General features: G+C 54.2%; 1 protein-coding gene across 5 annotated transcripts; it reads left to right on the forward strand.

The window, feature by feature from the left end:
* The first annotated feature begins 544 nt into the window (after positions 1-544).
* On the forward strand, positions 545-93,384 carry PDE9A (phosphodiesterase 9A). Of its 5 annotated transcripts, none has more exons than XM_026498442.4 (19): positions 545-763; positions 29,704-29,774; positions 30,414-30,491; positions 35,796-35,839; positions 61,447-61,501; positions 62,379-62,449; positions 69,472-69,556; positions 75,071-75,146; positions 77,042-77,116; positions 80,680-80,766; positions 81,514-81,618; positions 81,808-81,890; positions 82,962-83,118; positions 85,930-86,043; positions 88,598-88,702; positions 89,408-89,536; positions 90,676-90,771; positions 92,251-92,359; positions 93,145-93,384. In XM_026498442.4, the coding sequence occupies exons 1-18, from the start codon at positions 695-697 to the stop codon at positions 92,341-92,343; spliced, it is 1,593 nt and encodes a 530-aa protein (XP_026354227.1). In that variant the 5' UTR covers positions 545-694; the 3' UTR covers positions 92,344-92,359; positions 93,145-93,384. The 5 variants fall into 5 exon arrangements, with proteins under 5 accessions (XP_026354227.1, XP_048070849.1, XP_057162514.1 ...); XM_048214892.2 differs by having other exon boundaries at positions 622-763; positions 93,142-93,384; XM_057306531.1 differs by having other exon boundaries at positions 646-763; positions 93,046-93,384.
* The last annotated feature ends 36,094 nt before the right edge of the window (positions 93,385-129,478 follow it).

Consider the following 129,478-nt stretch of genomic DNA (forward strand, 5'->3'; position numbering starts at 1 on the left):
GGGGGGGGGGGGGCAAGCCCCTGGTGTGCTGGGTTAGCCCCCTGGGGCAAAGGAGTTACACTGGGCAACTGTCCATGTGGGGAGGTGACCAGCCCGCAACCAGAGGGGGTCGCTCTGTGAATTTCTGGCACAGGGGAAGGTGACTAGCCCTGCAACCAGAGGGGGTCGCTCTGGGAATTTCTGGCACTTGGGAGGTGACCAACTCTGTAGCCAGAGGGGTCACTCGCTATGGGCACCTGTCCAGAGGTCACTTGGAGATAAGCTTCTCACTTGGCCTTATCCCCAAGGCGGCTGGAGTCAAAAGGAAGAAGAGGGGGTGTGCCTTAACGTGGGAAGGGAGGGAAGGGGGAGGAGGGAAGGGGAGGGGGGAGGAGGGAGGGGAGAGGAGGGATAGGGAGGAAAAGGGAGGCGGAGGAGGGAAAGAGGGGGTGGGAGGAAAATGGGGGAAGGAGGAGGGGGAGGAGGGAGGCAGAGGGAGGAGGAGGGAGGCCGAGGCCGGAGGCGGAGCGCGAGCCTAGACGCGCGCGCCAGAGGCGGCGGCCCGAACCCGCACCGGTGCGGCGGCGCTCTGGTTGGCTGGTCTCCTCCATCCTCCCGCCACCGCCCCCTCCTCCCTCCCACTCCCCGCCCTTCCCGCGGCGGCTGGCGACGAGAAAGTACAGTAAAAAGTCCAAGTGCAGCCGCTCGGCGCAAGATGGGATCCGGCTCCTCCAGCTACCGGCCCAAGGCCATCTACTTGGACATCGATGGGCGCATTCAGAAGGTAACCTCCTCCCCAAGCTCCGCACCGCGGCCGCCACTGCACCCCCCCCCCCCGCCGTGTCCCCCGCCCCCCGGTGCTCACGCCCTCCCCCGCTGTGCCCCCCGCCCGCAGCGTGGTGCTTGGCCCCCACCGTGCGATCCCGCGCAGTGGCCCCTCCCTGGGCGCCGGGGGTCGCAGCGGCGGGTGGGGGAACCTGGCGCAGCGACGGCGGGCGGCCGGGGTGGGGGTCCGTCGTCTGTGCGTCCGCGCGTCCTGGATCCGGGCTGCAGCCTCCGACAACTTCGGCTGGGGGCGGCAGGGCTCTGCGGAGCTGCTGTCCCCACGCGCCGCCCCCCCCCCCCCCGTGGAAAGGGACGACCCACAAGGGGGTATTTTTTTCCACTTCATGGGCAGAGCTTTCTTTGTAACAAATCTCACCAGGCTGAGTTTGTATGTTCAGAGGCCGGTGCATGAAGCCTTTCATTTCCCTCGGAACGACCCCAGAGCAGACCCGCCGCGGAGCCCATGGGCTGCCCTGCGGGACGTGGACCCCCGTGCAGGGATGGTGACTGAGGCACGGAGGGTGACCGAGTACGGCCGCGCTGCCCTCCCCCCTAGGCAGTGGCAGTGCTTCCAGGCCAGGGGGGAGCAGGTGCGGGGGGGGGGGGGCGGGGCTTGGGGAGAAGGGGCTGCGCCCCGCAGTCCTCCCACCGCGCACCCTCCGTGTACCATCCAGGCAGATAGATGGTCAGCTCTGACAGCAGAGGGGGGTCCTTGAGGCTGCTGTACGTCCTGGGCCCACAGAGAGACTGAGGGACAGGCTGGACCAACCCTGTGTTCCCTCTGCCCTCCTCTGAAGGTATGAAGCCCTCCAGACGTCCAGTGTCCTTAACCAACTTGACTCTCATAGGAGAGGCTTCCAGAGCAGACCCCCTTTGTTCCTGGCCCCTCCCTTTCTAAGCCCCTGGCCTGAGTCCAGACCGTCCTGGACCCATGCTTCTGATTGGCAGAGAGGAACAATAAGAGAGCTGGCTTGGAGGGGGGATTTTTAGCTCCTGCTGAAGCCCCCCTGGGGAAAAGCCACAGTGAGGAATCACTCCCAAACTTCAGCTGGACATTTCAGGGAAGCTGCCACCTCTCCCCTTGCTCTTCTCAAGGACCCCCCCACCCCCTGCCGGGAAGCCAGGGAGGGATGCCCCAGCCAGTCACAGAGCAGGCATGGGGCAAGGGGGGTGTCTCCAGAGATCTCTGAGTGCTTCTGCCAGCTGATAGACTTGCCAGCAGCCACCCTCACTCTCCGCATCCCCATCTCCATCCCAGAAAGTGAGAACTCCCCTTCCCCCACCATTGGGTGGTGCTTTCATAGAATCAGAGAGCAGGGAGCAGGAAGCATCTGCACGGCCAGGTTGTCAAGCTCGCTTCATCAGTGCTGGGCAGTTGGTCAGCGGCAGATGGAGGACTGGACTCCGGTCCCCTGACTTCCAGGACTCGGCACCTGTGACCGAACAAGGATTTAACAGCCCCCTCAAAGGAAGAATGACCCTCGGCTGAATACTTCCCTGCCGCACTGTACAGACGCGTGCACAGACATGCCTGCGTGTGCCCACACGGGTGCACATGTGTGTTCACGCACAACGTGCGCATGAAACCATGTGTGCACGCAGGTATGCACACGTGCACGAACCACACACACACAAGCACAAAGCCACATGCCAGCACACACGCACGTGCACACAAGCAAACGTGCACACGTACGCACAAGCACACACACTCCTACCCCACCAGATGAGAATTCTCAAAGACTGGCTTTTTTTCATCCTTTGAAAGAGGTGAGATGAGATGCCACCACCAGGTCAAAAGTGACAGCTTCTTCCCGAGAACTTCCCAAAGGTCCCCCAGGAAGCTGGATTGGAAGTGGGTAGGAGGTGGAAGAGAGGTGCCAGAGGGTGAGAGGTGAGCGCTGGGTCTGGCAAGCTGTGCCGGCGTGGCAGGCAGGCAGGTGTTTAGAAGGTGACAGACCTGAGGTTGGGGTGACGTCCAGAGAAACAGCCCTGTAGGCACACCTGCATTCAGGAGGGAGGCCGTGGCCCCAGGAGGGGCCGGATCTGCTGCTGAGTGCTGGCTCCCCCCCCTTCTGTGGTCTGGAGCAAGTCCCTGGGCAGCTCAGAGCTGGCCTCCCTCTCTGTAAAGGGGGACGACGGTATCTGCTTTATAGACTGTCCTGAGAAGGACACAAGACCGTACGATCAGAGTGCGTGCGGCACTGCGGGAACAGGGCAGGCATCACGCACGAGTCCCTCTCTCTGTCCACAGATGGCCTCTCGCTGATACAGACAGGGGAGGGGGTGGCCCAGATAGGCTGTGGTCTTTAAACGTCGCCCAAGTCCGTCGCCCAAGTCCTCAACGCCCGTTAGTGGTTCTTGACCTTGCTCTGCGCCCTCTGCCTTGGGGCTTTTGGCCCTGGTTGAGAGCCGAAGCATCTGGGGTTTCCAAGCCTGTGCTGGAAAAGGACAACGGGCCACTCGCCTCACACCCAGCAGCATGGTGGGGACGTCAGGTGTCTCTGCTGAGAGCATTTTCAGCAGTGCTTTCTGTGGCCACGCTTTCTTTCCTTAAGGTCCCAGGCACTGGGTTCGGTCGTGTTCTGTCTCCCTTTTACCCTTCTGAGTGCTTCTCCCAGGAAGGTCACAGACCCCATTGCTTTGGGGCAGGCATGCTGGGGGGCGGGGGAGGGGCTAAGGCCCTGCTTTGTCTCCCCTGCCCTCTGCCCCTCCAGTGACCCTCTCTTGGGCCCCCACACTCCCCCCAGAGAGGGCACAAATGTGGGGGGAGAGCCTTCACAGCAGTGAGTCCTGCGGGTGTAACCTGCTCCAGCCAAGCTTGGGGGGAACAGTCCCAGGTCATCTGAAGGGAGGCCACCTGCCCTGTCTGAGGACGTACTCGGGGTGACGACCCTGGAGGTGTCCCAGGTGCTTGAAGAAACCACTGCCACCACTGGATAGCTAGTTCCGTGTTTTCAGACATGAAGAAGACTCCAGACACACAACTCACCGACCAGCCCAGGGTGACACAGTGCGAGACCAGCAGTGGGAATTTGGGGGATCCTCAGGCCGCTGTGGGGGATCGATCTTCCATCTGCGGGCTCTCCTTCAGTGGCTATGCAGAGGGGTTTGGAGGGAGAGGTGGCTTACCCTCTGAGCCTGTGCCCCCTCGGACCCCCACAAAGGCAGCAGAGAGCTGTGTGGCTGCTCCCAGGGCCTCCCCTGCACCCCCGGGGCCCGGGCAAGGTCCCTAACCTCTGTGTAAGGTGGGGATACCCATAGTGCTGCTTGTCGTACAATCGGCCAGACGAAACCCATCACTTAGCCCGCTCTCCAGACGGTCTATCAAACAGCCACCGTGTGCCGAGGGCTGGGACCCATGCAAACGTGACACCCACGACTCTGTTCCACCGAGCGATGGGCTCCCAGATAGTAAACCACAGCTGTTGCAGGGCGCCCGGTGACGGACAGAAGGACACAGCAAGCCCCGCTGGTGGGGCAGGGCTGTGGTGCTAGAAGTGGACTCCCTTCCTTGGTGAAGACTGGCATTTGGGGGGGGGGAGGGGGCTTTTGCAGTCTGGAAAGCCTGAGGGTGACCCCGGTTAGGAACTGCTGGATGGCCACGGGGGCAGCCTCACTCACCTCCACACACCTGTCCCCTTCCTGCCTCCTCCCCCGCTCCTGTTGAAGGAGGAGGGAACGGGAGCCAGGGTCCCCAAAGCTGGAGAGCGGGGATCCCTGCTCCAGAGGACTCTTCCCTAGAACCCGCTGCTTCTCCTCTTTGCGCAAGGGTTTGCTTTTTTCTTTCCTCTGCTGAACCTGGCCTCAGGACCTGTTCCTTTCTCCCCCTCGCCCATGGTACATCCGGAGAGAGGGTGCACTCAGCTGGGATGTCCCGGGGCTGCCATGGTGATGCCCTTGGCACTGGGGAGGTGGAGGGGCCCTGCTTGGTAGCACGTCCAGCCATGAGTTTGATAACCTTACCAGTGAAGAAGAGTGGGGTTCATGTGAGCTCGGGGCCTGGCTCTGGGCTGGGGCTGCTGAGAAGCCTCGTTTGGGCAGGAAGGGCCATTCTGGAGCTCCTACAGCTCTGGGACGGAGCACCTCCGTGGGTGCATGGCCCTGGCCTGGTGGCTCCCTCAGGGACAGTGCCCTGGTCATGGCAGTCGGCCCAGACCACGCTCAGCCACTCTGGACTCTGCGTCCTTGTCCCAGCCTCACTGCAGCCGGAACCCCAGCCTTACTCCACCGCTGGAACTCAGGTTCAGGAAAGCAAACAGCCACTTGACTCTGTTAAGTGGTTTCTACTCTGAAATAAGGAAATGAATGAGGAAAACCCAAAGGGAAGAGCAGACTTGGAAAGTTAAATATCTGCAGAAGAGTGTGCCCAGTTCACTGCTGACTGCTGTCCCCTCCCCGGCCCCGAGGGCTCAGCAGTCCCGTCTTCTCCCAGAGAGCCAGCGTCCACACTGACGGGATTCCGCCTGGTACGCCCCCGCCCCCGGTTCCTCCCCCGGAGCCTACTAGGCCCTGACCCTCAGTTTTTCTCTGTGGCCGGGGCCTCCCCTGCCCTTGGAGCTCAGGCCTCTGCAGCCCTGTCAGCCACCTTCCGCCTGCCTCTCTCTGTCCCCTGACCTGCTCCAGCCCTGCGCGCTCCAAGGGACTTCAGGCTCCCCGACAGTCGTTGCTTGCCTTTGGCACAAACATAGCGACCGCACTGCTTCAGGCCCATCCTGTCTTCTATTTTTTGAAGGGTGCAGCTGCCCCCTGTCTTGTCCCGTGTGGTCAGCACAGCAGGACCTTGAGTCCCCCCGGCTCATGGGCACCTCTCCCCTTCCTGGAAAATACGTCTGTCCTGCCACCTGGCAAAGCCCAGTGACAATTTCCTTTCACTTTAAGAGGCGTGCACCTGCTTTGCCCACGCTCCGAGCCAGCGGAGCCCCGTCCGCGGAGGGATCTTCGCTCGGTTTGCGCGGGGCCCACCCACTGGCCAGGCCGACCCACGGCGAGTTCTCTGGGCTTGGGTGCGCCCGTTAGCCCTGCATCGCGGCCAGGTGACGGGGACGCCCCTTGGCCATCCCGGCCATCCGCGGCAGTTCCAGCACCGTCTGTGTATCTTCCTCTAAGTGTTTATAGCCTAAGATATTTATGCGGTACTGACATGGTAACAGAAGCCGATTGCAAGGCAGGGGAGTTTGGAGACTCCAAGTTTGGAGAAGGAGTCATCCCACACCATCTTGATTTCCAGCGGAAAACCGGAGATGGCCTGCTGGCAATGGGGGAGCTGGCGATGACCTGGCTGTCCTCGGCTGGGTCAGAGCTGGGAGGCGAGATTTAACAAGAACCGGGTGTGTTCAGTCCCTTGCTGAACAAGGAGATCAGCCCCACGGCCTGCAGCGCCCAGCAGGTGCTGTGCAAACAGAAGCTCTTGGAAACGCAGGATTCTACCCAGCCCCAGGCTCTGAGAAGTCAGGGAATGCTGGCCTCCCTCCTCCTTCCCACTTTCCGTGGCCTGAAGGCTCATCCCCAACATCCGGAGCCCCAGGAGGGGTGTGGCTGAACCCACTAATGTCCTCAGGATTGACAGATAATGACGCGGAGGTCTCTCAGACCACGTGCAGCTCCCCCTGTCTGGGAGGGGTGGTCACTCAGAGTGCGGAGGGACAGACAGCCCCGCAGATGCAGCTCTGTCCCTTGACAGCTGGGAAGCCCAAGGGAAGTCACCTTCTCCTTGGCAGGTGGGTGTGGCCGTGGCGCCCCCACTGAGGGACCACAGTCGGTGCTGAGTCATGTGCAAAGTGCCCAGGGTGAGCCAGCCACGTGGGGAGGCTCGGTCAGCACGTCCTGCGTGCCGCCCCTGGCTCCCTCCCTCCCCGGGGACACTGTGCAAGGAGCTGAGGCAGCCCCTCCTGTCGCTGGTTCATGAGGGCCCACCGCGAGCCTGAGCTAAGGCCCCAGGCCCCCGGGTCCTGCTGTCCGGGGCACCTTCCTCTCCCACTTGGCAGAAGCTGCTGGAAACAGGACCATGTGAGCCCTGGGCAGGAGGCCCCGTGCCCTCCCCAGAGCCGAGCCGCTGTGGACTAGGGGCTGCCGGCCTCCGAGATGTGTGGACTACAGCTCTGGTCATCAGGGAAGAGAGGCAAGAGCAGACGAAGGGCACGGTGACCCCATCAGACAGCTGATGTGAGCCGGCAGGCGGATGAAGGATGAAACGGACTCAGTCGAGCCGCTGACGGCAGAGCCGGCCGCGGGGAGCCCAGGACACTGCCCCGCGAGCAGACAGCAGGACTGGGTACATGCTAGTCTTGGCTCCCTGGAGGCTGGGCCCCCACTCCCCTGTCCCGGGTTTGCTGCCCCCGAGGCCCTTCCCATAGCAGGAGGCACAGGCTGAGCCCTCCGCACCCAGTCGCCTGCTTCCTGGGCCCCCGATGACCCAGCAGGCCACGCTCCTGGGAACTGGCGGACGCCTTTGGCTGGAAGGGATAAGCGAGGACGGAAGACACAAAGGGACCCCGAAGTATCCACCGGACAGCAGCAGCCCACCAGCTGGTCCAGGCCCAGGGAAGTCTGCCCCCCTGCGTCGTCCTTCCCCTCAGCCACAAGGATGATGAGATGAGAGGTGGCCACCGAGCAGTCACGTCCCGGCCCAGTATGACCCTCCGCCACAGAAGCGTGCACCCCAGCCCAGGGAGACGTGGCCCAAAGCCAGTGCAGTTTGTAAGCCCATGGCCCGGCCTCAAGCGGATTGAGATGGAGCCACTTGCTCAGCTCACAGGGTTGTTTCCTCCCCCTTCGGTGGTTGAGGGTCGGCATTTCCAGGGTTCTGAATCTTTCTTAGGAAGAAGAATGTTCTAAGAGAGTGCACGTAAAGACCCACCTGCAGGAGTGCACGGAGCGCCTGCACCTCTCCCTAGGCGTGGTGGGTATACAGTCACATGGCGGGCCACTGTCCACGCAGCACCCAGCTCCTCAGCCCGCTGCAGCTGCCCCAGATGTCTGCAGCCTCACAAAAAGTACCATCTCTACAGTTGACAGTGTGGTTTCTTTGCCTGGACCTCACCCATCCCTCTCCACCAGCCCCCTCACCTCCACCACGGCACCACATCTGCTCCCCGGGTCCCCAAGCCAATCACCGATGGGAGCATTTGCCTAAACAGACACTCACAGCACTGCTGAAAACCCGGTTAGAACATTCCGTTAGAGCCAGAACATCTCAGCAACTTGGCTTTAGATGATGCCCCGCATGACTTTTTTTTTAATTATAGCAAAATACAGATAAAAGGACCATCTTAACCATTTCGGGGTTCTGTGGCGCCGAGCACACTCACATTCTCGTGAGCCTTCCCCCCCCCCCCCCCATCCCGAACTCTTCCATCTTCCCAGACTGAGCCTCTGTCCTCGGTACAAGCGAACTCCCCAGCCACCCCCCCCCCCCGGCCGCTGGCGCCCCCGTCTGCTCTCTGTCCCTGTGGATCTGACTGCTCTGGGTCCTGCCTGGGAGTGGGTCCCGCAGTGTTCGTTCCTCCGTGGCTGGCTTATTCCACTGAGCGTGGTGTCCTCAAGCATCCTCGTGGCACGGGGTGGTTTGCTTCCTTTTCAAGACCAAATAATATTCCGTCGCATGTATTGTCCACGTTCTGTTTATTGGCTCAGCCCTCGGTGAACCTGCCTGACCGTCTTTAACTCCCAATCATCCATGTTCTTATTTCCTCACTTTGCAAAGCACAGTTCTGTGGCAGTGGGCTCATTACTGGAATTTTCTGGAAAACACTCTTGCCTAAAGCCTCCTTCATTTCCTGGTGACAGCGATGTGCGTCTGAGTGGTGTGGTGTGGGAGGTGGGCTATGCTGCCGGCGGGGAGAGTGAACTGCTCAGGGACGGTGGCCTTCCGGGCGTTCGTGCCACGGTGATGTCACGGTCAAGGGCACGTGTGTCTGCCTTCGAAGCAGGTTGTGTCCGGGCAAGTTACTTACATGCCTCAGTGACTCCATCTGCAAAGTGGGGTGAAGGGAGCATCTTCCTCCCATGGTCGTTCCGATTAAATGCGTAAATGTGTGTCTGGTGCTGAAACGGGGCCGGTCCCTGGCGAGTGCTATGGAAAGTCCTTGTTATTTTTGTTTATTTGTTTATAATTTATGTATTCCCACTGTGGATGTAAGGCAGTCAAACCTCTGTGTCTTGCTGGGAGTGCCTTACAGAGACCCCTGGCTTCGTGCTCCCTGGGGGGACAGGTGGCCCCTGGGCAGCTGGCTGTCAGTCCCAGCACGGGCCCCCGTGTCCAGGTGTGCTCTGTGACCTGCAAGGCCCTTCCAGCTCGGTGATACCAGGCTTCCTGGGGGTGGCCCCCGGTCCACCCTCCTTCCCCTGTCTTTTCACCAAAGCAGGGACCACGGATGCCTTTCATTTCTGCTCCGTTTCAGAGGTGGAGCTGTGGAGACCGCAGTGCGGAGGGCGGGTGGTGGGGTGGCCACTCAGGCGGGCAGGCGTGGAGGAACTAGGACAGCCAGCCCCGCATGCACGCCAGCTCTCTGGTTGCATGAGGGTTCCAGGCTTCAGCCTTTCTGTATTTTGCTGGAGGGGGCAGTTGTGATCCCCACAGCACTTAATGGTAATTTGCTATTGAAGGGGACTGTGCTGGCGGAGTGTGGGGCTAGTCGCTGTCTGTGGCAGCCCCAGGGGGGCTCGCTGCCACGTTTGCCACTGGGCTGCTGGCCGCACCTCCCCCACATGCCCTTGGCCCCCCGGGTGCAGCCTGGAGGAGCTGCTCAGCCCTGGGGGAGACGGAGGGTGGGTGGGTGCTTTAGGGAAACAAAGTCAGAGCCCACCTGTGGAATGGCGGGAGTTGGTGGGACTTGGCAAAGACTCTCTAGGTTTAGCGCGGGACACCACCATGAGGAAAAGCCGCCACCCTGCCCCACAGTCAGCACACCAAAGGGAGGTGTAGGGTGGCTGGGACGGCGTCCACATGGAGTTCGGTCATCCTGGGGGCCAGTTGCACAAGGAGCTAATTATTTTGTAAGCAGTTAATGGAGCCCGGTGATTCAGGCTCTTTACCCTCCCAGCTTCTGACTTAGGGAATTTTTAAAAGAAACTTTGATAGCCTTACAAGTAACAGAGAAAGAGGCAGTGCAGTTTGAAGTTATCATCTAGAGATCTTCAATCATGTTGAATTTGCATTTGCAAGAGCAGCGAACCCAGGGCTTGCGTGCAGAAAAGCTGGTGGTGGACAGTGGCCGCGGGCGTGGCTGGCGAGCCAGGCTGGAGTTCCAGCCATTTCCAGAGTGCTTGGGGAGAAGCCCCCAAAATGATTTCGCTCAGAGCTGTGTCCTATAAACGTCACGCAGGGAAAACCGAAGATGTGAGCAGTGGTTAAAGGCTCATACCCACTCTGAGGTCTCTCGCTGGAGCTTCCAAAGGCTAACACGCCATCGGCGCTGTGGATCCCAGAACATCCAGAGCTCAGAACAGACCCCAGAGGAGCTGGGAAATGTGACCCTAGCAATGGCCCATGGTGCCTGACCATTTGGAGCCCCTAAACTAAGACTGCCCCCCGCCCCGTGCCACCCGGATGCATGGCCATGGTCCCAGCATGTATTTGATCCCGTTTTGTGTGTGTGGATTTGAAGGCTGTGCCCCAACCAGCAGAGGTGGGAGATGTCATCTGTGCCCCGCCGGCAAAGCCAGCCTGGAGTGTGCCAAGGATTCAGGGCCCAGAGAGGAGCTTCCCGTAGCAAAGGAGTGCGTGGGGAAGTGTAGGAGCGAAGAATTTCCCCCCACAGATATTTCTGGAAGCTGTGCTGGGGAACCGGGCTGGAACAGGTGAAAGAAATGGGTCCCAGCCTCAGGGAGCTGCGTGGACACAGGGGCAGGTAGCGTCTGGACGTCGGCAGAGCGGGCAGCCCTTGCTGGGGGAGGCGCTGAGGAGTGACCGGTCTCTCCAGGGATGGGGGACCCTGGAGTTCCTGGGTGTTGGTGCAGGAAAAGCTGAGGCCACAGGCTGGACGCCAGGCCTCCTGGAACACTCCACCCTCCCACCCCCATCTGCCCCCCCTGACCGCCCCCCCCAGGGCTGGATTTCTGATTCGGCCTCAGCCCCTGCAGTGAGCCCTCTGCACGTGCTCCGGGGGGACAGAGCAGGCAGCCGGAAAGGCCGCCCTAGAGCCGAGGTGGGTCCAGGCGCCAAAGGGGCCCCTCCTGCCCCCACTTGCCCCCCCAAGGGCCAGGCTTGGCTTCTGGAAGAAAGAGCCAGGGGGTTGGCCGCTTTCAGCCAGCCGCTGTGAATCCCAGGCATCGAACTAAGGAGGGAGCCCCACGCAGGTCCGAGGCTCAGCATGCAGGGAGACACGGCCCCTGGCGGAGGTTACATCTTGGCGACACGCCACCCCCAGGAGTCCAGCAGCACTGAGCAGTCCCTGACCTTTGGAGGGATATGTGGCAGCCCCACAGGAGGCCTACGAGCCTTCAGCCTGGTGGGTGGAGGCCAGCCTCTGAAGGACGAGAAGCAGGGTGGGGAGGCCGCTCCAGCCACCGCGGGGGCGACTTGAACTCGAGGCCCCTCACCCACGCTCAGAGATGCTTCTTTTCTGGCAGGAAACTATGTTCAGTTTTTCTAATGTAATTTCTAGGCAATAAAGACAAAAGGAAAAAGAGGAGGCCCTAGGAGGCAGGAAGGAAGGACTTCTCCTCCACTCCCCGCGGCCCCCGAACTGCCCACCTTCTCCCGCGTCTTGGATTTCCATGTCCTTGGCCTTGGCTCGCCAGGTGGCTGTGTGAGGACCTCAGGCCCCGCTGCCCGTGCTGTCCCCGCGCTCTGCCACCGCCTGTGTCCGTCCCCGGCTCATGACTGTTGCAGGATGAGGTATCCTTGTCCCAACCCCGAAACCTCTCAGGGTATTACAATTATTTCGAAGGGGATTTAAAGTTATATTTTATTTGAGGGGAGTCATGAAAAAGAACTTTGAATAAAAACGTGCCCCTCCCTCTGCTTGCCTGCCTCGTGCGCTGGGAACTTGTGGCCTTGTCAAGTGAGCGGTGTGGGGAGAAGGGTCCCCATGGCCGCCATTGATGGGACGGAGTGGGCTTTGCTTCCCATGACAGCCGAGGGGAAATGGACGGAAGGCCGTGAAAACTTGACCTGCTTCTCCGGCTCGTCCTGGGCTATCTCATAGCTCACGGTGTGGATTCCCGGCTTCATGCAGGTGCAGACCCCAGCATGGGTCTCAAGAAAGTCAGGGGTGGTGACTGATTTCTAGGGTTACTTAAAAATACTCAGATGAGGAGATAGTGCTGACATGTGGAATCCTCTGGAGAGAAGTCACAGTCCCCCTTCTAATTCCTGGAAAGGAGGCTCGAGCAGGAAAATGCATCACCTTCCTCCCAAAGCCTTGACGGGTTCTCCGGAAAGGGCCGCAAGGCCTAAGTCGCCTGGAGCCCTCAGGGTTTGCTCCCCACCCCTAACCTCAGGGCCAACACCTGCCATTTGGCCAAGGCCTCTGCGGCCACCTGTGGGCCCGCCCCAAGATGCCCAGGAAGCACCAGCGCCCGCACCAGCAGCCCCTCTGCTGCACACTTCCGGGGTCCCCTATGCCCCTCCTGCTGGGAAAGAGGATGGGAGCGGCAGTGCTCACTTTCCGAGGTGCCAGAGCTCGGGGTCTCAGCTGGGGAGGGTTTTCCTGCCTCCCAGGCTAGGTGTCACCCATGTTTTTTCACCTGCCGCCACCTCCTTGGCTCTGCCCGGCGCAGCTGAGGGTTGCATGCTGGGGTCTCCTGTGGGTGGTCCTCCCCAGCACCCCCTCCTCCCCACGGCCCTTCCCCTACCCCCCAGGCATGAAGAAGCCCAGACCCCAGGACGAGTCTCACTGGCCCACACTCGGCCTCCTGAGACAGCAGAGCTGGACAAAGGCCCTGCGGGGAGGGGCACAGGCTAGACGGGAGAGCCACGTGGGGGCCCGGCCGGGGAACTGCAAGGGCCCTACGTCAAGAGCCGCCTCTTATTTGAACGGGAACTCAAGAAGTAAAGCAGATTGAAGCCAGAGAGACACCTTCGGAAACGCCCTCCCTTGAAGCCGTCCTGGGAAGGAGCTCCGCCTCCACACATTTCCTACCCTTTCGGCTGTCTGCCTTTGCATTTTCAATCCCCTGTGATCCGTTATTTATAACCGTGGAGCGTGACCTCAGACACCAGAAGTAAAAACAAAACAGAGCGACCCAGAAGAGTGACAGGGAGCAGTGGAGGGATCGGCCATGACACAAGGGTTCCATGCAGAGGAGGCCTCGGACCCTCGAAGACACAGCGCGGGGACACAGGCTCTGAGATGCCGCCGAGCCCAGGCAGCCCGGAGCCTGAGCTGGGGGGTGTTTACACAGTCTGTGTAGCTGCGTCCTGCTAATGAACGTCGTCAGCCAGGACAGGAACTCCCCCGCGTTGCCAGACTGTGCCCAGCACCCCCACCCCTGCTCCAGCCCAAGCCCACATCAGCTCTTACGGGGGACAAGGGGATGGGCTTCTGTCTGTAATCTGTCTTCCCGTGGCCCCTCCCGGAGTGCGCTCCATGCCCACATGGCGTCGAGGATTCCCGCTCCCTGCGAAGAGTCCGGCCTGAGAGGCCAGGGCTGCGTCAGCTCCCAAGGCTGCTGTGGCACGTGCCCACTGTCGGCACGCCTGCAAACAGCACAGACTTATTCCCTCGAAGTTCCAGACGCCGGAGTCCAGGATTCACATCACTGGACCAAAATCAAGGCGTTGGCAGAGCCTCGCTGCCCTGGGGGCTCGAGAGGAAGCCGTTCCTTGCTCTCCCGCTCTTGGGGGCTGTCAGCACACTTTGGCTCGTGGCCACACCGCTCAAGAGCCTCCAGAACTCTTTATTCCATCTTCACACCTCTCTACCGCCTTGTGATTTTGGGACTTCACTTAAGTACCCCCCCCCAGGATGATCCAGCCTCATCTCATCCCAGGATCCTTCATCTAATCATGTCTGCAGAGACGTGGCCACGTAGGGCAGAGAAGGGTGCTACAGGCTCTTGGCCATGCCGTTCTGAGAGCTTCTGGCCTCAGACTGTGCCACACGTCCTGTCCCCAAGCCTCCTCCCATACTGGCTGTCCCCCAAAGCCAGCGGGGATCATGGGTCTGGAGTGGGGGCGGGGTGCAGGGAGGGGATGGCCCCTCCCCTTCACCGGCAGCCAGGTGCTCCTTGCTCCTGTGGCCTCCCGTCCCTTCAGGCCGGCCCGCTTCCACGGACGGGTCACTTCTGCCCTCGTTCACGTGCGCGGCCGCACACCATAAGCGGGGTCCTCCCTGTCTACGCCCGCACCGAATGTTGCTATTAGTTTTGATGGGGTGAACTCACGTCGTGCTGAGCAACTGTGCCTCCCAAGCCCTTTCACCTCATGGACGTTTGCTGAGGGCCTCCTGTGCGCTGGAGCCGAGGGGGACGATGCTTGCCAAAGAGGCGTGTCTTGGGAGGCCATGGGGTGGGCCAGATCGCTGGCCGCACCCCCGCCCCCGCCCCCTCCCCTGCCATTGCCTTGCTGCTTGCGCGGCAGCCCTGGGATGGGCGGACGGGTTTGCGTCTGGCCCTGCTCTATGCCAGGTGTACAACCCCCAGATTCCACACCTGTGAAACGGGGATAGCAGCTGCCTGGCAGCCCTTGTACGGTGCCCGCAACTACCAGATACCGTTGCAAGGATTCTGTAGAGGCCACCCGCACCTGCCGCGTGCCTCAGAAGCGGATAGTGTGCCACAAAGAATTTGCCCATGGCCCGAGGGTGTGCGAGGGGCAGAGCTGGGGGTGGACCCAGGAGGGCTGGCTCCGGCTTCGGGGTCTGTGACCCACAGCGCAGACTTCAGGAAAAGTTCTTCCCATGGGACGGATGGTCTCCCCAGCCTCTCGGGCTCAGACGGCCCCGTGGGGGCTCACAGGGCCTCGAAGCAGGTGCAGCTGGCATTACCCCACTTTGAGGAGAGAAGGGATCTGCAAGGGCAGAGAAGTCGGTATGTGGGCCCCCCCGTGTTTGCCCAAACTAGGTCTCCCACAATTCCAGAGGCTTTGTACGCGTGCTGTATCTGAGCTCCGTCGGGGCGCCGGGTGGCCTCCGTCGTCCCACGGTGGTTTGTCACCCTGAGCCGTCAGCTCCTCACTGCTCCCTTGTCGACCATCACCCCGCTGCTGGACACACACACCCTTCCTGGCCATCGCCGCTCACTCGCTGTGTGACTCTGGAAACGTTCCTGAAACTCCCTGAGCCTTGGTATCGGCAAGATGGGAAGAATGACACCCGCCTCCAAGGCGTGCTTTCAGGATCAAAGATTCTATGTATTCTTCACCAAATAATGGCAAAGAAAGGAAAGGGGGCCATCTCTCTCTCTCTCTCTCTCTCTCTCTCTCTCTCTCTCTCACACACACACACACACACACACACACACACACACACACTTGTTTTCAAGTCAGGATCCAAACCGGGCCAGACACTGGGTTTGTTTGCTGTCTCCTTAAGTCTCTTTCTGTCCACGTGTTCCGTCCCCTTTCCATTCCTGCCATTTATTTGGTGAAGAATACATAGCCCTGATCCTTACGCATGCCTTAAAGACACAGACACCGACATCTAGAGGCATAGCGATAGAGAGATACGGATGAAGCCGCAGGTGGGCCACCCTGAGGAGCGATAAAGGAGATGGCTGTTAATGTCCTCTCCATGTGAAGATCACACTGCAGCTACCTTGAACCATAAGGAAGGATCTTGGAGGTTAGGGGTCCACACTGAAATGCAGACAGATGATGCAGAATGATGTCTACAGTGAGCTTACAACCACCCCAGCAGGGGGGGATGCCGGGGTGCAGACTTGCTGGCTGGGTCCGTGCTGACAGCCAGGCTGGCAGGTGGGGCGAAGGGCTCTGCTGCTGTTCGTGCTCAGACATTTCCAGCACACAGAACTTCTCTTCTTAAAGATTTCGTTTATTTGAGAGAGAGAGCAGGCATGTGAGGGGGTGGGGCGGGGGGAGACAGAATCCTCAAGCAGGCTCCATGCCCAGTGTGGAACCTGACATGGGGCTCGATCTCACGACCCTGAGATCATGACCTGAGCCGAAATCATGAGTCAAGGTGCTTAACGGACTGAGCCCGCCAGGTGCCTGGAATTTCTCTTCTTTAGAAGAATGTATGCAATGAGTCCGCCACATAGTAATAAATGGTCGTTTCTGCTCTTATTTTATATTCTTTTAACACACTGACCCGAAAAATACCTCCTAATTTGGAAAGGGAAATGAGGCCTAATACAGAGTTTATTTTAGCGATTGCCTGCCTGGCGGTTAACTGTAATCCATTCTGACTGTGACGTTATCCTTCAGAGTTCTAAACACAAGGAGCAACACAGGGTGAATAATATGCTCGAATTTCTATGTCTGTGAAATTTATAATCAGAGGAGAATTGCAGACAGACTGCGGATGCACATAGATGGAGAGAGACGTGGATAGCCTACAATCTCTGCCTCAGTGTCACACATTTATTTCCCGAGTATTTAAAAACTAAAAGGTGGGGTTTTGCTCTTGGTCTCTGTTTAACCTGTCTTCCATATTAAACACTTGTAATTCTTGGGCAAGGATAAGCCAACAGGAATTTGCCTTTAAACTCCTCCAAAGATAGAAGAGTTACAAATCCATGGCTGGGTCATAATTTGGCTGCTCTCTGGGCTGGTCGGGTTGAGTTCTGACTCCTGGAGTCTGGCATGAGGGCCAGGAGCCAGACTGAAATACTCTGCTTTGCTTCAAGGGCAGACAAAGCCTTATAAAAGCTTATAGAAATGTATGTAAAACCTTAGTAGATTATAGAAGCCACAGAAAATGAATCACGGCTTGGTAGACAAAAGATAAGGAATTTAAATTGGTTTATTTTCCTCTGGGAGGGGAGCCTAAGTCAATATTTGTTCCAAGTATGTCGTCGGAAATACCAGCAATTGGAAAACAGGGCAAACAGAGAATGCATACATCATTATGGGCAAGTGACAGCAGCAAGGAGGCCAAGACACCACCCCTACCTCCCATGCAAACCTCCACTAGAGCTCTCCTGTCAGCACAGCACCCATCTCTGGGCTTTGAGCCAGGGAGGTCCAAGTTTGCATGTGGGACCACACTGGCCAGGCCAGCTTCTCTCTCTGTGGCTTAGAGTCCTCATCCATGACAGGGGTGACGGTGACACCAAGCTTATGAGGTCCTTATGAGGACCCAGGGTCACAGGGCTTGTAAGGCATTTGGCTCGGGTTCTGGCCCAAGCAGAGGCTCAATCCTGTTAGGTGGCGGTGATGGTGGAAGTGGTGGTGCTGTGGTGATGCTGGTGATGGTGGAGGTGATGCTGGTGGTGGAAGAGGTCATGGTGGAGGTGATGATGGAGGTGATGGTGGTGGTGGAGGAGGTCATGGTAGAGGTGATGGTAGAGATGGTGCTAGTGGTGGAGGAGGTCATGGTGGAGATGATGGTGGTGTGGTGATCCTGGTGGTAGAGGAGGTGATGGTGGAGCTGATGGCAGAGATGATGCTGCTGATGGAGGAGGTCCTGGTGGAGGTGATGATGGAGGTGATGGTGGTGTGGTGATCCTAGTGGTACAGGAGGTGATGGTGGAGGTGATGGCAGAGATGCTGCTGCTGATGGAGGAGGTCATGGTGGAGGTGACGATAGAGGTGATGCTGGTTGTGGAGGAGGTCATGGTAGAGGTGATGATAGAGATGGTGCTAGTGGTGGAGGAGGTCATGGTGGAGGTGATGATAGAGATGGTGATAGTGGTGGAGGAGGTCACGGTGGAGGTGATGGTGGTGTGGTGATCCTGGTGGTAGAGGAGGTCATGGTGGAGGTGATGATGGAGGTGATGCTGGAGGTGATGCTGGTTGTGGAGGAGGTCATGGTAGAGGTGATGGTAGAGATGGTGCCAGTGGTGGAGGAGGTCATGGTGGAGGTGACAATAGAGATGGTGATAGTGGTGGAGGAGGTCATGGTGGAGGTGATGGTGGTGTGGTGATCCTGGTGGTAGAGGAGGTCATGGTGGAGGTGATGGCAGAGATGATGCTAGTGGTGGAGAAGGTCATGGTGGAGGTGGTGGTGGAGGTGATGGTGGCGACACTGGCATCATTAGTAGTGTGACATAAACCAGCAGATGCAGAGTTTAGCCTCAGCTCATTTGCACGGGAGGATGTTTGGGCACCAGTGGTCCCTGATGGACAGATCCTGTGCTCCGTGGGATGCAAAGGAACTGCCCACAGTTCTGTCCACGGGGACCTCATCTTCCAAAGCCTTCCTTCTGTGTTTAACGGAAGAGAAAACTAACAAGAGTGAAGTCACAGGGATCACTGAGCCTATCTAAGTTTTAACTCCTACCTACTATTAATTAGTAACTAATTAATACATTAATACATATCTGAATTGATATGACCCCAGTTTTTGTTGCAGTTTGGATATGGTTCAATGTGGTTGATAATCAATACAGGGATATGGGTTAGAGCAACAGAGCCTGCGTGTGACAGCATTCCCAAGATAATATGTCCTTTTGCCCCCTACTCTACGGAAACAGGAATGCCAACATGTTGAAGCCAGAGCTGGGTGCCCTCGATACCTCTTGCTGGTGAAGATGGCCTTAGAGGGGTCAAGGAGGAGCCTCCCCATACCCATCCCCAGAGAAGGGTTTCAGAGGGCCCCTCCCATAATCACAGGGGCACACAACTTAGCACTTAGTGTTTACCAGGCCCTCTGTATGTCATATTGAACCCTCTTTACATTCCATAGGCAAGGGATCATTTTCCTCCTTTTGCCGGAAAGTCAGAGCCTCGGAGCAGTTCAGAAATCTGCCCTGGGTTGAGCTGGTAAGAGGAGAGGCTGGAAGTGAACTCACATCTCTGACTCCTCCCTGCTCACCCCTCTGCCCTGCATGTGCCTGGAGCAGTGCACACCACCAGCGGCCAGCCAGGGGTGATCCAGGGGATATGAGACAGCCGGAATGGCACAGGCTCCAGACAAAGCAGGACCCGCCGGCTCAGACGGAGCCAGCTGAGAGCAGCCAGTTCCCTGGCTGACCGTCCTCACTGACAGCCCTCCTCTGTCCTGATGGCCAGAGTTAGTGCTCTGATTTGCACCGTGTTAGCAGCTGACCTGTTTCCCCCCACAAAATCTCATGTGCAATCCTACTACGAGAAGATAATATGAAGAGTTAAGTGACATGTATTAGTGCCCATTTGTTCTAGAAGTTTGAATCGATATTGCCCAGTGAAGAATTCATGGAAACAAGGGGGTCCTTGCATGAGCACCACAGCTGGAACTGGGAGCTCGGGGTGGCAGCGGGGGTCTCCGGCCTCAGCCCCAGTTAGCTTCACTTTGTTTCGTTGGCCCCCAAACCCCGCCGGAGGAGCGCTGTGACCCACACCGTCCGGCGGATGAGGACAGGCCTGCATGCCTGGGGGCCAGGACTCTGTCTTAGGACGGCGGTCGTGGGCAGCCTCGTGGATACCAACCGAGTGGGCCTGACCCCAAAGATAACATGTCCCCCCTCAAATCATTGCTATTTAGGTCATTAGAGCGGAGGGTGTGCTTTGTAATTATGTCAAGGGTTTCAGTTGGTCTACTTAAAGAAAAGGAGATGCGGATCCCGGGCTGCCGCCAGCGCAGCGCTGCTCAACCAGAATGTGCCCTTCAGTGTCCGCCCTGGCTTCCCACCTGAGCTGCTCTCAGCCCACCTGCTGTCCCGCACCCCTCGGGGCCCCTGCCCACGCTCACTGCAGCCTCCTGAGAGACAGGCCAGGCCTCCACACCCTTCTTGGTCACCAAAACCCTCACTCCAGCAGGGTCTTGAAGATGGGTGGATCGGAGGGGCATTCAGATAAGGTCTGGAGCTTGGAAATCCTTTACCTGGAAATCCTGGCCTGTGGGGAGCGAGGCCTGTCTGCATCTCAGGCACTCAGAGCACCTGCGGGGGGTGGGACCCCCACCCTGGCCTCCCCCTGTCATTTGCTGCCTCCAGTCTCCCCCGGGGTTGTGGGGCCACATGGGGTCCCTCCAGCCCCCTAGTTTCTTGCAGTTTCTAGGCCTACGTACCCGTGGCCAGCCCGGAGGCACTGACCCCCTCCTTGCTCTGTCCCAGGAGGCACCTGGCCTCATTTTTGCTCTGGATTCCCGTTCTACCTCCCCCATGCTGTCCCTGCGATCCCCCACTTCTCTGATGTTCTCCTGGTGCCTCCCCCTCACCCCCCGTTCCCCAACCCCTTGCTGAGTGCTATTTAAATTCTGGGTTTTGTCCTCTGGTTAATTTCCTCATCTGCTTGGCTTAATGCCAAAGAATATTCTTTCCAAATAAAAAATGGTAAAGGCTGTTTTCTCTCTCATAAGAATTTTATGTAAATGCTGTCGAGTGTGCTATCAGGAGGGACTGTTCATAAGCTAGTTCTGTTATCAGTGACTAACCTCGGCTTCCAGATCTAGATAACTCTTTTCTTGCTTATAAAAGTCCTGCATACTCACTGTTGAATATTTGAAAAATGCAGAGCACATAAAAAGAAAAGAATCCATGCGCCAGCAGACATTTCGGGACCTCTCCTGGTTTCTCGTGTGTGTGTGTGTTTTACATAATTTTTTACCCTGATCATTTCACCAGCCTTACATCAGTACTTTCCAACATAGCATTAGGGAGTCTTCAAAAACACGATTTTAATGCCAAAATAATGTTCCATCATGGAGACGTCCTAAAATGTAATCATTCCCTCGCTGGTGGGATATTTTGCTTAATTCTGTTTCTGCGCCATCGGTCCTACAGAGGACCCTCCCTGGCCATGCATCTTTGCTTACGGAGTGGTGGTGCGGGTCAGGGGTTTGGCTGGCTGCAAACACGAGCTCACTGGTGGAAAGTGCCCGAATGCAGCCTGGCACTTCATAAATGCTCTTATTATTATGTTTGCTATTATTATTTCCTCAAGAGCAATTCCTGGAAATGGCATTCTGGGTCAGAGGGCACACATTTGCCAAACCATTTTCCACCAGGGCTGTGCGGACACGCATTCTGGGCAGGGCACACCCTTGCCACCCCCCGGCCAGAGCTGTTTCACATAAACACTTGAGGGTAACCGTAGATTCACGTGCGGTTGTAAGAGATAACACAGAGAGGTCTGTGTACCCTTTACTCCGTGTCCCCCGCGGTAACTTCTTGCAAGATTACAGTGCAGTCACACAACCAGGGTACTGCCAGTGAGACAAGCCACCACCTTACGCAGATTCTCCCCGTTTTATTGTGCTTGTTCACGTGTGTGCATTGAGTCTATACAGTTTTATCACTCAGGCAGGGTCGCACAGCCACCACCATAGGTTCCAGATGGACAGCTCCGACCCACGCACCTGCTTCCTCTAGCCCCCTGCCCCCCCACCCGTCCCTAACTCCTGGCTCGCGCTAATCGCGTCTCCATTTCTACAGCTGTGTCAGTTCGGGAATGTCAGATAAATGGAATCATACGGTATGGAACCTTTTGGGATTGGCTTTTATCCACTCGGTGTAACTCCCTTGAGATCCATACAGTTGTTCTGTGGATCGATAATTTACTTCTTTTTATTGCTGAGCGGTGTTCTGCGATGTGGACAGACCCCAGTGCGTTTGACATATTCCCCCATTGAAGGGCACCCGGTTGCTTCCAGATTGTGGCTGTCCGTCACTTTTCCACTAGCCTCACTTTGCTTATTTCCTCCCGTTTTCTGAGAGGTCAGTATGACTATTTTGAGAAGTCAGCACCCTTGTTTGGGTTGGCTGGAGATGTCTGAGGTCAGTGTGACATTTACAACTAACGGGCATCATCAATTACATGAGCGAATACGAGTATGATGAAGTGTGTTCACGCCGAGATTTAAGAATGTCCAGGGGGCTGAGATGAGTAGCCGGTGTGGATATAGCGAGGAGGGGGCCAGACGTGATGTCCCGGAAACATCCAGGGCTGATTAAGCAGAGGAAGGAGCCCGGGGCCGGGTCCCCGCGTGGAGGAGCAGAGCTCGCTCGCTGCTCCGCGGGAAGGGAAGGTGACAGAAGAAGAAAGCACCTTCCTCCCTCCTCTCTTCCTCCCTGAGGTCCCCAGCAGTGTGCTGTCCACGGATCCGGCTCCGAATCTTCAGCCAGAGCCACATAAAATCACTCGGGGGGCGACACTATAGAAGAATTATAATGAGGGAAATTTTGCTTGAGATCCGTTACTCCAAGTTCCAAGCCGCTCTGTGAAAATTGTTGCTAAGGCAATCGAGTAAAACTTCACAGGCAGCACACACAGTGACAACAAGACAACGGACGTGAGTGCGCGTCTCAGAACAGCCGGCCCCCAAAGCACGACCTGTCCCACACAGATCGTTTTTAATGATTCTGAGAGGTCCCACAGACGTCTTCTGTGATTTCGGAAGGTGACGAGGGCCATCCTGGGTTGCCGGCTTTGTGAGATTGTCCCCCTGGTGATAAAGATGGTAGCCGGCCTCGCAGAGGAGATGCCGGGACGCTCGGCTCTCTCGGGAGGGCGCCTCCACCGACCCCACCCCGCCCGGTCCCTAGTCCCCTCCTGGGCATATCCACACACAGACCTCTTCTTCTGTGATAGTGGTGGGGTTTGTCTTTCCCAGCCTGCAAAACTCAACCCAAACCTAAAATGCCAATCGGTTATCTCCTTTGTCCAGGATGGGGAGCATTTCATGACGTAGCCCCACCAGTATCTGAGCAAGAAACCCAGCTTCTAGCGGTCGTTGACTTCATGCCCATCCATGCGAGAATGTGATAAACCCATCAGTGCCGTTTGGGCAGCTGCAAGGAGGGGCCCGGGCAGCGATGGGAGGCGGGGCTGGGGTCTGCCCTCCCGTGTACGTGCACGGGGCACAGCGCCCGGTGGGCGCTCACGGGCCTGGCACACACAGCCCGCTCTCCACTCTGTTGCTCCTGCCCCTCCTGCCCGAGCGCCTGACGGCTCCGAAGAGGGAGTCACTTCCTCGGCTGACGGGTCCTGCCGTAGCTGGGCTGAAGAGATGCCGAAATGAGTAAACGGGGAGGGAGCCACGAGTCATCTGTGTTTGCAACGCCGAGATAACAGACCGCTGTCACCGTGCTTCTGTGCGCCCGGCCCGGCTGTCGCCCGATCGCCCCCACAGCTGCTTGTCATCCTCCTTAAAAAGGGGAAGGCAAGAAACAAAAGGAGGGCAGAGGGTGGACATTAAGACCAGCTTTCCTTAAACGTTGCTTTGTCTGTGAATTCACACATGGATTTTGGTCCAGAAACATAAATCTATAAACGCACTTTCCAGAAATCAGAGCTGGTGTCAGGCAAACGCAGAGTACAGCACCCCCGGGGCAGCCAGTGTCCCCTGAGCAGCCGCTGCCTGCTGGGCTCGCCCAGGCTCCTCGGAGCAAGACACGGCCTCCGCCTCTGAAATAGACCCTCTGGCAGCCACGGCCGCCCGTGGTCAGAGCCAGGTGGACGTGGAAGCCGGTCCTGGGCCTGCCTTGACGGCGTCCGATGCAGAGCAGGGGCAGGAGCAGGGGTGGGGGGCGCACACCAGCCCCACTCACCCGGCTGGAGCAGCCCCTGCATAAGGCCTGTGTGTGTCTCAGCCAGGCCGCAGCCACGCAGTGCTCCCTGCTGCCGAGTTAAAGGACTAGTCACCGGAGATATGCGGCTGGGCCAGTCCCAGCATACCGTCGGGCTTAACCCCACACCTTTCAGATTCACAAAGCGGGGTGTGGTGAGGCAGGAGTGGTCCAGGGTAGGAGGTCACAGCCTGAAGTGGGAGGGGGACACAAGGGAGCTCTGGCGGCTTGCCACTGGCCGAGGGTGAGGAAGCCCGGATGCCATGGCCCTCTCAGTGGGTGGAAGAACCTTCTGGAAAAGGTCCAGCACAGGTGGGGCTGCCGCAGTCTGTGGGTGAACGCCGCATCATGCTGCTGGTCTGGGGCCCCCACCTCACGCCGGCGTCCCTGCTGGCCCGGCACACATCGGAGTCCTGTCTCCGCTCCAGAATGTGCCGGACAGCTCTTCATTCACTTGGGCCTCCTGTCCCTTGGCAATGATGCCCTTCCACACCCTCACGGAACCCTTGGTGCTGGACACGCAGCTTCGTTTCTCCGTGGAAAGTCCTGCTCGAAAGCTCCTCCAAGAAACTTGGGAGCCCTTGAGTCCTGTGCTTGGGTTTGCAGGGAGGCCGCAGAGTGCCCTCTGGGAGCTCCAGACTAGCGATGATCCAGTCTTCGCTCGCCTGACATCGCAGCAGGAAACTCGGCATTGCCCGGAGCTGGCGCTGCGGCCTGGAGACCCCAACCATCCTCCTGCCCTCGGCAGGCACACAGCACGACCTCGAGGGGCCCCCTTCTGCATGCTCCCTCCACGAGCCTCTGAATGGGGCGTCCAGGGAGACAAAGGAAAACACAGACCACCAAGCCCTTTGTGACTAGAATCCCATTCTGGGAAGAGGCCTCTGGACTCAGAATCAAAGAGAAGTCAGACCCTGTCCTTTAGAAACTGCCCATCCTGTCCTTTTAACTCTCAGGCCACGTGGGCACGGGCTTGGCAGCCTCTGTTGTCCGCTCTGCAGTCACTGGCCCTGTTTCTCTAAGCATGTTGTTCGACGTGCTTTTGACACCCAGGAACAAAAATGTTGTTATGCCAGTTCAAGGAGATCTGGGTTTGCGTGGGGTCCATGCATGTGGGGAGGTGTGTAAGGATGCTGTGAGTCCCCAGGAAAGGCCCGGCTCTGGGGTGCCAGGAAGCCCGGGCGGGCCTGGCTCTCCTGCCCTGTGTGACCAGTGCCTTCCCTTTGCCTCTCTTCCAAGGACTGCTCTTCCTTAGTCATCCTGTGGGTGACCTCGCATGGTCAGCCCAGGACGGAGTCCCCATGACCCTGCGCTCACCCAACTGCCACCAACTCCTGCTTGCTCCCTACAAGGTCTTATGAGGAAGGGTGATGGGGTACCGGACAGACGGTCATGGGTCAGGCCGTGGGGACCGGGAGGGGCCACCAGGAGCCAGGGCTGCCCATCTAGGGCTGCAGGGAGTGTGCTGGGCAGCCAGTTGGTTGGTATAGATTGGCTCTACCGTCGCTGGGTCTTGTGCCTAAGTCCCCACCTGGAAGGACAGGCCCAGAGGACACCTGTCAGAAAGGTGCCCTGACCAGCCGGCATGGGCAGAGCCCCGGGTCCCACATCCTGGGCTGCCCGACAGGAATGGGTCAAGGCTGGTCCCAGCTGTGAGCCGAGCCAGAAAGTCCTGCCCACTAGTGTGTGTTCCAGTACGCCTGTCTCTCTTCCTTGTCTGCATGGACTGTGGATCGGTGCCACGAAGCAGCGGGACCGTCCTGCTGTGAGCTTGGGAGTCCCCTCCCCCACCTCCATGTTTGCCTTTCTGGAGTCAAGGTAGCTCCCTCCCCAAGACACAGTTAAGCAGAGGACCTGGGTTAGATGCTCCTTCAAGCTCTGGAAATCCCACAGGTGGTAAATTGGAAGTCCTGCAGAAACAAAATCAGGTGCCCAACAAAATGGGGCAAAGTCATCTGGGGCGCTTGGCAATTCGGAGCCACTGGAGACTTACACCCCAAAGCGTAGGCTTCCAGAGCCGGCAGGAACCATAAGTGTCGTGGGCATGGAGGTGGCTGGCGTCGAGGTTTGCGTTAAAGCGTCGTGTCCCACATGAGGCCGTCAGACACCTGCCCTCCCGTGTCGCGCCTCACGGCCCTGACAGCAGGTGTGGCCGAAGCGATCAATGGCATTTACAGAGTGGCAGACTGGGGCTCCAAGTGGTTACGGTCTTCCCCGGGGGGGTGGGCTGCTGTGAAAGGGGAGCTGGTGGACAGAAGGAGTAGCTCGTGGGGACGAGCACTGGCTTCCCGCTCCCACTGCTCCTGACCCAGCTGTCGCTGGAAGGAGGCTGGTCTGAAGGTAGACACTGAATGACCAGGGGGTCCAGGTGCTGTGGCCAGGTGTATGCACTGGGCGGGGTGCCCATGATGTGACCCTGACCGCCACCGGCTGGTGGGGCCTGTGGGGGCCTCTCTGGCTCCGACCCCAGCGTGGGGCTGGGCTTGTGGCCCGCACCCGTCCTCAGTTATCAGTTATGAAGCGACAGGAAGGTTCCAGACGCTGAAGTTCCCACGGACATTCCGGGGCCACAGCTGAACAAGAAGCAAGATCAGCATCCAGCAGATGAGAGGCCCCCTGACTCCTCGTGTTTCTCTGTCTCGCTCTCCTGTCCTGGCGCCGGCAGTCAAACCACACAAGAGCCCGGGAGCCCGGCCGTGCTGACCTGGGAGCGTAGCCCTCACTGCCTCCAGCTGGGTGGAAACACACGATTTTTGCTTCTCCGCCAACTTGCTGCCTGCATGTCCCCCTTCCACGTTTCATGTTACCAACACTTGGTTTTGGCACCTCTTTGCTGGATAAAGGATTTGCACAATGATTCGGCATGTGAACAAAAAGCCATGTGGCCCCCTGGCAAGGCTGCCTGGGGGTCTGCCGGGCCGAGCAAGCCTTTCCCAGAGCCAGGAACACCTGAGATAAATTGGGGAGCATCTCGGGCCGCCGGTGGGGAACATCAGGGTCCCAGCGCGGCCGCCGCCTTCGGGGGACACCCGCCACTGTGCCCCCGCCTCTCACCTGCTTGGCCCTGCTGAGGGCGTGTTCACTAAGGCACAAGCGCAGCTCTCACGCAGATGGAAAGTGACCCCATGCCAGAGTCGTCGTTTGCTGAGTGAGGGAACTAGTAAGATGTTACAACAAGCTCAGAAGAGAAATCAGAGAACCGCGCGCAGGAAAGGAATCCCGAGACGGATCTAGCGGTGGACGCCACATGACCTCCCGGCGGACACACAGCGCCAGCCCTTCTGTGTTCCAGATTTCCTCACAGCCTGCGGGCCGGCTGTCAGAAATAATCTCAGAGGAGGGTTCTTCTGGCTCACGAACAAGGCTGGCCCGGCTGGATTTGGCCGGATCGTTGGCAGGGGGCAGCGAGAGCGCCGATGTGCCGCTGGGCCTGCCCGAGCTCGCCTTGCTGGGCAGTACTCACAGACAGGGGTGAAACCGCTGCGGACGACCCACAGTAAATGCCCCGTGTCCCCTGTAATGTCCCCTGCAATGCATTCCCATCCTCCGAGCGCGGGCTTGGCGATCCCACGGAGTCGTCTGTGTTTCAGCCACAAGGAATTATGGTCTGAATACCGTCTGAGCGAGGCCATCAGAACCCTGTCCCCAGGAGCCTGCCCCTCGGCGCGGAGCTTGCGTGCGTCCTCCTCTCCAGGGCTCCAAGGTGGCCCCTCCTGGCGGAGCCACAGACTGGCCCGTAGCTGATGGCAGAGGCTTGGGGCAGGTGTCGGGGGGAACAGAGCCTTCTGCTGCCCGTTTCTGCCCGTTCCATGGAAGATAAACTTGCACAAAGACGCCGGTGCAGGGTCACAGAGGTGAGAGGCAGGGCGTCAGGGGTCCCCCAGGCGCCCCGGTTCCCACACTGCCACCCCAACTGCTCCAGTCGGAAAGCCCCCACCCGCGAGCCGGCTGCTCTGGGCAAAGTCCGAGGAGTGCTCCCTGTCTTGAGAGGATGGCGCCTCCTTCAGTCAAGCCTCCCAGAGCCCGCGGCGAAGCTGCTGTCCCGGAGGAAGCCGGAGCGGAGTCAGCTCGGGGATGAGCCCCCACCGTGAACGCCGCGGGCTGGCACGGACCCCACTGGCCGTGGAGAGCCTTTGTGCACGTGTGCCCCTCAGGGGCGGCCACGCTGTAAAGGTGTCGCATCGGCCCTGACCAGCTGGTCTGAGGCAGCCAGAGGGACCCAGCTGCGGCCGGGCAGGGAGGAGCCACCCCTCTGCCGGGAGGGACCCCACACGTTTGGTGCTGATCCGGGAGCCTGGTGAACATAAGATGCGGGTTCCCAGGGCCCAGCCCAGACCCTCGGCTTCGGAATCCTCTTGTCGGGGCCCGGAAGTCGGCACTGTCTCGCCTGGACACAACTTCGCGGAGCTTCTCCTCGGCAGGGCCCAGGGAGAGAGGTGACTCCCTTCCCTCTGCGAGCCTCGTCCTCTGCCCACCCCTGCCCTTCACGCACACAAACTGCACCACGTGGAAGTGAGCTTCTCGAAGGTTCAAGATGAGAAAGTCAGAAGTAGAGCCGTGCCAGTGGGTGGATGGCCAGGACCCCAGCCCCAGCCCTCCCACCTCTCACCTCCCATGGCACAGCCGGGAAAGCTGAGGCAGGAATATGGCACTCAGGCCTGAGCTGGGGATGCTGGGGACACACCATCGTGAGAAATCAGGCCCGGCACACACTCAGATAAAGGCAAGACTCCTCCGCAGGGGTGGGGAGGCTCTGTCCTGCAGCCAGGAGTGGGGAGAGGGGCATCCAGAAAGGGGAGCGGCGGCACCGAGCCAGGGCCCAGGGAGGGGCTCCATGGCCCAGAGTGAAGGCGGGACAGGCGCCTGGCGAGGCCCCAGGCGGGAAGGGACAAATCCTCGGACCTCACGCACCCGGCGAAGGAAGTGGACCAGCTCGTGGGGCGCTTGCACAGCAGAAATCTCTGCACAGGAAAGAGGCATGACTGGGTCTGAGCACCAGAGCTGGGAGCTGGGGGGGACCAGGAGCGGAGACCAGCACAGGGGCCGCTGCAGGATCCCAGGCTGAGCCTGGTCGGCAGCGGGCACCAGGTGCACAGGGTGGACCACCGATGCCATCACTGCAGGTGCAGATATGGTGGAGAGAAGGCGAGCCGGCTCGGTCTCAGCGCGGCCGGGCCAGCAGCATGCAGGAAGTTGGTCATGGGAAGGCTGGGTGTATGGGGGAAAATAGTCACTGTCCCCATAGAGGGATATCCTGAGGGTCTTAGATGAGAAAGCAGGGCTCTGGGCACTGGAAGATGCCCACCCTTCCCAGGCCTGCTTCTCGCCCACGCAGGGATGAGGGAAGAGGGCAGTCAGCCAGGGAAAATGTGGAAGGACACCGTCTGCTGGGGTGGAAACGGGGACTGTGGTGTGGGCTCTCCATCAGCCATGGAGATCAGACCCGTTGCTGTACTTGAAGCCCCCTCCCAGGGAGGGATTCGGAGCAGAGACTCACCGTCGGGAGCCCCAGCACCGAAGACGCCGATGCAAACATGTTTCTCTCCCGTCCCCGGAACTGGACCCCCAGGCGAAGTGCACCTGCCTGCACTCTTTTGTTTTTACCGTGGAGCCGCCAGTTCACTTTGGATTTTTCCCATTGTGACGCCCCCTAGGATCGAGTCCGACAGCCTCAGCCCCCGAAGTCCATAAAGGCTATTTTTTGAAGCCAATGACCTTTTTAACAAGATATTTTGGGGGGTCCTGGGTGGCTCGGTCGGTGGAGCATTTGACTCTCGATTTTGGCTCAGGTCATGATCTCGGGGTTGTGAGATCGAGCCCCACGACGAGCTCCGCGCTCAGCAGGGAGGCTGCTTGAGATTCTCTCTCCCTCTGCCCCTCCCCCACTTGCACATGTGCATGCTCTCTCTCTCTCTCTAAAATAAATAAAAATAAATCTTTTAAAATAACAAAAAATAAATTAAAAAAACAGAGAGATTTTTTTTTGTTTTTTACGTAATGGTCCCAAGACCCATTGGCGACTCCCCGCGGTGGGGTGTCATGAAGCCGAGGGTGTCGGTCTGTGCGGCAGACGCCACCAATGGTGGCCATGTGGCAGCTCCGTCCCGGGCGGGTGTGTCTCATGGGTGAAAGCGTTCCCTTCACGACCGCTTTCGGGAAACAAAAGAAGGAAGGTTTCACAGTCCGTACAGATGGACTCAATGGAAAGACCTACGAGTGGCATTCCCGTGCCCATGGTCACGTCGTCTCTTTGTGCGATGAGCCTGCAGGTTGGGCCGCACGGCGAGCCCGGGGCCCTGACGTCGCCATGGACAGCAGTTGCCCTCACAGCCTGTGGCTTGTCTCCTGCAGGTGGTCTTCAGCAAGTACTGCAACTCCAGCGACATCATGGACCTGTTCTGCATCGCCACCGGCCTGCCCCGGTGAGTGGCCTGGACCGCCCCCCCCGCCGCAGGGCACCCCCGCTGGCAGGGGCCGATTCCCCTGGGGAGGGAGGGAGAGCTGCCGGGTCTGAGGGGTGACAGGTGTGCCAGGGCCCATGGGCTCACCTCGCACTGGGGGCCCTTTCTGACCCATGAGTGACACCCCCCAGGTGTCCCCTGCCTGCCGACGGGCACCGCGCGGTGCACGTGGGAGACCGCTGGGTGGAATTAGGCAGAAAGCACCCTCTCAAAAGGTTTTTTCTTGCCTTTTATGAATTTATTTGCTTTTGAAGAAAGGACAAGGAAGGGTGGTTGTGTTTTGGCTTTGGTCCCCCAGCCCCAGATGGTCCAGTAGGTGCAGGGGTGGGGGTGCCTCAGAGCAGTGTTTGGGAAGACAGATCTTCAGAAAGTAGTTGAAAAGACCAACTCGCCATTGGCCGACCTCAGCACCCCTCTGTCTCATCCCCACCGTCTCCAATTCCCACTTCACATTCTTTAAAAACGGACAGAGCACTTGGAATTACGCACGGCCACCCGTGTGTGTGGAAATGCAGTGCCGTGTCTCGGGGCCGCGCGGACCCCGGTACCCATGCGGTTGTCCCCTCGGGCGCGGGGACACTGATGCGGCCTGTCTTCCAGGAACACGACCATCTCCCTGCTGACCGCGGACGACGCCATGGTGTCCATCGACCCCACCATGCCCGCTAATTCAGAACGGTAAGCGGCGGCCTCAGCCGCTCGGGGCTTTCATGGCCTCTTTGACACTTCTCTACACACACGGGACAGCTCCACGGTTGTCCTCTTAATTTACTGCTGTAGGAAAATCCGAACTTAAACCAAAGATGGGGTGAGGCTGGGAGGGTCCTTTGCAGACCAGTCACTTCCCAAGATAATCACAGGTGCAGGCACACTCAGGGGCCCTTCTGAGGGCTCACTCTCAACAAGAGTCCTCTAAGGAGACACAGAGGGGGAAACTGAGGCCCAGAAGGCCAGCGAGGAGCAGTGGAGCCAGGCCCCAGGGCCGTGCACTGACTGCCCCCTGTCCTGCTCCGGAGGGTTCCCTGACCACGGCCCTGGGGGTGCTGTGTTTACCACTGGGCTGGATCCTGGTGCTGACCTGGGGCTGCCTGACGGACTCCTCTGCACAGGAGACCAGGGAGCCTGGGGGCCCCAGGAGCCAGACCTGGAGAGGCCTGGCAAGGGAAAAGGGCGTTTGCAAACATACGTAAAATCAGCAACACCCAAGTCTTGTGACTGGAGGAAGGACAAGGTCTCCGAGCAGGAGCCCCTCCCCTCCCTGGGAAGCCCTTGCGCCCAGCAGCCTGCCGAGGCCCTCGTGGCCCCCACTTCACATCTGTGGCTGGGCCAGGCCAGGGAGCGGGGCCCGTGGGGGGTACCCCTCAAGACCCCCCGTCTGTTGCTCCTGCTTCTCACTGAATATCTGCTCTGAGGGGCATTTGTGAATCTGGCCATTGGGGCGTCCCAGCTGACGGAGCCCCATGGGCCTTTCCAAACGTGGGCAGACCCCTCTCATGCCCCAGCGGCTGGAGGACCCATGGAAGTATTTGGGATCCCTGCGATGGGGTGGTCTGAGACCCTCGCTGTAGGTCCCCAGCTGGTTCCCCCGACCCAAGGTGTGTGCACACCTGCTCTCCCTCCGGCCCCAAGGCCGCCAGCCTGTCAGCCATGCCCCCCCCCGGGCTGGGTACAGGACTCCCCAGACCCTGGCAGGGGTGCAGACGCTCCTGAGCACAGCCCAGGCTTCAGTGCAAGAAGCCAGACAAGCCCCGTGGGAGGCACAAAGTCGTCACGAGTCTCCCCAGCCACACCGTCCCTTGGGCTCTGTGGTCTGTGGCGGGCACTGTCCTCCGCGCACCCAGAGCCTCCACCAGGCCTCGCCGCCAGCTGTGCCCATCGGTGTTCCCAGATCTTGTCCATCAGAGCTTCTGCCCCATGCCCTCTGGCTCTGATTATCAGCTCGGGCCTCCCCAGAAGGAGCAGGGCTGACCGGCTCCCCAGTGAGTCCAGTGAGATCCTTATAAATCACGGCACTCACTCCAGCCAGACCAGATGGCGCTTCAGAAGTGAGGTCTTGAGCGACCGGTCACCCCTGACGTCCACAAGGTCAGGCTGGACATTTCACTCCAAGCAGGGCCTCGTCCACGCACAGTGTGACCTGTTCTCTGAGCAAAACTGTGTCTGCTTTGCACTTTACGCCAGGGGCTGTCAGCAGGGGCGGTTTTGTCCCCCTGGGCACCCGGGCTGTATCTGGAGACAGGCTGGCAGCCACGGACAGGGGAGCGCTGCTGACATGCGGTGTCCGGAGACCAGGGCTGCTGCTTCCCACCCTATTGCGTGCGGAACGGCCCCAACACACAGACTCACTGCCCCAAATGCCAGGGGTGCCAAGGTTGAGAAGCCCCCTCGGCGTTTTCTCTTCACAGAGCCACTGGTTATCCGCTCAAAGGTCACCAGCTCCGTAGAGGCTGCCCCTTCTCCCTCCCTGTCTCTGCCCCCAGGTTCTGACTCTCTGTCTGGGCTGGGACCCAGAATTGGCTTTCCTCTGGGTTCACAGGCGGTAGTGGTGATGCTGGGCGGGACCCCTCCTCCCCCTTTAGTCCCTCTGCCCCCTCCGTTGATGGGACCTCCTCGCTCTCCACTGGCTTCCCTGCCACCACTGTCTGCTTCCCACGCTCTGCCCCGGGGAGGCAGGTGCGTCCTGCTTGGCCCTGCACCCGTCCCCCTTCCCAGGTCACGTCCCAGCGGCCCCCAGCAAGGCCCTGTCTGCTCTGGGTCTCTCCGTTCCCACTGCCTGGGGTCCCGTCCATTCTAGCATAACCAGTCCCGCTAACCCAGTGACTTGCAGCCCAGCCGAGGAGTAAAACCAGCAGGGATCTTCACAAAGGCGCTGATGCCCAGACCCCGGCTGGGACCCGTTCATTGTGGCATTTTGAGGGAGTGTTTAAAGCTCACCGGGCAAGGGCCACTAGTGGAAAGTGTGGAAAACTTAGGAAAGTGCTCTGGACCCCGGGGTGGTGCTCACCCGAGGGTCGTGCCCACGGGACACAGGGTCTTCCCTCCTCGGGAAGTGCTGGATAAATCTTGTTTCTGCCTCGCGAGCAGCAGTCGGGCCACCGTGCCTGTGGTCGGGCTTTCTCTCTAGCCTCTGCCACTTCTGAAGACGTTCACTGCCCCCAGCCTGGCCTTGTCCCCCACTTGTCCCCCCGGCCACAGATGGGGGAGCCATCTCGTGGGAAGAGGCTGGCATCGTCCGCCACGCATGGCTCTCCCTGTTCACGCTCACAGGAGAGGCATTCCGGAGTCTCCGTTCCAAATTCCAAGGGCTCAACCCTGACCACCTGGGTCCTAATCGGAAGTGGGGTCCCAGTGGCCCATGCCTTAGGCCTACCCTTCTGGGCTCACTTCAAACCAAATATCATGACCTTCTGATTCTTCCTTCAAAATACTTCCCCCCCCCCCCCAATGCCTGCTTCAGACGGTCTCGGCCAGCCTCTGGTTTAGACCATCACATCTCCTGGGCTTCACGGTGCGCTCCGGGTCCACGCCTCCGGTGCCCCTCAGCCGAGCCCTGGGCACCGTCCAGGAGACCTGGCCCCACTCACAGCTTCATCCCAGCACTCCCCAGCACGGCGGTCTCCGGGGGCCCACTGGCCACGGGACTTTGTCCAGATTCCTTCATCTGGAACACGCAGCCCAGATCCACCTTAAAACACGTCTCCAAGTCCGCTGAGCTGCCAGAGTCCCGACACCAGCCTGAGCGCTCCCCACCTCAGGGCACCGTCCGAATTCCAGGCCTTCTCTGCCGACCCCACGGCCAGGAGACCACTGGAGATTCCCTGACCCTTCCTAGGCTGCCCGGCCATTCTGTCACCTCAGCGAATGTTCACACCAGCCTTTTAAATAACCTGAAACGTATTTACGTAAGTCAGAGGGGCTGCCATCCAACAACAGGCCAGGGGGCTTCCGCTCTTTGGGAGCTGGTAGGAAGGATCACGGACGACGGCTCAGCCCTGAGTCCCCACGACCGACCAGCATACACAGACGCAGCCCACCTTCATTCAGGGGATGCCGTCTGGTCCCAGTGCTCCTTTCTGGACGGGGGAACATTTCGGATCCCAGGCGTCCAGCTGACAAGGTGTTGCTTCTGGACAGTTCTACCCCTTCCATGTCCAACACCACTGCTACAAGACCCTCATCCAAGGAGAGAAACAGATGCTGTGGCGCGTGAGGAAAAGTCCGAGGAGCTCAGCGAGACGCCGAGGCCGACGGTGCCGGGAGGATGCAGGGGGATGTCCGACCCCCGGCTCCACACTGAGCGCTGCTCTTGAGGCCGTGAGCATTGCCACTCGCCGAGGGCCCTCCTCACCAGGCCCTGCTCCAGCCCGTGCAGGGTGATGCCACCATGTGCCACCTGCACTCCGCGTGGGCTGCCCCCCAAACCCACACGGATTTGAAACAAGGTGTTACCCGATCGGCCAAACCCAGATACCATCATGACACAGTCTCTAGGGAGATGAACCCCTCGTTCCAGAAGACCTTCCGAAGCAGGGCCTACCCTGCGCGAGAGCAGATCCTCCCAGCGGCGGGGTGAAGGTGAGGACCCTCTTCTCGACGCCCTGCCCCGGAAGGAGCCCTCGTGGAGCCGCCCGTCCATCATCCAGGACAACTGCGCCATCCGGTTTTTAGTGCAGACTTCAGTCGTGGTTTTGGTTGTCAGAGTTTTCCGCGGGGCCTGTTAACTGTTAAGCCCAGGTAACCCCATCAACCGCGGTTCCCAGTCGGGTGTGTAGACGCCCCTCCAGATTTTCTGTGCTCCTCCTCTGTTAGTCTGTGACGTGCTCGGTCCGCCCACCGTTCCCTCAGGTCAGCACTTGCACACTTACCCCCCTCTTTGGCCACTGACTGACACCCCACGGCACAGTGAATAGACCCCCGTCCCTGCTGACTGCGGCCCTTCGCCTTTCAAACAGTGCGGTGATGCCCGTCCTTTCAGGGCGTAGTTGCACACGGACTGTCGGATCCCTGAGGACAGGAGCATTTTGTCCTGTTCACGGCTCTGTCACCCGTACCTGATCCCAGAGAGCACTTGTGACAAACTGATTGAACGAACAAATGGACAAACAGATGACATGGACAAATGGCCTGTGAAGGTGTCCCCACGGGCCACCGTTTCATCTGATACCCTTGTTCCCAAATTCACGGGCTGAGTCAGAGGACTGCAGACCCTCCCATTAACCAGTCCCGCCAGGACCGCGGAGGTGCGCGCTCCCGCCGGCGACCTATGCCGTCTGTCTCCCTGGGCCCCGGCAGCCCGCTTGCTAGCAGGTGTTGAAATTCTGCTCAACTACTGGCTAAAAAACGGCATCTCTCTGAAGGAGCCTTTCTTAAAAACTGTTAGCCGCTGTTGCATTTTCCTGCTTCTTGACCTCTCTTCCGTGGCCCGGTTGTCTCTCCCTCCCCCTCTGCCGTAGGTCCCCGTGTGTCGGGGCAAACACTGTCCCATCCCTCTGGGCCTCGGGATGACTGGGATGGCATTACCAAGGGGCTAGTGCATGTCCAGCCGAGGAACCGGCCCCATCTTCTCTCGTGCACCTGCGAGACGCGGTCGCCATGAGCTCGAGCCGGGCAAGGGACAGAGAGGGACAGACAGCCTCCCGCCTCAGCCGGGCGTCGGGGGGACTCGGGCGGCTCTGGTGGCCTTTGCCGCTCCCAGTGGCCTCCCGCACCCGAGCAGCAGTGGTACTGATCACAAAATGTGTTCAGTTCACCAAATGTGAACATCACAGAGGAAGTTCCTCATTTCAATGATGTATTTAAAGTATTTGGAATTCTTCCGAATGAGGGAGCTCAGAACAGCCAAAAAAAAACTAATTTCGGGGGGGGGGAGAAAAACCCTAATCCACTGAATTCTAATTTATCCCGAGCGGCTTATCTCTCATAGCAGACGCGCCGAGAACACCTTGACGGCATCTCACGGCAGAACTGTCTTCTCTCTTGCAGCACTCCCTACAAAGTGAGACCCGTGGCCGTCAAGCAACTGTCTGGTAAGGCCCTGCTATCATTTTTAAAATTAAAAGAAAAAAAGAAGGCTCCAGGCTGCCCCTGTGATTGAATATATATTAGGTAAGCATTTGAGTCTAAAACCCTGCACTGTTACAGAATCCAAAGCCCTATCTTACACTCCACCCTCGGCAGTCCCCCGGGGGCCTCCCTCCCCTGCGGTCCCTACCGGCTCAGCAGACACTGGGTGACGTTCCACGCGCGTCACCCTGGACGCTGGGCCTGTCCTGCTCGCTCAGACCGTGAGCCGCAAGGGTGAGCCATCTGCAGCCCCCAGGATGCTTCCCGTACTCAGTGGTGTTGTTTCGGTAAAACCCATTTCCTTTTGGATCTTGTATCTCTCTTATTTATGTATGATTCATGCATCATAAAATGGTCCCATTTCAGTGTAGATTTTGATGAGCTTTGAAACATGTATCCCCCTCGTGACTGTTGACCATTCTCAAGACACAGGACGTGTATCTTCTGTGCCCCTTCCCGGGGGACGCCCTCCCTCGACCCCTGCTCTCTGTCAGCAGCTGACCCGCCTTCTGACACTGCAGATTTCTGTGTCCCAGAGGGCTGTGTGAGTCACGCAGCGCGCGTACTCCTTTCTGACCCAGCCGGACGTCGGACACTTGTCTGTGTGCTGGGCGTCCCAGTACCTCATTCCTTTTTATTGCCAGGAAGCGTTCCGCGGTGAGGCCGGACCACAGTGTGACTACCCACCCACCTGTGAAAGGACTCCCGGGTGATTTCCATTCTGCGGCCTCTATGAATAAGGCTGCTATAAGCGTTCCAGGACATGCCTCTGTGGGGGCACATATTCTCAGTTCTCTTGGATTGAACGGGATTGTATTTGTTTCCCTTAAAAAAAAAAGCAAAAACCGCCAATCTGTTTTTTCCAAAGCGGCAGCACCGTTCTGCAGTCCCGCCCACGGTGTGTGCTCCCCATCTGCACTTGGAACTGTCCACCCTGTAATGCGAACCGTTCTAAGGGGTGTGTGGTGAGACTGCACTGGGTCTGAACTGGTGTTTCCCTAGTGACTAACGATGAGGAAAGCCTTTACTAACCGGTCATAAATCTTCTTCCGTGATCTGTCGCAGTCGTCGAGACTTGCTTCCCTTACTGTGGAGTAGTGAGTGCTCCTGATCCATCGGCCACACCCCGTTAGTCACACGGGTCTTGTGAATATTTTCTCCCCACCTGACTCACTGTTTCATCTTCCTACTAGAGCTTTTCAGTGAGAAGAAGTATTAAATTCTGATTTAGGCCCGGATGATCCATTTTGTTCTTTCACAGTTTTGCACTGGGTGCCCTAGCTAAGCAATCCTAGCTCATCCCCTACCTGTGGGGTCCGCTGCCATGCTTTCTTCTAAAAGTTTTAGTTTTTTAGCTTGTACGTTTAGGTCTGTGATCTGTTTCAAGCTGACTTTTGTGTATGGCCTAAACCAGATGTTGAGGTTTATTTTCCTTTTTAAATTAATTTAAAAGTTAGTTATTTATATTATATTATAAATTACAAATATTTATAATATTTATAATTTATAAATTTATATATATTATATATAATAACATAAAATTATATATAAATTATTATATTTATAAATTATACTGTATTTATATTATAAAGTTATTTATATTATAAAGAAGTTAATTTAATTTTGATTTTTTTATAAGAATGAAGGCTATGGAACAGAATTCCGAAGCCACCTGTCAGGTGCTGGGAGGTGGGGATGAGGCACCGAGGCGTCTGGGCCTTTTCTCATCTTGAAAGTGACGGTGTTTCCATGTGGGCACTGGTTGCTTTAAATATTCTTTGATGCTTGAGTAGCTCTTTGAAAACTCTTCATTCAATCCCCTTCATGGTAGATGTTAGAATAAAGTAGGAGTTCTAACTTTTTCTAGGAAGAAAATTCCTTTTAACGTAAAAGGTACTTGAGCGCATGACTTGGTAATAAATGTGATTTTTTTTTTAACATCGTTATTAACTAAACCCCATACTTTATTCGGATTTCACCAGTTTTTGTCCTGGTGTCTTTTTCCGCTCCAGCATCTGAGCCATGGTCCAGCCGTCATGCACTCATCGATGCGTTTTCCCGGTTAGCCCTGGTCTCGCAGGCACCCAGACTCCCCATGTTTGGCCTCAGAGCATCTGTAGAATGTCTCCCAGCCTGGGTTTGTCTGATGTTTCCTCATGCTCAGCCCAGGGGTATGGATTTGGGGAAAGAATGAGGGGGTCCAGGATATCCTCTTGACTCACTGGCCTCTCCACTGTGAAGTTACTGTTTTTCCCCTTCCTTACTCTATTCTTTGGAAGGCACTGCTCAGTCCAGCTCACCTTCAAGTGCGGGAGAAAAGGACTGACGTTCATTCTCTCTGTATGGATATCCACTTGCTCCAGAACGTTTGTTGAAAAGATAGTTCTTTCCCCCAGTGAATTATCATGACATCCTCGTCAAAACTCAGTCGACCACGTATGGATTAGTCTTTCTCTGGACTCGCCGTCCTATTTCATCAACTGACTACACGTCTGTGCTCCAACCCCTGCCACGCTATCTTGGTTACTGTACATTCACCGTAAGTCATGAAACCAGCAAACGCAAGTCCTCTGATTTCTTTCTTCTCTTTCAAAAATGTTTTACTTATTGCAGCTTCCTTTTATTTTCAAATAAATTTTAGAATCCATCCATCAATTGCTACCAAAAAAAAAAAAAAGTCTGCTGGGACTTTGAAATTGTACTGAGTATGTAGAAACGCTTCAAAAAGAATTACTATCTATAGTGTTGAGTCTTCTGATTAATGAGTGTGGTATCTCTCGATTTATTTAGGTTTCTCTTAATATCTCTCAATATATTATAGTTGTTAAGGTAAAGTTCTTGAACAGATGTTGATAAATTCATCATTAAGTGTTTAATATTTGTAATGCTATTGTCAATGGATTTTTAGGTCAATTCCCAGCAGTCTTTAGTTTATAAAAATGTAATTGGCTTTGTGTATTGACTTAACTAAATTCACTTTAGCAGCAGATCTAGTGCCTTTTTGTAGATTTCCTATGATTTTCTACATCTGCAAATAGAGAATTGCTTCTTCCTTCTGGATCTGGATGTCTTTTGGTTCTTCTGTTTCTTTTTGTCAGGTTGTGCTTTGTGCATTTTCTATTCCTGTTATTGGGTTCATACTTATTTAGGATTGTTGTATCTCCTTAATGGGTCAGTCCCTTTATCCTTAGGAAAAATGTGGCCTTTATCCTTGGTTATTCTTTGTTTGAATATCTTCCTTATCTCCTGTTAATACAGCTACCCAGGCTTTCTTAGGCTTGGTGCTCACATGTTATACTCTTTCCATCCTTTTACTTTGAATATAACTGTGTCTCTGTTATTTGAAGCATGTTTCTTATTGGCAGCATTTATCAATTTTGGCAATTTCAGCCTTTCAATTGGAGCTGGTAAACCATGTATAAGAAACATAATCATAGATACAGTTGGGTTAAATATACTACTCATTTTGTTTATTTCATTCTTTTTTTTAACTTTTTCTCTCTTTTCCTGTATCTTTTGGATATTGAGCATTTTTTTCTCCATTCTCAGTCTCTGAGCTGTCCTTCATTTTATTTTTTCTTGGCTGCTCTGGGTTTCACAAACTGTATCACTGACATATCACAAATTATATTACGCCACCCCTCGATGATGTGGGGTCTTAGAGCAGAGTGCTGGCGTTTCTCCCCACCCAGTGCTCTATGTCATAGATTTTACTTCTGTGCTACATATGTTTTAAGCCCCATCATCTACTGTGAATCATTTGTTGCTTTCAACAGTCAATCATATTTCTTCTACATTTCTTTGATAGATCCATGTGTGCATTTTTTGCATACTGTTCATCATCTGGATTTTGTTTTCTCCCATTAAAGAGTGTGGGTTCTGTCCTGGCAGGCAGTTAAGTTATTTACAAATCAGTTTCATGTCTTTGAGACCCGTTTTTAGGCTTTGCGAGGACAGTTACCGAGGACCCTTACTCCAGGGATAGCTCAGTCCTATTGCTAAAGGTGTGATGCTTCTGGGGTCTCCCTCGAACTCCTGGAGATGAGCTTGGGGGATGTCAGGGGCTCATCATGTGGGACCTTGAAGGCCCATCGGGAGGCTACTACTCTAATTCCATTGGCAGAGGAGAGCATGGGGGCCAGGGGGGTGATGAGGAGTGGTCAGACTCTGGCATGTTCTGGGGAAGACCCCAGCTTATTTTCTGACTGAGCAGACATGGGATATGAAAGAAAGGGGAGTTGGAGAAGCCTCCAGGGTCACTGAGAAGGAAAAGCACCTCCCACAAGGAAACAAGCTGAGGGTGTGGTGGCTTCTGGGAGAAGGGAGCTCACTTTGGGACATATTGGTGCAGTGTGGCTGTGGGCACCAGTGCTGAGAAGATGTGTCTGGACGAGCCTGCAGCTCCCTCTCCACTGCGATGTGCCATGGGACTGATGATGGTGATGATGGTGGCCGTGTTTGCAGCCAGGGCTCGTGAGCTCCCTGGACAGGGAGGGGCTCGCAGGAGGGACCCAGGACAGAGACCTGAGACCCAGAGCTCCGGCACAGGATTCCATCTGAAGAAGGACACTGGCCTCCTGTCACCATCCAGGACACAGGGGCCAGAATCATGAAGCCTTTGAGGAACAAAGAAGCAAAAGCAGACTGAGTGTGGGGCCGACCGGACAGGAATGAGCTTCAGGAAGGAGGACTGGGGGATGGGGCAGCTGTGCACAGATATTTACAAGGTGGTCACTGGAGGAGGGGATTTCTGTGTAACTTTGGGGCCCAACTTGGACTAGTGGAGGTGGGTTTGCGTTCCTTAAGGGAGAGAACCAGTGTGAGTGCACCTGGCTGTCTGGGGAACTCGGCCTCCGCAGGAGCTGGGATGAAGACATACGTTCTCTGCAGCCATAAGAAGTGGATTTCCTCCAAAGGTGTGCATCCCCTGGCATCGTGACCACCGCTGCACGGGGCAGGTCACCCTCACTCTGTGCACACTGACGGTCGGGCTAACCCCGCCTTGCCCTGGGTCTGGTGTATGAGGACCCTTTCTCTTCAGAAGCACTGGCATTCCAGGTTTTTCTTTTAGGGACAGACCCCCATGGCCCAAGGCTTCCTGAGACAAGTAAGGAAAGAGAGTTCTCTCTTTCCCTCTGGAACTTTTTCTACAAATGTTAGCTTTTGGCTCTCTGCAGGGAAATGCCCCTCCGTCACCCACGCATCAGCGCCCAGCCCAGCCTTGCTTCCCAAGCCCTGAGCGTGGCTGAAAGTAGCCCCCATGGTCCATGAATCAAGAGGCCACACTCACAATGGCAGGAAAAAGCAGCTCAAGAAAGGAAGTTGGAGCCTGGGGTCCAGACTTCCATGCAGCTACTGAGGTCCCTGGCCCTGGCCTGTCCTAGGGTCCCCGTCCTTCCCACTGACCCCACGTTTCAATAACTGCTCCTAACTTGTCCTAGCAGAGCCGTTCAATCAATGCAGAAATGCCCCAGGGTCCTGCTGTTCTGTGACTTCAGTATTCAGAAACAAGAAAGTAAGGAGTATTGTGGAAAACATGACTTTTCATAGAAAAGAAGGGTCGAGGTCCTGGCCCAGGCCTCACACCCATGGCAGGTGCAGGGATGTGCTCGAGATCGAGGAACACCCACAGCAGAGAAGGATCGAGGAACAGGAATCGTAACGTCCCCATAAACAGGGAGCTTCTCTGTTTACCAAACACCTTGTTAGAGAAATACTCTCTTCGCCTCAGCATGGGAGACAACCACATAGATAGACCGGTTTCCTCTTTTATGGATGAAATAAAGTTAACAGCAACCGCGAAGACCACAGGATGGATCTTACGCTTCTCAGGACAAGGGTGCTGAGTCTTTTGAACAGCCTTGAACCACCCTGCAGTTTCACTGGATCTGAGCGGCTCAAACGCAAACGGCATTTTTCCAAATTATCAGATACATTGTTTTGGTGTCCAGCCAGTTACCATGTGCCCGCCCACGTGTCCCCTGCCCACAGGAGCCGGTGGAGGAGAACATGGAGAACGGCTTCACCCTCAGTTAACCAGCATGATCTGAGCTGGAGGGGAAGGAGGGTCCTTGGAGCCGAAGCCGGGCCTCACCTGGGCTAAGCCTCCCTGAGCGCGGCACGGGGTATGAAGCTCTGCTGGGGGCTCTTCTGTGTCACAGATCATTTCTCTTTTGACCCAAGGCTGCCTCACCTCGTGGTCCTTTCACCGGGAGGCCCCGTGGAGGCTCTCGTTTCTGTCTCCCTGGGCAGAGATCATGGGTGACTCTAGGCCTTCCTGCTTCCAACAGCTTCATTGTCCTTGAAGGACAGAAAATGAAAGTGAGCCAGAAAGACACATCAGGAGCCATCCCGGAGCAGAGGTGACAGGTGGCTGAACAGGAGTGATGGGGTGCTTGGCTGCACCTTGAACGCTGCCCAGAATTCCAGCGGGCCACAGCAGCCCCATCCACGGCGCACCTGCCTGTCCTGTTCCCACAGCTTTAGTGCTGGTCCTTATATCTCAAGACTCGGGGAGGCCAGGCCAGAAGTGGATCTGGCCACGTGTGCTTGTCTGCTCGGGTCTCTTAGAGAAACCGAGCCCCCCAGACTGGCTCCCCACAGTTTATGAAACAGGAGTCACAGTTCATGCCCAGGACTCGCCCTGGCTGACCTGTGGTTTGGTACAGTCTCAACACCACGGAACGCTGCAGGTGAAGGGGCTTCCGTGCAGTGAGCTGTGCCACCGGGGGGGACCGGGGGTAGAGAAGGCCATTACAGTCCACACACAGGCGTTCTCACCGTGAAATACACGCCGGATGGTGAAGACTCGGCATACGTGAAAGAATATGAAATACTACGCTTATCAGTTTCAGATTGATGTCATGTCTTCTTGGTGACATGTAATTCACAAACATAAAATGCGCCATTTTAAGGCGACGGTTCCGTGGTTTTTAGTAACAGTCACCGTATTGTGCAAAAACCACCACCCTCTAACTCCAGAGCATTTCCGTCACCCCCAGAAATCCCGTACCTGTTGTTGGCATGCACTCCCCTTGCCTTCACGCCCTGGTCCCTGGCAACCACTGTTGCTATGGAGATGCCCGTCTGGATGTCTCCTGTGATGGACGACATGGCCTTGCACGTCTGGCCTCTTCCCCCGAGAGCACAGCGTTTACGGGGCTGCTCGGGTAGCGGCCTGTGTCAGCGCCCCGTTCCTGCCCATGGCCGAGCCGTGCTCTCTGTGAGCACGCACCCGCTGACGGCATTTGGGTTGCTTCCCCTCTGGGCTGCTGTGAGCGATGCCGCAGTGACCGTGGATGCACACGTTTTCGTGTGATACATGTTGAAATGAAGTATTTTGAGATCTACTGGGTCAAATAAAATATTAAAAATTTTTCAAAGTCCGGCCCATGCTCAGCAGCGCAGATCAGAGGCTGCTGGTGCCACCAAGCTCCTCCTCCCCCACTGCCTGCCGACCTCCCCGGCGCCAGGCCACCAGAGGTGTCGAGGGCTCACCTCCCAGGAATAGTCCCCCCAAGAGAGAGGGAGCCAAGAGACAAATGCATGGTGTCCTTGTGGGTGCTGGGCAGGTCTCTGAGGTCACCGACATGACAGGGTTGCTCAGGGGCCCCCCGCGATGAGCTGCAGCTGCCCCCCCCCCCCGCCCCACTGCGACAGCCCCGTAATGACCCACCCTCTGCAGGCTCTCTTCCCTTCTCCCCTCAGTCCGGCACACGCTCCAGGGTTTCCCAGGGTCACTGCTGCACGCAACTCCCTGTCTGTGGGAGAGCTGCCCCCGGTCACTTGTCAGTTGGGTGACATGGCCTTGGGACAGCTTCCCACCACACCGCACTTCAGTTTCCCTGCAGAACCGGGAAGTGGAAAACATAGCCCGCGGATTCTTACAAAGACAAATGACGCAATTTGCGCAAAATGCTTAGCCCAGCGCCTGTCCCTTGGTAAACCGTAGCTGTCACTGGTAATGACCCAGAGCGCGGCTTTGAGTGGCTGGCGTCGCACTTCCCTGGCACGGCTGACAGCTAACAGGACAGGAACGCCCCGAAGGTCTAAAACCACACGGGGTGCTGGCTGTTGTCACTTGCCAGGCAAGTGCGCGCTTGGAACGCGAGCACAAAGGCGTTGCTCCTGAGAGATAACAACGCTCCGTGGTAATCGTTTCTAGTCTCAGCGCGGCTTCACTGCGAAGACTTCACAGCCGCCTCAGTCACCCTGACTTGCATGATGTTTGAAACAGAAGGGATGCAGTGTGGCCATGAGAACGAACCCTTCTCCTGGGCTGCCCCCGAGGGGCTTACCCCATTTCCGCCCTCTTGTCTTTACGGGATCGCGCGTCCCGCTCCCTTCGGGGTGGTCCCGCCAACGGGGGCCACAGCACCCAGCAGACGCGTGGCGGGCACACAGCTGTCTGAGGCCTTGGGACTCTGTGTCCTGACCACAGAATTTGATGACACGGAAATGATGGCACCTGAACATCACAGCGAGGACCTCGGGGGGCAGCCGCTTGGGCTGCCGTCTGCCTCTGGGCACCTGGGAGGGCCTGACGGAGCCACACACACCCACGACCCACGTGGCCGCGGGGACCTGCGCAGACCCGAAGCCCACAGTTTGATGAAAGCTCCCACGCATGTAACCACCGCCCCATGGAGTTGAAGAGTGTCTTGTCACCCTGAAAAATCCCCCGGCCCTCCTTCCAAGTCCGTCCACACAGGCCCTAAGAAGCCACTGCTCTGACTTGCACAAGCAGGGACCCCCTCGCCCTGTCCTGGGTCTTCCCGCGAGCACAGTCGTCCCGTGTCCGGATTCCGTCAGCAGCATGCATTTAAGACACAGGCAGGTCGCTTGTTCACGTCTGTGTCGCTGAGAATTCCCTCTTACGAGCGCTCCGTTGCTGGCTCACTGCCCGCCCTGTTGAGCGACCTTGGGTCGTCTCCAGCGTAAGCCGCTGTAAACATCGTACGGATCTTCCCATGGCCGGATCTGTCGGTTATCTTGGGTCATAACCCAGGAGTGATGTCACTGGTCCGTATGATAAATGCATGCTTGACTGTAAGAATGTGCCCGGCTGTTTTCCCGAGTGGCTGCGCCGCTTTCCCCTCCTCCCGGCCGTGTGGGAGTGACCGGGTGCTGCACACACGGCCCCACCTGACGCTCCCAGGTTTTTAAATTTGGGACATCAAGTAGGTAGGTCTTGCCTTAGGGTCTTATTTTATCTATATTTCCTTATGGTCTTAATTTCTATTTCTCAGATGATGTAATGATTGTTGATGTTTTTATGTGCTTATTGGAATCTGAATATCTTAATGTGTGAAGTGTCTGTTGTATGTGTTTTGCTTATTTTGTAAATGGGCTTGTGTGTGTGTGTGTGTGTTTTATCACCGGTTGTAGGAAATTCCATACATTCTGGATATAATTCATCTGCCAGACAGATGTATGGCAAATACTTTTTCCCATTTCGTGGCTTAACTTGTTCATTTTCTTAATGAGGGCATTTGATGAGCAGAAGTTCTTAACTTAATAAAGTCTAAATTAACAAGTTATTCTTTTATGTATTGTATTTTCTTGTGTCTTCTCTTTACCTACGCCAGGTAGAATGATAAGATACATTTTCAGAAGATTTAGAGTTATAGCTATTATATTTTAGTCTACAGTCCAATTTAAATTAATTTGTGTGTGGTGTGAGATAGGGGTTGACCATCATTTTTTCTATACATGTATCTGGTTGTTATAACAGCACTTGTTAAAAAGACTTCCCTTGTTCTATCGAACCATGTAGATGCCTTTCTTGAAAACTATTTGTCTACGTGTGGGCCTCCTTGTGGTGTTTCTGTTCTGTTTCATCGATCTGTGTGCCTGTCTAGACACCGGTAATACACTGGCTTAATTGCCAGGGCTTAGAATCAGGAAGTTTTTCATATTTGTGCCTCCTCTCCAGTTGTTTTCACTCTACGGGTCTTTTTCTTTTCCCTATAAATACCAGAACTCAGAATCAACATGTCCATTTCTCTTTAAAAAGCCCAATGAGGGGCTCGATCCCAGGACCCCAGGATCACGCCCTGAGCCAAAGGCAGACACTTAACGACTGAGCCACGCAGGCGCCCCTGGGAACACTAACATCTTAACTACATTGAGCCTCCCAGCGCATGAAGGTGATACAGCCCTTCCCTTACTCAGGTCTTCCTTAACTTCTCTCAGTAAGGTTTTACAGCTTTCAAGATAAAGGTCCTGCATATCTTTTGTTAAATTTATTCCTTGGCATTTTCTGTTTTCTGGTGTTATCGTCAAGGGGATCTGAATTTAATTCTCCATTTGTCTGCTGCTAGTTTGTAAAAATACAGCAGATTTTTGTTTACTGATAGTCTTTTCTGACATTGCTTAATTCGTTTGTTAGTTCGGGCAGTTATTTTCTAGATTCCTAGAATTTCCCGGAGAGACAATAGTATCTTCTGATAATAAAGACACTTCTACTTCTAGCATTCCAGTCTCTTTGGTTTTTCTCTCTTTCGCTTGTCTTGTAGCCCTGGTTGAAACCCCAATACCGTTAAGTAAAGTGAGAGCAGGCACCTGACCTCATCCCAGGCTCAGGAAGATGTGTTCTCTCTTGCTGCCCATGTGACGTGAGCCACAGATGGGTTGTACGTGCCCCTTATCAGGTTGAGGGAGTCTTCTTCCCCTAGCTTGCCCAACATCTTTTTTGCAAATGTTCTTTGACAAAATTCTTTGTTGAATTGCACCAGGTGTTTTTCTGCATCTGTTGAGATGGGTTGACCCAATCTCTTTTATTCCTGGGTTTCTAGTGGTTTTATCATAAACGGCTGTTGGATTTGGTCACATGCTCTTTCTTCAGCTACGGTGATGATCATATGATTTTTCTCCTTTATTCTGTTCCAACGGTGAGTTATGTTGACTGATATTTAAATGTTACAACAGCTTTGATTTTCCAAGATAACCCCACTTGTATTCCTAGAAAAATACTTAGGAATGAGTTTTCAAAAGGGTACACAGGACCTCTACCCTGATGTAAGATGTATTCTCTTTCATATATTGCTAAATTTGGTTTCCTAATCATATTGGGAATTTTTAAGAATTTTTCTGTCAATGTTCAAGTGGGATATTGGTTTGTAACCTTTCTCTTGTAATGTCTTTGTTATGCTTGTGTGCTGAGGTGATGGGGGCCTTATAAGACATGTTGAGAGGTTTGCTTTCTTCTCTCCATTTTCTGAAGGATTGTATGTGATTTTGGTATTATTTCTTCCTCTGTCCATCTATATGTAACGTACTGGTTGACATGGCCAAGGTTAGGTTTATCATGTTGTCATTCGTCTTATACTGATCTTGGGCGTCGTTTCCTGTCCCTGCTCTTCTGCCTGCTCTTGGGTTAGCTGGACTGGTCGTTGCATCCCATTTCATTCCTTCTATTGGCTCTGTAGCCAATACTATCCTTTTTAACATTATATTAAGTTGATGGTTCTAAGTATTACACTATACACCCTTAGCTTTTTCCATTATACTTTATTTACTTATTTTTTATTTTTTAAAGATTTTATTGATTGATTTGAGAGAGAGAGAGAGCACGAGCAGAGGAGCAGGCAGAAGGAGAAGGAGAAGCTGGCTCTCCCACTGAGCAGGGATCCTGACACGGGACTTGATCCCAGGACCCTGAGATCATGACTTGAGCCAAAGGCAGACGCTTCACCGACTGAGCCTTCCAGGCACCCCTAGACTTTATTTTTTAGAGCAATTTTAGATTCACAGCAAAACTGAGTGAAAGGTACAGAGAGTTCCCACGTATTCCCTCCCTACCCACTCACTTAGCCTCTCCCAGCACCGACACCCTGCCTTAGAATTATACATCTGTTACAGCCAAGGAGCCAACAGTGACATGTCATTAGCAGCCAAAGTCCAAAGTTTCCATCGGGGTTCACTCTTGGTGCTGTACATGGCATGGTTTTGATGGCGCATGACATGTGCCGCCATTACCGTACCATGTCATTCTTCTGCCTTAAAAATCCCCTGTGCTCGGGGCGCCTGGGTAGCGCGGTCGTTAAGCGTCCGCCTTCGGCTCAGGGCGTGATCCCGGCGTTCCGGGATCGAGTCCCACATCGGGCTCCTCCGCTGGGAGCCTGCTTCTTCCTCTCCCACTCCCCTGCTTGTGTTCCCTCTCTCACTGGCTGTCTCTCTGTCACATAAATAAATAAAATCTTAAAAAAAAAAAATCCCCTGTGCTCCCCTTGTTCCTTCATCCCTCCCCTCGAACTCTTGGCAACCGCTGATCTTACTATCTCCATAGTTCTGCCTTTTCTAGAATGTCCATAGCACGCAGCCTTTTCAGATTGGCTTCTTTCACTCGGTGAGATGCATATAAGGTACTTCTATGTCTTTTCATGGCTCGAGAGCTCGCTTCTTGTTGGTGCTGAATACTGTTTCATCGTACAGATGCTCTATAATTTATCCATTTATGGTCATGTTGCCTCAAAGTTCTGACAGTTATGAACAGAGGGGCTATAAATATTTGTGTGAAGGTTTTCTGTGGAAATAAGTGTGCAAGTCCTTTGGGTAAACTCCCAGGAGCGTACCTGCTGGATCGTCTGGTAAGAGTACATTTGCCTTCGTGACCACCAAACTGTCTTCCAGAGTGCCTGCACCCTCTTAATGCCCACCAGCAGGGAACCGGACCTCCTGTGGCTGCACACCCCTGTCTAGCACTCGGTGTTGTCAGTGTCCCCGGTTTTCACCATTCCAACAGGGGTCTGGTGGCCTCTCATTGTTACTTGAGTTAGCAGTTCCCTAACATAGGATGTTGAGTATCTTTTCATATGTTTATTGGCCATCTGTGTATTTTCTTTTCTTGAAGTGTCTTTTCAGATCTTTTGCCTATTTTTAAATCATCCTTAACTTCTTAGTCTATTTAGAATTAATGTCGTACTATTTCACATAAAGAGTAAGAACTCTGCAGCCGTATACTTCCTCCCCCACAACATGTGCCATATATTGTACATCTATGCTATAGACATCCCTCCAAAATTCCTATGTTGAAACCCCCAATGTGATGGTATTAGGAGGTGGGGCCTCTGGGTGGTGATTAGGTCATGAGTGCAGAACCCTCATAAGCGGGATTAGCATCCTTAGAAAAGGGAACCCAGAGAGCGCCCTCGCCCCTTCTGCCACCTGAGGACACAGTGAGGAGACAGCTGTCCATGAACCAGGAAGCTGGCCCTCCCCAAACACCCAATCTGCTAGCGCCTTGATCTGGGACTTGCAGCTTCCAGAGCTGTGAGAAATAAATTAACACCAGTCTGTGGCATTCCAGAGCAGACCGCACAGACCCAGCCAATCTACACGGAAACTCCATAATACAATATTACCATTTTTGCTTTAAACAGCCAGTTGTCTTTTCAAGAAATTATGAAAAGAAATTTAAAGATAATTTTTTAAAAGCGTTTATTTAAGTGATCTCTGTGCTCCACGTAGGTCTCAAACTCACAACCCCAAGATCAAGAGTCACATATGCCTCCAGCTGAGCCAGCCGGTCTCCCCTAAAGAGAAATGGTTACAGTCACCTGCGTATGTGTCATTCCCGGTGCTTTTGTGGACTCCTGTAGATTCCAACTTGTAACTGCTGTTACATCCCTTCAGCCGGAATACTTTCTTTCTTCTTTTACCATTTCTTGCAGTGCAGAACTGCTCATGACTAATTCAGCTTTTGCTTATCCAAACATGTTTTTATTTTGCCTTCGTGTTGAAAGATGGTTTCTCAGGGTATAGAATTCTGCATTTGTGGTTTGGTTTTGTTTTTGTATTTTGAAAGAAGTTTAAAGATGTTGAATCATTTTTTTTTTCTGCCTTCATCATGTCTGATGAGAAAGCAGCCTTTACTTTATCATTATTCCCCTGCAAAGATCGTGCCTTCTTTTTTCTTTCTGGCTGCTTTCAAGGTGCTTTTCCTTTGTCTTTGGGTTGCAGCAGTGTGATTACGATGTACGTGGCTCTAGTATTCTTTTGAATGTTTGTCCTACTGTGTATTTATTGAGTTTCTGTGGTCTAGAAACTCCTGTTTTGACCAAATTTGGGAAATTTTCAGCTTTATTGCTTTAGATGTATTTTATGCATTTATCTCACTTTATGCATTCTATCTCACTTTTCTTTCTGAGATTTCTTTTTTTCCATATTATTTTAAGCTTAGTATAAGCTTTTATATTTTTAATTTAAATTCAATTAACTAACATAAAGTGAATTATTAGTTTCAGAGGTAGAGTTCAGTGATTCATCAGTCTTTTTTTTTTTTTGAAGATTTTATTTATTTATCTATCTATCTATTTATTTATTTATCAGAGAGAGAGCACAAGTAAGGAGAGTGGCAGGCAGAGGGAGAAGCAGGCTCTCCACTGAGCAGGGAGCATGATGCTGGACTCGATCCCAGCACCCTGGGATCACGACCTGAGCTGAAGGCAGATGTTTAACAGACTGAGCCACCCTGGCGTCCCTCCTCAGTCTTATAAAAACCCAGTGCTCATTACATCACGTGCCCTCCTTAATGTCTATCACCCAGCTACCGCATCTTCCCACCGCTCCTTCTGAGATTCTAACACATGTATGTTAGAAGTTTGCTATTGTCCCTCGAGTGCTTGGCTCTGTTATTTTTTCAATCTCTTTTCTTTCTGTTCCACAGATTGCATGGCTTCTGTTGATCTATCCTCAATTTTCCTGACTCTTCTGCTTACTCAAAACTGCTATAAGCCCATCCATGAATGTTTTAAGATATACTTTTCCATTCTTCAATTTTTGATTCTTATTCATAGATTTCTGTCTTTGATCCTCCACCTGTTTACTCCTTACTAACATGCTTTTCTTTAGGTCCTTGGACATAGTTACGATTGCTTCACAAAAGGTGTGGTCTGCTAATCTCGGCATCTGAGTCATCTAGGATTTCTGTTGGGTGATATTTTTTCTTGACCGCGTGTCACATTTTCCTGTTTCTCTGCATCGCTTTTTCAGTGTAGACTTAGGTATGAATACTACATCGCACAGATTCTGGATCGTGTTCCCTTCCTCTGAGGAGCACTGATTTTTTTTGTTCTAGCTGGCAGTTAAATTACTGAATGATCACTCTGAACTTGTGGAGGCCTGGTTTTATGCTTTGTTAGGGTCCATCTCTAAGTGTGGCCCCTTTGGGGCCTCAACAGGAAGCCTGAGGTGTTTGTCAAAGCCCTCTAAGTTACCTGGACTCAGACTCCAAGCTTTGTCCCATGTGTCTGCTAAGCTCTATCGTCCTCCTAGGCCCGCATGCGTCACTGAGAGACGGATTAGGGGAGGAATAGGAGAGTTTTTACAGAACTTCCTCCTCTGGGAATCCCCCCTTCCATTTCCACCCTCTCTGACAACCCCAGACCCTGCCCTCTGAACCCTCAACCCAGTGAGCCTGCAGCTTTCTGCCCGAGTTCTTGCCACCTCGCATTGTAAGCTCACTCCGCAACAGCACATAGAACTCGTCTTCCTTTCTTCTCCAGCAGCAGAGCCTCATGGATGAACCACAGTTTTCCAACTAGGCCCCCATCGGTGCATATTAATGTTGCTCCCCATCTCTAGTTATTACAAATGATCAGCCAGCCATTTTTTGTGCCTCTTGCTACCGTCTCTGCAGCCGTGTGCAACATGCTAATGTCCAGAGATGGAGTAAAACCTTTAGTTTGCAAAAAGCCCCCATCTTTAATAGATTTTGCACAAGTCCTGTCCTTTATGCCATAATTGATTTGTTTGTTGGATCAGAGTTTATCCTGGCAGAATTCTTCCAGAAACTAGTTTTATTGCATCACCGGGACACACGCACATAGTGGACAGAGTCCCACCCACGTGTACAATCCACTGCTGGGTGCCCCATTCAAATCCGTCGGGGGCACCCTCTCCCTCACAAGTACACCGCACCTCATCGACCGAGGGAGGAGGGATGTGTGCAGAAGACCCTTCCCCCACGGGAAAGTGCCACACTGTCTGGTCTTTGCAGCCCTGAGTGGGAACATGACTGGGAGAGAGGGCAGGATGAGTCTGGCCGTGTCGTGACTCAGCCTTCTCTCGATATCACACAGCCACATCAGGTCACTAGGAGGGTTAAATGGCCCGTATGTACAAACTGCTTAGAACGGTGCCTGGAACACAGTAAGAGCTCGGTAAAGATTGTTATGGTTGTTGCAATCTATAAAACAATAAAGGAAAATTGCACTGCTAGCCATCCCGGAGGCAACTCCCCTTACAGGCATTTGTCTTACAAAACAAGCCTCAGGGGAAAGGCAGGGGGAGAAATTGTATCCAGACACCTGGGATCAAATTAAACTATGCAGAATAGGAAATCCCCTTCTCCAGAACCGAAAGGGGGAAAACTGCACCCTAGTCCTGCCTCTGAGGTGCCGTGAGTCCGTGATGATCCCGCACGGCGCCCAGCTAGACAGCTGAAAGATGCGCTCCAGAATTTCAGATGTGGTCATTAGGGTGCTTTGGTCCACCTTGTTTTCTCTGTTACACCCGAAGGCTAAGAGGAGGCAAGAGCATTAGTCAAGGTCACTGACAGTCAGAGGGAAGTGTCCCTTTGGCTGCTGATAAACATGAGTGATTTTTCGGTAAGACAGGTCCTGGAAAGGGCATCTGTGCCTTTAAGAAGCAAGGTGAGGCCACTGTTAATCATATAACTTTATTGTGCTCCTGGCTTATAAGGGAAACATCCTCGTTCTGCACGTCTGTTTTATGACATCCATAAACACTGAATTGCCAGGGACCGTGCCCTGAGCCAGAATGTCCTCTACCGCCTAGAGGGCCTGAGAGAGCAAAAGTGGGACAGAGGTGAGTCCACCCCTCCTGCTTCCCTGGAGAAGGGTGGTGACACCCCGAGAAGGAGGGAAGGGGCAGGGAGCAGACAGGGAGTCCCCGTCCCCATCCCCCTAGGCAGAGCCCTGGACAAGAGCCGTAATATGTAAATGTGGCCGGGGGGGGGGGGTGTCTCTGGCGCCTGGTAATGTGGATTATTTTCCCTAATGCAAAGTAAGACACCCCTCTCTGACGTGAGAGCTGTGTTTGTTTTGTAAATGCTTGGGGAGAATGTCTGTCGAGCACATGTTTCTGGAAGGATGCTCAGTATCTCACTCCACTGCTTCCGGACGAGGCAGGGGAAACCCCGCTCGCTCAGGGCCGCCCGTCCACAGCTGGAGCTCAGCCGTGGTGTTGCGCAACACGGGCCCACGCATCAGAGGGGTGGGCCTGCCGTGAACCCCCGGGCGATGCACGCGTGCCCAGGAGGGTCAGGTGCCTGGGCTAAAGTCCCCATGCCACCTGCCCTGCACGTGCAGGCTTGGGGCCAGCGAAGGACTAGGGCCTGTCTGTATTCATTTTGCTCAGGGGGAGAAGGGTACGTGCCCCGACCAGCTCAGGTGTGCGGGGGACAAAAGCACAGCTGTCCCTGTTACCGCGCTGCTCAGCACCCGAAGAGGAGAGATGCCCGTCAGCGGGCCCGCCAATCAAGTTAGTGCATCATGTAAACTACGCTTTAGAGGAGAATTTATAGGTCAGGCTGTCCTATCAATCAGTTAAACCAGATTTCCATGTGGGGAAGACTTGGGATTTGTCTGAAGCAAGTAAACAATTCCTGGAAGGGCTGGGAGAGGCGGAGGCAGGTTCCTTGGACCGTCTGCGGAGGCCCGAGGTGTAGCCGGCAGCAGCCTCTAGGAAGCGGCAGATGCGGGGCTCCCCCGATCCCTTGGGCAAGCAGCTAGGTAAATGCTTCGGGGGAGGGTGCCCGTCCTGCCGCCCCCCTCCTCCATCCTGCCCCTGAGCCCCAGGAGTCCCCTTGGCTCCATCCCCTCGAGGATGCATCCATGGCCCGATGCCGGACTGATTTGGCGGTGTCCTAACAGCTGGACCCAGCCTCCGCCAAACTCTGCGATTGCCCTGGAACTAAAGGAACCTCGGCTGTGTGAGAGACTCCGCCAGCAGCAGCATCCATCCGCCGGTGCCCGCCCCCCGAGAAGCCAGGGACAAGCGCCCCCAGTGCCCCAGCGTCGGCCAGTCCAGGGGTAAGAGGCGGATGGCGAGCTCGCTGAGGCCTCCGTCCTTAGGCTGGTCATTTGGACGGCCCGATCTGTTGCCCGCACTGGAGCCATGGGTGCTGAGGACTGAGTCCCAGTGAGCTTGGAGCATCGCCCTTGAGTCCCCCACCGTGCCGGGATGTGGGGACACTTCCAGACAGTCTGGCCACCGCTCGGCTGGGACAGGTTTCTCTGGAGAGCATGCGGGGTGCCCGTGGACATCAGCTGGCTCCCCTCCACCTCCAGCTTGTGGGGCAGCAGTGTTCATGCTGACTTCCCGTGCCCTCGGAGCCTGCGTTCCACCCTCCCCATCCCCCAACCCCAAAGAGCTGAGTATCCAGTGCTGAGCCGCCAGTGGGCTCATCTCAGCTGCTTGTTCTTAAAGCGACGAAGAAATTCTCAAAGCAAGACATCTGAATACGCGGTAGTTTGTAAAATGCAGTCATGCTGTGCAGTGTTCAGGAGACAGCGATGGGTCTCCTACGTTAGGTCGGATTTTTCTGGTAGGGTGTGCCAGGAAGACTAACATATGTGATTGGAAACTGCTCGTGGCGCCACATCCAGGGCTTTAGGGCCGGAAGGTTCCAGAGACGCGGAGTACAGACCACATTCAGCTCGGTGCAGGCAGGACGTGCCCGGGAGCCCAGCCTGTGCACTGGGGGCCGGCACTCCCCAGGACAGGCACGGGAGGAGAAAAGGGTGTCCCAGAGGACCTGTGGCTGTCCGGGCCAGCAGCAGCCGTGGCTAACACAGGCCGCGCTCACACACATGAAATCACAATTCATTTTCAGTTCTGAAATCCGCTGGGAGGAAATGGTCACGGGCGGCAGGAATTCCAGTGAGCCGGGCTGGGGAGGGGGAGGCAACCATTTCCTGATCAGGGCTCTGTTTGTGGATGTGTGGGTGTGGTTGGCCTTTGTGCACACAGGCGTTTTTGCTTCTGTCCCCATGCTAAAGAATGCAGGTTGTGTCGTGTCTGAAGCACTCAGGAGCCACGGTGCTGTCCCGGGTGCTGTTCCTGGTAGGGCGTCGGTGCGGGCGCCGTGACCCAGGTGACAGGCTGACGGTGCCCAGGGGCTGTTCTCACGGGGAGCTCAGCCTCTCACCTGGGCCCTTTCTGGGAACCGTGGGCGTGTTGGCTGGAGTTGGGCTGAGGCGTAGCCGTCACATGGACCAGAACACGAATGTCCACTCTGTGGACTGAGCCGGGGGCAGAGAAGGTACAGGACAAAGGGAGAAAAGCATTACTACTGCGTGGGCTGGAAATTAAACGTAGGCGTTAAAATGCTGAGGCGCTCAAAGGCTCCCACCTCAAGAGTCCAAAGGAAAACGGAAAATTGCTCCTTAACTTTTTGAATCCATCCTATCTATAAAATTTTTTATTAAGCTTTTTCTTTTAAAATCATTACAGAATAGTACACAGTTGCAAGAAAAAATACAGCGAGAGCCCACGTGCCCCTTACCCCTTTCCCCCGTGGCTACATCTTTCCCAAGGTGGTAAGAAGCCACAGCCGGGCTGTGGACATCGAGCGTTTGGTCCCCACGGGGAGTCTTCCCTCCGTAACCCTGACCATCACTGGGTTCTCCATTTCTGTCATTTTGCCACTTCAGGAGCGTTCTACCAATGTGACCATGCAGCAGGTACCTTGAGACTGGCTTCTTCCACGCGGCGTGAGTCTCACTCACTAGCTCAGGGCTTTCTGCAAGCGAGTAGTGTCTCCCGCTGTGGACGGAACACAGTTTGTGCAGCCAGGCTCCCATCGAGGGGCTTCTGAGTTGTTCCCAGTTTGGGGCTTTCCCAAATCAAGCTGCTCCGAGCACCCTGTGCGGGTCTTCCTCTCCCTGCCTGGGGTCAGCTGCTAAGCCTACATTCCCACCAGCGAGGTGTAGGTAGACCAGTGTCTCCACATCGTTACCAGTTTTTGGGGTTGTCACCGTTTTTGGTTTTTTTTATGTTAGCCTTGCCGACAAGTGCGCCGTGATTGTTCACTGCGGTGTTAGTTTGCATTTCCTAATGGCCCGGGGTGCTCAGCAACTCTCCATGCACTTAATCGCTCTCTGCACGTTTTCTTCCAAAAAAAGTGTCTGCTGGCGTCTCTTGCCTGTTTGCAAATGAGGTTGTTTCGTTTTTTACTGCTGAGGGTTTTGGGGGGCCTTGTTATCTGCGGAGTTCATTTTACAGAGATTACTGTTGTTGAGTTTGGACGGCTCTTTCCATGTCCTGTGTTCAAGTCTCCGTCGGATGCGGTTTGCAAGCATCTCCTCCCAGACTGTAGCTTGTCCTCTCGTCCTCCCACCAGTCTTTCTCAGAGACAGAGCTTTACGTCCAATGAAATTCAATTCATCCATTTTCCCTTTTATGGACTGTGTTTGTGATGTCGAAGCTAAGAGCTCCGCCTAGTCCAGGAACCTGGAGATTTCCTCCTGGTTTTCTTCCTAAAAGCTTTATACTTTTGTATTTTAGATCCATGGTCCATTTTGCATTAATTTTTATATAAACTGTGAGGTTAAGGTCAAGCTTCATTTTCCTGCCTGTGAATGCTCACCTGCTTCAGCACCATTTGCCGAAAAGACTATCTTTCCTGCGTGGAATTGCCTTTACACACTGGTCCGAATCACTTGGGCATATTTGTATGGGTTTAATTCTGGTTCTCTGCTCTGTTCTGTGGATATCTGTGTCCACCCTCCACTAACATCACACAGGCCTGATTATTGTAGCTGTACACAGGCTTACCTTGTTCTATTGTGCTTTGCAAATATTGCATTTTTTACAAATTGAAGGTTTGTGGTACACCTGCATCAACCAAGTCTATCGGCATTATTTTTCCAGCAGCTTTTGCTCACTGTCTCTGTGTCACATTTTGGTAATTCTTGGAATGGTTCATACTTTTTCATTATTATTCTATTTGAATTGCTGCAGTTTCATGATAAAATTTTAACAGATGAGGAGGAGTTGGTTCTTATGCATGAGCAAAGAAAGTGGTTCTTCTTTTTTAAGGTTTTATTTATTTATTTATTTATTTGAGAGAGTGAGCAAGCATGAGCCGGGGGAAGGGTAGAGGGAAAGGGAGAAGCAGACTCGCCCCGCTGAGCAGGGAGCCCAACGATGCGGGGCTCCATCCCAGGACCCTGGGATCATGACCTGAGCTGAAGGCAGACGCTTCACGGACTGAGCCACCCAGGCGCCCCAAGAAAGTGGCTTCTTGAGATGACATCCATTCTTGGTAAAGAGGCTGTGAGGACTGTTGCAATGACAATGAAGGATTTAGAATACACATAAACTTAGTTGATAAAGCAGAGGCAGGGTTTGAGAGGATTGACTCCAGGTTTGAAAGAAGTTCTACCGTGGGCATGATGGTGCCAAACTGCATTGTATGTTACAGAGAAATCCTTCATGAAAGGAAGAGCCCACGGACACAGCAAACTTCACCGTGGCCTTATTTTCAGAAATTGCCACAACCGCCCCAGCCTTCAGCAACCACAGTCTGATCAGTCAGCAGCCATCCATACGGAGGCAGGACCCTCCACCAGCAAAAGGATTGGAACTCACTGCAAGCTCAGATGACAGTTAACATTTTTTAGCAATAAAGTATTTTTTTAAATTAGAGTATGTACATGTTTTAGATATCATGCTATTGCACACTTCATACACCGCAGTGTAGTATAAACACAACTTTGAACACACTGGGAAACCAAACAATTCATTTTGACCATTTTTTTTGTGATATTTGAATTCACTGAGGTGGTCTGAACCCGCACTCACGGTATCTCCAAGGTCTGCCTGTAATAGGTCTTAAAATCGGATAGACTGATTCAACCCACTTTATCTTCTTTTTAAAAATTTTTTTAGCTATTCTAGTTCCTTTGCATTTCTATATAAAAGTTAGAATAATTGCATCTATTTCTACAAAAGTCTTGCTGGAGTTTTGATAGGAATTACGTTAAACCCGTAGAGCACTTTGGGAAGAATTGACATCTTTACTATGTGAAGTCTTCCAAACCATGAACATGGTATGTCTCTTAGTTTATTTAGATCTTTTCTTATTTCTTTCATCAGTGTTTTGTAGTTTTCAGCATACAACTTATGTGTGTGTGCTGTTATATTTATACCTAAGTTTTTAGCGCTTTTTTTTAGTGTTTGTACGGTGGTATTGTGATTTTAACTTCAGTGTCTACATGGTCATTGCTAATATATGTAAATACAATCAATTTTGTATACTTATCTTGTATCCTGTGACCCTGCTGAACCCATTTATTAGTTCTAGGAGAGTTTTTTGTAAATGCCTTGGAATTTTTGTGTAGACAATCATATCATCAGCAAACAAAGACAGTTTTATTTCTTCCTTTCTGATCTGCTTTCCTTTTCTTGCCTTGTTGCGCCGGCTAGAACTTCGAGCACGATGCTTAATGAGAATAGTGAGAGCAGACATCCTGCCTTGTCACAGTTTAAGCAAGAAGCATTCAGTCTTTCACCACGAAGTGTGACGTGAGCTCTAGGTTTTTGGTAGATGTTCTTTGTCCACTTGAAGTAGTTCTCCTCTCCTCCTGCTTTTCTGAGAGTTTCCAAAATGAACAGATGTTAAATTTTTTCAAATGTTTTTATGAATTGATATGATCATGTGTTTTTTTCTTTAGCTGTTAATATAGTAGATTACATTCATTGATTTTCAAATATCAAACCAGCCTTGCATCCCTGGAATTAATCCCACTTGATGTTTAATCATTTTTATATTTTGCTGAATTCGAATCACTAATATTGTGTTAAGGATTTTTGCATCTGTATTCATGAGGAATAATGGTCTGTCCTTTTCTTTTTTTTTTTGGTTGTCTTTGTCTGGATTTGGTATCAAGTTAATACTGGCTTCATAAAATGAATTGGAAAGTGTTCCCTCCTCTTCTGTTTTCTGGAGGAAATTGATTAGAAATGTGTTCACTCTTCTTTAAATGTTTAGTCGAATTTTCCAGTGAAACCATCTGCATGTGGCAATTTCTTTTGGGGGAGCTTCAAAATGAGGAATTCAATTTCCCTAATAGTCATTCAAATGACCTGTTTCATATTGGGTCAGTGTGGTAGTTCGTGCTTTTCTAGGAATTGCTCCATTTTCCTCTAACATTTCAAATTTCTGTGTGTAGAGTTGTATGTAGTGTTCCCTTATTATCCTTCAGGGTTTGGAGTCATATCCCCCCTTCATTCCTAATACTGTGAATCTGTGTCTTCTCTGTGTGGTATTTTTGCCAATCTTGCTAGAGATCTGTCAATTTATGAATATTTTTAAATAACCAGCTCTTGGCTTCATTGGTTTTCTGCATTGTTTTACTATTTTCTTTTTCATTATTTCTGTTATTACTTCCTTCCTTTCTTCTGCTCTTGTTGTGGCTTTATTTTGCTCTTCATTTTCTAGGCTCTTGAATAATTGAGCTGAGTTTCTCCTGTCTTCCAATGTAAGCATTTAGTGCTATAAATGCTTCTCTCAGCACTGCATTAGTCATGTCTACAGCTAAGTTTGGGTGTATTCTATTTTCATTTTCATTCAGTTCAGGGTCCATTTTATTGCTTTTGAGACTTCCTCTTTGACCCATGAATTACTTAAGGGTGTATTGTTCAATTTCCAAGGTTCTCCTATGATTTTTTTGTTACTGATTTCCAGTTGGATTCTCTTATGGTCAGAGACCATACTCTACATGGTTTCAATTCTTTAAAATTTGTTGAGGTTTTCTTTGTGGTCCAGGATATGGTCTGTCTTGGTCTATGCTTCCTAGGCATCTGAGAAGAATATGTGTTCTTCTATTGTTAGGTGGAGTGGTCTATTGCTTGTTTGATGGGCTTCTTATGTCAAGCCTTCAAGATCATTAACTCTCAAAGGTTATGTAATACATTATTTCTCCCAAGGATTTCAGAAGAAGTGATCTAAAATACTGCAGAGTTCACCAAGGAAGCCTGTGAAACTTTCTCCCTGGTGGCTCTTGTCCGTGGAGTCACTGTTTCTCTTCCCTGGTATAGGTGTAGGCCTCTTTGAAGGATAGGGCCTTGGATCAGCCAGCAGCTCCACACAGGGCTCTATGAAAATTTTACTCTTACTGTTTCGAGAGATACAACAAGACCTCGTTTTTCTTCTTCTCATCCAGTCTTAGAATGCTAAAGCTATAGAGAACCTTGGGTCATCACCCATTCATTTGGCAAGTGAAGGGATGAAAGGTTTCAAGAGGCTAATTTAGACTGATTGCTTTTTAAATACTTTCATGAAATTAATATATGTTTGTTATAGAAATGTGTTAGATATAGAGAAACAAAAATAAGAACAAAGTTTATATATAATCTTACAACCAAAAAATAACTACTATCATTATTTTGGAGTGTATCTTCCCAACGTCTTCAAAAAATGAGATCACACTGTATTACTGTTTTACAATCTTTTTTTTTACTTTAACAACAGACGTGAACATTTTCCAAAATATTATTTCTGATAGCAGAATATATTTCCACAGGCCAAATATACCGTCATTTTTTTAATGTCTTATTTGATTGATACTTCGGCTGTTACAGTTTTCACTAGGTTAAATAACACCGTGATGAACATCTTCTATGTGCATACATGTGTTCCTTCCTAGGAATGGAGGCATTAGATCAGAATATGGGAACATTTTTTTGTTCTTGAGCCCCATCACCAAACTGGATAATTGAGATTTTTTTGTTTGTTTGGGCAGGTTTGGTTTGGTTTTCATTTGTTTTGGTTTTAGCAGAGGGCTAGGCATACAGCCAACAGAGATTACATGACTTAGGAGCAAGTCTTGTGTAGGTTCTCAGTGCTTTAGGGCGTGAACGAATGCCACCTGGAGCCAGGACGAGCTCTCTCCCTTCCCAGGAGCAGGGAGTGCTGGAAAAAACAGTGCTGTGAGCATCTGTGCCTTCCTATGAGGCCTCTGGCATGGGGCCCAGTCAGGAAACAGGAAAACTGGCAGGTTATATTCAGCCTGGGACCTGAACCTTGTAAAGCCACCACCCAGCCCAGGGTTACGTGCCAGGCAACAAAGGGACAAACTTGCTCACCCAGCCTGCTTCCTCTCTCTAGGACCTGCCATGAGAACACTGTGTTTTACATTTGAAATATGCCTTGAACTCACCTTGTCCTAGTAATTACCCCCATAAACTGGAGCAGGGCACTAAGTGAAAACTTCCCGTATTTAGAGACCCAGTCCTGCCTGCTTTTTATGGCCGGTGCAGACTACGGGAGGACCAGAGTCCAGTCACTCTGCTGAGAGACCACTGAGAGACGGGTTGGTGGGAGTAGGCCAGGAGGGAAAGAGCCTCTGAAGGTGGATGGGAAAACTCCAGGCCCTGCAGAGGCCTTGGCATGCTGACGGCGGCCCGAGCGTCCCTCCAGGTAACCCAGGCAGCTCCCTGCCGCTGCGCTGGCACCACCTGCCCACAACATTCCAATTAAGGTCGTGATGATCGGCAGACTTTTCCCCTTCTCCATCTGTCTTTCTTTTTTGGTCCATAGAGAAAGAAGAATTAATCCAGAGCGTGCTGACCCAGGTGGCAGAGCAGTTCTCAAGGTACAGAATCTTCTAGACACATAGTCCCTGGAGAGGTGTGCTTCTCCGTGCACGGCAGTGGTGGGCCTTGCCCGGAGGCGGTTGGGCCGGCAGGCTTGGGCACATCACTCACCTGGAGGAGTGGCCTTCCAGATGGAGCCCTTTCACGACTTCTGTACCTAGGCCAGGGCGGGTGGGGTCCAGGAAGCACTCCCCTTATACCAAAGACGGTTTTAGAGTGGGAGCTCGTGTTACTGAGAGTTTTCTCCCCTGGCTCTTATGCGACTCGGAGTTCAACCTATGACAACTGACACCATTTTTTAAGTGGGCTTTAAAATAAGCATTGCCATGGAGATCCTGTGTAGACGTGGGGCTTCTTTCCATGACGAGTTATCCTGCGAGTTCCAAAGTAATGCTTTCCATTCCTTCGTAATTGCACTGTGGCATGTCACCGCCCCGGGGCCTGTGGGTGACACATTCTTAAAGCCCGAGCGGCTGCAGTGTACGGGCTGGAGCCTGGAGAGGGCACACGGGGTTCCCTGAGCCCAGCAGGGTAGGGGTGCAGGCCGGGCCGTCCCTGCTGTGAGCAGAGGCCCCGGGGGCCTCCCCGGAGAGCAGGTGCTCGCCGCCCAGGTGTGGGGAAGTAAACACACCCGCCAGCCTCCCGTCTTGGAGAAGAGGCCCTGGAGATGGTCTGAGGGTGTGTCTCTTTCCTCCCCGCCCCTTGGAGGCCTCAGGCACCTTAAAAGCAACCTCTCTCATCCTGTGCCCCCTATAAGGGTGAGCCCTCAGAGAGGGGGGTGGAGCCCACCGGGAGGCCTCACACAGGGCAGGGGTGCAACAGAGGTTTGCCACGCCCATTTCAACTTTAACAGTGATGACTTTTTTTCATTCCTAGAGCATTTAAAATCAACGAACTGAAAGCTGAAGTCACGAATCACTTGGCTGTGCTAGAGAAGCGAGTCGAATGTGAGTGAGGTTTCTGTTTCCTTTTTGCTTGTCTTTTAACCTCAGTTTAAATTAACCGTGTCCCCGGAGGCTGAGTGGTGAGTGGAGGGAGGGAAGGCTGGAGGTAAGCGGGAATGTCTTTTCTTGTGAAATGCTTAAAAACTAGCTTTGATGCTGACAGAGGCGAGAGCCACGAGCATCTGTTTATACCGTGAAAGTCACTTGGAGACCCGTGACACATCACCAGTGCACGGCGACTCGGACCACCGCACCTGCTCGGCAGCAGCACAAGGAGACGCTCCTTCGGTGCAGAAGAGGACAGAATGAAAACGCAAAGCCCCCCAGACCAGCCCCCTTGGGAGAGGACCTTCTGCTGAACATCTTCATGTCTCTTTTTACATGAACGAGGCAAGCCGATACGCTCCGTGCCTTCACAACTGTTTTTGGAATATGCCTGCCAAATCGTTAGCTCTTGGTTCCCCGTCACCACCGTGGCAAGCAGAAAAACTCCAGCAAGGACAGGAGAATTGGTTCAGGTCTTGACTCAGGGACCAAACAGCTGAAACTGGGAGGGGGACAGCTTCCGTCTCTCACCCTCGGCGTCCTCGTCCATAAAATAAGGAGCGAGCAATGCTTGAATTCTCACGCCTCGCGATTCCCCATCCAACTCACATCTTTGTCAATGTCAAGGCAAAGGGCAGCCTATTTATTAAACGCAGGGATGAGGGGACGAAATCTGAACCTGAGGCCAGCAGGGCCATGGCTTCCTCTGACGGTGTCTGGCTGATTCATATTCGCAGGACGCACTGAATGTCACTTAACGTATCTTGTACGAATTGCTTGGATTTTTTTCAAAAAGAATGTTCAGGATCACGCAAAAACCTATTCACCTTAATAACTTGAAGCATGACTTACGTAGTCCTACTTCTCAGAGTATGCTGACATTTAGAAAATCCATTTGGTATTCTGTCTTCAAAACCGATTTATTTTCCCCATTGATGACAAGGAAGCCACAAAGAGATTAAGTGACCCGCTGAGGCTCATCCAGCAAATTGGAAAAGTAAATAAGACTGGGACCAGCACTCGCGGTCCAGGCGGGGCCACTCGCGCTGCGCAGGACCCCCGGGCGCCTGGAGGGCAGATCGGGAAGCAGCCACACATGCTGGTCGCGGCTGCATTCAGCAGAAAAGGGGCTTCTTCCTAAAGGATTCTGGGGAGCTCCAGGTGGCTGGGAGGCCTCAATAGCAGGGCTTGCTTGGTGGCTCTGCGGCAGGAGCAAGATCCCAAATCCCACGCAGGGCTGACGCCACGACGATACCGTATCTGAGCCCCAGATGCACGCTGTCTCCCCAGCACCCAGAGCTCTGTGCTCGGGCCCCACGGTCCCCGTGGCCACTGCTACAGACATTAGGCTGCCTCCTCATATACTGGCCACAGATCCGAAGTCTGGACAGAGCTGGACCGTGTGCCCACGTCCCGGCTGCCAGGGAATGCGCTCGCTTCCCGTGGCTATCCTGATGGCGTACGATTAACGCAGGAGCTTAGAGCAACGGAAATGGACTGTCTCATAGCTGTGGAGGCCAGAAGTCCCAGACTAGGAGGTTGGGGGGCCAGGTCCTTCTGGTGGCTCTGAGACAGAATGTGCCCCGGCCTCTTCCAGCTGCTAGTGGCTCTGGGAGTCCTTGGCTTGTGGCCACATCACCCCAGACCACCTTGTCTTCACATGGCCCCTCCCAGAGATTCTGTGTCTCGGGCCCTGGAAGGACACCTGTCTTTGGATTTAGGGCCCACCCTCACCCAGGATGATCCCGTCGGGAGAGCCTTGATCGATTATATCTGCAAGAACCTTTCTCTCAGGTGAACTCATGAGTTCTGGGGGGTCAGGATGTGAGCGTATCTTTTTGGGGACACAGTGCAACCCACTATAGTGAGTGTTTGCAGTGGGAGGCAAGCTCAGCTTCCCACCCAGCCCCGTAAAGTAGGGCATTCTCCAGATGCTGTGGGAAGGGGTTCAGCCAAAGAACACAAAAAGCATTTGCTGCTGATTCACCATCTATGTTTACAGAAGTCGCCCAGATGCGCCCGGGGGCGGCAGGTGCCTCCTGCTTGGCCTCCCCTGGGGCCGGGCCACGCCGGCTTCTCCCCACCCCCCTTCTCTCCCAGAAGCCAGCTCCGGCTCCTGCTGGTACTTGCAAACAGGAAAGTTGAGGAGGCCATTAATGAATTTTCAAAACTCCTACAGAACATCGTGCCGGCCTCAGCTGGTGAGGCTTCCGGTATCTGGCCGTGGAGACAGTGATCGGGCCGAGAAGTGTTTTGATTTTGCCCCCAAGCAGTGTGTGAACTGAGAACTACAGGACGGGGCACCTACGCCCTTCTTCCCTGCCTGGCCAAGCCCTGAATCCTCCAGAACTCGCTCTCCCTGTAGGCCCTCACATAAATCACATACATCATGCGAATGCACACAGATTACCTGGAGGGCGCGTCACCCCTCCACGCACGGGGCTCAGGCTGGCTGCATACACTGCGATTAGCCGTGTTGTCACTAACTGTGCTGACTTCCAGCACCAGAGGCCCAGGCACTGCAAGAACAGGATCAAGGGACCAAGTACGGAGGAGAGAAAGGTCTAAGAGCCGTGGGCCGAGATAGCGACTTGGCAGTGGTCAGGTGAGAGCGTGGGCAGTAGTCCTCCCACAGTCCCAGCATCCCCACCACCCCCGGACTGCCCCCTTCTAGCGGGAACACACCCCGCCCAGGGCATGCCCACGATTCTGACAGCTCTCGTCCTCCTTGAACTCCACCAGGCTTCAGCCGTGTCCTCCCCTGGCACTTCTGGCTGGCCCCTTCCCAGTCTCCAAGCCCCCTGCCCCATAGCACAGAAGGGGCGGGGTGCCTCACCTGTGCTGAGCTCCAAAAAGCCACCCAAACACAGCAATTCCTTCCCCCAAAGATGTGAGTACCCAGGGTATGGCAGGGACCTCGGAAGGTCCTCTTGAGAAGGGCCCTGCAGCAGACCCCTCATGCGGGTCACGTGGGAACTGGCCATCTCAGCTACGCAGATGGCAGTCCTGACCCTGCCTGTGCGCTGGGAAGGCTGCCAGGCTCGACTGCCAGGCTGTGGCACTGGGCCTGGGCCAGACGCAGACTGTCACGCACATGCTCACATGCACGCACACACGTGCTCACACATGTAAACACGTGCGTGAACATCCAGAGACACAGGCACACATACTCTCACATATATGCACCCCCCCACGTACACACCTCACATGCATGCGTGTGTAAACACAGAGACACGTACACATAAGGACGCGCACATGCTTTATCCGGTATATATGAGCTGTTACTAGCTACTTTCCGTGCTTGAGTTCAAGGAGGCCTGCGGCTAGGACTGGCGTGTATAAGCCACATTACGCTGGTTTGACTTGTTTTAAGTGGAATTTCCTTTTTTTTTTTTCACTTTCTCAAAATTCCTCTGAATTAAATATAAATATCTGAATTTCTCTTAATTCACTTTAGAAGCTTTTCTTCCTTTTTATGTAAGTCGTTTTTCTTCTTCAAGGGAGTCTGAGGTCTTACTTAGGTTAGAAATCATTATAATAAAAAAATATTATTATAAAAAATAAATAAATAAATTTTTAAAGCAGTTTTTCTCAAAATATAGTGCCAGAACCCATGGAGTTCACCTTTCAGAGAATCCATAAGGTCCATACTTTCCCAATTACCCATCTGTTTGAAGCTGGGTTTTCTTTAATCATTTCAACCAAAACAATGCATCACAGCAGATGGAATGCAGAAACAGATAAGAGAATCTGGTTTTATATTAAGCCAGACATTAAAGAGATCTACAAAGTTATAAAACAACAACAACAAAAAAAAAACCAAAAAAAAAAAGAAATCATTTCATGGATACGGGACCCCCAGGTCCTCACCTCGCTTTCTGGTTGGAGTGAAACCTCACAGGGGCTCCACTTCCTTCCTTGTTTGCGGGACGTGGCCGCGGCGCCAGGCGCCCTGCTCCGGGGCCCAGGCCTGGACCAGACCTGAAACACTGGGAGAGCTGGCCCATGGGACAGAGTTTAATGCCGGGTCACACAAACAATCTGCAAGCCTCGAAGACGAAACCCAAGCTTTTCTCTGTGTCACTCGGGACGTGTGGCCTATGCACATTCTTTGCCGAAACCTCTGGAGGAAGTGTTGAAATACAGCTGTAGCCATTCGCATCTTTAATGAACTTCGGTGAGCTCTGCAGCTGAAGATGGGTCTTGCCGGCCAAGGAGGCCTCTCGGGGAGCCCAGCAAGCCAGTGGAGGAGAGGAGGGGGCAGAGCCGCCTCCGTGGCCTCTGCCCACTGAACCCCTTCCCCAAAGCCAGCACCCCTCTTTCAGAATCCTTCAGGCTGACCTGTGACTTACAGAGGCTCCCCACTCCGTGAGTCCTGAAGTCCTCAAGGGGACCCCCGGTTGCAGGGGGTGTTCCTCAATGGGGGGCTCCAGCAGCCCTCCAGGGCTCTAGTGTGGGGTTCCGCTCTGTGCTCACCCATTTAAAGTTTGCAGGTGGACAGGGGGGCCGCCGTGTAGGGACCTGACATCCAGCTTCACTGGACAGCTGTCGCCAGGGTCTGCGCGGGACTTCTCAGGGCCCCCACTCCTGGGCCAGGCCTCCTCCCTCCTGTGGGACAGGGGCAAAGTGGGGCTGGGACAGGCCAAAGGTGAACTGCAGAATCTTCCAGAGGCAGCCTTGGAAGGGACGGGAGCAGGGGCACCGGGTGTGGGGTGTGCCGGCTGCCCCCCGAGCTCCCTCCCCATGTTCCGCCTTTAATTCTGCGACATGTTTTTCTCTCCATTGATTAATGCCCAACTTTGCCATCTTGTTACTCACGATCAATCTCCTTGGCAACGAGGCTCTTCATAAGCGTAATTGCCATAAATTCTGAATCTCTGGGATTCAAATTAGTGATATTGTGCTGTGCTGCCCAAAAGCCTTAATTTGAACATCACCCCCGGCAAATGGCCCGGAAATCTGATCTACGTGAACGGACACCGAATATTCGGACATCACACACGCACAAGCCAGGAGCCAGGAGGCGGCTGCTAACATGGGGCGTGTCCTTAATTCCCTGAGGACAGTAAACAGCAAATGAGAAAACACAAGCAGCATGATTGCAATTTTGTCTTTCTTGAACTCCGGATGGACAGACAGCTATTTTGAATGCACGGGGGTGGGAGAGAAACGCCTGGGAAGACCCACACCAATATACGTGATAAATGGGTCGTTCTCTGGGCCAACAGGACTGTGGATACATTTTAAAACATTCTTCTTGGAGATTCTCTGTATCTCCTCCGTCTTCCACAACAATCAGATGTAATTTTGTAACAAGAAAAACTATGTTTAAAATGTAGTGAACGTAACCGGGACTTTGGCGGGCACCACCTCCCCGTCTGGACTCTACACTCCTTGATTCGCTTTTGGCTCTTCGCCAGATCTGCTTACTTTCTGGAAATGTCTGCCCTTCACATGCCCACGAGACTGAGCTCCTTCCCACGGATGTCGAATCTGCCATCTGCTGAGGTCAGCGTCCCAGCGGCAGATGCAGCTGGAACCGTGACTCCCTCGCGGGCGAGCCTCCTGCGGTGTGGCCCAGGGCCTGGACACCGCACTCTGGGAGGTCCAAACCAGCAGGGCTGTGAGCTGCTGCGGTTTTCTCCGAGGAGGACCTGTGGCTTCCAGTCACTTCCTAATGGGGTCTGTGATGCAAGGAAGCACGAAGAACACCCCACTCAGAAGGAGGGTGTGGGCTCTTGGTGAGGGAGTGAACCGTCCCCAAGGTCGAATTCTCTGCGTTTCCCCACTTGGCTGGTCCCAACCTCTTGCACTGAGGGCCCCGGGCTTTGGTGCTGTGTCCTGGTGGGGGACCTTCGGCACAACACCCCCCGTGTGGCACAGAAGCAAGTCACCAGGCCCACAGCCGAATATCAGATCCTCCAGATTCCCACCACTTTGGACAGAAAGAAGCAGTATTTTCAGCAGCCCTGCCCCCATCTGGGCCCTGACCCTGGAAACGCCTGGAAGACTGCCCAGGGAGCGTGGGGTTCAGGCAGGCTGCCGGGAGCTTCTCCTCTGTCAACACTTGCCGTGGGAGGGGATTGTTTTTCCTGGAGAAATCATTCGCATCATATTTTTAGGTATTCAGACCACGCTTGAGGGAAAGGGGACGAGAGTAGCATCGTGGGTAGTGTCTTTTTGCATAAAAGTTGAGGTAAGATTGCAGAGTAGCGAAGCGAATCTCTTCTGTTTCTTAAAAGCAGACGCGAACCTGAAAGCCTCTCCGAGGCCGCTTGCTGTGTGTGTTTCTGGGCTACGTGCACACACGCCAGAGTGAAGGCCTCAATGCTGGGTGCTCGCTGGGAGGCATGAGCTCCAGTACGTTCTTGGGGGAACGGTGGTGTCCGGACTTTGCAGGCTCTCCTCTGCAGCGGGGCGGCAAGAATGTGAGTGAGCCCAGGCTCTGCTCACCCTTGACCAGGCCTGTTCGCGTCTCCCCCACACAGAGTCCACACCTTCTCCTGGTTACCTGCTCTGGCGGGGACTGAGCATGGGAAGGTTTTCTAGCAATACGAGCTCATCCTTGCTGGGAAGGCTGGGGGTTTGCCCCCTGAGCCTCTCTTGTGTTTTCATGCAATGCGGCCTTATTTCCTCCTCTTCTTTCTGGGATAAGATTTCTTTGTCCCCTGTCTTCAGCTGGTTCTTAGAGGCCTGGAGAGAAAGTGGGGAGTGCGTGCAGGAAGACTCGGGATTGTGGGGAGGGCAGCAGGGGCTCTGCCCTGCAGAAACGGCAGGGAGGGGTGCGGTGGATCATCCTGGCCCCGGACGGGACAGGCCCACCAGGCCAGAGTCCTTGTCCCTGAGCTGTTAGCATCCTCCGCAGCAGAGACCACGGCAGGAGCCAGAGCCGCTTTTCTCGTGGGGCCAGACCCAGTTTCCAGCCTCTCCAGGTCCTCCGCGTGTCTCCATGGTAACCCCCTTGTTTCTCTTCGTCCCAGTGGAAGGCCTGAAAGTGGTGGAGATCGAGAAATGCAAGAGTGACATCAAAAAGATGCGGGAAGAGCTGGCGGCCAGAAGCGGCAGGTAAGGTCAGGCCTGGGAAGAGAGGCCCTGCACGTGGGCCCGGGAGGGGGCTCTGGGCTGTTCTCCTCGGAGCCCTGTGGCAGGGCCCGACCCCACTGTGACCGGGGGGAGTGCAGGGTACAGGCAGCCCGGCTCCGGGTTGTCAACCGCACAGCCTTCTTACCCCAGGAGCGTCTACGGCAGACGGAGGCGAGGAGGACGGCTTCACTTAAAGGGGGAATGACCCTCCCACAGAACAAAGCATTAGGATTCACTTATCCAGCCTGAGAGAAGTTGGCTGCGATTTTTAAAGAAAGGGCCCAATAAGAGGAGAAGACGTTTGGCTTGCAGGGGATGGCGTGCTGGTGCCCGGAGGCCGTGCTCCTGTGTGGACGTCCCCACAGCACAGAGCAGCAGGTCACAGGGGAGATGCCACACGGCCTCTGGCCATTCTCCACACAGATCACTTGTCGTGCAGAATGAGGGCTTCTCCCCTGGGAGCTAAAATTCGTGGAAAAAACACCCCGGGCTTCCTTACGCCCCCCTCGAAAGCAGGTGTTTGTACAGCGGGACCCTCTGATGAAACTGTGGTCACAGCAAGCATTCAGGGTGACAGCGGAGGTGATGGGGGAGGGAGCACGCACAGCGAGCACGTCCAGTGTGGGGAGCTCGGCGGGACTTAGTGGGGACAAGGAACCGCAGCACAGCCCTGCGCATATCGGGTTGTCTTTGGAAGCAGGGAAGGCACTTTGAAGGCAGGAGGTGAAGGGGAAGCTGATGGTGCCAGTGTAGTCCCGTGCGAGAGCCGAGGGGCTGGCCAGCCTTGGGCAGGCTCGAAGCCATGTTAATGTGGTCTTACACGGACCACACCACGTTTATATCACACCCACTGGGCAACTGACCTGGATTTGGGGATGTCTCATCCCATGTGATTTGGGGAAGTCGGGGTGAACAAGTTTGAGAAAATAGCGAGTGAATAATTCATCCTAGACACCCCCTTAGTGAGAGGCTCTTTAGGGGCAGGAGACAGAGCCCCCTGTGGGACCGGGTACGGGCTGAGAGTTGGCTGGGGCAGGCAGGTGGGCCTGGCTCAGCAGCTGAAAGGACACTCAGGCCCTCCGCAGCTGTGGTCACGGAGTTGCCCTCTGCTGGGCCTCCATCCCGTGGCCAGTCCACACGGCCACGTAAGAAAAGCCAATTAGCCCAGCCTGGTCGGCCTCGCTGAGCCCGCAGTCCTCTGCAGCTGGCCGCCGTGGCTGAGTGCCGTCCATGCCCGCTGCGCTGAGAGCCTGGTGGCCCTGTGCCATCTGCCCAGGAGCCGCCTCTTCCCCAGGACGGACACTCCGGCCGCTTCAGCGTTACCAGCCTCATCCGGCAGCTTCCGGGGAAGGGAAGTAAAGAAAGGAAAGCCTCCCTGAACTGCCTCCCGGCTTCAGTCCCTCGTGTGTACGACGGGCCAAGGAACCTCACCGCCCAGAGAGCATGTCTCCGGGGCAGGAATGGGACCCCTGAGGCCCCTTCCCACCTCTGTGGGCCTTACCCCACACACGTGCCGCACCCACGCAGCCCACAGAGCACCTGCGGGAGGGTTTTTAGAAGGCAGTCTCTTGTCCCTCCTCGAATGACTAAGTCCTGCCGCCTGCCCAAAGCCACAGGGGTGAGTCATGAGCCCCGCCCTCGCCGGCCCCCTCCCTGCCATGTGCCGGGCCCCCTCCAGCTCCTGCACCTTCCTCCCATGCTGGGGAAGAGGGGTGGCTGCCAGCCCTGCTCCTGCCGCTCGGGTTGGTCCACGTTGTCCCAGTGTCCCGTGGCAGCCACAATAGCACCACGGTCTGGGGGCCTGAAACACTTCTGACAGCCAGAAGTCAGAGATCAAGGTGTCCATAAGGCCACGCTCCTTCTGAAGGCTCCAGGGAGGATCTATCCCAGCCCCTCTCAGAAGCTTCTGGATGTCAGCAGCCCCTGGGGCTCTGGCTGGTCCGTGCGTTACTACAGCCTCGGTCTTCACACGGCCTTCTCCCCGTGTGTGCCTCTGTGCCCAAATGTCCCTTTTCCAAAGGACACCAGTCCTATTGGATCAGGGCCCACGCTGCCCCAGTGTGGCCACATGTGCAGTCATTACACCTGGGATGACCTCCTTTCAAAGGAGGTCACGTGCACAGGTCCTGGGGTCAGGACCTCCACTGCTCACTTTTGGGGGACATAATCCAACCCACAAAACAGCATAGGGGGAGCATACACCCAGCTTTAGAGCACATGGGAAGAAGCCCCCGGGAGCCGAGAGGCAAACCGTGACCCGCAGGCGCCCATCTGGCCCAGTAGGCAGAGCTGGGGCGTGGCGGGTGCCTGGGCCCAGCCGAGGATTGAAGCGCTCTTCCTCGCTGCCCAGAAAGGACATTTTTAGAGCTCACGGTGCCATGGTCCAAAGAGAAGCCTTCCCGGTGCCCTAACTGCTTGGCGATATTCTCAGCAGACGGTTTTCACAGCATCCCACAGAGGTGAGAGACGGGTAGATGCGACTATTCAGTCACAGAATGGGGGGAAAACTCTCGAACATTGCAGACACGTTTAGGAAAAAGAAACCCAGAGGCCTGGGCCCAGGTCTAACCCACAGCCAGGCCACCCACCCCGGGCCCTGGTTCAGGAGCCCAGCAGCCCCTTCTGTGCCTTTCTGTGCCCCACACAAGTGGCCCTTCCCTTTGCTTTACAGAGAAATGAACACAGATGGCAAACAGGAGGCCGCATGTGTCCCCCCGTTCTGTCTCTGTTGTCTGGAAGGTTCCATTGTAGTCACGCAGGCACACCGTGCAGCATTTTAGAGTCCCTGGGACCAGGCTCCCCAATGCAGGGCTTCGCCTGGACCGGGGGGAGGGGGGAGAGACAGGCACCCACACAGCTCTTCCTGGTGATATCAACCCGGCTAGGCGGTGGTCGGCCTCCGTGGGAGGACAGACAGATGTCTGTCCCCCGTGCCCACACAGCTGGCTAACAAGCCTGAACGGTGGCCCCACATTCGCCCCTACATGAGCACCACCCAGCCAGGCCTCTGTGCCAGGGGACTTCCCGCACTGGGAGTAGCAGTGGAGTGGGGTCGTAGGCAGGCTCCCAGATGCCCCCGGAACAGGCCATGCTCCACCGAGTTTCTCCTGATCCAGTTTCCTGCTCACATTTAGGGCAGGGCCAGGCCTAGCTGAGCACAGAGTGGAGCCTGCCGCTTTACCCCGGGTGGGGGAGGGCTCCAGTCTCCACTTTCATCCCAAATGGCCTTGTCCACTGAATGAGCCACGGGGGGGGGGGGGGGGGCTGGGAGCCCAGGAAATGGAAGCAAAAATAAGCCCCAAATAGAATGAAAAGAAAAGGCACCATGCCAGCTACTCTGTCGCTGGAGGATGCCGGTTCCCGTGGCAACGGGGCACAGGGGGAGCAGGCAGGGCCGCCTGGCCGAGGTGGGGGGGCCCTGGCAGGAGTCACCGGGCACCCAGCAGACACTCCCGACGCCGGGATTTTCAAGGAAGCAGCTGGAGTCCAGCAGGCGAACCATCTTGCTTTGCGCAAGCTTCCCCATCCTCCCGGGAAACGCGCACAGCCGTCGTACACGGCGCGCGTGTGGATGTTTGCACGGAGAGGCTCAGCGCAGGAAGACAGGGCGATGGTGTGGTCTCCTTTCCCAAGTGCACACACCAAGCTCGTCACTGCTCAGAAACGTGCGGGGGCGACTTCTCGTTTACAGGGCGGCAATGGAGACCCTCTGGTTGGTGACTTTTAGGGGTTCAAGGGTTATTCTTCTACTGAGTCTCTTAAAATCCCTTCCACACACGAGGTCTGGTGAGTGTTGTAAGCATCACGTTGAGGGCAAGAATAGCAAGACCCCCAGAAAATTGTACGGAAGGCTCCTTTATCAGAAAGGAAACAGTTATTACTCTGAGTTTCCAAGTAGCATAAGCCCCGGGGAAAACCTCCAGACTGTACGGATGGGGGTGGGGGTGAGCCCCACCTGAAAGCTGGATGCCGAGCCGCCCAGATGTGCTTCTCTGTATAGAGACCTCTTCTGAAAAGAAAAGAGACCTCTTTTGTAATCTTCCTTCCCCTGACAACGCTGTGAGCAATAACTGGATCAAATCTGAACCAATACCCAGCGCATACATTTTTCCAGGAGGTCACAACGCATGCTCATGTCAACCCAGCAAATGTGTTTTCTCCTTGTAGTTTGATAGATTTTTTTTTGCATTATCTTTCAGTCCCTACTGTATGCAACATTTTTCCCTCTTTCCCCAAAAACCTTCTTACTTCACGTGATACTCATAATTATCTTAAATAACACATAACAGTCCATCTTGTCGATGTACCATAATGGTTTAAATTATTTCCCATTCGGCAACATTGAGGTGGCTTCTGGTTTCGTGTTGTGTTTTTGTAACAACAGATGACGTTGCCGTCAACACCCTCCTGCAAAGAGCAGTTTCCCTGCATCCAGTTCTTTTCTTAAATTCCCCGGTGTAGACGCCCAGGCTTAAAGGACAGGAATGTCTCATGGCTCTTACTAAGTGCTATTGAAGTGCTCTCCTAGGAGACAGGACGTGATGTACAAAGAGTGTAACGTCCAAGGATAGGGAGTATGTTCCCTTCCAGGAAGGTAGGGTCCCAGGGTGGGGAGGGGGCCACATCCAGCCCCCGGGTACCACCAGTGTCAGCACACTCTCCCCCCGATGCTGGAAGGCGGCTTCCCTCCAGAGCACGCCTGGCTCAATTGGTTCTGTCCTTATGGGGGGGGGGGGTACCTCGATACTAAGAAGTGAAGGGAAACAGAGTCAGGAGGCAGAAAGCAAATTCATCTCTAAAGGTAGATACTGGGGGGGAAACTGGAAACGTCCTAAAAGTCCATGGTGGGGGACTGGATTGGCAGCACAGCACACACACACCCCCCCCCGGGAGCACCCCAGAAGGACGTGCCTTGTCTAAAGCTGAGCTCTGGGGAGCAACGAGCAGAGTTTGCCATGAGCAAGGTGGAAAAAAAAAAAACAAGTAGTAAAAGAGTAAGTTTGAGACACTTCCATTTTTGTTAAAAATCCAAGGCACTGTCCCTGTGTGTCCGTGCCCTGGAAAATTCTGGAAGGATACCCCAAACTTAACAGAAGGTATTTCCAGGGTGTGAGATGGAGAGGAAAGAAGTAGGTAACGTGGGGACTTGCTTTTTAAAAAAATTTTTTTTAAACTTTGCCTACTTCCCTCTTGTTTGAATTTTCTAGAATAAAAGTGCTTTACTTGCATCATTAAAAGATTTTTTAGGAATTTGCACAAAATGAAGGTGACGTGTTCTCGGAGAGCCACAATATCCCAGGTCCAGGCAGGGTCCCTGGGGGGTTAGCAGTGAGAGGTCACTGGCTCTCTGACTTACTCTTCTGTAACAGAGACGACCAAGGGGTGTGTGGGGTCTGGGTTTGGCTGGGGCTTCTTCAGGGTCGCTGTGAGGAGGGGCCCGCCGGACACCTCGTCCAAGCAGCCGTGCCAGAGCTCATCCTGACTGTCCCCCTGCAGGACCAGCTGTCCCTGTAAGTACAGTTTTGTGGACAAGAAGCTGACACCACGCCGTGATGTCCCCACGTACCCCAAGGTGAGAAGTTGTTCTGGGTCTGGAGAAACGGCAGGTCTGCGCCCCCAGCCAGGCCCCCCACCCTCAGCCACCCCGACGCCCTGGCCAGGCCCCCTCTGTCCACACGTTTGCAAACACAGCTCCCGCCCTGGCCCTGGGCTGTGGGCCCCCCTTGCTGTTCTTAGGCCCAGTACTTTTTCTCTTTGCTGTGTGCTGGCCATGGGGGACCCTAGGCCTGCAGGTCTCGGCCCCTCCCCCACTCGCTGAAGGTGTTTACACTCAGACGTTACGATAAGGAGCTTCATTTTTTAAAATCACCTAAAATCCGCCTCATTGGCTCTCCTGTCCCGAACAGTATGTAAGTACCATGAGAAGTTTGGCTTTTCCGCCTCAAGAGGTTTCTCCGTTGCGAGAGCCCAGGCCCTAGTGGAGGGCCCAGTGACCTGGGGGTTGGGGGGCAGGGGCTTCAAATCACCACAGAGAAGGGTCTGGCGATGTCGGTCACCATCTCGGCTGTGCCTTCAGCTGAGCAAGCGAGACCCCGGCCTGGCAGACTGTCCACATGCGCTTACGTGAAGAGTCAAGCTTCGGTGTGCTGGCACGGGGACAGGTGTCCCGAGGCCGGCATGGGGCAGACCCCCACCCCCACTGCCCACGGTCCTCGCAAGGACAAAGAGCCTCCCAGAGCCAGCCTGTGAGGGGTTCCCCCAACCTGGTTCCAAATACGCGCGGCATATTGTCCGAGGCTTCACATGGACACTAGGGCCTCTTCCCACAAGAAAACGTGACCCGCATCTCCCAGTCCTGCCCCAGGGGCCCACAAGGCCTAGCCTACAGCCAAAATGAAAGATGTCCATCCTCCATAGCAATTCCTCAAAGAAACCAAATAGGGGCGCTTGGGTGACTCAGTCGGGTAAGCGTCTGACTCTTGCTTTCAGCTCAGGTCATGATCTCAGGGTTGTGGGATTGAGCCCCACGTTGGGCTCTGTGCTCAGCAGGGAGTCTGCTGGGGATTCTCCCTCTGCTCCTCCCCCTGCTCTCTCTCTCTTTAAATAATAATAATAATAAATAATAATAAATAAATGAAAAACCAAGCAAACCAAAGACCTCGGGGAAGAGTACATCTAATCCCAAACACCATGACAGTCTTACGTCTAAGATCCCAGCCTGTTTCCCAGGACAATTTGACCCGAACTCTGGCGCTCCCCGATCCACAGCGCCCAGCAAGCGGCACCTCGTTAGCCTGCAGCCAAAGCAGAAACTCTGAGTAGCTTCTTGGCCAGTATTTGAATCTTCTGCCCAGTTAATTCCTTTTCCTTGACTCCACTCTACTGTGCATGTTTTGTTTTGTTTTGTTTTTTAAGATTTTATTTATTTATTTGACAGAGAGAGAGACAGCCAGCAAGAGAGGGAACACAAGCAGGGGGAGTGGGAGAGGAAGAAGCAGGCTCATAGCGGAGGAGCATGATGTGGGGCTCGATCCCATAACGCCGGGATCACGCCCTGAGCCGAAGGCAGACGCTCAACCACTGTGCCCCCCAGGCGCCCCTACTGTGCATGTTTTAATCGGGTTTACGGAGAGGTAATTTACCCACAGTCAGGTTTGCCTCCTGCAGGTGCGGAGCGCTGTGACTTTGCAGAGACTAAGTCAGGAAACCTCCGCACCATCAAATGTGGAACATCTCTGTCACCCACGACCCCCCTGGTGCCCCCGCCCTGCCTCTGGCAGCCACAGACGGGATGTCTGTCCCTGGAGGCTGGCCCTCTGCAGAATCCTTGCAGTGTGGCCTTGGAGTCCGTGCACAGGTGTCCTTGACCAGGGGACAGGAGGACGTGGAGCGAACGTCCCGTGGCCCGTGCGAGCTCACCAGCCTTTGTCTCAGCCCAGAGCCTAACCGACCTCCTGTCCTTTCCAGTACCTGCTCTCTCCAGAGACCATCGAAGCTCTCCGGAAGCCCACCTTTGACGTCTGGCTCTGGGAGCCCAACGAGGTGAGCGAGGGGCCCCTGGTGCCAGCGTCACGGGGACCTGCCAGGGCCACCCCAGCCCCCATCTCCGCCTTCTCTCTGGCCTTTGTTGTTTTGACTTGATTCCCTAGGTTTTCCCTCAGTCTGACCCTGGGTGGGCTCAGGAGGGCCGGGACGCAGGACTCAGGAAGGGGGGGTGTCAGAGCAGAGGCGCGGGCGGTCAAGTGCAGGAAGGCTGGCCCCCCAAACCCTGCACACCCTCCCAGGCCAGCTGCCGTGCCCCGTGAGGGGAAACCCGGGAGATGCCTCCTCAGGAAAGGGGCTGAGGGAAGGCAGCTGTGTTGCAGCCAGAGGACTGGGGGTGCAGGACTTGCGCAAGACCGTTCCTCCAGTTTCCCTTTCTGCTGAGCAAATACGAACATGGGGATTTTTGTTTGTTCAGTCTAATAATAACATCAGTTGTACCCCTCCATTTCTGAGCCCCAAGAAAACAAAAGTTCCTCATCACAGACACGAGGCCCACCAAATCTTCAACTCCTCCAGCTTTCCAGTAATGCAGACACGCAGAAAGTCTGCCCTCCCAGCAAGCTCGCCGCAGGTTACAGGAAAAGAGGGCTCTGCGCCCTGAGCGGGCATCGTGTCGCTGACCAGGGCCTGGGGTCTCCAAGTGCCCGGCTCTCGTGCTTTCATTCTGGCACAAGACTGCCGCGCTGCCCACCCTGCCTCCGCCCCACTGCGCGCTGGCCCCCGTCCCGGGGATTGTCCCATCCAAGCCCTGGACCAGACAACACGTGTGCCCCAAATCATCCAGCCACCCAGGAGCGTGCAGGACTGGAGCGTGGGTTTAGACGGGCAAGAGACCAGGGCGGAAGCCGCCGTGCTCGGGAGGGTGGGAGGCAGCATGGCCAGGAGAAACGGGAGTCAGGCCCTTGAAGACAAGTCCTGGGACCGAGGTCTGAACAGGGGACCCAGGCTGGGCAAGGCCCGTTCGCAGGCAAGTGGGCACAGCAGGATGGCTCGGCGCTCACAGATTCCCGCTTCTGGTGGGTGGGCAGACACGGCTGCTGGAAACCGTTCCAGCTCCCGCATGCGGGAGTGAAAGCGGGGCCGAGTCCCCGATGGCACAGCGCCTGCGTGGAAACGGGCACTCGCTTCCAGCCCTGTCTCCATCTCCCACGGAACCTCTGCTGTGGCCGGAGAGGTCATGCCGCCTCATGGAGAGACTGAAGGATTCATGCAGCCACGAGGGGAAGGCTTCCTGCCCGCGGCGTCAGGACCGGGGTGAAGCCCACAGGTGGGCCCGGCCTCTGGGTGGGCTTCCCCCAGAGCATCCCAGTGCCCAGGGCAGACTGCTCAGCAGTTCCCGGGTTTCAAGAAGTGTTCTCCCAGCATGCGGCCAGGAACCAGAAATGCCAAAGACGGGAGCCCTAGCCTCTGGCCAGTGTGGGGATGCCGTGGATTTTGGACTGTGGGTGGTGAAGGCCCCCCAAAACTGCATCTGGCCGCCCACGAAGCAGCTCACGCCCTGGAATGTCAGGCCGCTGGTACGGGGCTCACGTCTCTTCCTCTGATTGGGGCTATCACTGTGCCCAGCACCCCCGGCCCCAGCCAGGGTCCTCCGGATCACAAAGCAGATGGAGGAGATGGCTTCCCATGTTCTAGTTCACCACTGGCTGACGTGTCAGAGTTCTTCCCGGTACGGCCGCCTCCCCGGAGCGCGGGGCTTGCAGAGCGCGGGGCTTGCAGACCGCGGGGCCCCAGGTCTCCGGCGAGCGCCCGCAGCCAGCTCCATGCAGCCCTGCGGCCGGGACCGCCCAGCGTCTGGGGCTGCTGGTGTGGGAACGGATGCACAGAGATGCCCCCTTGCTCCAGAGCCATGCACACGCCACAGGACCAGATGGTCTCATCTGCCCATCACCTCCGACTGCAGACTCCCAAGCTCACCACCAGCGTTATATGGCTGGAGCTGTGTGTGCGCGTGGGGTGGGGAGCAGAGGGGCTGCAGCCCTCTGGCCCCGAGCGCTGGCATCCAGGACGGTGGGCACCAGCACCCCCAGCCGCACGCCAGGGCCCTGGACTTGTCCCCGGAGCCCGGCGCCCTGCACATACTCCTGTCCGCATCCCTCCTGTCCCCTCGAGGAGTACGTTCTACCTGTGACACTGCAGGCTCCCACATGTACCTCCCGTTTTCCCACTGAATTCTTGGCGATGCCACGGGTCTCTGCTCCGTGGCGTTCCTTCCACAGCTGTCTTGTGGACGCTGTAGGTACAGGGTTGCACCTGCAGAGGCCACGCCCCCCCCCATTCCCAGCTCTCCCAGTACCGTGGGAAGGAAGATGGGTCTCTGGAAGCACGCCATGTAGCAGTCAGCTCGGCAGCCGTAACACGCATTATAGGCCCAGAACCTCCTCTCACACCTGGAGGTCCGATGTCAGGCGTCGGCCAGGCTGCTGTCTCCCCAGCCTCTCTCCCTGACGTGTAGACACCACCTTCCGTGTCCTCACGTGGTCGCCCCAGTGTGCTTATCTGTTCTGGTCTCCTCTCCCCACGGGGACACCGGTCCTACTGGACCAGGACCACCCCAATGACCTCATTTAACCTTAATGAGTGCTTAAAGGCCCTCTGTCCACACGGTCATGCCGGGGGTTCAAGCTTCAACATACTGATTTGGGGGCCACAGTTCAGTCCGTTGCACACCATTTGGGAAGAGAAGGTCACACGGCGACCAGAGGCCGCCCGTGAGTGTGGCCACGCAGGCCCAGGTAGCTGACAGATGGGACGGAGGCAGGGCTCAGGTGTGCGGTCCCGGGGCCTCGCGGGTCTCCCGTCTCCCCGGGCGCTGCACCCAAGACCTGCTTCCCAGAAAGCAGAGCCCACGTTCTCAGACTCTCACTTTTTAATAATCGTTCAGTCTTTCTTCCCCGGCTGAATTAGCTCCACAGCTCTGAGCTGTATTTAAACAGATCGCAACAATGACAATCCATCCTCTCCGGGACTGAAAACAAATCTATTTTAACCTGAGCGAGATTTCTGTGGAAGACAGCTCGGTGACAGAACGCAGCTTACCTTCCAGACTCCACAATGAGCGCATTACAGTGTGTGTCTGGTCCCCACGGACCCCCCAAGGGCTCAGAAAGCGTGCTGGGGACACAGGCTATCGAGTGTCAGCGAGAGCACAGGGCATCTGTGTCTGTGAAGGCACCTGCTCTCGGGCGCGCGTCCCACGGAACCGTGTCCCAAGCACCTCGGCCTGGCTTCTCGTGTGTCCGAGCTCACAGAGTCACTCCTGACATGGCCGTTTGGGGGTGCTGCCTCTCACCCAATCGCTGTCCCTTCTTGCGTGGAACTCCCTTGACTTCTTAGCCCAATGACTCTTTCAAGTCCCCACATCCCTGCTAGGGGTCCTGGGACCCCCCCCCCCCGGTCAACATGGCTTCGCTGTCGGGGCCCCAAGGAGTGGAGGGCTCACCCTCAAGGGACAGGCAGGCCCCGCAGGCATCTCCCGGGACGCAGGAAGGGCGGCTCTGTCGGGCGGCCGTGCTGGCCCGCCCCCGCCACCGACCACCCTTCTGCTCCTGTGTCCGCAGATGCTGAGCTGCTTAGAGCACATGTATCACGACCTGGGCCTGGTCAGAGATTTCTCCATCAACCCCATCACACTCAGGAGATGGCTGGTAAGTGCAGGCCCCCACGTCCCCCTTGAATACGGCGTCATCCCGTTACTGGGGAACGGACCAGCCGGGCACCCGCCCGGTGGCGCTGGGCCTCCTACAGACGGAGGTGACGTTCCCATGAGTGTTCTGTGAGGACGCGCAGCCTGTCCCCGTCCGTCTCCCACCAGAACACTCCGCGCCCTTGAGCTGCTGCTCTGATGCGCGAGACAATATGAAGACCCAGGGAGGGGCCGGTGAAGTGAGTGTGCGGCGAGCGAGTGTGCAGGTGTGTGCACGTTTATGGGGGGGCGTGAGTGCGCGTGTGTGGAAGGGTACGTGTATGAGTATGTGAGTGTGTGTTCAGCAACAGATTACATAAAATACTGCTCAGAACCAAGTAGGAAAGCTTAGATGTTAAGTATTAAAACACGAAAAGGTGTGATGAGGACCGGGACCCAGAGCCGCTCCGATAGCCCCCCAGGCCCCCCCGCAGCGTCACATCCCCGCGTGGTTCCTCAGCGCCTCTGGGGACACCTCAGCCCATGAGCCCAGGTGCAAGTCGCAGGGTGGCCAGTGGGACGTCCTCGGGCCTCGGGCCACCTCGCGCGGACCTCCAGCAGGCGGCTGGCCTCTGGGTCAGCCGAGGGGGACGCAGAGCTCATCCAAGACACCCGCGGGCAGCCGGCAACACAGGGAGGAAGGTGGGCAGGGCAGCTTGGCGGGGAGGGCAGGCAGCGGACGCGGCACTGGAACCCTCGTCTCTCGCAGCTCTGCGTGCACGACAACTACAGGGACAACCCCTTCCACAACTTCCGGCATTGCTTCTGCGTGACCCAGATGATGTACAGCATGGTCTGGCTCTGCAGGCTCCAGGTGGGTCGCTGGGGGCTCCTTCGGGGGGGGCACCCTCGGGACACGGCCCCCACCTGGGGGCACAGGCTCCCCCGCCCTCCCGGCCCCACCCCCCAGGCCAGCAGCCAAGGGGCTTCCTCCCGCCCGTGTCACTCCTCTCCCCCCATTCCAGCCCCCTCCTCACCCCCTCCCACTCTCTCTCTGATCCAGGAGAAGTTTTCCCAAATGGATATCTTGATCCTAATGACGGCAGCCGTCTGCCATGATCTGGATCATCCAGGATACAACAACACGTACGTACATAATTTCTCTCTTTTTTTCCTTTTAATGGGCTCTCTGGTTATCAGAGTGACCTTTTCAGCTTAACACGCACACCAGTTCCAAGTTGGAGCTGTCGGCGAAGGCCTCACCAGCCCGCAGCTCACCTCCGTAGGACACAGCTCGCACTCTGGGACTTGGTCCAGGGCCCCGGGCCTCCCGGGGAGGACACTTCGGGGTTACCAGGCCCCAAGGGGCTGCCACACTCTTTTGCGGTCCCGGCTCCGGACCCTGCATGTGCAAAGTACTCGGGCAGAGCCCTGGTGATGTCAGACCTCCTCTCCGCCTGAAGCAGGGGTGGTGTCCGCACACAATACCCGGTTCTCCGGATCCCCCTCCCCAGCCCATTTCCAACAGGAGTGAGGGGCAGAGGGAGTGGGGACGGGCAGCGGGTGGGAGGAGTCCACCACGGGCCGTGGGGGCCAGGACGACAGGCCAGGCATCACGGGAACAGTGATCCACTCCCACTTCTTGGGCGACAAGGGCACAGGGTCCACCCCACATAACTGCCAGGTTTCGGCCGTGTGGCACTGGTTTGTGTCCCGGGTGATGCCCCTGTTCCAGCAGATGTATTTGTGTGGCCGAGAACTCACCCACGTCAGGCTCCACAGTGTGGACGCCCATGCTCCCCCGAGGAAGAGCACCACGTGCATGCATTCCATCCTTTCACACTCAAGATGACGTGAGGAGCACAGTCCAGCCCAGGGGTCGCAGCCACAGCTCTGACGTGAAAGCACACCCCGGTGCCCACTCAAACGTCTGCCCTTTCGCACATACTGATGGTGCAGCGAGCGACCAAAACGGAAGGCCCGATCGCCTTCGGGCACTGTCCCTGGGAGCAGGGGAGAGGTGTGGGTGGTGTCCGCCTGGTAGGATTATAAGGCCTTGAGGGCGTCTGGTGAACAGGGCAGCAGAGAGTCAGGAGAGCCCAGAGGAGCGCGTCCCTGGCACCGCGGGAGGCGCCACGATGCCCTCCCGGCATCTGCTGGCACCGCTGCGTCCCCGCAGGTGCCCAAGGTTCCGTGTGCTCTCTCCTTCCATGCCAGGTACCAGATCAACGCCCGCACAGAGCTGGCCGTCCGATACAATGACATCTCGCCCCTGGAGAACCACCACTGCGCAGTGGCCTTTCAGATTCTCGCCCAGCCCGAGTGCAACATCTTTGCCAACGTGCAGCCAGACGGGTTCAAGCAGATCAGACAGGTGTGCAGGCCCTCTGACTGCAGGGTGGGGGGACGATGAGCACCACCATGGGGCAGAGCCCCTCGCTCCAGTGGCTGGGGCCCCCACACGGTCCTGGGCCCACCCCTCCCCCACCAAGGCCAGTGGCACCCCAAGGAGAGGCGACCCCACGGCCTGCATTTCACACCCCACGTTTCACCAAATCCTTTGAGACTCGTCCTTTCTCCAGCCCACAGCCTGGGAGAGTGAGGGGTCCAGAGGTTGGGTCACTCACTCACCAGAGGTCCACAGTGAGTCCGAGCAGGCCCCGGACAGACCCACCTGCTGCATCCAACCTAGCGGAAACCTGACTGCTCCCCCGAACCCCCACCACGACCCAGTCAGCCCCACCGCCCATTTCAGATAAGGGACGCTGGGGAGGAGGGGACAGCGTCCTCCTGTCCTGAGACACTTCCGACTCACTGGAAGTAATGCCCCCTTCCACACAGGGGGTCCCCGCTGAGCACAGCCCCGTTGCGCCCCCCTCTGATGCTTCCAGGGGAGGGAAGAGACCAGAAAGACCTCTTGGAGGAATGTATGGGTTGAATGGTAGCCCCCTTCTGCCAAAAAAAATTATATGTTCCCTTCCTGACCTGCGGAGCCTGTAAATGTGGCTCTACTTGGGTAAGAGTCTGCTGGTAGTTAAGTTAGATCTCCGGAGATTAGCTTAGATTATCCAGGCCGGCCCTAAATCCAATGACAAGTGTCTCAAAAGAGACAGCAGGGGAGACGAACGTGGAGGAGAAAGCCGCATAAAGCCGAGGCAGAGGCTGGAGTGATGTGGACTCAAGTCAGGGAGCGCCTGGGGCCTCCAGGAGCAGGAAAAGTCAGGAAGGACGTTTCCCCAGAGCCTTGGGACTTCTGGCCTCCGGACCGTGAGAGGGGGCCTTCCTGCTGGTCCCCGTCACCCAGCGAGTGGTGCCTGTAAGGCAACCTCAGGACACGCGAGCCAGGGGCCGTGTTCATGGGCAGGAGCCGCGCTCTGCCGTCCCACGATGAGAACATCACCCGCTCGATGCCTCGGGGCAGCTTCAAGGTGCACCTGATAAAGACACGGGAATCCAGGAATCCGAGCTCTCCCTCCTGGAGATCTGATAAGCTTCACTCTGTCAGAGAACAGCAGCCTCGTAAACCATTGTCACCCATCGGCCAGGCTTCCAGGAAGCTCAGAGCTCAGGGCGGTGCCGAAGGTCAGTCACCATGTCACCGATTCCTGGCACAAGTGTGTCCCCTTTATCTGTGGGCTCTCCCGCCTCTCTCCCCTGCTCTGGAGCCGCCCAGCCGGGGTGCCAATGCTGTCGGGATGAGTGGAGGTGCGTCCGTCTCTCAAGTGGGAAAAGGGCTCTCTCATGGAGAGCCCCCGACGGTGGCCCGGTGAGGAGCTCCTGCAGGGACCGGCTTGGAGAAGCTCAGCAGCCGGGCCCCCTTGTGTGAGACGCACCAGGACCCGCACCTGTGCCCGCCCCGGGGCCGTCAGAGCAGGACCCCCCCACCAGGGGGGCACAGGAGGCTTGACCTGCCTCAAACACATGACTAACGTGAAAATGAGACTTTCTGAGCATAGAATCAATTGTCCCAATTTTTTTTTTTGAAAGATTTTATTTATTTTAGAGACAGAAAGACCGCAAACAGGGAGAGGAGCAGAGGGAGAGGGAGCAGCAGACTCTGCACTGAGCGTGGGGCCTGACGTGGGGCTCAATCCCAGGACCCTGAGATCACGATCTGAGCTGCCCAGACGCCCTAGTTACCTCAATTTGTAGTAATATTTTGTCACTAAGTATGTTTAGGGTTAACTCCTCACAGGATGGCTCCTTCGCCAGTAACACAGTGAGATCTTCACAGAGAAAGCACAGAATTCAGAATGCCCCAAAATACATCTGAGATGAGCCCTATTGGCTGACGTCACTTCTACACCTGACGCTGTAGCTGTTTTCTGGGGAAACCCAGAGGTCTGTGCAGCACACACGTGTGTCCTTACACATGTTTTCGGGGTGACGGATGGTCACAGCTTCAAATGTTACTTCTGCTAAGCCAGTATTTGGTTAACGAGGTAATAAAATATTTATATTTTAAAAATCTCTGCATCCTCGGGGCACCCGGGTGGCTCAGCCGGTTCAGCGTCCGACTCTTGATCTCGGCTCAGGTCTTGATCTCAGGGTCGTGAGTTCAAGCCCTGCACTGGGCTCCACACTGAGCGTGGAGCCTACTTAAAAGAAAGAAAAATTTTTAAATCATTGCATCGTCCTTTACAAATGTGTGAGTAGAACAGTGCTGTCAAATATAGCCTGACTTTGATGGCTCCCAAGCAGCAAAGGCACAGATCCCATAACAGGGGAAAAGTCTCCTGGAAAATCGGTTATTGACCTCCAACGATGTGATGTGAAAGGAACAGCCATATACCTGATTCCTGGATTGAGGGGAAGCGTTAGTCCTTGGCTGAAGGCAGCCGTCACGAGGAAGCATGGTGCTGAGCCTGCCACCTCCAAGCGAATGGGCCTGGCGGGCCTGGGGTCACTGCCTCCTCCTGGCCTTGGCATTCGGGGCCCGCTTGCAGCGCATGCGTGGGCTTGAATCCCCAGCCTCCACTCGCCAGCCGCAGCCTGGGAGGCTCCCCAGCCTCCTCAAGGCTCTGTTTCTTCATCTTGAAAATGAGGACAGTGATTCTCAGAGACACACATCGAGCTGGCACGAGGACCAAGTGGACACTGTGCGAGGAGGGCTCAGCACGCGCCAGGGCTCGCGGAGTGATGCTGGGACGGTACCCGGGGTTAACATTTTGTTTTCACTTTTCAGGGGATGATCACATTAATTTTAGCCACTGACATGGCAAGACATGCAGAAATTATGGATTCTTTCAAAGAAACAATGGAGAATTTTGACTACAGCAATGAGGAGCACATGACCCTTGTAAGTAGCTTGTTTTAGCTTGTTCGGGGGCTGGTGCATGAGTCCCACCCTCTAGCCCAGACCGGAAACCAAGAAACCCAAACCCTTGCCTGGCCCTGGAGCGAGGCATGATTAAAGTGGGCGCCGAGTCACAGCGCCTACCTGGAAAGCCCCCAGCGGGCCCATGTCCCGGTTAGAGACAGCTTTCCCAATTCCTGCATCTCATTCCGACGAAGGTGGTGAGTGGGTGAAGGCAATCAATCCATCTTGCTCTGGTTTCCTGAGAACAAAGTTGGTCCTCCCACGAAGGCACGGCCCCAGAAAATACTCTGCATACCAGCTTCTGGGCGGGAAAGTCAGGGCCCTGCAGGGCCCCTTCCCGGCTCCCCCCTCCATGAGCAGGGGCCGGGCATCCAGAGAATGGGAGCAGACCTCTCCAGTGAGGAGAGCCCACCTGGGTCTGCACCGTGCCTGCCCTCTTAAGAAAAAAACACAGGGAAATGTCCTTCCCAGTCTTCAGAGAAGGGGTGACGCTGAGCCTGGTCTGCATGTGAGGCCTGCTTTCCGGCATTCTCTCTTTTAACACTGATGGTCCCTTTCCATGCCTAGAAGCTGAGGAACAAGGACAGCCCTCTGAGATCTGGCTGACCTTCTGAGCATCCCGTCCCTGAAACTGAATTACAGCTAACACACAAAGTGTGCAGACAAGGACCTCGAGTTTTCCATAAGTGAACAGCAGGAGAAAATGTCCCCGCGAGCCAGGGCCTCCGAGGCATCCCTTCATGGGGCCAAACACGGGGAGATGCGGTCACGCTGGAGGGACGTCCCTGCTCCTGAAAAACCAGCGGGGTGTGGGAGGTGCCGCCTGCCCTCCACAGCGGGGCAAGGAGGAAGGACAAGTAGGCTGTGCCCCTTCGGAGTCTCATGTTCCCTCTAACACGTAAGGAAAGGCCCTCAGGGGCAGGAGGCCAGAGGTCTTGCTGCAAGGGGTCGAGCGGTCAGGACAATGAGACACCCAACTGTTGGAGCAAGGGGGAGAAAGGGGCGCCGGGTCCACAGGCGCCATCCGCCCCCACACAGAGTGAGGGTCCATGGCCTGCAGCACAGACCAGGGGATCGTGCCTTGGCCGAGGATCCCCCAAAGCACCCACTTCTTGAGGGACACAGGGGCTGGAGGAGGTAGAGGGAAGGGCCCAAGAGTGGAAAGGTTCTGGGTCAAAATGGATTCTAGGGCCTCAGCCGAGGCCCCCAATAGGAGGCCTGGATACCGTGCCCCATGTGGCCGGGGCCAGAGATCCTGGCACAGCTCCCCCCAGCACGGCAGTGCCCAGGTGTCAGGCCAGCTTCCCTCAGAGGCCTGTTGGGCAAGGCCCTATAATGGCCTGTGTTCTGGAGCCGACTCCCAGAGGAGACAAGGAAGGCCTGGATCGACTCCCAGGCACTGATAAGGAAGGGTGGTGACCAGGGACAGGGAAAAGGGCAGCCGGGTCACCCTGAGGTTCAGCCGGGCCATGCCAGATGCTGAGCTGAGTGGAGAGGTGCTTTGCCGAGTCAGGGTCCCCGCCTGCCTCCTGGAAGACCGGGTGCAGACAGCCCGGGCCCACTCAGGGCCCACAGCCCACACTGCTGTGCCCAGGGGGACTTCCTGCTGGGTCACCTTCAGACCCCGAGCGGTGGCCTGTGCTTTGTCCCAGGACGTCGGTGACCCCTGGGGACAGTCGTGTGTGGCAGCAGGGGACCGTGCTAGGGAACACCCTCTGGCTCTCGGGAGCCAGGAAGGCTGGAAGGAGGGGCCAGAGCTGGACCAGGAAGGCGGTGGGCAGCAGGGGGAGGCCAGGCTCCTGCAGGGTGGTGGCTTAAGCAGGAAGTGCAGGGGCCCAGGCAGAAAGCGCAGGCTCATGGGGGAGACAACAGGCCTGGGAGCACAGGGCAGAAGCCCACACCGCCTTCAACGCCACGTGATTTTTCTGACTCCTGGCAGGAGGGGCAGACGGTACGGGAGCTTGGCCCGGAGGACACCCCTGGGGTCACAGGCAGCAGTGCAGGTGCCCCTCCCGATGAGGGGCACGCGGTGCCCAGGAGGATGCCCCCCCCCGTTTCTGTGGGGGCCTTCCTCTGATACGCTCACTGCTACCAGGGGTCCCACCACCACCTACCTCAGTGGGTCTCCTTATTACCCTTTTCACCTCTGCTTGCTAACGGAGACTTCTTTCTATACGTTTGCGTGTCCTCAACAAGCAAGAAGAGCCTTTTAAACTTTACGATTTAAGTTTGTATCACAAAACATGTCTGTGTTAAACACACTTTTCTACTACTCAAGCCCCCCCAAACAGATTCTGATCCCGTGGGGGTGCGGTGATGCCCCGTTCTCCCGGGGGCGGCTGGGGGTCTAGACGCAGACTGCTGGCGCACCTGCCCAGAGCGAGCTCGCGGCGCCGTGGACGGAGGCAGCAAAGCTCAGTCACTGTTGGCCAGCGGCACAGTCCTCCATCCCCCGGGGTGGCAGGTCCAGACCCAGACAGCAGCCGTGGGACGTGCTCTGTGCCCCATGCCTGATCCCAGATCTCTCTTCCAGCTGAAGATGATTTTGATAAAATGCTGTGACATCTCTAACGAGGTCCGTCCAATGGAAGTGGCAGAACCTTGGGTGGACTGCCTATTAGAAGAATATTTCATGCAGGTAAGATAATCCCACACCCACCAGGCCCCCGGCCGCTCGGCTCAGCCCCTTGACGGGCTCCGTGATGGAAAGGCGATGGGTGTGCCCAGGGGGACTAGTGGAGCGGGTCACAGACGATCTCTCCAGCCTCCAGAAAGCCCTCACAGCAGGTGCACACCCAAGATGAATGGGTACAGTGTGACACAGGAAAGACAGGAACAGCCCAGGAGAGCGAACATTGGAACCCGCCGCCCGTGACCAGTAACTGAGCAGCTAGTAGGGCAGACAAGGCAGGCGAATGGCCAGAATGATAAGCAGCAGAGGCAGGAGGGGCCCCCGGGGCGGGCCGGCCGGCACGTCCAGCCCTGGGGAGGCCCTCAGACAGAGAACCCAGCCAGCCCACACGGGAAGATGCCGGCAGGCCAGTGAGGTGGACCCCAGGAGGCTGGGGGTCCTGGAGGCCGCCTCTGCCGTGCAGCAGCCGGGGGACACGCTGCACCGGCCGCACCTGTCCCTGCACCCTGTCCTCACGGCCGGCCCTGCACTCCCTCTGAACGCTCCGGTGGCCACCGAGACACCGCCTCCATCCCTGTTGCTGCCACTGCCCCCACGGCAGAGCGGTCTGGTCGGGTGAGGCACAGGAACGGGCCCCGAGCCCTCAGACCCACAGAGTCCCCAGATTTCACAGATATTCCTCTCTAACATGCGGCCCACTGCATCTCCCAGAGCGACCGCGAAAAGTCCGAGGGCCTTCCTGTGGCCCCTTTCATGGACCGGGACAAAGTGACCAAAGCCACGGCCCAAATTGGGTTCATCAAGTTTGTCCTGATCCCGATGTTCGAAACGGTGACCAAGGTGAGTGAGTGTCACGTCTGGGAAGACGCCACATTGATACACACATGTGCACGCGCACACACACACGCACGTTCACACGCACGCCCGTGTGCGGTGTGAGGTGGAACCCGAGGCCCCTCCGTCAGCATCCCCAGAGTCCTCACCCTCTCGCCTCCCCATCTCAGCCCCCTAGCCTTCCTGTCTCCATGCCCCCTGGAGCCACCCCAGGCCGTCCACTCCCAGGGCACCTTTGCATTCAGAAGGACCTCCTAACCTGCTCCACTCTACCCAGCACACGGCCATCCCCAGGCTGATTTTAGCAAGGAAACCATGTCTGCCTCTCTCCTGAGCCTTCCATGGCTCCCCATTCCCCCAACACAGGGAGAGCTGTCCCCCTCGTTGCACGAAGTCCCCCGCCCTCCCTGGCACTCCTGTCTTACAGGACGGCCCACAGCTTCTGGTCCTCACCTTTCTTCACACCTTTGCCTCCTAGTGCACTGGTTCATCGGCCCCATGCGGCCTACCAGCCTTCCAGAACCACCTCAGCCCATCCTCCCATAAACCTCATTCACTGCTACTTCTCTGGGGACTCGTCCCCCCTGTACATTCCTTGCATGGACTTCCAGGCCTTTATCATGGCCAGCGGGTGCAGGGGCGCAGGACTGCCATGTGGGCCCACCCTCCCCCCTGCGGCAGGACCGGGATGTGACTGGGGACGCACGGACGGCATTATGGGGCCGAGAGCTGCGTGCACAGGGTTCCACAGGGTGGGGATGGCAGGATGGCTGAGGCCACGCCACGGGACGGTCTGGTTCCTCCAGCCACGGGGCTGTCGGGAGACTGGAGGTCAGGCTGGCATCTGGACGACAGACATTCGGGGACAGGCGGGTGCAGGACAGGCGGGTGGAGGGCAGGTCCATGTGAAGTGAGAGGACAGAAACAGAGCGGGACCAGGAGGTGGGTGGGCAGGTGTCGGGCCTGCGAGTCTCCAGGAGCCACTGACCAGATAGCCTCAGAACCGGGGTCACCAGGGACCCCACGGCAGGGGTGGCCCAGAGGCTGCGAGAACACTTGCTGTGCGGTTCCCCTGACCCCCGGGTTCCCAGACGCTTTCTGTGGTGCCAAGAACGATGGACCGTGAACCCGTTTGTCTCTCCCAGCTCTTCCCTGTGGTGGAGGAAATCATGCTGCAGCCCCTCTGGGAATCCAGAGATCGTTACGAGGAACTGAAGCAAATGGACGATGCAATGAAAGAGGTAACGTGAGCCACGTGGGAAAGGCAGTCTTCCTTGTGGCGCTTAGCAGCGCAGGCCTGCGCCGGTCCACGCTCCTGGTGCCGCGGCAGGAGGGCCCGCTGGACCGGAGCTCATTTCCATCCCCCCGAAATCCAGACCCCGGCAAACCAGGGAATCTATACTCTCTATGAAACCAAACTGCACCCAATGCTCCGTGCCCCTTGGGGGGAGGGTCACACCGTCCCCCATCGTTGTGCTGTAATCAGATGTGCCAGGGTCTCTCTGAGTTTCAGATGCCCTCAGAGCAGCGCCCCAGCCCCTTGTGCATCCCTGTCCTCCTCCTGCCCCAGGGCTGACCTTGCTCAGTGACAGGGCGGTGAGATAAGACGCTCCCCGCCGGACAGAAGCCACTACCCACATCCCGGAGCTCACACATGGCGGCCTGGCCCCCTCAGGGTCTAGGAGACTGGGCCTGGCCCTAGGCTGCTGTGAGGCCGGGTACTATGTCCAGTGAAGGTCCAGCTCACATGTTCAGAGCCGGTGGACAGGCGTTCTGCACAGCCTGTGAGCGGGTCTGGCCACGCCAGGGCCTCGGTGCGTGCACATCTCTGCTTCGGGGACCCCTGCCTCCTGAGACCCACGCAGAGCCCCCCCTCTGATGTCCAGCTGCCCTCAGCCCGCCGCCGCTACCCCCTCTCTACAGGGGCCCTGATGCAGCAAGAGCCATGTCGTGCTGCCCCACACTCATCCTGGTCTGGCCTCAGCCGCGCCACACACCCCACCCCGTGCTGTCCCCACCACTCCCTTCAGTCAGGGCTCCCTGGTCATAGTGCCCCCCGGCCTTGCCACTAGGAACCCCCGTGCCCGCTGAGCGCCAGGTGGTCTCCCAGGTGCCCTATGTTGCTCTCGTCCCCCCCAAACTGCTGTGTGTACAACACCAGGCATGTCGTCGGTGCTCAGGAGCTGCCTGCTGGTCAATGGACTTTCCAGACCGGCAGCTGGTTTCTCTAGTCGGATCCCTCTACCAGAAGGTCGAGGAGAGACCCTGAGACTCCAAAGCCTACAAGAAAATGGTACAGAGAGCGATGTCTGAGCAGGTGTCCCTGGCGGGGCCCCTGGCATTCCTGGGCCCCTCCGAGAGCCATCGCTGTAAAGTTTCCAGGCCCAGACGCCTGGTGGGGGCCACTCGGACCCCCAGGATACTTTCCTACCCCCAGAAGGACAGACCCGCAAAAGACAAAGGGCCACGGGCTCCGTGTTCACCCCCGTCAGTCCACTGGGCTCTGCCTCCAGGGCCAGCTGGTAGTCCCAGCTCGGGACTGTGGCCAGGACGGGGAGGCCTCCCGTAGCAGGGAAGGTGGCGGGCGCGCAGACAGCGCTACAGACATCCGTCTTGGTGACACATGTTAGCATTTCACTCAACGGGAAGCTCTTTAGTGGACGAGCAGGCACTCACGGGCTCCTGGAACCTGATTGTCACCTGCTCTGTCCTGCTTACAGAAGACAGAGAGCCTGACGGCCGGGGACACCAATGCGCAGAAAGAGAGAAACAGAGACGTGAGGAAAAGCAAAGATAAAGCCATCCTGAATTGACATCTCAATGAACATGGTAATTCCTATGAACACGGGGCGGCAGTGACGACCTATGGGGGTGGCGGGGAGGAGAGAAGGAGGGGAAGGCAGAAAATCCGAACGGCTGATGGGCTTGAAGTGAGTGAGATTCTGATTCCTTGCCTGTAATTCATAGAATTCGGCTCTGAAGGAAGGGGGACATGCTTTGGTTGATAGCAAAGGATCGGTCATGGGCATACGGGCCACTTCCAAGGAAAAGCACACTGTGAAAGCCCCCCAGAAACGCGGTATCGCTCACATGGCTTGAGCGTTTCCCGGGCACCCGACGGTAGCTGCTCGCGTGGCCGCGTCAAAGGCACACTGGCCCCTTCGGTCTGAAGGGTGACTGGAGAGATCCCCAGTTACACAGGGCTGGGACGCGGGGTCTGGTTTCGTGCGGAGGAGCAGTGACCAGCGCGGGCACCCGACAGGCCCAGCTTAGCTAAGGACAAGCTGGGTGACCCGCACCAGGGTCTCAACCTCTCTGAGCCTCAGAGCCTCATCTCTCTACTCGTGGGAATAATACCGTTACTATTGTTGTTCTGTCCGTTAAACGGGCAGAATGCCGGGACACCACACGTGCCTGGAAACATTGGCATTTTGTTTTTCAGTCACATCCTACTTTTTCTAATGGTTCAGAGGAGGGATCAAAATTGTTGTATTTGGCGGAAATGTGTTCAACAGGGTGTGCGGTTTTAAGCATCGTCTGCACATCGTCCTGCGACGTCGGGTAGCGCCTGCACATTTTCAGTCCCAACAGAAGCTTCTTCCTTTTCCAAGCAGCCCGAGCCTGAAGGAGGCAGGACCGGCGCGGGCCACGGTGCAGGACCGGGCTGGCTGAGCCTCGCGGGAGCCGTCCGTGCAGGGAAGAGTGGACTCTGAGCGCCTGACTCCACAAGACTGCGTTTTCTAAGAACTGTTTTGTTCACGGATACAAAAAAAAAAAAAAAAAGGAATTCATGATGCTGTACAGAATTTTTATTTTTAAACTGTCTTTTAAATAATATATTCTTATACAGAAAAGGGGTACTGTACTTATTCTTCGGTAGTGCTGTGTATCCTGGGGCTGCTTCCGAGAGTCCCCGGAGCCCCCCAGCTCTCCAGGGGAGACGAGGAACTGTGCTTTTCCCGCAGATGTATCTTACAACAGTTTTCCAGTGTGATGTGATGCTCCGTCCCGTGTAAATTCAGAATTAAATCTCAGGCGGTGCCCGGAGCGTGTCCTGTGTGTGAGCAGCGAGGGGACATTGGTGGCTCTGCGCGGGGAGGCATGGGGCTGGAGGCGGCTCAGACGGACACGGGGCCAAACACACAACCAGGCTGGCGCCCGTTTACAGGGAGGCGGGCACCAAACACCTCAAACAGCAGACTGTACTCAACACATCTGAGGGGTCTGTCTTGGGGGAGGAGGGCTGTCCTTTCTTCCTGCCTTTGTTTCAGGGGCAAGAATTGGGGACATTCTGGGTCGCCCTGTAGCCCGTAAAGGGAAACCCGACCCCGGCTGGTGGGCAGTCAAGCTCTGAGGGGCAGCGCACACCCAGGCCCTCCCCCAGCGCCCCGCGTACGTCCAGACCCCTCGACAACGGGCAGCGCGCACCTGGGCCCTCCCCCCGTGCCCCACGCGCGTCCAGACCCCTCGATGCTTCCCAGGGCTGCGCACGCCTCCTCTGCCCCCTCTCCAGACCGAAGAGGCTCTGCTCTGAAGAAGCCTGTGAAGGCTGCCACATAATCTGAGCGCTGTGGGCATTTCATCTGGTGTTGATTAGTGTCCTCCGCACATTCATTCCCTCTCGGTGGATTCCAGAACGCTACTTTCCATCCCTGAATAATTCATTTTCTGCTGCGACATTTTCCATCACTTCTCGAATCCAGTTCAGTATGAACGGGGGCCTTGGGTTCTGCCTCTCTTCGTGGCCCAGTTTTTCCTTTTAACCCTGTTAGAGCCAGTACGCGTGGCAGCTTCGGCGACAGAACACCGAACTCGGCAGGCGTCCGGAAGGGATGCACGTCAGCCTACGCCTCCCCACTCGCCACCCGGCTCACAAGGTTGAGACCCGCTAGAGCTCTCTGACCAGTACCTCCCACCCACTCAGTTGTACTGAATGCCCACCTCGCCACGCTCTGCCCCCGTCAAATGTCACACGGCGATGACTGAATTCAGTGCTTGTGCACGCACACACATTAACCACACAACCGTGCACATATGCGTGTGTATACACGTCACGCACATAAACAATCCCATGTACACCTGTGTACACGCGCGCGCGCACACACACACACACACACCCTAACGCGCTTTGTCTGCATTACCGGGCTGAGGTTATACCAAGTCCTGGGACAGGGAAATCAGCATCTCAGAGGAGTCTGTAAGGAGAGCAGCTCTGTGACAGTCCGTACCCTTGGTGGCAGCCTGGTTTCCACCAGTGGAGACCTTACAAACTGGCACGAGAGCACCAGCTCCCCGCAAAACGCTTCCTCCAACCTTCTGCCTCCAGAATGTTTATGTACTGGGGTCTTTGCACCCCATCAGCGGAGCCCATGGGGATGACGCGGCCCCAGCCTGAGTCACCTTCCACATGGGCACAGCCCCTCCCTTTACCGCAGCCAGCCTCTGTCCCAGGGACAAGCCCGAGGCTGTGGACAGGGGCCTGTCCGCCCGGTTCAGCCTGCTCACCCACAGCCTGGAACAGCCCTGCCCCAGGACGCTCCACATGTGGGAGCTAAGTCAGTGATGGCGTCGGCACTGGGGGCTGGAGGGTAAGACGTGGCCAAGTGTCAAGTCAGCGTGAAGGATGAAATGTCCAGAGCTGTGCTGCCCATCGAGAGACACACACAATGCCCCGCGCTTTCCAGAACTTGATGGAGCCCGCTGCTGCCACGGTCGCACAGGCAGCACTGTTGCCGCGAGACTCCTGCACCTTGCCACCAGCCAGCCACGCCTCCGTCAACCTGTGTTCACACAAGGGGACAAGAACATGCTGTTCTCCATTGTTTTTCTCCCCCCAAATTTCTAGCAACTGAAGGAGTGATGCATGTGTCAAAAACTGGATCCAACAGACACCACACACCTCTCTCCTAAATGTCATGTGCCAACTGGGAATGCAGCTCCCACCCCCCACCTCCGTTTCTTCTCCTGCTAAGCAGAAGACCAGTGCAGCCTCCGTGGCTCCAGCGCTGACCTCGACAGTAAGGACAGAGAACAGAGAAATGTCTGTCACTCCCACCTGGGATGGGGACCCCAGGGCCCAACACTGCCCATCTCACACTACCTGTCCTGTGTCCAACCACAGGCACCTTCTGCACCTTCCTCCCTTCATACTGTCCAAAGCCAACATGACAGTCTCCGTTTGCTGACATCTTTAACCAGATCACGTCGGAAAATCAATTCCACATGGTGGTTAAACACTAAACATACAAAATACTTAATCTCCGATCAACAGCCCCTGGCTTCCAGCAGCCTTTGGGACAGAGAAGCAGCCGCTCCACACGGCCAGAGGCCACGGAGCTGCCCCGCCGCATCCCCCGCAGGAAATGCCCGACCCCGTTCTCGCTCCGCGGGCAGCTGCGGCCCCCACGCTGGGAAGCGCTGACGAGGGACAACGTGTCGGGCAGATGAGCTAGACAAGAGGCTCTGCTCGGGTTCACCGCTCGTCCAATATCGCCATAGAAGAGTTTTTAAAGTTTAAACCACAAGAATTTAGCTGTAGTCTCTCTAAGAGGCGGATAAAATTGTCACTCTGGATTTTGGGGGGCAATTTTCGATCAGTAGCCAAGAGGAGCTGGGTGAGGACGTTAGAGACTCACCCTGTGTCCTGAGCAAATCTCCCCAGATTCACCGCCGGCCCCGTGTCCTGTTGGGTGATGAATGCAGGGAGCCAAGCAAAGATCCGACGAGGCAGCATTCACGCCGGGGCCTCGGTGTGACAGAGGCCCTGCAGCCAGGACAAGCGGTGGGCTTGTGAACCTGGGGTGCGCAGAGAGGGCTGCCAGGTAGAGGAGCAAGACGGAGGGCTGCGGGCCTTCTGGAGCGAGGCTATGCAGAATGCCCACACGCAGACGCCAGTGAGGGAGAAACCCCGTGTCAGCAGGAAGAGAGGGAGGTGGGGTCCCAGGGGCCACTGAGCCAGTCACTTGTGAGAACAAGGGGGAATGTCCAGCTGCGGTCACCACTGAGAGAGCCTTCCCAGGTTCGACACACAGGAGGAAGCCTGGCTCCCAGTGAAGTCCCAACAGCGCAGAAGCTGGGTTGGGGTGACTCGAAGTGTTCATAAAGGCAGACACCCTACAGAAAACAATCTCCCAGGACCCCACGCGCCTTAGGGGCAGCACTGGTGATGTATGTACGCGGAACTCAAACATCTACCAATTAAATGAGTGAGTCTGAGTATGTGGTCGCTAAAGACTCATGTAAGAGGGAAAAAGTCACACTGCAAAATATGTGTGTGCGCGCACGCGTGAGGTGGGGGCAGGGATACTCTTGCAGGTGTGCGCAGTTGTGCGAGGATGTGTGCACGCACATTTATAAGTGTATGTCTGCCTATTAAACACCTGGCCTCGCTCCCAGCTGAGAAAGGAAGTTGAAAAGATGGGAAGATGCGAGCTTTCGTGCCTGGCTCCGTTTGCAAGCCCAGTGCTCAAGGACATTTGGGCTTCGTTAAGGGAAAAGAGACAGGTGGGGAGGAGAGGGGCACAGCAGAGAGACAGAGCGTGGAAGTATCCTGCAGCATCCAGCGAGCAGTCATGGCAGTGAGAACTCTGGACTCATTTCTGCTGTTTTCCTTAAAAGTTATTTTACAGAAAACACAAAATGCATTGGACGTGCCGATTGGAACGTAACAGAAGGAAATACGAAGCAACTGCGGCTGGCTGACCGGTCTGCGTGTTCTCAGCGCTGCCGGTGGATGCCCAGAGTCGCCCATTAATTAACTGACGCATGTCCGCAGGCTGCTGATCGACCTGGAGGAAGCGGCTGGCCATGCACGCTTAGCGGCCCGCACTAGGGAAGCGCCAGCTTGCCGGATACGTGCAGCATGCCGACCACAGTTTCCCGGCTGGGAAGGAGCCACACAGCACTGCCCCTGCTGGTTAAATAGCGCCCACCACCCTCGGACAGGCCCATCCATCCTGAATGGAACCCCGGGGAAGCCTGCCAAGCCAGCCTCCGCCCATGGCAGCCCCACTGCTGACATCCAGCCGAGGCTGCTCCTTGCCTCCCATGCTGGTCCAGCGCCTGCCATCTCCATGGAGGGTCACCCACAGGCCACCTGTTCTGCAAAGAGTCTGGCAAGAATGGACCTGAGCCCTTCTGGGTTTCTCTACTCACTGCCTGCGAGCACTCCCCGCCTGCTGTGTGAGTGTCCTACGGCGGCCACGACAAAGTGCCACAAGCTTCGTGGCTTAGAACAACGGGAATTCTCTCCCGGTTCAGGAGGCATGAGGTCCGAAAACCATGTGGGCCGGGCTGCACTCTGGCTCCTTCCTCTCCTCTTGCTGATTCTGGGGGCTACCAGCGGTCCTGGCCGTCCTGGGCCGTCCTGGGCTTGTGGCTGCATGGCCCAGTCGCTGCCTCTGTGGTCACGTGGTCTCCTCCCTGCGTGTCTCTGTGTCCAAATGTCCTTCTTCTGTGGGGACACCATCACTGGATCCGGGCCCAGCCTACCTCCGGGTGACCTCATCCTAACTTTATTCTATCTGCAAAGACCCTATTTCCAAACAGGTTCACATTCACAGGTGCAAGTGGTCATGATCTTTTGGGAGGGGACACAGTTCAACCCCCTACAGCCTCCCACCCAGCTTTCCCGTCTATCTGGGCCTCTCCCGTCGTAGGGTTAAACACATGTGTGCCGAGTGCTCAGCATGATGTCTGGCTCTCAGCCCTGCATCAGCAGGAGGCCCCCCAGGAGCCTGTCTCTCCCCGCAGGGGTTGAGGCATCATTGCCCTGAGGCCATCGCTGACGTGCACCCCCTGTCCTTGGCAGGGTCGTGGCTCAGCTCTCTGGGATGTTTTCTCTCAGCGGGTCTTCCTCAAACACGCCAGGCTCTAAGGGAGGCAGAGGGCAGGTAGCCATGAAGTGGGAGGGCAGCAGACTTGTGCCAGCAGGGTCTCTCTGGGAGGACCAGAGGGACTCCCAGGGGACAGCTGACAGAAAGGAGTCAGAAGGGAAGGTTGGTGGGAAGGTACGGATCCAGGACGACACCCTGTGGGCATCTGCTCAGGCAAACCCAAGCCTGCAGTGTCCGCCGCCTTCCGGCATCTGGCTGTGACTGGGGAGTGCCTCGGCTAGCTCCTGCTGCAGGACAAGCCCCCTGAAACTCAGCTGCTGGAAACAACGCTGCTCATCACTGCTCACGGGTTGCGGGATGACTGGGCAGGACTCTTGGTCTGGCCCTGATCAGCTGGAGCTGGCCGGTCTAAATGGCCTTGGCCACATGTCTGGAGTCGTCTGATGTCAGCTGGAGTTTCAGCCGTGTGTCTGTCACTGTGCGGCAGGCTAATGTGGTTCGCGCTCATTGCGGCAAAGTGGTCCCAGCAGCAAGACGGCGTAAGGCCCAGCGCTCAAGCACTTGCCACGTCTTGGCGTGTGCACGGCTACTACACCATGTCCCACTGTCCCACTGGTCAAGCCAAGATTTAAGGGGGGGCAGGGACAGACTCCACTTCACGACAGAGGGACGCACATTCTGCCATCTGTGTCTAAACACACCACGGGCAGCCTTGCCCCAAGGCCCTCTGGCTGCCCGTTTTGACGCCCCTCCTCCTCTACTCACGAGATTTCAGGAGTGGAGGCACACCGCAAACCCCCAGGAGGAGCAGACAAAAAGTTACTCCGATATTCTGATGCTGTGACTCCAACTCCCATAGAAGGGGTTCAACTTTGAAGCTGCCAACAGCTTCCACGTGGTCCTCGGAGGGCCGCCCAGACACACCTCGCGGTCTGTTACCGGCTTTCCCACCAGCTCCGAGCAGCATCTGTCCCAACCATGGGAAGTCAGGGACAGCATGACACCAACCTGCACAGCCATGTCGAGCAGGCAAACGACACTTTTCTTCCCCCTGGCGTCTGTCCCACCACATTCTATGCACGGTTACTCACGGTGCCAAGCCATCAGAGGTACCTAAGAGAACATGAAGAGTTTCTGACCACTGACCTTGCAGCAAAAGCACATAATTAAGGCATTCTAAGAGTGCAAGGTTTATTCTGAGCCTCTGAGTGCTCACAGGAAGTGTCATATTTGGTCTTCCCAGTGGTGGGAGAGCAGGGTCACTCAATTCTCTGCGACGTTCAGAGAAGGTGTGAGTTTTCAGGCAGCGCTGAGGAAGGTGGACACCACTCATAGTGTGTGACGTGCTGCGGCCAAAGAAACGACATGTGTTTCAAGGGCGTTTCATTTCATGGAAAACTGTTCATTAAGTAATGCTGGATTGGGGCACCTGGGTGACGCAGTGGGTTAAGTGTCCGACTCCTGGTTTCGCTTAGGTCATGGTCTCAGGGTCGGGCTCCGTGCTCAGCATGGAGTCTGTTTCAGATTCTTTCTCCCTCTCCCTCTGTCCCTCCCATTCATGCTCTCTCTCTCGAATAAATAAATAAATCTTAAAAAAAAAAAAAAAAGTAATGCTACATTGGGCAAAGTGGATGCAAAATGTATAGTCTGTTCAATCAGAAGATATAACCGTGAGATGGAGTGCCTGGGTGGCACAGCGGTTAAGCATCTGCCTTCGGCTCAGGGCGTGATCCCAGCGTTATGGGATCGAGCCCCGCATCAGGCTCCTCCGCTATAAGCCTGCTTCTTCCTCTCCCACTCCCCCTGCTTGTGTTCCCTCTCTCGCTGGCTGTCTCTATCCCTGTTGAATAAATAAATAAAATCTTTAAAAAAAAAAAAAAAAGAAGATATAACCGTGAGCAATATTCTATTTTGATGTGGTAACTTGGCCAATGGCCCGAGGGTCAGAGGTTGGACCAGGTCACAGACGAGAGGTTGCAAATGCTAGAGCCCAGCCCCTGGGCACGGCGCCTGGACCAGGTGAAGACATGGCTCCACACCTCCAATCAGGTGGTAAGACTTTTCTTTATGCTATTGTCCGAGAAACCCCACCCCCAGAAAGGTAAAGGCAGCCATACTTTGGGGTCATTCGCAGCCCCGGTTCACTCTGGGCCCTCTGAAGTCCTGATGCTTCTCAATGGGACTGAGGACGCCTGGAAATAAGAAGTAAAGGCAGGCCGTGGCTCCCGCACATTAGACCAGCCATCTCTGGTAGAAGTCCACAAAATCCCTTGCGGGAAAGCATGCCGTATTATTAAGATTTTATTTATCGGAGACAGAGTGCGTGGAAGAGAGAACGAGCGCACAAGCAGGGGGAAGGGCAGAGGAAGAAGGAGAAGCAGCCTCCCCACTGAGCAGGGACCCCCCCCCCCGCCACCCCCAAGATCATGACCTGAGCCAAAAGCAGACGCTTCACCAACTGAGCCAACCAGGTGCCCCCTGCCACATTATCTTGATGACTGGCCACTGTCCACCATTTCAACTAAGTAGATGCTCGATTTGTCTTCAGGAAAATACATCTGCTCTCGTTCAGAAATGAAAGCACATAAAGATGGAGGTGAAGGGAGGATGTCAGTGCTACTGCAGAAGGGGAAAAGGGGTTCTTTTCTCCTGGTCATAAAGGGTCATTTCTGGGGAAAAGGAGGCAGTTCTGTCAGCAGTGGAGAAACCAGGATAAGGGAATGGGGCAGAGGCTCGCAGCCACAAACCTGGTTCGCCTGGGTTCACGCCATGTGGGGCCTCCTGCCTCCCCCAACAACAGGCTGATGAGCAGGGGGCTGGTGGGGTCGCGCAGCCCCTTGGGGGAGGTGTGCGGTGATACAAACCCACGAGGCCCAGACATGCTCACCAGTGCCATCCTCGATGACCAAAGCCTGGTCACTGAGTCATCATTACCACCAGCTGTGTCCACAAGGAGGGCAACGAAGGACCCCGGCCCCCAGTCCAACTCATCACTTCTAACCAGCACTGCATCCTGGGGAGCTGGAGTCCCCCGCTCCAGGTGACACACCAGGTCTGTCCTTCCTGAGTTATTGCCCGCTATGACTCTGGGCACAAGCCCGTAACCTCTTGGAGCATCCATGGCGGTGGGCCAGGCTTCCACAATCCCCTCCAGTCGGATCCTCTGTGGTTCTTGTCAATTTCCCACAGGACAGGCCATGCTGACTTGGGCACAAGAGACCCTCCTCAGCAAGGCTGGGGGCTCAGTGACCAACACGTCCACAGACTGCGTCCCACATACCCAGGACACCCTCCCAGCTCACAGACTGTCCCACCGTCCCCAAATCTTGGGAAGCACCACTCAAAGCCAACAAGAGAACTGTATTCTCTGCAGTGACACTGTCAGACTCAGATTCCCATAGTCAGGTCTGACTCCTGCTTGAACTGCGGAGGGCAGGACTGGATCAGCAGGTGCCCGGAAAGGCAAAGGGATTCAGGAGCGGTCTGAGCATGCTCACAGCACAGGGATGCTTGGGAAACATGCGGAGTCTAATACATTTACTTCTCTCCAATATGTCTCCTTACAGCCAAGAAAATATCATTTTTACATTAAACTTTTGAGAGAACTGTAGATTCCCATGCAGTCGTAAGAAAGACTGCAGAGTGATTCCCCCGTGCCCTTTGCCCAGATCCCCAGTGGTGACACCATGCAGGACTCCAGTGCGGAGTCATGTCCAGGGTGGTGACAGTGACACAGTGCAGGTACGGAGCACCCCACCCCCACGGGGGTCCCCCCTGCTGCCACCTTACAGCCTCACCCACTGTCCTTCCACCCACCCCAGCGATCACTAATCTCTTCTCCATTGCTGTATTTTTGTGATTTCCTGAATGTTATATAAATGGGGTCACACAGCGACCTTGGGGGTTGGCTCTTCCCATGCAGTAACTCTCTGGAGATTCATCCAGGTTGTTGTATCAGGAATGTGTTCTTTTTTGCTGCCAAGTGGTGTTGCACAGTGTGGACAGATTGTGGTTTGATTAACCATTTACCTGCTGAAGGACATGGAGGCCGACTCCAGCTTGGTGCTGTGACGAACAAAGCTGCTCTACACATTGGCCAGCAGCGTTGTGTGGACATGACTTCCCGTCTCTCTGGGGTAGGTGCCGGGAGGTGATCACCAGGTCATTGTATGTTTACTCTTTCAAGACAGTCAAATCTGGGGACGCCTGAGTGACTCAGTGGGTTGAGTGTCTGTCTTCAGCTCAGATCATGATCCCAGGGTCCTGGGATCAAGTCCCACATCAGGTTCCCTGCTCAGCAGGGAGCCTGCTTCTCCCTCTCCCTCTGCCCCTCCTCCCTGCTTGTGCGCTCGCTCTCTCTCTCTCTCTCTCCCCCTCTAGCAAATGAATAAATAAAATCTTTAAAACACAAACTGTCAAATCATTTTCAAGAACGGCCCATTTTCCTGTCCCCACCGCAGTGCAGTTTCTCCACGTTGTCGTTAGTTCGTGGTGCTGTCACTTTGACTTTAGCCATTCCGACAGGCATGTAACAAGAGCCCAGGAGAGCTCTGATTTGCGATTCCATGATGGCTAAGATGCTGAGCCTCAGAAAGAAGTACTCTACATATCCTCGTTGGTAAAATATGTGTCCTTGTCTTTCACCCACTTTCAAGTCTGGGGGTTGTTAGGAGGGGTTGGTTTGTACTGTCTCTTTGTTTTTATTGTTTTTACTGTTGACTTTTGAGAGTGCTTTGTATACTCCAGATGTGACTCCTCTGTCAGAACGTTTGCAAACGTTTTCTCCCAGTCTCTACATACCTTTAAAAAACCTCTCCCGGCGTTTTTCAGAGAGGAAATATTTTTAATTTTGATAGAGTTTGATTTTTCAGCGTTCCCTCTTCACCAATCTGGCTTTTGGTGTCAGGCCTGAGAACTGTGTGCCTGGACCTGAAGATCTTCTGTGGGTTGTGTTTTTTTTCTTCCTAGAAGTCTTACAGTTTTACTTTTTAATCCACAATCCAACTTTTGTGCAAAGTGTGACGCTGCAGTGGAGGTTCGTGTTTTTGCCTCTGGATGTCCCGGCCTCCAGCACTCTTTGTGGACAAGGCTGTCCCTCCTCCCGGGAACAGGTTCTGGACCACTGCCAACCATCAGTGGCCACGTTTGTGTGGGCTCTGCATCCCCCGTGGCTCCACTGACTTCTGTGTCTGTCCCTCCGCCAACGTCACACAGCCTTAACTGCTGTAACTATAATAATAACTCTTCAAACCAGACAGGCTGAATCTTTTCACGTTCTCCGCATTTTCGAAACTGTTTAGCTGTTCTAGTTTCTTTCCATATCCATAGAAACGTTATAGTAATCTTGTCGGGACCCATAAAATATTGCTGGGATTCTGACAGGGGTAGCATTAAATATGTATTTCGATTAGGGAAGAACGAAGATCTTCATTATATGGAGTCTTCCCATCCATGAACATGGTGCGTCCCTCCACTTAGTTAGATCTCTGTATTTCCTTCAGCGATGCTTTGTCGTTTTGAGGACATAAGTTCTGTTCCGTTAGATGGCACCTAAGTATTTCTTTTTTGTTTTGAGTGACTGTAAATGGTACTGTATTTTTAAATTCAGTGTCCATGTGTTGTTAGTCTATAAAAATACAATTGCTTTTTACATATTAATCTTGTATCTTATGACCTTGATGAACTCACATACTAGTTCAAGGTCGTTTTTGTAGATTTCTTAGGATTTTCCACATAGACAGTCAAGTTATCAGCAAACTGAGACAGTTTAATTTTTTCTTTCTTTCTGAACTGTATGCCTTTTATTTATTTTGGGGGGATTTTTGAAGATTTTTTATTTATTTGTTTGAGACAGAGAGACAGAGATCACAAGAAGGGGGAGGGTCAGAGGGAGAGGCAGACTCCCCGGTGAACAAGGAACCCAATGTGGGACTTGATCCCAGGACCCTGGGATCATGACCTGAGCTGAAGGCAGACACTGAACCCAACTGAACCACCCAGATGCCCCTGTTTCTTACTTTTAAAAACAACCTTTATTGAACATGGCACTGGGTCTTTTTTTGTAGAAAAAGATATTAGCACATAAGCATCTATGAAGTGAAGCAACTCCTGGTTTTCTCGGATCAGTAAAATCACAGGCAGTGCCTGAGTTGGGACTTTGATCTTTTTCAAAACCACCGAGATCGGTGGGAGGCTGAGTAGGAGGGGAGCTTGCTGAGTGTTTGTGCTTCTGTCTCAAGGTGAGAGAAGTACGTAGATACAGCTCGTCAAGGTGTTCCTGCCTCTCTATGCATCTCTCTCTCCACACACGTTGCGGGTGGGGGTTCAACTTGTACTGTCAAGTTCTTTGTGTCCCAGTTTCATGGAGAAGAAAATAGTTTCATTTGTACAAAAGAGTTCTATGTGCAAATATTTGTGACTTGAGAGCTTTTCTTCTCATCGTTAGTTGGCTTTTGTCTGTCTGTTTTATATCAATAATTCAGGAAAACAGCCACATTGATGTGGGAGGGCTGGAGGTGCAGACAATTCCAAAAGACCTCCCTACCCCGGCCCAATGTGCTCATCTTGGGAAGTGAGCCCCTAGAGCCCCCCATTTTGGAGGCTCAGTGCTGGGGGCAGGAGGGGCAGTGCTAGGGGCACCACGGAGTTCATCAGGGGTGGGACAAGGGACTGGGGGGGTTGGCATGGCCAGAGTCCTCTGAGGTAAGGTGGCTGCGGAGGTGACAGTAGGGCCCCTGGGTGTAGGAGGCCCAAGGGCTTGCTGGCAGGGCTCAGGGTCAGGTTCTGGATGGAGGCCCCTCAGGGTGAGATCACAGGACAGGGCTCACCCCCACCTGGCTCACAGAAGAAGGTCTCTGACGTGGCCGGGTGAGGGATGGGCACAGCCCACTTTTGCCCTGGTCAGCCTCCTGGGGCTTGGTGGGAGGCAGTGAGGTGGCAGATGCTGGGCTCTGTAGGTGTGCTCAAGGGTGTCAAGCTTGAGCACTCACACTGGTGCCCGTGGTCATGTGGTCAGAGATGAACGCTCAGTGATCTTAGACCTGGTGTGCTGCGACTGCTGCCCCCTCCCGGCCGGGCCGGCTCTGCAGGAGGTACCCTGCTGCTCTGTCCTTTGTGTGTCCCAGGAGAGGCAGGCACAGTGGCTGCCACTGGGGCCCCCGGTACACCACTCGGAAATGAGGGTCTCTCTTTCCTTTTCTTGCCTTATTGCGCTATCGAGAATGTCCAAAACTAAGTTGAATAACACTGGTGAGGAAAGACATCCCTGCCTGCGATTCCATGGGCAAAAAGCATTCAGTGTAATTTCTGTAGATGCTCTTTATCAGCTTGAGAAAGTTCCTCCCTATTCCTGTTTCTCTGAGAGCTTTGATCAAGAATGGCTGTTATATTTTGTCAAATGCTTCTTCTACATCAATTGATATGATCGCAAAGATTTTTTTCTTCTTTAGTCTGTTAAAGTGGTGGATATTGATCAGTTTTGGAATATTAAACCAGCCTTGCATCCCTGGAATAAACTCCACTTGGTCGTAGTGATTGTTTTTATATATTGCTGAATTATATTTGCTAATACTCCCTTAAGAACTTCTGCATCTACATTCCTAAGGAATACTGGTCTGTCGTTTTCCTGTTTTGTGCTGTCTTGGTTTTTGTTGTCAGGATGACACTAACTTCTTAAAATGAATTGGAAAGGGCTCCCTTCTTGTCTATTTTCTGCTAGGGATTGTGCAGAATTGGTGTTCATCCTTCTTTAAAAGCCTGGATGAATTCTTCAATGAAAACATCTAGGTCTGGAAATTTGGGGGTGGGGGATATTTGAATTACTGATTCAATTTTCTTAATAGTTACAGAGCTATTCAAAGTATAGTGAGTTTGCTAGTTTGTGCTTTTCAAAGAACTGGTCCATTTCACACAAATTGTAAAATTTGTGTGTATGGAGTTGTTCGAAGTGTCCCCTTATGATCCTTCTCATGTCCGCGGGGTCTGTAGTGATGTCCCCACTTTTGTTCCTGATTCTGGTATCTGTGTCTTCTCTCTTTGTGTCTTTGTCAGTCTTGCTGGAGGTTTAGTGATCTTTTCAAAGAACCAGCTTTGTTTCATGAACCTTCTCTATTGTTTCTGTTTTTAGTTTCATTGATTTCATCTCTTACCTTTATTGTCTCCTTCCTTCCGCTTGTTTTGGGTTTATTCTGCTCTTCTTTTTGTTGAGGGTGTAGCTCAGACTATTGATCTGAGATTTTCCCTCTCTTCTAATGTAAGGATTTAGTGCTACAAATTTCTCTCTTGACCCTACTTTGATGTGTTGTATTTTCACTTTCATTCAATCCAATGTATTTTTTTATTTCCCTTGAGACTTCTACTTTGATCCATGCGTTCTTTGGCAGTGCACTGATTAGTTCCAATTGTTTGGAGATTTTCCTGTTGGCTGTTACTGATGCCTAGTTCAATTGTGCTGTGGTCTAAGAACACGCTCTGTATGACTTCAGTTCTAATTTGTTGAGGTGTGTTTTACGGCTCATGATGTCATCTATCTTGGGATATGTTCCGTGAAAATTTGATAAGTGTGTGTTCTGTGCAGTTGTTGGGGGAAGTGGTTTATGAATGCTGTTTGGGTCCTCTTAGTTAGTAGTAGTGTTGAGTTCTTCTATATCCTCCCTGGTTTTATATCTGGCCACAAACTGGCTGAGATCTTTCACTGAGGGCCACAGCTGCTGCCAGTCCTCTCCAATGGCCACCCTCCCTGGACCCCACAAAGTTTCCTCCCTCAGCCTTGCAGATCTTACCCTTCCAGATGCCACAGCACCTGTTCTTATGAGCCCTAGGATACTGGGTTCTCTAACCCTGCCCCCGCATTGTTACATTCCTCAATGACCCATTTTTCCATGCCATCTGTTTCCTGCTGTGGCCTCATGATATGATACATATCTCAAGGGGATACTGCTATTACCCTGGACTCCTACAGTGGAAATTCCCACCAAAAATTAACTCACAGAGTGAAATAGTTAGCTTCAGGCTGCAATAAAATACATAAGAGACTTGCATTTCCACTCGGAATGCCAAAAGCTGCAAAGAACATCCCTCCCACGCTAGCAACAGGGAAAGTCAGATGATGAGTCACAAAGGAACAAAGCAAACTGAATTCCAAAAAGGAATGAGACCCTTCAAGGACAGAGAGAGAAAGGGCACAAACTGTTTCATCTTTGATGGGACACAGAGTTTCATCTTTGATGGGACACAGAAGAAAGATGTGACCACCACACAGATGAACAAGGAAGACTCAGGTACATTTTGAGACTTCGGACAGGCTGATCAGTATGACGGTTGGGAACAGATGAGAGGCCCGTACAGAGAGCCCTTGGGGTGACACAGGCGTGCATGGAGTGACCAGTGGCTCCTCAGGCCCCACGTGCTTCCCAGACTCTCAGAAGCAAAAGCCTTTAGCCGAGGGAAAGGCATTAAACAGTCACACCCCTGAGGCATGAGCAGACCACCTGTGGCCTCAGGAGGTGTGAGAGCCTGAAGAGGGATGGGGCCATCCTATAGGGACAGCTAAAAGCTGAGGGGGCCCAGGAGCTCTGAGAAAGACCCTCCCCTCCAGCACCTCACCCCACTGTAACTGTGAGGCCACTGCAGCCCACAGACAGAGATGACCATGGCGACAAGCCCAAACAGGCTGGGCAGCCAGCTCCTGATCAGATGGTGCAACCCCACACGAAGGACAGGGCGTGCTGCTCTCCAGGCCCCGGGACGGCCATCCACTTCTACTGATCACCGAGAGGCAGCACACAAGTCTCCAGCCACGACTGGGCACATGTTTACTTCGATACTCCATTCTTCCGGGATTTTCCTCATGTATGTTGAAGTTCTGGTGTTAGGACATACACATGTAGGATTTTGATGTCCTCCTGATCCTGATCACCTGACCCCTTCACCTCTATCCCTGGCCTCAGTCCTTGCACTAAAACTGGCTTTGTCTGATATTCGATCAATATCAATCCTGCCACTCCAGCTACATTTCTCACTTGTGTCTATACAATGTACCTTTTACCTTTAACTATGTACGTCTTCATATTTGAGGCAGTTTCTTTTAAGCATATGGATGAGGAACCGCACTTGACACACGAAACAGAATATCGTGTTTAAGAAGAAATAGAATTTTTTAAAAAGCAAACAAAAATGTTAAATAAATCTATTATAATTCATTAAAATAAAAAACTTAACATAAGGATGACACAGTAGACGGGACGCAGTGGAAGAGAGAATTAAAGAACTAGAAACTAGATGTGTGGTACAGAGAGATAAAGGCTGAACAATATACAAGAAAACTTTAGACAAGGGGGACAGAAGGAGAGCCCCGGAGAAGGAGAGAACAAAGAGGGTGGCAATATTCAAGATGAGAGAATCTTCCAGACTTGAGGAAAAACCCACCGAACTGTGCTTTCATTGGATATTGTGTTTGGCTGCTAATTATTAAAAAAAAAAAAAAAAAAAAATCAAAATGAGAGTGCCCCAAGCATGACCGAGGCTTATTTTCTCTTGTGTTGAGAAGACTGCAGACAGGCAGTTGCATATCAAAAGCGAAACAGGCCTCCTGCAGGTCTCCCACGGGCCCAGGAGCGTGCCTCTAAACTGAGATCACCGGGAAGGCACTGCCCCGTCTCCCAGCCCCTGGGAGGAGAGGGTGTAACTTCAGCCGGCAGCTGACTGCAAACGCAAACCTCCACGCACGAACTTTTGAGAAACTGGGCAGCTTCATCTTGGGTGCACGACGATAACGGGTCAAATCTACTTAGCTATATACAGGAGTAGGATTCCTTTCTGTCTGCAGTCTCTTTAGCGCATTGCCCTGATGCACGCCACGTGCTAGCCAAACGCTTGTTCAGTAATACAACTGCTTTCTCGCTCCTCTGCCTTTGGGGAGAAGTTTTCTGGCTTGGAAGGAGATTTTGCCCTTAATCTTATTTCCGCAGCACGGTCCTTGGCTAGACCAGCTGCCCTCTGAGCAGAGCTTCCGGTCCTTTTGTGTTTCTGCTTCACCATCCTTAACACCTGGCAGCACGGAAACAAATGAAAGCCACCCAAAGGAGAAAAACAGAGGCTCTTTATTCAGAGCTTGCTACAGCAAGGGGGTCATCTGCATTTGATGGAAACTCACAGGCAGGCAGAGGCGTGGGGAAGCTTCCTTGTGGAGAACAGGGAGGCTCCGGGCGTGCCCTGGAGGGAGGCTGTGGCCCAAGGAAGCTGTGGGCAGCTGTGGACAGCTAGAAGTGGGTTATCCACGTGATTCATTAGGGATGCATTTTTGGCTCCCTCTGGTTGGTCCTAGGTTACAGCAGGGATAAAAACCAGAGAAGCGGTCAGTTACTAATCAAGTCATAGACATTGGGGGCCAATTGTTACAGGAGTTATCATTCATCTTCCTGAACTGGTTATTAGAGATAGTAGTCTGAATTCCTACATGTCTGACTTATAGGGCTGGTTTCCGCAGATAACGGGCTGGCTTCCTGGGCTGTAGCTCGTGGGGTCAGAGTTCTATTTTTATACATGGTCTGGCCACTGTCCATTTGCGTATTTGGTCTCTGAGCGTTCATCATCAGGGTCACCTCATGGTCCCAATACAGCCACCACAGAACCTGCCACTGCAAGCACATTCCAGGTTGAGAAGTTAAGCAGAAGGGCAAAGAGTGTGCCTCCCAGGGAGTCCCTTGACCAGACTTTAAAAATGAGGATCCGTCCAGACACATTTGCTTACATCCCTCTAGCCCTCCCTGCCTTCAGGGAGGCAGGGAGATGTGATTTGTTTACTGCGCGCAGTGATGACCCTCCAAAGAGGGAGCTTCTGCTAGAGGTAAGGGAGTGTGGACACTGGCCAGGAGGCCAGCAACCTCTTTCTCAGATGGAAAGATTCTTCAGGTGAAAAAGTAGAGGAATAAATCCATAAGAATCTATTCTTCAGTAAGAAAGTTGTTTATGACGATTATTTTAATAACTGGCTACTGAGTCGGTGTGTAGTCAATGTTACATGCACGAAATGTGCTCCCCAGTGCCTTCCCAGCCCCCGTCCTGTCCCTCCATCTCCAGGGTACTGAGACAGACACGAAAGAGAGCAGTGTGAATATACGGATATGAACACACACTGAAAACTGCTCAGCTAAAACGAATTAGTTCAAAGAGACAATAAATTCAGGGAGTTGGTCACTTGGCAAATGGGCTCTTCAGAGAACTGGCTTTCAGCGACGGCCCACGTGCAAGAGCGGCTCAAGCAGACACGCACCTCGAGCGGGTGGGCGTGTCCATGAAGGACTCCGGGGGACTTCCATGCAGGGTTCAGGGGGGGTCCCTAGGGCTGCAGCACTGCCTCCCCTGCACAATACTCACGCCCACTGAAGTGCAGAGTTTATATCCTCTGGAAAACAAGAAATGAAACCCAAGCGGGAAGGTCACGGAGTTCAGGAGAGAGAGCGTGTTCTCAAGAAACGCATGGAAACAGGTCCTTGGCACACTGGAGACTGAATGTGCTGTCAGGACAGGGTCCCTTGGCAGCCGGGGCAGAGGAAGAGTCTTGCACTCACGTGGACACTCACGTGGCAGGAAGGAGCAAGCACAGGGGCTCCAAAGCCTCCCTGGCCGTTCTCTGGGGCTTTTCCTCCAATGAATCCAAGTTCTCAGGAACTGAGTGACTGTGGTGTGCAGTTCCTTCCCAGCAAAGGGTCCAGACACTGCAAACACGCACGCATGTGTGCACACGTGCACACCCACACACACACAAGTGTGCATACCCACACATGCATGAGTGTGCACACAGGCACGTGTACACAGCCACTCACATGCATGCGTACACACAGCACATGGGCACGCACACAACACCCATGCATGCACGTGTCAGTGCAGGTGCACACCCAAGCACACGTACGCACATGCACACGCTCCCTCCACTTGCCCTTCCTTCCCTGGAGCTCTCCGTGTTCTCTACTGCAGCACTGGGTGAGAAGGTGCTTTCTACTTCCACTCTGGAGGATTGGCTCTGCACGTTTCTGCAGCCACATCTGGCATTGGCACAGCCTGTCCCTCCACAAATGAAGTGCCACTCCCCACCGGACCCAACGATCACAGGCGGGGTTCTGCCTGCCACTAAGTCTCCCCACAGAAAATTCTTTATTTTCATTCCTCCATCAGAAATTCATTTTGGGAAGTGCCCATTATTCCAGTGCAAAATGAGAGGAACGACCATGCTTCCAGTGGCAACACCCAATCCACAACGAAAACACTGACAGCACCTCTAATCCCTTCCAGGAGATGGAAACTGAAAACCCCAGGGGAGGGAAAAGAGCATTGCCTGATCCGGCTTTGACCACACAGTTAGAAGCAAGAACACTTGGACGGAAGAACAGGAAATTATCGGATTGGAAACTTTTTCTGGGTTAAAAAGAAGTGGCGAGTTGATGCATCATTGACAATTTAATGGGAATTAGTCCTCTGATCACGCCTGACTGCCGCTGACAAGAAAGGGCTTCTCAGGAGACAGAGATCCAATCATCCCACCGCCTCAGGAAGGGCCTGGAAATGCATTTCTTCACCCGCCCTTGAAACGACCTCCTTGGGACACTGCTGGCTCCGGGTGGGAAGGCGCCTCAGGGGAGATGAGGGGGGCAAAGATGGGCTCCCAGACACAACCACGGGGCAGTGATTTCCCCTGGACCGGCAGGGACTCTAGGCTCTGTCTCTGAAGCCCCATAGCTAGGTCCAATTTCAGGACCTATCCTTTGCTAACCTCCTGGGCCTCGGCTACCAGGCTTGAAAGAGGAGTAAGACTCACAGGCAGCCCTCCTTGAGGGTTAAGCAATTAACCACCGACGGCCTATGATTTAATCAGCAGTGCCTATGCACTGAGGCTTCCATAAAACCCCGAGCTGAAGTTCAGAGAGCTTCCAGGTTGCTGAACACACACCCCTGCCAGACAGTGGTGCACCCCAATACCATGGGGACCCCCGACCAGAGGGTGGCGCACCCCGACACCATGGGGGCCCCGGGCCAGACGGTGGCGCACCCCAACACCATGGGGGCCCCTTGCCGGAGGGTGGAGCACCCCAACACCGTGAGGACCCCCTGCCGGAGGGTGGTGCACCCTGATACCGTGGGGACCCCCTGCTGGAGGATGGCATACCCTGACACCGCAGGGACCCCTTGCTGGAGGGTGGTGCACCCCAACACCGTGGGGACTGAAGCTCCTATGCTCGAGACTTCTGGGCCTTGTCCTGGTACCTCTTCACCTGGCTGCTCATCAGTGTGACTTACAATAAACTGAGTTCTGCGGGTCATTCTAGGAAATTATCAAACACAAGGAGGGAGTTGAGGGAACCCCCAATTTGCAGCCAAGCCAGACAAAGTGTGGGAACCTGGGACCGACCACTTGCACCCAGCACCTGATGGGGGTGGTCCTGTGGGCCTGAGCCCACCCAGGTTAGTGCCGGCCTTGAACTGAACTGTAGGACGTGCCATAGTGTCAACCCCGGAGAGCTGTTTGGTGTGGAAATCCCACATATTAGGTGTCAGAAGCGAAGAGAGAGTCAAACAGAAGCTCACTTTCACATAGAGACAGAAAGCAGACTAGCTCCCCCCGGGGCCGGGGGAGGGGGACCGGAGTGACTGCTGAGCCGGTGTGGGTTTCCTTTTGGGGTGGTGTAATGTTCTGGAATTAGTAGGTGAGCGCTGTACAACAAAATGAATGTACCAAAAACTACTAAACTTAAACACGTTAAACTGGTGAATTTTATGTTATGTAAATTCCATCTCAATAAGTAAACATAACGTCAATATAAAAATTATTAATGACATTTAACACTCTTTCTTCCGTACTAAGTTTTCAAAACCCAGTGTGTACTTTACATTTCCCGCACACTTAATGGTGCTAGCACGACATTGAATACACTGAAAGCCACCCAAGGGCACTCTTTGAGGTATGATTTATATAAATACACTTTTTTAATATGTCTCTGCTTTCGAGACTCAATCTACTTGAGACGAAAACACAAAGACTGATGACACAGCTTATATCATTGCAGGAGGCAAAGAGGACCAACATCACTTGTACCCCATCTCCAGCTGCAGCCTCAGTGTCCTCCGTGTGGCCTAACACTGGCAGAGAAAAGAAAATCTGCTGGGCCCAGTGCCCAAGGAACCCCACCATGTCTAGTCCCGAAAGTGGAGGAGAATGGAGCATCTGCTGGGCCCAGTGCAAATGGTGCCCCCTCACTACTCCCGAAAATGGAGGAGAACAGAGCATCTGCTAGGCCAAGTGTCCACAGGCCCCCCTCACTAGTTCTAAGTCTGCAGGAGAACAGAGCATCCTCTGAGCCCAGTGCAAATGGACCCCCGTCACTAGTCCTAAGTCTGCAGGAGAACGGAGAATCTGCTGCGCCAGGTGCAAATGGACCCCCGTCATTAGTCCTAAGTCTGCAGGAAAACAGAGCATCCTCTGAGCCAGGTGCAAATGGACCCCCGTCACTAGTCCTAAGTCTGCAGGAGAACAGAGCATCCTCTGAGCCCAGTGCAAATGGACCCCCGTCACTAGTCCTAAGTCTGCAGGAGAACGGAGAATCTGCTGCACCAAGTGCAAATGGACCCCCATCATTAGTCCTAAGTCTGCAGGAAAACAGAGTATCCTCTGAGCCAGGTGCAAATGGACCCCCGTCACTAGTCCTAAGTCTGCAGGAGAACAGAGCATCCGCTGGGCTGGGTGCAAATGGACCCCCGTCACTAGTCCTAAGTCTGCAGGAGAACAGAGCATCCACTCGACCAGGTGCAAATGGACCCCCGTCACTAGTTCTAAGTCTGCAGGAGAACAGAGCATATGCTGGGCCAGGTGCAAATGGACCCCCATCACTAGTCCTGAGTCTGCAGGAGAACAGAGCATCCTCTGAGCCCAGTGCAAATGGACCCCCGTCACTAGTCCTAAGTCTGCAGGAGAATGGAGCATCCGCTGGGCCAGATGCAAATGGACCCCCATCACTAGTCCTGAGTCTGCAGGAGAACGGAGCATCCGCTCGGCCGGGCGCAAATGGACCCCCGTCACTAGTCCTGAGTCTGCAGGAGAACGGAGCATTCGCTGGGCCAGGTGCAAATGGACCCCCGTCACTAGTCCTGAGTCTGCAGGAGAACGGAGCATCCGCTCGGCCGGGCGCAAATGGACCCCCGTCACTAGTCCTGAGTCTGCAGGAGAACGGAGCATCCGCTGGGCCAGGTGCAAATGGACCCCCGTCACTAGTCCTGAGTCTGCAGGAGAACGGAGCATCCGCTCGGCCGGGCGCAAATGGACCCCGTCACTAGTCCTAAGTCTGCAGGAGAACAGCGCATCCGCTCGACCAGGTGCAAATGGACCCCGTCACTAGTCCTAAGTCTGCAGGAGAACAGCGCATCCGCTCGACCAGGTGCAAATGGACCCCGTCACTAGTCCTAAGTCTGCAGGAGAACAGCGCATCCGCTCGACCAGGTGCAAATGGACCCCCGTCACTAGTCCTAAGTCTGCAGGAGAACAGCGCATCCGCTCGACCAGGTGCAAATGGACCCCGTCACTAGTCCTAAGTCTGCAGGAGAACAGCGCATCCGCTCGACCAGGTGCAAATGGACCCCGTCACTAGTCCTAAGTCTGCAGGAGAACAGCGCATCCGCTCGACCAGGTGCAAATGGACCCCCGTCACTAGTCTTAAGTCTGCAGGAGAATGGAGTATCCGCTGGGCCAGGTGCAAATGGACCCCCGTCACTAGTCCTAAGTCTGCAGGAGAACAGAGCATCCGCTCGGCCAGGTGCAAATGGACCCCCGTCACTAGTCCTAAGTCTGCAGGAGAACACAGCATCCGCTCGACCAGGTGCAAATGGACCCCCGTCACTAGTTCTAAGTCTGCAGGAGAAAAGAGCATATGCTGGGCGTGGAGCCCATGGACCCCCATCACTAATGCTGAGTTTGGAGGAGAACAGAGCATCATCCGCTGGGCCTGGGACCCTCGGAACCTCCTCACTAGTCCCAAGCCTGGAGGAGAACAGAGCATTGGCTGGTCCAGCACCCACAGACCCCCATCACTAGTCCCAAGACAAGAACAGAGCATCCACTGGTCCAGTGCCCAGAGACCCTCAAACCTCTTCCCACCACCAACTGGCAGAGGGCTTTCTCTACATGTCCTTCCCTCATTTTCTGGATTAAAATTTTTTCTCTTCCATTTCTCTACTATTTGAGGGTCATATACTTATTCTCTTTTTAGTTTTTCAGTGGGGCCACTTACATTTTTAACTGTCTGCTTAGATTAAGCACATGTGATGTCACTAGATTGCCGTCCTGCAGCTCACAAACAGCTTGGGGTCTTTCCCCCGACTGCCCTTGCTATTTGCCTTACTGTGGCCTAGGACTTGGGGTCTACCCTTGCTGTTCTGACAGCTCACATTTATCTTCATTTTACAGTCAACACATTCCTGTTCACCCGCTTTTCCCACTTGGTCCACCTCCCCTTTTGCGTCACAGCTTTCTTGCTCTGACTTCACAGTTCCTGCCTTGGTGAGCCCCCTTTGGTTTTGCTTTTCAACAATGTCTGTATTTCACTTCTGAACAATCGTTTAGCCAAGTTTACCAATCCTCAGTCTGTGCTGTGATCATTCCCCTACATTCCAGCTGCCTTCATCGCTACTGAGATGTCAGCCGTTAGCCCACAGCTGCCACAGAGGACATTCAGCTTCTCTCTCTGCGTGCTTTTAAGATTTTATTTTTGTCTCCCAACTGGTAAATTGAAGAAGGCAAGCTGCAAAGAGGAGCTTCAGGCAGAGATCAGGCAAGAGAAGAAATGTAGGATGAACTTAAATTTCCCATCTGAAGATGAGCTGGAGCAGAAAAGAGGGAGACAGAAGGTGGTACGGGAAGAGACGGGGCGGGGGGTACAGTGTGCACCTGCCTCCACCTGCCATGCTCTTCTCTGTGGCTCGGTGAGCTACTTGGGGCTGGGAGGAAGTGGTCCGGAGAACAGCAGACCCCATAATAAGATCTCATGCATATTTATGTTTGTTTTTTTTTTTAAGCAGGCCCAACGCAGGGCTTGAACTCACAACCCTGAGATCAAGACCTGAGCTGCGATCAAGAGTCTGATGCTTAACCGACTGAGCCACCCAGGTGGCCCAAATACATGTTTATTAAATAAGCACCTTCCTGCTCTGCCATCCTTGTGCAGTGCCTCATGGGCTGAGATGGCTGCTAGAGCACCAGCCATATGACTGCATGCCAGAAAGGAAGAGAGAACAGATTTCCTCTCACGTTTGGAAAATGTAGTCTCCTGGCTGGGCAGCAATGTGCCTGGCTAAAAGCAAGATTTCAGGGGCGCCTGGGTGGCACAGTCGTTAAGCGTCTGCCTTCGGCTCAGGGCGTGATCCCAGCGTTCTGGGATCGAGCCCCATGTCGGGCTCCTCCGCTGGAAGCCTGCTTCTTCCTCTCCCGCTCCCCCTGCTTGTGTTCCCTCTCTCACTGGCTGTCTCTATCTCTGTCAAATAAATAAATAAAATATTTAAAAAAATAAATAAATAAAATAAAAGCAAGATTTCATCACCAAGAACAAGCACACATTTTACTATAAGCTGCTGTGCACTCATCTCACTGAATGATGCTATTTTTTCTTTACGAATAAATTCCTTTAAAATAAATCCTTTGATGCCTGGGTGGCTCAGCAGGTTAAGTGTGTGCCTTCAGCTCAGGTCATGATCTCAGGGTCCTGGGATCAAGTCCCATATCGGGCTCCCTGCTCGGCAGGAAGCCTGCTTCTCCCTCTGCCTCTGCTTGTGCACTCACACGCGCCCTCTCTCTCTGACAAATAAATAAAATCTTTTTTTAAAAAATTATAAATTCTTCATTTTACCAGGACTTGGCCACCTGAGCCATTCGTTCCTTCTCCCCCAGGGAGATTATGCCAGAGAAACGATCAAGTATGCTCGTCCACGTCCCACACACTCCCCCACACCCTGCAGACAGGCCCACCTCCCACCCCCCGCCCCCCATCCCCAGTCACAGCTTCCAGGGCTGACTCCAGGGGAGGCAGAAGAACCATGTCCATGTCCTTGTTGTGCGGAGAGGGCGCATCTGGTGGGAGAGGCTTGCTGAGGCTAAGCCTGGCCACACATGTCCATCCCATCTTCGCAGAGCTTACGGCGGGCTGTTGTCACCCCAGGCTCAGGGTGACTGAGTGATCACTCACTGCCAGGAAGAGGTTGTTAATCCACTACGGTCTCCTTCTATAATAAATGTCCTGTCTTATCGGACGGTGGCACTGAGAAGAGAGGCGAATGCATAAACTGCACAACAGTGGAGCAGAGCGCAAGGGAGATGGGGGAGCGCCATCCACCCGAAGGTAAGGGGTGGGAGGAGGCACCAGTGGCACAGGATGCGGTATATGGAAAACACAGACAAGAGGGCCCAACTTAGGGCTGACATACCAGTAATTACAGCTCACAGAACCGTATTTAGCTCATCAATTACAAGACTGATCTCTTAGAAAAGAAAAAACTGCAGCCACCTGCTATTTACAAAAGACGCACCTAAAATAGAAGGAAGCAAGGAGTAAGGAAGGGGGTGGGGAAAATACATGAGAGGGTGATGCTGCAATTTTGATACCAGGTCAAACTGCCTTTGAGGCAAAGAGCATTATCAGGGATAATGAATGCCCTTGGTCAGTAGCAAAGGGGACAGTTCCCTAGGAATGAGAAAGAGACAAAGAAAGCTTGAGCTTATGAACTGCTAAGTAACGTTTTCAAAAAAGTATGTAAAGCCAAACTACAAGAAGGAATTTACAAACCCTCGGCTTATTTCCCTACCTCCCTCAATAGTTCATCCGGAAGCTGCTGGAGGGGCAGGGCTGGGGCGGAGGCAGGTGTGCGCGGCTGAGGGAGGGCAGGGCTCGGAGCACACGTGGCAAGGGCGCAAAGGCAGCAGACCCTTGCGCATGCAAGGACAGGATGCAGGGAGAGCAGGGGTCTGTGCCGGTGAGCCCACAGTGTCCACAGCCTGGCACGGCACAGAAGATGAGGAGGCAGCCACAGGTTCTAGACCCAGCAGGGCCGGGTGCAGAGTTCCAGACCCTGAAAGGGTGAGGAGGGTTTACTTGTGGGGAACAGGAGCAGTAAGGACGGTGGCCGGGTGTCACAGCCAGAGCAGGTGAGCAGGTGTTCACACTAGGGGGGGTGCCATCCACGGGATTGGTCAGGGCCAGGGGACTGATCCAGTAGTAAACACACCGAGGACACGGGGAGCCAGGTTCGTGCAGGTGGAAGAGGAAGCTGCAAATATGGAAAAGGAGAAAACAGAATGAACTCTTGTGGCGCTGCACCGGGGGAATCCGTGGGCGCTCCTGGTCTCCCGTGCCCGCAGGTGGATGCAGAAACGCACCCACATGGAAGCGTCTGTGCTCGGCACCTGTGTCCCTGCTGTCCCCTGGGAGGGGCTCAGGCCACAACTGCCATGAGCACAACCAGCACCCAGACCCTGGTTTCCAAATGCCCATCCGCAACCTACAGATGCAGCGTCCCTGGAGAGACACTGACGCTAGGGCTTGGGCAGGGAAGGTACCAGATGAGCCTGCAATCTCCTTGTACGGAAAGTCAAAGAGCGCTCGGACAGAGAAGGCACAGGTCAAGAGAAGTGAGGAAATGAAGAGCCAGGCTGGCCGCACTTGCTGTAGCCCACACTGGTTTTTTCAAGTAGCCACCCTAACGGGTGTGAGGCAGTATCTTACTGTGGGTTTGAGTCGCATTTCGCTAATGATGAGTGATGGGGTGCATCTTTTCATGTGCTTATGGCCATTTCTATGTCTTCTCTGGACAAATGTCTGTTCAAGTCCTTTGTCCATTTCTTAATTGGGTTGTTTCACTGAATCCCTTATCAGATACATGATTTGCAATGTTTTCTCCCATTCTAGTAGTTGCCTTTTTACTCTGATGACCGTGTTTTTGACACACAATTTTAAAAAATTTTCATGGACTTGCCTGTTTTTCCTTCTGTGGCCTGCGCCTTTGGCATCATATCCAAGAAATCCCTGCCAAGTCCGAGGTCGTGAAATCTTATCCCTAATGTTTCTTCTAAGAGCATTATTTTAGGTCTTACCTCCTGGTCTTTGATCCATATTGACTTAATTTTTGGATATAGTGTGAGATAGGGGTCCAAGGTCATTCTTTTGCACGTGGATGTCCAATTTCCCAGCATCATTTGTTGAAAAGACTGTCCTTTCCCCACTGAATGGTCTTGGCACCCTTGTCAGAAATCATCTGACCATAAACGCAAGGGTCATTTCTGGGGAAGGTAATTTCTGGGCTCTTTATTCTATTCCACTGGTCTATGTGTCCGTCTCTATGCCAATACCATAGTGTGTTGACTACTGTGGCTTTATAGTAAGTTTTGAAATCAGGGAGTGTGAGTCTTCTGGCTCTGTTCTTTCTCAAGATTGTTTTGGCTATGAAAGGTTCCCTGAGATTCCATGTGAATTTTATGATCAGTTTTTCTATTTCTGCAGAAAATGTCCTTGGGATTTTGATACTTACTGCACTGGCTCCGTAGATGGCTTTGGATAGTACTGACATGTTAACATGTTCCAATCCATGATCGTGGAAAGTGTTCCCAATTATTTATGTCTCCTTTAATTTCTTTCAAAAATGTTCAAAAGATGAAAATGTGCTTTTCAAAAATGCTTCATTGAGCAGGTTTCTCCCTTTCCGGGTTAACTCCTAAATATTTTATGCTTTTTGATGCTGTTGTAAATGGTATCGCCTTTGTAATTTCCTTTCCAGATTGCTCATTCTTAGCGTATAGAAATGCAACTGATTTTTATGTGCTGACTTTATATATTGCTACTTTGCTGAATTCATTTTTTTTTAGTTCCAACAGTTGTTTTGGGGAGTTTTTTGGTGTTGTTTTTTTTTTTTATGGAAACCTCAGGGTTTTCTCCATATAAGACCATACATCTGTGAACTGAGGTAATTTTACTTCTTTTCCAATTTTTATTCCAACACTTTTTCTTTTTCTTGTCTAACTGCTCCAGTTAGAAGTCCCAGTATTAGTTAAATAAAACAGGCAAACGCGAGTCTCCTTGCCTGTTCCTGGCCTTAGAGGAAAAGCTTCAAGTCCTTTCCCCGTTGAGTATGATGTTCACTGTGGGTTTTTCACAGATGGCCTTTATTGTGTTGAGGGACATCCCATCTATATCTAGTTTGTTGACTGTTTTATCATAAAAGGGTGTTGAATTTTGTCACGTTTTTTCCACACTGAGATATCATGTGGGGTTTTTTTTCTTTCATTCAATAGTTTATGACACTGATCAATTTTCATGTTAAAGCATCTTCTTGCATCGCAGGAATAAATCACACTTGGTCATGGTTTATAATCCTTCCGCTATGCTGCTGACTTTGGTTTGCTAGTGTTTGGTTGAGGATTTTTTATCTATGTTCACGTGGGATACTGGTCTGTAGGTTTTTTTCTCGTCCTGCCTGGCTTCGGTATCGGGACTACTGGCCTCACAGAATGCGTTAGGACGTGTTCTCTCCTCTTGGATTGTTTGAAAGTTTCTTAGAAAGATTAACATTGGTTCTTCTCTAAATATTTGGTAGAATTTACCAGAGAAGACTTCAGGTCGGTGGCTTTTCTGTGTTGGGAGATTTTTTTTATTATTACTGCTTCAATATCCTTACGAGTTATAGGTATGTTCAGATTTTCTGTTTCTTTGTGATTTGTCATAGGAGGTGCTGTTTCTAGGAATTTGTCCATTCCATCTAAGTGACCCAGTTCGTTAGTGTACAACTGCTCATGGCACTCTCTTATAATCCCTTTTATTTCCACAGAATCAGCAGTAAAGCCCCCACTTTCCTTTCTTATTTTGACAATTTGAGTCCTCTTTTTTTCTTGGTCTGTTCAGCTAAAAGTTTATCCATTTTGCTGATCTTTTTAAAGAACCAACTCCTGGTGTCATTAGTTTTCTCTACTGTTTTTCTATTCCCTATTTCACTTACCACCACTCTAATCTTTATTACTTTCTTCCCTCTGGTAGCTTTGCGTTTAGCTTATTCTTCTTTTTCTAGAAACTTAGATTGTTGATTTGAGATCTCTGGCGTTTGTTTTTTTAAGATTTTGTTTATTTATTCGACACAGAGAGGAGAGCGTGAGCGAGTGAGCACGAGCAAGGGGAGCGGCAGAGGGAGAAGCAGGCTCCCCGCTGAGCAGGGAGCCCGACGTGGGGCTCAATCCCAGGACCCTGGGATCACGACCTGAGCCAAAGGCAGACACTTCACTGACTAAGCCACCCGAGCACCCTGAGATCTTTGGTTTTTAATGTAGGCCTTGATAGCAAAACTCCCCCCTTAGCACCACTGTTGCTGCAGCCTGTGAGCTTTGGTGTGCTCTCGTGTTCATTCGTCCCTGATTATTTTCTAATTTCCCTTGTCTTTCTTCTCTGATCCACTGACTGGGAGTGTGTTGTTCAAGTTCCACAGCTCTGTGAGTCTTCCAGTTCTTCTGTTACGAACTTCTAACTTCATCCCACCGCAGAGAAGATTCCTTGCAGCATGTCTATCTTTTCACACCTATTGAGACTTGTGTCCGGACACGTGACTTGTCCTGGAGAATGTCCACATGCACTAGAGAAAGACGCAGAGCAGCTGCTGGGTAGAGCGCTCTGCACTCGTCCGCTGGGACAGTCACTTTATTGCACTGCCTGAGCCCTTCCATCACTGCAAGTGAACACTGAAGTCTCCCACTGGTACTGGACAACTGTTTCTTCCTTCAATTCTGTTTTTGCTTTATACACTTTGATTCTCTGTCATTTGGTGGGTAAATGTTTATAATTGTTGTATCTTCTTGCTGTACTAAACTTTTCTTTAATCTATAATGTCCTTCTCATGTCTTCTAACCTTTTTTGATTCAAAGTCTATTTTGTCTGATACTACCAGCACCCTGCTCTCTTTTGATGACTATTTGCATGGAATAGCTTTGGATCTTTGCAGACGAGTCTCTTGTGGACAGCGTGCAGTTGGGTCCTGTGTTTTTATCTGTTCTGCCAATCTCTGTCTTTTGATTGGAGAGTTTAATCCGTTTACACTTGAAGTAATTACTGATAAGGAGGGACTTCTGTCATTCTGGTATTGTTTTCTAAATGCCTTACAGCTTTTTGTTCATTTCCTGCAATGCTCTCTTGCGTTTGACTTTTTTTTGTCACAATAGGTTTAAATTCCTCTCTCATTTTCTTTTGTGTATATTCTACAGCTATCTTCTTTGTGGTTACCATGGAGATTACACTTCCCATCCTAAAGTTATAACCTTCTAATTTGAATTTATAACAGGTTAACTTCCAGTCACACACAAAACCCTGTTCCTTTAGGGCTCTGTCACTGCCCGGATGCCACAAAATTGTATTTGATGCACCATATGACCCATGTCCTACAGGCTCTGTTCACTTTTCTTCGATCTTTTTTCCTTCTGTTCATTAGACTGGATCATTTCAGTGGTCTTATCTGTAACTGTGCTGATTCTTTCTTCTGCCTGTTCAAATCTGCCTCCAATTCCATCTCGTGCATTTTTCACTTCCGTTGTTAATTTGAAGTCCCGGAATTTCTTTTTGGTTTCCAGCTCTCTTTGTTAGTATTTCTGTCTTGTTCGCACTTCATCTTCTTGACTCTCTCTCCATCTCCCTTCAGTTTTTAATCATGTTTACGACCACTGTCTTAAAGTCTTCGTCTAATAGACCTGCCATCAAGTCTTTTATTCAGGGACAGTTTCTGTTGATTTATATTTTCCCTCTGAATGGACCACACTTTACTGAGTGTTTCTTGTGATTTTTTTGTTGAAAACTGGATATCTGAATCTAATAATGGGGTAAGTCTGAAAATCAGATTCTCCCCCTTTCCCCAAGGTTTGCTCTATTGATTTTGTTAGGGTTTTGTTACTGACTTGTCTATTGGTTTTTGCTTTTTTAATTGATGTAGGCTGCTTCTGTGCCAAGGATCAACCTGAGGTATAAACTTAAAATCTTCTCAATTCTTGTCTGAGCCTTACCTGGACATACACAGTCACTTTCTCATTTCCCCCCTATATGCAGTTGTTTTCAATGTCCTAGTCCTTAATTTCTGGCCCCTGAAAGGGGAAAAACAAAGTGAAAAACGACGGGGAGAGAGAAGGGCACCAGCCCTTTAAATGCCCTGGAAGCTACTTCAGCCAGAGAGGGAGGGGTGATGTCCCTGGCTGCCCTCCTCAGCAATCAGAACATGGACCCCAATATCTGCAGAATGGAGTCCTTACCCACCCTGGTCCCCACACACGGTGCAAGCTGCCCCACGAACGGGTGCACTGCTGCCTGCCACGTGGCTGGGGGCAGGTGCTGCTGCACTGCGAGCTGAAAGTCACCAAATTAACCACAGTTTACCATCCAAGCCCTCCCCTGGAAGTTGTGAGCCTTCAGCAGACTCCAGAGTTCCAAAATGGTTATGTCAGAGTGTGCCAGGGCAACAGCCGTCCGGGGGAGGAAACGGAGTCCTGGGGCCTCCCACTCCACCACCTTCCCAGAATCCGCCCACCTGATGCTGAGGGCCTCTTCTGCATGGGGGGCTGCACAAGGCTCAGGCACATAAAGACAAAGAAGACAGGGTCTTATTTCAAGGAGACAAGGAGGAGCACAAAGGCGAGACTGGACCTTGGAGGTGGTCGAACCAGTGCAGCCCCAGCTGTGGCGCCTCTGCTGGGCGCATGAGCAGCTGTGTGTACACCTGCAGCTGTGCACACACCTGAGCAGCCGCACGCTGGCCTCCCCCAACACCCCCATGGAGGCAAGTCACTGGGCCTCGGGCTCCTGAGCTGGAAAGTGGGATGACGGTCATGGTTGTGGAAATCCAGCAAGATGGCCAATGAAAACATCTCCCCCGGGGGTCGGCCAGTCAGCCGGTCAGCAGTGCTCAGGAAAGGCCTTCCTGCCCATCTCCATGGAAAGAGCGCTCAACATCTTCAGAATCAGTCTCTCCCAAACCCGAAGATCTCATTTTCAAAATCAGAAGAGTAACCTCTCGCAACGGATGGCTCCCTCCTGCCGTGGCCCCCGATGGGAACCGCTGTGAGGAAGGACAGACAGGTGTGCCCTGTGCCCGTCACAGGGACAAACCAAATCTGCCAATGTGAAGTAAAACTTACAAGCTAAATGGGGGCTCCAACACATTCACACTTGGAATTCACATTCCAGACCATTCCCTCGCTCATTCATGTTAGGACTGGCCCCTCACACCTGGAGACATGCACTGGCAATCATGACACACAGGAGAAGAGTCAGGGCAGCCCGCGGGAACAACATCAACTATAAGGCAAGGCCTACTCCCAACAACAGGGATGATTCCCACCTTCATGTAAAACAGAAAAGCCAGACACAGAAAGGAAGATACAGAGTGATTCCACAAATATCAAGTTCAAAAACAGGCAAACCAGGGGCACTGGGGTGGTTTAGTCAGTTGAGCGTCTGACTCTTGGTTTCAGCTCAGATCATGATTTCAGGGTCGTGGGACTGAGCCCCGCAGCAAGCTCCACACTCAACAGGGCGTCTGCTTGGGATTCTCTCTCTCTCTCTCTCTCTACTGCCTCTGCTCCTCCCCCCACCCGTGCTCACTCTAAATAAATAAAATCTCTAAAAACAACAACACTGGCAAAACCAATATATGGGGTTAGCAATCAGCGTATGGCTAGCAGGGAGTGGGGGACACAAGCAGGCTCCTGGGGAAGGGGCTTTCACGACCTGCAGCTGTTGGTGTCCTGACTTGGAGCAGTGGACACACGCAGTCTGGACAGGGACGAGCCCAGCTGTGCTGCCCACACGCAGGCACGCGCTGTGTACTGACAGTCTGTGCACGCTGGTGGACAGCCTCCCCACCAGGCTGGTAAACTAACATGTTCAGGTTAGAAAATAGAAATAGAAGATGTTGGTGAGCAGGGTTTGATCGGCACAAGCTGTTCTGAACTAGAAGCCAAGAGCATTCTGCCTGCACGCTGTGCCTGAATCCTAGCACAGCACGTCCTGAAGAATGCTCACTGAGGCTCCAGAGTGAGCCTCACTGCCCACAGCCTCGCGGGGGTCCAGGAGGGATGTCCTTGGATGCCACTGCCTCTGCAATTAGAGGTGGACAGGCAGATGGCCCATGGGATGCGGAAGCACCAAGGGCTCTGGTGGCTGATCCAGATAACAAATGGTACAGGCGTGATCCACTTTAGAACAGACGCAGAGAGACAGGGCCTTCATCAAGCATTCCCGTCCATTCTGCTGCATGGTCCACTTAAAATAAGACGACATATTGTGAGCTCTGGATCACCAGCCTCCCTCACCCCTTCACAGGAGACCTGTGGTTACCTGGGCCTCCCTCCACCCAGGCCCCCAGCCTGCAGCATCTGTAAAAGAAGGTCAGAGGAAACAGCAGGGCAAAGACCCTAAATGGGGTCCTGTTGCCGCTTATCCCTGGCACCTCCTGTTTACTATAATCTAAACTTCCCTTCCCTCAATACATGTAGATTAAGAGCTGGCTTAAAAAAACTGCAATAATAGTAATTTATAAAAACCTGTATTCCTGATCAGCTCTGTATCCTCAGAACGCGGCACATAGTCAGAGCTTAGTAATTATTTCTTCAGTGATTTAATAGAGTGTCCTACCGTTTATAATTCTAAATACAGCAATATATACAATATACATATTTCTCACTCTGTATCTAACAGGGCAACATTTACTAAGGGCTTATCATGGGCCACACACTGTTCTAAGCAGGACACAGGTGACTACATGCGGATTCTTCCCCACAGAATTTTCACAACACTAGGGGGTTGAGCATTCTTATTACCCCCGCCGTGCAGACGACACTGTAGCAGAGTGAGCCACATCACTTCCCACGATCGAGGTCAACTACCCTGTTACAGACTGAATGTCTGCATCCCCCAATTTGTATGTCAAAACCTAACCTCCAAGGTGACGACATTAGGAGGTGGGGCCTTTGGTGGTGGTTAGGTCATGAGAGAGGAGCCCCGATGCTGGCATCAGCGTCCTTATGAAAGAGACCTCAAGAGCGCCCTCGCCCTTCCCCCAGGTGAGGACCCCACGAGAAGCCACCAGCTGTGAAGCAGGAAGGGGCCTTCCCGACGCCAAATCTGCCGGCACCCTGATCTTGGACTCCCAGCCTCCAGAAGTATGAGGACCATGTGTGCGCTGTGGTGGGCTGCCCGGTCCGTGGGACTCTGCTGGAGCAGCCTGAACGGACTCATACCTTCCAACATCTCCATATTTTCTCATTTTCCCACCACGGACCTGCATTTCTCATCCAACCCGGCTTCAAAATGATGGTTTAAAAAGCACAAACAAAACAATACCACATTGGCAAGGATGTGGAGTGGATGGAACCACCATGCACCACACGCAGGGTCGTAAAATGATATAACCGTTTTGGAAAACTGGCAGTTCTAAATAGTTACAAATGCACTGATGACCCAGCAATCCTACCCCTGGACGCTTACCAAAATCCACACGGGTCCACAAAAAGGCTCATGCAGACGTGCCACAAAAAGTGAAAACAAACCCCACGTCCCTAAAAAGCCAAATGGTGGCACAGTCACACAAAGGGAGACACGCAATTAAAATGAACAAGGTGCTCACACACACAATAGCATGGATGAGTCTTAAAACATCATGCAGAGCCCAAGAAGCAGACACAAAAGACCACGTAGCGCCTCATTCCGCTTACAGAAGTTCTAGAAGCAGCGAACTAAGCCATGCTGATGGAAATCGCACAAGAGCTGCCGATGGGTGTGCAGGGCCCAGGCACATGCATATATGTTATTACGTAAAATGTATGCATGCGGCAATGTTTAAATATTTGTTTCCTGTTTTTTGCATGAGATCCCTTGACTGTATATAGAGTTTGATTTAAAAATATATTACAAAATTCATGCGCCCAACAGAGGCATTGCGGCTCACAGGAGGACAGACCTAGAACACAGAGCAGAGAGGGTCGCTGTCCCAGGAGAGCAGCATCTCTCCTTGCCCTTCACTGGAGAATGCGCGGTCCCTGCTAACTTCCCATCCCCCGCTGTGAGACCAGAGCTGTCACTCACAGTGCAGCTGTCACTCACAGTGCAGCGAATCTCTACAACCTGCCCACATGGGGACAAGTTAGGTCTTCCTGCCTCTGAGCTCCCTAAGGCCACCTGTCTCACGCTGGCCCACGACTCGGACGCTGCGCCATCTGTCATGCCGCCATGAATACTGGCATCCAACGGCTCTCACACGCTTAGCGGGTGGGGACCACAAATGCAGATGGGAAGGGTAATTCGTTTTCTGGCTCTGTTGGATTTACTGTTGAGGATTTTCTGTAGGACGATGTCCTCCAGTCACATCTGCTCCTGGACTCCCCAGGTGATCGCTGCAATCCCAGGACTCTCAATGTTGCCCACGTCCCTGCCTTCCATGCTGCCAGTGACGGGGCAGGCAAGGGGACAAGAGAGGGCTGGGCATGGAACGAGAAAGGACATCCCATTGGAATATGAAGGTCTGTGCCTTTTCCCACAGGGTGAGTGTGACATCTCCTTGATGGAGGCCAGAAAAGACAAAGGTAGTTGGTGTGGGAGCAAGGGTGCGGCCACTCTGCCAAGTGGCGTGGAGTCTGCGAAGGAGACGGGGTAACTGTCCTGGAGACAGCCACGGGGCACACAGGGCAAAAGACAGCCACCGCCACCCCACCACCTTCGGGTGCTTTCCATGGGAGGTGGGACAGCGTTAGAACACAGAAGGGCAGGCAGAGGCCAAGCACACACACACAACCACTCAAGCGGTGACTGAGGGACAGACCAGATGTTCCTGGGAGGTCGGGGTACAGAGGGTCCGTGTGCCCTGAAAGGGAAAGGTGGAGATCAGCCATTCTCAAACACCAGAAGGACTTGGAAAACCCCGAGGAAGACACCCTAACGTGTGGAGCCCCTGAGGAAGGCTGCCAACGTATCTTTATTCACTAAGCCTGTGGGCCTGGCCCCGGGCCAAGTGTGGTACTGCAGAAGCACTGTCAGCAGCCCAGGACAGTCTCTGCAGGGTCAAAGCACTCTAGTCCTCATCCAAAAGCAGCTTAGATCTCTCCACCCTGCTGCGGATGAAGGAGCCCCCACCCCAAAATGCAGCCCAGGCCAGGGAGGCAGGAAGGGAAGGGCAGCCCCTCACCCTCCCATGGACTCCCTTCCTTCGATCCCCTCTCTCTACCTCATCGATTGCTCCCCTGCCTGTTCACTCCCACGAACAGGCCAAGCACGGGCCATGTTTAAAACAGCGTTCCCACTGGGGTGCGTGGCTGCTTCGGTCGGTGGAGTGTGGTGTGACTCTTGATCTCGGGGTCGTGAATTCAAGCCCCACATTGGGTGTAGAGATTACATAAACATAAAAGCTTTTAAAAAAAAAACTTTTTTTTTTAAATTAAATAGTGCTCCCACTAATGTCCTCTCCCTGTTCGAGGACCCAGGCTAGGCTCCCACCCTGCACCGTCCCTTCGTAGTGGCCGCGACCCCAGAGGGTGGGTATTGTAGGCCGTGTGCCCATGGCCTGCCGACACGGTCTCAGGGAGTTACGGGAACGGGCCAAGCTCCCCAGCAGGGACGCACAGCATCAGGGGTACGTGATGTGTGTGTGTCTGATGGGACGTCGACCTTGGTCACTAGGCTAGGGTGGGGTCTGCCGGGGTTTTCCACTGCAGTTTTTCCCATGATTAATAAACTCCTCGGAGAAGAATGTGAACCTGTGCAGGAATCCTGCTGCCGCTCACTCTTTGCCCTCAGCACTGTGCAGCCACCGGTGGTCTTGAAAGCAGCGATCACTGCTGTGGTGTTTGGGGTGACTTCGGGGCTCTGCCGCCCTACGTTCCTTACCTGGAATTCTTCCGTCAGGAGGAGCGGTCCCTCTCCACCAGGTGTTTATGTATTCTGTGATTTCTTTATGTCAGCAGGGATTTGTGGGTATTTATATTATGCCTGTGTTATAATCCAATTCTATCATCGTTCACCATCTTCAAAGCGTTCCGAATCCGGCCACGGGAAGAGCCTTCAGGTGGGCTCCTGGGTGC

Source organism: Ursus arctos, unplaced genomic scaffold, assembly GCF_023065955.2.
Source record: "Ursus arctos isolate Adak ecotype North America unplaced genomic scaffold, UrsArc2.0 scaffold_4, whole genome shotgun sequence".
Lineage (NCBI taxonomy): Eukaryota > Metazoa > Chordata > Mammalia > Carnivora > Ursidae > Ursus > Ursus arctos.

Coding starts and splice junctions, on each gene's coding strand:
- PDE9A (XM_026498442.4), top strand. CDS start 695: ATGGGATCCGGCTCCTCCAGCTACCGGCCCAAGGCCATCTACTTGGAC. Junction 29,775..30,413: donor ATCGCCACCGGCCTGCCCCG/GTGAGTGGCCTG, acceptor CCTGTCTTCCAG/GAACACGACCATCTCCCTGC. Junction 83,119..85,929: donor GGTTCAAGCAGATCAGACAG/GTGTGCAGGCCC, acceptor TTCACTTTTCAG/GGGATGATCACATTAATTTT.